Genomic DNA, 144,179 nt, shown 5'->3' on the forward strand with positions numbered 1-144,179 from the left:
TACTCATCCTATAGACTCCCCCAACCCCCTCCCCTTCTTTCCCTGGTCAACAGGCCCCCCACATAGTGTCAACCAAAAATACATCTAGCTGACGGTAGCACCAACATATTCATAGTTAGTGTAGGCGTTCAATGTACTTCTTGTTGTTGTCTGTGTTTCTTTTGTGTGTGTGTTTCTTCTGTTTCTTTTTTGTGTGTGTGTTTCTTTTCTTCTTTTACCCCATGACAACCCCCCCCCCACCCACCCCCCCGTTCGCTGCTTTGTCATAATAAACGAGGTATGTTGAATGATCACAATGGGAGTATGTCATACTCTCAATGTGAAACATTGAAACTGTTCTGACCAACCCGACCGACACTTAGACTTCCATTCTCCGTGTCAAACAGCTGAACAGGACAGGTTAAAAAAAAAAAAAAAAAAAAAAAGGATCCACTGCAGGGAAAATAAACATTTGATCATGAACGCTAATTATGTATTTGTAGCCCACTTTGTCATTTTGATAGTAGGCTAATATAGCTAATATCAATACAGTGTATCACAAAAGTGAGTACACCCCTCGCATTTCTGCAGATATTTAAATATATATTTTCATGGAACAACACTGACAAAATGGCACTTTGACACAATGAAAAGTAGTCTGTGCGCAGCTTATATAATAGAGTTAATTTATTATCCCCTCAAAATAACTCAAAATATATTCATTAATATCCAAACCCCTGGCAATAAAAGTGAGTACACACCTTAGAAACTACGTTCATCCCTAAATGTCCAAATTGAGTACTGCTTGCCATTTCCCCTCCAAAATGTCATGTGACTCGTTACAGGAGTGCTGTCAGCATTGCTGCAGAGAATGAAGAGGTGGGGAGTCAGCCTGTTAGTGCTCAGACTATACACCGCACTCTACATCAAATTGGTGTGCATGGCTGTCACCCCAGAAGGAAGCCTCTTCTGAAGACGGTACACATGAAAGCCCGCCCGTCTCATCAGACCATAGGACATGGTTCCAGTAATCCATGTGCTTTGTTGACATGTCTTCAACTGTTTGCAGGCTTTCTTGTGTTCACTCAGGAAACTTGTCGATACAAAATATTGATTTTGTGGCCCACATGACCCAAAATGTGATGTCCACGTATGTTGCACTAGGATATGATGTACTAAGGAATAAAAAAAAATAATTGATGCTAAGTGTTTATGGAGTTTTTTTTTAATTCCCAAAAATTCATTTACCCTAAAAAGGGTTAAACATATGGTTGATGTGTCCAAACTAAAGCCTGCGGGCCAACTGCGGATCGCTGCTCAGTTTTTACTGGCCCACGGGAAATTAAGAAAATATCATTGAAAATGGCTCGCAAAAGAAGCTTCTTAAATACAGCCTTCATTTTCTTGAATTTAACATTAGATGAAGCTAAATATTTTAAAAATTCCTTTCCATTGGCTCGGGAGTCAAAACCTGACAACATGTTGAAGTCAGTGTAGGAAACTTCAGTATTTTCAGTATTTTGTTACACAAATATAAACTTGTATGATAAAATAATACAGTAAGATGAATTGTGCTATTTTGGGTATGTTTTTCTTTGCTTTTTTTGCAAAAAAAAAAAAAATTAATAATAATAATAAGAGGGGCACGTCGAAAACACTGCGGATCTAAACAGAGGGGGGGTGATCTTGAATATCTTTCCTGATAATAAATAGGTGATGTATTAGTAACAAAATGATACCACATCCTTTGATAGAAATGAAAATGATCATCCTATTAAAGAGGGAAATCAAAGACACTCCAAAAATGAAAGTGAACAAAAATGATGCAGCAGACTGCAGCAGTATATATTGCAATATCCCGATACCTCTGGATGATATTTTTTGCTTGTATAATGGCCAACGACAGCCCCAAAACATCAGTACTCTAGAGGAGATCTGCACGGAGGAATGGGCCAAAATACCAGCAACAGTGTGTGAAAAGCTTGTAAAGAGTTACAGAAAATGTTTGACCTCTGTTTTTGCCAACAAAGGGTACATAACAAAGTATTGAGATGAACTTTTGGTATTGACCAAATACTTATTTTCCACCATGATTTGCAAATAAATTCTTTAAAAATCAAACAATGTGATTTTTTTCCCACATTCTGTCTCATGGTTGAGGTTTACCCATGTTGACAATTACAGGCCTCTCTAATATTTTCAAGTGGGAGAACTTGCACAATTAGTGGTTGACTAAATACTTATTTGCCCCACTGTATATTGCAATATCCCGATACCGCTGGATGATATTTTTGCTTGCAGCCCTTAACTCATTCACTGCCATTGAAAGTCATAAATATCAAATCAATTTCAACTGGAAAGGCTTGCGTTGAGTGATCATGTTTCACTGCCATTGATTGAATGATCTCTTGCCATCTCTCCCAGTGAAAATGTATTGTACGTCCATCGCCATCAATGACAGGCAATGAGTTCACACTTAAAAATAATACATTTTAAAAAACAAATCTACCCAATTCCGATCTTTTGCTTAGCAAATGAAAGTGGAATCAATCAAGTTGGCCCTTGCACCCTTCGATTATTCTGAAAGCAGTCCTTGGAGAAAAAAGTTTGGACAGTCTTGGTCTATTGCCAGGGTCCTCAATTACTAGACCGTTGTCCACGACTGGACCACGGCACACCTTTCTTTATTTATTTATTTTCCTTTCAGGCATGACAAATCCAAACAAACATACAGCAATCATATGTGTTTACATTTAATTCAACCCGAAAAGAAAAGGGCAGACGGGAGAAGCCGAAGCTTACTTTCTGCGGACCCAGAGCAAACGGCATTTTTTTTTTTTTAAACAACCTTTTTTAACATATAGTATTTGTATGACTCGCCAGTCTATCGCTATGCGCTACTATTCTATCGCTAAATTCTATTTCATTTTTAGTCAAATGTCTTCCATGTTCCCACTTCTGTTGTCATCTCTAAGACAACGATGCGCTGATTGGCTGAGAGAACCTGCATGCTGCTATTTAGCTAGTGGACAGACCGCAGCAGTGTGAAACACGAGTCGCACTCGGCACTTTGCAATCTATGTGTTTACATGCCACCAGTAGAAGACCGAATTTAACAAAATGGTATGCTCAATGTTGACCAAGAGAAGAAGAGTGGACAACGAAAATCGCAGTTTCAATGACGAATGGACTGACAAAAATGCGTCCATTTTACCAACTGCAAGTACCAAACTTATGTGCTTCATATGCTTCAAGACGGTTACTCTGATAAAAAGTGAAAATGTGAAATGCCATTATGTCAAAGAGCACAGCTCTTTTGAAGTGAAGTTTTCTCCTAAATCAGAATTGAGAAGGCAGGAAATTAACAGGTCATATAAACAGTCATATAAAGAGTCAAGGAAGGTTCTTGTTAAATCTATGACACAACAACAAATTGCAACGGAGTGCTCACTCAGAGTGTCGTGGGTGTTGGCCAAACATAAGAAACCGTTCTCTGATGGAGAAATAATAAAAGAGTGTATGACTGAAGTGATGGCAGCAATGTTCGAAGGAACAGAAAAGGAGGAAATGACAACAAAAATCAAACAAATCTCACTCTCAGATTCATCAACCACAAGACGCACTGAAGTACCGGTACTGGCTGATGATGTGAGTAAACACCTTTGTGACCCCCAAATGCCATTTCTCTCATTGAGCAGTGTTTTACTGTTAAGGTTGCTGTCAATAATTTTTATGTTTGCACCTTAATGACAGAGCTTGTCATTTATGTTCTGTACATGTGAACATGTACTAAACTACTTGCATGTTTTCTTTTTTTGTCCAGAAGTGTTTTACAGTTACAAAATGTACTGTCAATAATTATTGTTTGCACCTTAATGACAGCTCTTATGAGATATTTAGTGTACATTTGTAAACATTAGAAGTGGGAACCTCTTGTTAACTCACGATACGAAACAATTTGCGATACAAAGCTCACGATAACGATGATCTGACGATATGGCGATACAACAATAAATTGATAAATTGGTCAGGAAATCATTCTAGGATATTCTACAAACAACTAATAAACAGAAAAACATGCTTCTGCTGTGAATTGGAACGAGTATCACTTGCAGAAATCTAGTCCATTTGAAGTGGGAGGGATTCGCTGGCACCCTCCCAGTTCAAATGGATTGGACGTCTATGGCCGGTAAAGGCAGCCAATGCCAGGCAATGAGGTAATTTTGGGCCATTTAAGGTCATTTTCCTGTTGATTTTAAGTTACTTCCTGCTGATTTTGGGGTATTGTATGGCTCTCTTTCTGTTTATTTTGAGTTACAGAACAGGAAGTGACTTGGGAATCACACAAATGAATAGGCAGTGACTCAAACTGAATAGAAAATGACCTGTAAATGCCCTAAAATGAACAGCAAGTGACCTGTAAATGCACTGAAAATCGGACAGAATGACTGTGAATGCTCTGGTTTCGAATGAACGAACGCTCCCAGTTTGAATGGATTGGGCGTCGAACACTGTCAATGCAGCCTTAGAGTTAACTGAAACACTATTATGGTGGAATATTTTGGTAGCAACTTGTTGGTTCATTTTTATTTTTACTTTTCTTCTAGACAATGACACCTTTTTAAAACGATATCTCGATTCTCGGCAGGAGCATATCGATAACCTTTTGGGATACAAAGTATCACGATATATCACCATTTTGATATTTTGTCACACCCCTAGTAAACATTGTACTTGCAAGGTTTTTTCTTTTCTTTAAGTCAATAAAATGTTTTGTTAATATATTTTTATTTCATCAGAATGTGCACTGTATTTGTGTTTGGTCAAAAGAAATCCACCTTTACCACCTTCGACCTGCCTTGTACAGTGGGGCAAATAAGTATTTAGTCAACCACCAATTGTGCAAAGTTCTCCCACTTGAAAATATTAGAGAGCCTGTAATTGTCAACATGGGTAAACCTCAACCATGAGAGACAGAATGTGGAAAAAAAAAAAAAAAACTGAAAAAATTCAAATTCCAAATTAGAGTGGAAAATAAGTATTTGGTCAACACCAAAAGTTCATCTCAATACTTTGTTATGTACCCTTTGTTGGCAATAACGGAGGACAAACGTTTTCTGTAACTCTTCACAAGCTTTTCACACACTGTTGCTGGTATTTTGGCCCATTCCTCCAAGCAGATCTCCTCTAGAGCAGTGATGTTTTGGGGCTGTCGTTGGGCAACACGGAATGCTGAAAGACCAAGCCACGTCTCATCTTCAATGCCCTTGCTGATGGAAGGACATTTTCACTCAAAATCTCTCGATACATGGCCCCATTCATTCTTTCCTTTACACAGATCAGTCGTCCTGGTCCCTTTGCAGAAAAACAGCCCCAAAGCATGATGTTTCCACCCCCATGATTCACAGTTTGTATGGTGTTCTTCGGATGTAATTCAGTATTCTTTCTCCTCCAAACACGAGAACCTGTGTTTCTACCAAAAAGTTCTCTTTTGGTTTCATCTGACCATAACACATTCTCCCAGTCCTCTTCTGAATCATCCAAATGCTCTCTAGTGAACAGCAGACGGGCATGGACGTGTACTGGCTTCAGCAGGGGTCACGTCTGGCAGTGCAGGATTTGAGTCCCTGGCGGCGCATTGTGTTACTGATAGTAGCCTTTGTTACTGTGGTCCTAGCTCTCTGTAGGTCATTCGCTAGGTCCCCCCGTGTGGTTTTGGGATTTTTGCTTACTGTTCCTGTTATCATTTTGACGCCACGGGGTGAGATGTTGCATGGAGCCCCAGATCGAGGGAGATTATCAGTGGTCTTGTATGGCTTCCATTTTCTAATAATTGCTCCCACAGTTGATTTCTTTATACCAAGCATTTTACCTATTGCAGATTCAGTCTTCCCAGCCTGGTGCAGGTCTACAATTTTGTCTCTTGTTTCCTTAGACAGCTCTTTGGTCTTGGCCATAGTGGAGTTTGGAGTTTGACTGATTGAGATTGTGGACAGGTGTCTTTTATACCGGTAATGAGTTAAAACAGGTGCCATTAATACAGGTAACGAGTGGAGCCTCGTTAGACCTCGTTAAAAGAAGTTAGACCGCTTTGACAGCCAGATTGGTAGTGACCAAATACTTATTTTCCACTCTTATTTGGAAATAAATTCTTTAAAAATCAAACAATGTGATTTTCTGTTTTTTTTTTTTCACATTCTGTCTCTCATGGTTGAGGTTTACCCATGTTGACAATTACAGGCCTCTCTAATCTTTTCAAGTAGGTGAACTTGCACAATTGGTGGTTGACTAAATACTTATTTGCCCCACTGTATTTGATCGACATTAATAAATGGACCCATGCTTGTTTTTTTTTTTTTTGTCATTTATTTATTTTCTCTTCAGGCATGACAAATCCAAACAACCACACAGCATTTTTATGTGTTTACAATTAATTCAACCCGAAAAGAAAAAGGCAGACCGGAGAAGCTGAAGCTTATTGAATTCCGCCCCCAGTATATTATATAGGATGCAGAAAATATCGAATAAAAATTTTTGACATTCAGATTTCATAGTGATTACAAGGTTTTTTTTTGTGTGTGTGTGTTTTTTAATAACCATCCCCTCTGATTGTTCATTTTCCCACTTGTATGAAAAATAATAATTATGGACCTCAATGTTACCTTAGCAAAATAATGACTGTATGTATTCATTTTTTTTGTGTGATTTATTTATATGTGTTTTTTATTTATTTATTTTTTTTTTTTACATCTGCTTACAATAAGTGGTCCTCGTGCGCTCAAAAAGCATATTTACCCTGTATTAAATTGTTTTCCTCTGGATTGAATTTTTGCTGACGTTGCTTGCAGTAACAAAGCCACGGCGACGGTAGGCAGTACGGAGCAGAGCTTGTCTGTCCGAGGTCTTATTTCCTGATAAAGCGAAGAAGAGTTCATTCTGCCATTACATTCTCCCTCAACCAGGTCGAAGCCGCCAGTGGTGGAGGACAGGTCATTACAAAGCAAGCAAAATGTTGTCCGTGCGTGTTGCAGCAGCGTTGGCCAGGACCCTGCCTAGAAGGGCCGGATTAGTAAGTTTCTCATTTAATATTCCCCGTTGTTTAAATGTCATTCTGCCGCTTGATTTAATTAATACGCAAGCTTTTTACGCGTGAAGGGTAATGCCGAATAAACGTCAATGCAGTAGGCCTCGCGCTAACTGGAATGCAGTTTGAATCTCTCTTGCAAAACACCTATTGAATTATACAGTGATTTTATGTTTATCGCTTTGCATGTTGAATAGTGTTAGTTTCTTGACGTTGCCCTTGTGTCAGCGTCCGTGCACCTTCCAAGTGCGCTAACGCGAGCTAACCTAGCCGCTAGTTAGCAGCTCATTCAACCACGCTTTGAAGGTCAGCTAATCTGACGGGCACCAACAGGGCAGAAACTGCGTCGCACCTTCCTCATTCACTATGCACGACCATCACTATATACATGTAAAATTATTATCGTAGTCTTCATTTGCAGTGGATTTAATCTGAATAAATGAATGCCAGGTGTCCAAGGCTGTGCCGGTCGCCTGCGTTGGGGTCAACCACCTCCACACACATAGACCATGGCTACAAAAGACTGGTAAGCAATACAGTAATATCTGACTAGAAAGTCAAGAAATTTATTGAAGGTCATTACTTTGCTCATGAGGGAGAAATGTGATTTATTAATATTATTTTTTTTAAAAGGCACAGCTGAGGTGTCTTCAATCCTGGAAGAGAAGATCATGGGAGCAGACACCTCCGCTGACCTGGAGGAGACCGGGCGCGTGCTGTCAATTGGTGACGGTATTGCCAGGGTGTACGGTCTGAGGAATGTCCAGGCAGAAGAGATGGTGGAATTCTCCTCTGGACTCAAGGTATGTCCACATTGTCACTCGTAAAGATCACAAAATGCAGAGATGAATTGTACGATAAGAACTGCATGGGTAAATGAACAGAAAATACATTTTGTAGTTTGGGCAGCTGTAATGACGGTACTTCAATTTACTGTGAGTTACAGTGAGAAGCTACTGGTCCAACTTAACTCGGGCTACCATTGTCTGTGGTCAATCAAAATGGATTTGACATCTGTCATCGTCAGTTGCACTAAAACATGGTCATTCATTGCCAGACCTCATAATTGCAGCTGTTAGAGTAAAATAGGAGTTTGTAATGTTACTAATCCACATCCAAGACATTTCCCTTTATCTGCTGTATTTTTGTTCTCCTGTAGGGTATGTCTCTGAACTTGGAGCCTGACAATGTCGGCGTGGTGGTGTTCGGTAACGACAAATTGATCAAGGAGGGCGATATCGTGAAGAGGACCGGTGCCATCGTGGACGTTCCTGTGGGCGAGGAGCTGCTCGGACGTGTGGTGGACGCTCTGGGAAACGCCATTGATGGAAAGGTCCATAATGGTGTTGAATATTACATGAAATGATAATTCTTTGATTATACTGTCTTAAATTGAGATTTTTGCATCACCAAAGGGTCCTCTGGGGTCTAACACAAGGAGGCGTGTAGGTCTGAAAGCCCCAGGTATTATCCCCCGTATCTCTGTGAGGGAGCCCATGCAGACTGGAATCAAGGCCGTGGACAGCTTGGTGCCCATTGGCAGAGGCCAGCGTGAGCTTATCATTGGTGACAGGCAGACTGGGTGAGGACCCCTGAAATGTATTATATCAACACTTTATTGGGTGCTCGTTAAACTAGGCGGCTGACTTTGACGGCTTTCGATGTCCAATCCATCTGACTGGGGGAGAGGCTGGCAGCATAATCATCATTGCCCCTAAAACAACAGCATTCACAGCCTGTGTTCCCAGTTTAAATGAATTGGACGCCTATGCGTTAATAATAAATATTCTCTTACTGATCTAACATGTTATACTTTAAATATATATATATATAATAAAAACTATATATACATTTGAATTTAAAAAATAGCTTAAATTTGCACTATTCTTTCAAATGTACATTATTATTTTATTTTTTTAATTGTATTTATATATGAGCTTTAGAGTGTTATTGGGGCCTAGCCATCCAGAATGTATTTGTTTTTATTAATTCTGTTTTATTAATAAAAATGTCAAATAATTTATAATAATAGTTGAGACCTAGCGTCCATGTGTGAACATCATTTGTCTTGCATCTTTAAGAGGCTGGATTTTAATTGCCAAAAATTCTTACTTATAAAGGGTTAACATACATCTTGTTGAAAAGTTTGTGGGGTGGGGAGTGCAGAAACCTAGCATGGTAATTTAAAAAAATAAATAAATAAGTTACAGCAAATATGAATGTATTACGAGAGCCAAATACGGTTATCTGCTCCCTCCAGCAAAACCGCCATTGCCATTGACACCATCATCAACCAGAAGCGCTTCAACGAAGGCACTGACGAGAAGAAAAAGCTGTATTGTATCTACGTGGCCATCGGCCAGAAGAGGTCTACCGTGGCCCAGTTGGTGAAGAGGCTGACTGACGCCGATGCCATGAAGTACACAATTGTGGTCTCGGCCACCGCCTCCGATGCGGCACCCCTGCAGTACCTAGCCCCATACTCGGGCTGCTCCATGGGCGAGTATTTCCGTGACAACGGCAAGCACGCCCTCATCATCTACGACGATCTGTCCAAACAGGTGACCGGATGAGTTCTTTTGCTTCTCAAACTCTTGACGTGCATAACTGTAATACCACTTTAAGATAACAGCCGCTTTTAAAAACCTCACATCTTTCAATCTTAGGCCGTAGCTTACCGTCAGATGTCTCTGTTGCTGCGTCGTCCCCCTGGTCGTGAGGCCTACCCCGGTGATGTGTTCTACCTGCATTCCCGTCTGCTGGAGAGAGCCGCAAAGATGAACGACAATTTTGGCGGCGGCTCCCTCACCGCTCTGCCAGTCATCGAGACCCAGGCCGGAGACGTGTCCGCCTACATCCCCACCAACGTCATTTCCATCACTGACGGACAGGTCCTTAATGCGTCTCTGCGACGTCATTTCAGCTGTTGCTGCTCCTCAGGTTAACCTTGTTCCTGCTTCTGCTGTAGATCTTCTTGGAGACTGAGCTGTTCTACAAGGGCATCCGCCCCGCCATCAACGTGGGTCTTTCTGTGTCCCGAGTGGGTTCTGCTGCTCAGACCAGAGCCATGAAGCAGGTAAATAAAACCTTAGAAAGTTCAAGATGGGGAAAAAATATATATATATTCCCGTTATTAGTGTGATCAGTTTTTTTTTTTTTTTTTTTTATTTTGTGGGAAAAAATAGATTGTCTAAATTTACACTTTCTTTGATTATCGAATGTAAAATCTCAGGACTTAGAAATATATGTGTGTGTATATAACTAGTGATGCACGATAATACATTTTTCAACCGATAATTTCCTCCTCATTCCAACCGATAACCGATAATGTCAAGCCGATAATTCTATTAAAAGATTTATGTAAAATTTTAAAGTATATACACAAAAGAAAATATTACTGTGCAAAAATATAATTTATTGCTCTTTTTATTTTTCAACATAAAATATGAACAAGTCGTCAATTCAAACATCTAAATAATGACAGATTGTCTAACGTTGTGTAATGGTAAACTTTTGGCAACAATTACTTAGAGAGTAAATACCTAAGTTGCACAAAAATGCCTTTAAAAGTAAGCCATTCCTAACATATATAACATTAATACACTGCAAAACACACCTCCTTAAAACTAGTCCGTTTTAAGTGTAAATCTATTGGCAATAAGTGAAATTATCTGCCATCGCTTCAATTGTATTTCTCTCAGATTTCTTGGAAGAAAAATAGCTAGCTGAAAATAATCTTAACAGCCTTGTTTTAAGCAATACATTATTATACTTAATCCTAAAAAAAACAAAAACTTGGAAGAAGGAAAGATTTTGAATAATATTTGTGGCTACAGAATGTTGATTTAAGAATTTGATTATCCACTGTGACTGTAATTGATCAGAGAAATAAGTTAAATAATTTGAAAAGTGATTGCTAATGTTATATGCTTTGTTGCACACTGTGAAAATTATTAACTCAAAAGAGCGAGATGTCATGTACCCATTCTGTAGCGCTTTGTTTACATTTGCGGCTTTCCCGACATTTGCTTTACAGCAGCTAAACTGATACACGGCAGGACTATTTGGATGGAGTTGGAGCTCTCATCCGCGTGCGTGTTGTTTTGTGCCTGAGTTTTGTTAAGCCGAAAATAAAGGCAGCGTTACAAAGTCATCTGACCGCTCGTCATTTTACATACTGAATGCATTATTGGATGGTTGACTTCGTTTTCTCCATGTTAAATTATCATCGAACCACTGTGCCGTCATGATAAGTTTGCTTACTGGACATCACTTTTTCATGAAGAATGGTGGTCCTATAAAGTGCATTATTTTTTTATCCAGGGCTTTGGTTCTCGGAACATTTCGGTAAAAAAAACAAACCGTGTCTCGTCTCGGCGGCGGCGGCAACTACGTTCTTACCGGATAATCCGCCCGCCCCGACTGGTTCGCCGCGGCGTATTCGGGTCCTGGCTCTGCTCGCACGCCGTGGGGGAACGCTCGAGAAACCGGGGTGTTCGCCGGAGGTCCCGAAGCCGGGAAATCGGGCTCGGCTCGGCCCGGCCTGCCCCGCCTACGGCGAGGCGGCCTGCCGGACCGGCCAGGGCGGCGGGCTCAGTCAGAAGACTGCTACTTGCCGACTATCGGTCTACAGTCGTGCCGGTGTTTAGCCTTAGATGCAAGTTTACCACCCGCCTTAGGCTGCATCCCCAAACAGCCCGACTCTGTATTGTCACAAGCCCCGTAGTTTAGCTTGTGTTTACAATAGCCTTAGCATTCCCGCTAACAGCAGCCTCGTATTCGTTCCAAAAGTCTTTGTGACGCAGTTTTAAACGGCTGCTGGGTTAGTGGTTTTGAATGAAGACGCTTTCTTTCTGCCTGGAACTTCTACGGTACATGTTTCGCAGATGGCGAGAGAGTCGTTTTTTTAATAACAGCCGCCATAATATTCAACTACTTCTTGTCGTGTAACTCCGCCTCCTCAACCCCTCCTCCCTCAGGGGCTTCAGAGAGGGGAGGTGCTGAGGAGGCGGCGGGCTGAATTCTTCGGTTGTGCACATTTGGAGGCTAAATCAAGTATATAATTATCGGATTGCATTATCGTTTGAATTTTTTTTATTATCTGGATTATCTGTGTGACGTCATAATTGCCATTATCGGCTGATAATTATCGGTGACCGATATTATCGTGTATCTTTAATATATACATACACACATGAATAGAAATTTTTAGAAAATGTTTTCTTTATGGATACATTTTTTTCCATTTAAAATATAGATTTATGTAAATTGTTGAATGTTTAATCAAAATATTGATTTGAAAAAGGTCAATTTATTTGGAAATTCATTGGATTTTATTTTTGTCATTTTACCAAAATCTAGATTTTAAAATGATTCTTTAAATGATCATTTTCAGTTAAATAAATGGATTAAAAATGTCTTAATTTTAAATTTCAAATTTATTTTGCAATGGCTTTATCTAGTTCTCATAATCATATTAGCAAAATTTGGAATTAGAGGTCAAAATATCAATTTCATAACAATACCCTACGATCTTGCGCCATGGTCAAAGATATGACATTTGCTGGTATCAGTCTTCCACGATCCGATTCAAGTATTTCAATTTAATACAAAATTCCATAAATATTTAGCACAATATGTTCAATTTTACCTCAATTCTAAAATACAAAGCAATTTTATTTGACAATTTTACTGCTCAACCATTTCAGACATTTTAATGCAAACAGTTCTTTTGAAAAAGACGGCGCATCTAAAAGCTTGTGAAATCTATCGCTATTTTGCGTTTTGATTTGATTTTAAGATGAATGCGCTTAAATCAACCCCCATTTTCAATATACATTTAGTGATCATGAAAATCAAATTCACTTTGCAGGCTGCTTTCTCAAGTACATGTCAATGGTAAAGGCATGTAAGCCTGCGCACTGATACCACAACCATTTAGATTCTGTGACTATTTTAGGGACGGAGGGTCGTTAGCAGTGTTTTAATTAGATAAGTGTAGATTTGAGCTCATCCCTGTGTTAGGTAGTTGTTTAGTGTATTTTATAACCTTGCAGGTGGCCGGTACCATGAAGCTGGAGCTTGCTCAGTACCGTGAAGTGGCTGCTTTCGCCCAATTCGGCTCCGATCTGGACGCCGCCACCCAGCAGCTTTTGAACAGAGGCGTCAGGCTCACGGAACTGCTCAAGCAGGGACAGTATTGTGAGTGCTGCACAAATGCCTCAATATGCCTTTTTTTTTTTTTTTTTTTTTTTTTTTAATGTTGGACTAAATCAGACTACTTACTTTGCTCCCCCTTCAGCACCCATGGCCATCGAGGAGCAGGTGACAGTCATCTACGCCGGTGTCAGGGGACACCTGGACAAAATGGAGCCCAGCAAAATCACAAAGTTCGAGAAGGCTTTCCTGCAACACATCCTCAGCCAGCACCAAGACTTGCTCGCTGCAATCAAGTAAGATCATTTTACATTCAAATCAGAATTGTATTTAAGTGCTTAAAAAAACTTAAACACGAAATCTACAATATTTGCGTTTCAGGGCTGATGGCAAGATCTCAGAGGCATCTGATGCCAAACTGAAGCAGATTGTCCTGAACTTCCTGTCCAGCTTTGAGTGAGCAGGCAAACCACTTGAGTTGATCCCCAGCGACCCCTACCATTATGTGCGTGAACACACGCAACGTCAAAACCTCCATGTACAAAGTTGTCCTAATAAAATTTTACAAAGTTATCCAACTGTAAAATTATTCAGATTGGCCAAATTCTACTGCACGTGTGGACCATTTCAGAATGTTAGTGATGAGTCCTGCTGTTCACTGTAATAATTGCGGGGGAGTCGATATGTTTGTGTTTCGGCTCCTTTGGAGCTAACTTTGTTATGAGGAATAAATTCTATTACATAAATTAACCAGGTCTGTATTCTCTACTAAAAGAAGGCATAGAGAACAACTCTTGATAGTTAAAGCACTCCATGTGTATGTATGTATATAATAATACACTAAAGATGTGAACGAAAATTCGGTGCTGAAAAAACTGTTAAAAGGCCGAAAGTTTACCACCGAAAAGTATGACAACCCTTAGTCCTCTTGTGATGACGTTCTCAAAACACGTCGAGCTAATGCTACTGGCTCACAGCCAACATTTCTGCAGTTTGGAAGTATTTTGAGGTGTCAAATCAATTATTAAATGAAGGATGTCAATTTGCTTCATTGCTGCTACATGCTCGTTCTAGGGTTAGGGTTCCATTGATGTCTCACGTCACATTGGGTACAGTGCATTTGAGCCAGTGTAGTAGTTTGGAGTAGTTTGTGAACAGTATACAAAATCGTATTTAAGTGAATACGTGCATTTGCTGTAGTTTAGTACAATGTGTTTATAGCACTATCACTTTTTGTCACTTTTTTTCTGCGACTTCCATGCCCCCCCCCCCCCCCCCCCTTTAATCCAGCCTGGAGCGACTTCCCGCGGCTTTGTCACCGCTAGAACTCGGCCCTATCTCCTGGGTCTCAATCTATTCCACTTGTTGCACAAGAAAATGCAATCTTATTTGAAGGAGTGCGAGAGATTGTAACATCCTTGCAAAGAACCTTACTAGTTTCAGCGAAAACAACTTTTTGTTGTTGTTGTTGTGAACCACAGTTCCACGCAAATGTACATCGAAATCTCATTTAGCTTAACAATTTGAGGTGTAACACCCATTTTTCCAGTGTCCCAAACTTGCCGTGCGTTGCGATTTCTGATTGGGTGCAAAATCTGACATAACACCTGGAACGCACCCTCCCATGGGGTTATAGAATCGGGACCTTTCAAACCAAATGTCTCAAGACTCCAGGGTTGTAGAACCTATGCCGAGGCAAAGGGCATTAACCTTAAATTAATGAAGTAATCAAATAAAAAAATGAAAAAAAAATAATTATATGCATGTGTATTTTTCAGCCTTTCGGTCAAATGTCTCCAATTTTCGGTCTTGGCCAAGAATTTTAACGTTCTGTCCATCCCTAACATATACCAGTGACAGCGTGTAGCAAGCTATTTAAATGTAAAAATGGTTACTTCAATTATAATGCCCATCAGATGGCAGCATTTACCATTTTTAGGTCAGCTTTCAAAGTGCATTCTAAACTCAATGTTTTATTTATATATATAGAGAGAGAGAGAGATGGCGGAAAACACTCGGGTGACTTGAAGTTCCACTCTGAGACGCCCATTTTGGCCCAATTTCCAAATTGTTCAATATGCATGTGTGATACATCACTGGAAACCTTAAAATCTCAATTTTCGGGGGGAAGAAAAATTTTGAACAGGAGGGAATTTTTTTTTTTTTTTTAAAGTTTTTTTAAACAGCAAAGCCCTATTTGGAGGTGAGAGCACGCAAGAGCAGAATTACAGACACCATGACTTTTAACGAGATATTTTGGCGTACTTACCTTGTTTGGATTCAAAAACTCCATGTAGCATGTATCACTGAATGTCAAGACACAGCTGTGAATGGCCACAGCTGGATTTTTGGGGGATTTTATGGGTGAAACACTGGAATATGACAAGGGTCGTGATGCAAAAATCGCAGACATCAAGGAGTGGTTGAGATTTTATTTTTCAGATATTTACCCTTTTAAACTTTTTCCCCCCCAATTTTTCTTTGTTTTGATCGATTATTCATCATCTAAAATATTGGGGAAAATGCGACAGTAACAAAAAAAAAAACAAAAAAAAACAACTAAGCGATAGTTATGACGTAGATATCCGTGACTTTTTTACAGACCCCATTTTTTTCCATTGTGACGTAATTTGTTTAAAAGTTTAAAATATGCGAGTGAACAATTTTTTTTTTTTTTTAAACAAAATATTAGACATCAATTAAAGATTCTAAACTAAAAATGACCAACATTTTGAATAATAAATATAATTAAATACCTTTGTTTTATGGCTGGGTTGAAACAAAAACGGTTGCGCGACGTCTGTAAACGGGGGTTTCCAGGGTAAAACTGAAAAATAAAAATAGTTTGGATGCTTAATGCGCCATTAATCTGCTATGGCAGCATATAAACATATTGTTCTATTAAACAACAGTTGTTTTGGCTTAAAATTCAACAGTTTCTTTTAAAGAGGAGTGCAAGAGCAGAAACTGCTTTTTCAGTCTTGTCTGTGTTTTTTGCCATATAAATAAATAAGTATTATATATATATAAAAAATTTTTAGAGGCACTGCAGCCTGTTACTTTCAGAGTTTGGTGGGTCAATGACTTAACATTTCATGCTGCTTAAGGGGTAACGAGTGCCAAAATTATTAAGATTTAAATACTGTATTGAAATAAAATTACAGAAATAAATAATAAATAAATGGTTAAATAAATATGTTAATGAGAATATCTATTTAATTTTTGAACTCCTGATCATCATATCTGAATGCCTCACAGACAGAAATGAAGTGAGTCATGTGGCGCAGAATGAGTACAATGCAGTCATGAGAGTAATTGTGACACCAGGAGAGATCTCCAAACAGCTGCACATTCCCACACAACGATCCTTCATGCACACAATGCACTGTCTTAGTAAAATGCCTCAACAATTCAGCTCTTACATTTAATTAGCTGTTCTGCTGGACCAACAGATAGTTGAGTACAGGGCTGCCGCACCGCATGAGAGCATAACGCTCTGCATGTTTGGCCTTCATGTAGTCAAAGGGCACCATCAGAAGTCCGAATCGGTTTGAAAGTCTTGCTTTATTCGGCGACAATGTCATGGATGGTCATCACACTTGGTGGGAGGGTCCATCTTGGGCAGAGGAAGTACAAGTAATTTGTTTTGTCTGTTCAAACTTGAGTAACAAGAATATACTCTAGTCTGGAACTGCCTCTAAAATGAGTCACTATTCACAAGACTACAGATCAAATATTGCCTTTACAAGTAACATATTCAACCCATCTTGTTGGCAAAAGATCTCATTCTGCTGTCTATTAATGATAACAAATGATTGTGTACCTCCTGTGGAACAGCATTTAATTTTTCTATCTCTAAAAGTCAGACATTTTACATTTATTTGTGAACCAAATAATCGCAATTACTCAAATGGTATGGAATCATCTTGATTTCATCTCTTACTACGTGAACAGCAGTAACAGCCAAGCATTTCCTTCATGTGTTGGCCAACTGGTTTTCATAACATCCGTCCCCTTGAGGCTTTATTGCAAGCTTTGCTGCATAGTTAACAGATGACTGTCTTCATGACACACTGTACAGACACTACTAATGTTCCGTCTTGTAAACCCCCCCCCCCCCCCAAAAAAAAAAAAACTATGGCTCCATGTTAATCATATTGAAACAAACACTGCTCTACGGGTTTCTCATAAGCTTTTGGTGCGTGTTTGCATTTCAAAAATTAAGTTTCAGTGCATTTTCCGGCAGGATAACTCACCTTAGTTGGGACTTTTACTCTGTAAATATTTTTTCTAACATAACACTCAGTTTTCAATGGCACATTCCAGAAGTTGTTCATTTTACTGTGATTTTATTTGCTAGATGACTAACACAATTTGAAATAGAAATTCACTACGCCTTGACTATAGCTACATGAATATATAGTATATTATATACTTGTTATACGAAAACAAATTATACTACCTCTTGCAAGCGTATGCAACATGATTACAAAGAAAACATCCCTTCTCATGACATAGTAGCAAAATGGTTGTTTTATTGTTCAAATTTTCAACAGCATAGCGTCAAGGAAGAGGAACCGATGACATGTGGGCAATTCAAAACTATGTGAGACATTTCTGGCTGGCTTAAATCCAGGTATAAAAATTGATTTAAAAATAAAACAAATAAATTAAGCAAAATATGCTTGCAATATTTAACACTAAACGGGTTCATTATTTTATTTATACATAAAATATGTTCTTTGGAAGACAACTAAAAAGGTTGGTCATTCCTCATTGGGAATATTTTTCTAATACAAGTTTTTATAAAACTGAAGTAAAACACATGACAATCCATCCTTTAACAGCATTTCAAAGCAGCATAGCCACAATCAAAGGCAATGAATGATGAATAGAAAAATATCTGTAAATACACTGACTTAGTTCTAAACTAAAGTCAGCATATCAGAAAATCTGACTGGTTTCTATAGGCAACGAATGCTTGTCTATGTATCAAGTGTGAAATTAATAGGTTAACAGTGAGTTCCATGGTTACACACACATGCATCAGCTATCAGTGTTCGCTTCTCATGAGCTGCATTTTTCTTGTCCACACAGTGGAGGTCCTTTTTGACATTTTAATAAAATCCATACTAAATGGAGCGGGATGAGAGGATAATTGCTGCCAACCCTCCCAGTTAAATTGGACTGGATGTTCATTGCTGTTAATGGGTGTTTTTAATATAAATGTTTGAGTAACTACCGCAACTGATTCTGTGGGGAAAATTTACAAATACCTGGGCTAGCATTACATGCATTAAGATACCCCGAAACTGTTTTAAATTATGAAAGAAAGTTCAAAAACAAGATTAAGACATGAAACCATTTAAAAAGAAAGAAGGATGTTTTTTTTTTTTTTTTTTTAACAAATACATCCACCTCTATTCCGGTCTCACTGTTGCAACCTGCTGATGACATTAAGAAAGTATCAGCTCAGTGGCCACTTCCCTCTAACAACATGCTGTTAGAAGCCTTGTTAATCAATTGTTATGTATCATCTTAGTCTAAAAAAAATTAACAGTTACCTTGTTAAAGAATAGAATGAATTGTACGTTCATCCTGAAGCTTCAACAAAATAGCTGCAACTTTTTGTGAGTGGTGAATGTACAGTACGCCTCCTTTAAGGACAGTGAAGGTTTTTTACAGGTGCCAGGCTCTCCCTTACAAGCCTGCTTGCAGTGAGCGCACAAGACTCCCATTATATTTGCAGCAAATGGAATTTCTTTCGTCTGTGACACATGCTGTATGTCCACCTAGTGCGCACTGTTGTAAAAAGTTACTCCTTGTATGCAACACAGTCACAACAAGCATTAATCTTATGTTCTCGTATCTCAGTAAAGTGCATATGCTGCCCCTCTACTCAATCTCTCCTGCAGTTAGGGGGGTTCTGTGATGGGAGGGTTCAGTCAGTGCTGCCATAGTGGTTGGAGTGGGGTGGGCTGTGCTGTAAACTGGTGTGTTGGCCTCCTTCCTCCTGGGACACGCCCGTCTTGATGGGCTGCTGGAAGAAGTTGGACACGCAGAACACCTGCAGGAGGACTTATGTCATTCCCAAAATAATGCTAGTGATATCTAAGAAGTACAGATACTTGTGTTAAAAAGGGTTAAGGTTGAGTTAGTAATTTGTTACTTATGTACTAACTAGTGCTGGCAGTTAAACACATTAATAATGGTGTTAACGCAAATTCCCTTTGATGCTGTTCATTTTTTTAACGCGCAATCAATTATGGCCCTTCCCAACCTCCTCCGCTTTCTTTACATAGAGTCGGAGTGAAATCCTGATTTTCAGGCTAAACTTAATTTTGGGTTTTGATGTCCAAAGTGGGGCAGGTTGAGGCGTGGTGACAAGCGGCTGGCCCGTTGGCACGACCCATTATGGTCGTTTTTAAGTGATCAGAAATCGGGTTGATCGCACTGTTTTTCCACAGGATGGAAATCGGGTGAAAAGGATCGGGTTTTTAATTTTAAAAAATGTATATTTTTTTCAGGCTAAAAAGTAACAAAATAATCTAGTAATACAATGGCATTGCCGAATGAAACAAAAGTATATACGTTTTACACTCCGCAACACTCCTGGAAAAAGTGAAAAAGGAAGTACTGTAAACAGTACAGGTCTGTAACATGTTTGGAACTTTTAAAATAAAAAATAAATACATTTTAAAAAGACTTTTTTCCGTATTGTGTTGGGACTCTGTATCGGCAGATTCTCAAAACCAGGTGACTCGAACGCAAAAATTTTCGATCGGGACATCCCTAATCTACAGGGGTTGGACAAACTAATGGAAATCCTTAAAAAAAAAAAAAAAAAATCAACAAAAACTGATTTAATATGGTGCAGGTCCGCCTTTCGCGGCAATTACAGAATTTATTTTTAGTTATGTAAGGTAAGCAAATTGGTCCACTCCTGTTTTAATAAGTGTACTTAAAACTTGAAATATCTTTTTTGGTTTAAAATATCAACAACAACAAAACGCAATTAATTGCGACTTAACTATGAACCGTATAGGATTAATCGCGATTTACAATTTTAATCGCTTGACAGCTCTAAAGGGGCGGTACTCACAGTAAAGAAGGCCACAGCGCCACCATTCACGAGGCCGGCAAGCACGTCGTTCCAGTGGTGCTTATAATCGGACACTCGGGTCAGACCAACGTAGACAGCGGTGGCGAACAGGAAGAACTGGACAGTGGGCCGCAGGAGCCTCGCCCACTTGGCCTTAAGCCTGGCTTGGATGTACAGCTGCCAACAGGAGAAAATATTTCAGATTTCATTATCTCCCCAATTTTATTATAGTATAGTTCCAAATGTACTTTTAAGATAAGAGTTGTTGTTAGTTGTCATAAAATTCCAGCTTGAATGTTAGTATGGCACAATCGCTTAGCCATTTCTTCCTTGGTAGAATTGGAAGTGTGTTTTTGCGTCTCTGCAATCATGCTCACTAGGCAATTTTACCACACAACAGAAGAAATAAAGACCAGTCAGCAAGTACAAGAAGTGGCACGCTAAAGAAACTGGTCTGGCTCACTAGATGCCACAAAATTCATATTACGACGAAAACTCCATCTAACATTGAACGTTGAAGAAATTATAAAAAGAAAAAGAAGGAAAGAAAAAAATAAAAGGAACATGTTTGGAGCAGTATTTTTTTTTCCTGTCACATGTGAGCAGAAATCAAAAAGATTGTACTTACAACCAGAAATAACATGCAGTACATTGAGAACGATGAATGGCCAGAAAAGAATGACAGCCTGAAAAATATTTTAATAATTAAAAATGCTAGATTGGAATTTTTGATGAAAATCAACAATGCTTCAGTAAAGTATTAAGATTTTTTATCATGTTTTATTTTTAGAGTTTCAACTGCAATTTCTACCTAAATATACAAATCCTTTGTAAAATACAAGATATATTTTGTCTTCTTTGTCCAACAAAAGCATTCATCTCCAAATCAAGTGGCACTTACATTTTTCATCCAAACAAACCCAATACAAAAAAATTTTTTTGTTTTATAATTAAAAATTCATTTTGTCCAGTTAAAATAGTAATTATCTTTATGTTAGTGTGATATTTAACATAAAAAAATAACTACCTGTACTTTAAATTATACTTGCAGTAGCCTTTTTCTTTTTTTTTTTTTTTTAAATAAAAATTGTAAATATTCCAACATGAGGTTTACTGGTCAAAATTGTCAAGGGATACCACCAAGAATCGGACAGAAATTTAGTGCTTAAAACTTCCTGTTTCGTGTCGAAATTACCAGTTGAGGGGTATTTTCAGAAAATTTGATGTTTATAAAATCTAAATAAATTACATTTACTTATTTTTTATTCTTGGTTATTTTCTTTATAATTGCATCACTCTTAGTACAAAACCAAATGGTCATCAGAGCAAGTGACATTTATACCTAGCTTCATCCACGAGAAATTGCTCGCCAGAACAGGTGAAATTTTCCACAAATCTTCCAGCTTTGCAGTTGATGCGATCCCACTGCGGCTTGCACACGGCCAGAAAGTGCGGCCGCAGACGTCCGACGGAATACTTGGCGATGTCCGTCAGTGACTGGTTGGCCGCAGCCCCAAACAAGTAGCAGCCCACGGCCTTGTAGATGCACACTGCATACTTGTGGGTGAGCATCTTGCTCTTAATGTGGGTCAGGTAGATGGAAAGGCACTCTCCACAGATGATCTAGAATAGGGGTTTGCAACTTTTAACACTCAAACAGCCATTTCGAGCTAGTTCCCACAGTAATAACAACACAGGGAACTGCACGCACAAGTCAATTTAAAATGATTGCGTCAGCAATATTTTATATATATATATATATATATACAGTACTGTGCAAAAGTTTTAGGCAGGTGTCCTGCCTAAAACTTTTGCACAGTACTGTATATTTGTATTATATTATGTACATACAGGATATACTGTATGTATATATTTTCCGCAAGTGGAATCTTCCATGATCCTAATAAATTTAATAATTTTTAAAAATATGTATACAGTACTGTGCAAAAGTTTTAGGCAGGTGTCCTGGCTAAAACGTTTGCACAGTACTGTACATATATATATATAGTGGTGAATATTTCATCTACTAAAGGAGTTAATACTCGTTTTAGTAAGCAGAATAAATGCTCACTTTTATTCACTGAAAACTCATGCAGGTCATAAATTCACCAACTATGTAAAGTCATGGTTGCCATAGGAAGGTGTACCCACGTCCTTGCCCCTGTGAATGGTGTAATCTGTAAAAACTTGTTGGTACATTTTCCAAGTGGCAACTGTGACTTTACATAGTTGGTGAATTCATGACCTGTGTGAGTGTTCTGTTAACAAACACACACAACTGTCAATCTGTCTTGATCTGGCTACCAAAGGAAAGTTTCTTTTTGAAATTGCAGAATAAATTTTTATCAAATATTCATTTATTTGATATAAAACTGAGCCACACAAGAAGGTTCAAAGGCATGGGTTGTTGACCCTGAGCTAGAAAGAGAGGAGGAGGATTGATGGCATCTGCTAGATGAATTCACAATATTGTAAACTTCTGTTTCCTTACAACAATGAGCGTGAAGGGGATCATGACACCCCCCAGGAGCTGGTAGGAAATTGTGTCCTCTTTGAGGGGGTAGCGGATGGAATCGTCATCGCAGAAGAAGCCTCGCTTGAACGGACTGTGCTGAGGAGTGAGGATGACGAAGGGAAGTCCCACTGGTGGCGGTAAGGAGGAGACACAAACTTGGACTGTGAATCATTTTTACTGAGAAACAACTATTTACTGTGGTAAAGGTTTGTATGTGTTTAAAAAAAAAAAGGCACAAACCTTATTGCAAACACAGCTAAGGAATCTGATATACAGTACCTTCCCTGGACTGCTTTTGCCAAAGTAGCAAAAATGTTGTTGATTTTGCATAGTTTGGGAAGAGTAAATAATACAAAGAATCTCAGATATGCAAAGTGGCACCGCAGATTAGGGCTGCAGTTATCGATCATTTAAGTAATCTATCAATCAATTAGTTCGATTAATCAAGTAATGGGATAAACATTTGATCTTTTGTAGAATAATATTAGATGTAAAAGAAACGAGCGTTTATGACATTTATTTTGACTTTCACATCCACTGGCGCCAACATCGCACTTTTAAAAGAGCATTAAATGCAAATACAAAAAAAATAAATGGGTTTCATAAACTATACTGAATTGCACTTTCATTTCACAAGCATAATAAATCAATTTAATAATAAGTCAAAATACCTGAGCGTGGCCTCAAACGGAATGAAATATTTAAATGAGGATTAGTACAACAAAAGAATATTTTATGAAAACTATCATACGATTTGTTCAAGTCTTGAAGGCGAGTTAAATCATGATGTGGTTCCGACTTTAAAGTCGAGTGTAAAATATTTGGACCTAATGTAGAGCTGAAACGAATACTCGAGCAACTCGAGTAACTCGAGTTTAAAAACTGATCCGAGTAATTTTATTCACCTCGAGGAATCGTTGCCAGCTCTGAGCATCACGTTTTGCCCGGACTACTTTTAATGCGGGACAACGCGCTGAAATCACATGCGTAGAGGAAGAAGCAATTGCAATGCGCTGACGTCACATGCGTAGAGGAAGAAGCAATAAAATAACATTTTAAAAACTTACTGCAGCCGACAGCCGCTACAAACTACGCCGACGTTGCTAAAAACTAGCCCGCATGATGCTAATGTGGTAGCAAGTAGTGTCCAATGCGTCTCATAGATATCGCATTCAATTAGGACTAGATGTAAAATGACAGACGCGGCCGCGTCTGGGCAGCGTTCGTAAACAGCCGCCATCTTTAAGCAGTAAACATCTCAGCGCAAATAAATATTACGTTACTGTCACTCGCTTACGTAACGTTAGCCCTTCAGAGGGCTAGGTTTCTATTGATTATGAGCACTGTTGATGCGTTGGTAACGTATCTTACATACAGTTTTTATCTAATCTGTAAGAACACAGCGTTGTAGAGTGATGAGGGTGTAAAATTAAAACATAATAAAGCTAACTCTCTATTTTAGTTTAGTAGTCATTGCTGAATAAAACACCAAGTAGCACTGGTCGCTAATGTGCTCCAATACAACAGGTATCATACATTTATTTTGAACACTGCAAAAACTCAAAATCCTATCAGTACTTACAGGTTAGACCAACTTAAAACTTTTAACTAGAACTTAAATAGCTTGATACAAATGGAAATTCAATTGAAACACATGGGGAAAAACACGTAGCTTTCAAGTGATGTGTGTTATCAAGCGTAATTAAATTTTTAGGTAAGAAATATATATATATTTTAAATAAGATCTAGAAGTTTTTTTTTGTGAAAATCAAATCGAAAACATCGAAAATAAAGACATTGATTGACTGAAAATGGTTAAATATTGGATGAAATGTCTTTTTCTCAAGTATATTTATAATTGCTCTTTACCTAAAAAAAAATGTTTTATCTGATTACTCGATAGAATTTTCAGTACCTAATGTATACCCATATACTGTACATCTTTTCTGTAACTGTTTTCCACTTCCAATTCCATCCCCTTTAGAAATTGCCGTAAAAACGTCAGCTTTTTTGCATCACAACAAAGTATCATGGGCAAAGGTTTTGCTGGCTTGAACGGATAAGTTTAACATGATCACTTGATTCTTTCCATGTACACCAACAAACACTCTTTCATGTCTATAATATATACATTTAGGATTTTAGGGGAAAGGGAAAATGAAGGTAAAAGGATCATTACAGACAACTCTTGTTCTGTATCATAGACTACAGTGCATGTGTACCTAATGTTTTGCCTGGTTTGCATGTCAGCTTATATGGAGGTATGGAAAAGTATTTGAACCTTTTCTCAAATTGCTGCATAAAATCACCATCAAATGTGATCTGATCTTTGTCAAAACCACAAAGATGAAAATACAGTGTCTGCTTTAACGAAAACCACCCAAACATTTATAGGTTTTCATATTTTAATGAGGATAGTATGAAAACAATGACAGAACGGGTGAAAATAAGTATCGTACTTTTCGGCTCACCAACATCAACACCTCATCCCCACCGTGAAGCATGGTGATTTGGGGCTGTTCTACTGCCTCAGGGCCTGAAAATTAAATGTGATGGTTCACTTACTTATTTTTCCCTCTTCTATCATTGTTTGCACACTATCCTCATTAAAATATGAAAACCTATAAATATTTGGGTGGTTTTAGTTAAAGCGGACACCGTTTTTTTCATCCGTGTGATTTTGACAAAGATCAGATCACATTTGATGGTGATTTTATGCAGAAATGTGAGAAACTCCAAAAGGTTCAGACACTTTTTCATACCACTGTAACATTACAGTACGTAGGCTATATGACAATGCCACTGCATTTCCCAGAAGCCAAATTCAGGAAAACATTGAAACACTAAACACTATCCCAAGAGCATGACTCTGGAGACAATCTTTTATTTAATAAATGACTTCATTAAATTATATTTGATTCCTGAAGGGTTGCCTTTCATTAAGAGATACGCAACTGCAACACGGAGAATCAAGGAAATTTAGTGGTATGGTACTGCAGGCCTTTTAAAGTTTTACCATATGAGACAATGTTGCTTATTCAGAAAATGTCTTTTAAATGAGTAGCTAAGTTGTGGTTGAGTAAAACGTGTGAAGACAGATTGGAAAACTTGATGACATGAGTGGATAGCAGTCAACACCACAACATACCAATAACACTGATGAGTCACATGGAACCAAACTGACTGTGGTGGATGCAGAAGGCATAATGCCGAGTCAGTGCATCCATTCTGTTAGTGCTGCGGGTTTCTTATGATTACAAAGCAAATACAGTAGTGAACTAAAAATACGACTTTGGCATGGAAACCTCACACATATACGCACACATTGGATGGAATTTTTCCATCTCCCTACCTGATATTCCCCACATCAAGGTTCCCAGTGTGTATATTTACACGTCTTTAACGCCAATCTCATTAATAAAAGGTACCTGAGGAATAATATACCCGGGGAAATGGTAGTTTGGACAAGTTCAAACTCTTTGCTGTGTAAACAGAGAGCAAGTAAAAGGTAGATGAAAGAGTGGATCACATAATACATACCGAGAATGAGACAAGTAATGTCCAACAGGATGTATGGGATTCCAGAAACTTCAAACATAGCGTCTTCTTTTTGTGAAAAATGACTTCCAGAAAATTAAGAAAAAGAATACCAGATTATGTTAGTCTTTTGTAAACACTGTAAAATACACTAGCTTCATGTACCGTAACCCGACCAAATGCAAGGAGCGGAATGAGGTTAAATAATGGAAAATGACGCGGCTAACTTGTCCACCAATGGACAGCCTCACGTCCGTCGAGGTAATACCGGAGCATCATTCCACGGCCGCGTTTGACGAGAACTTCCAGGTGTGCTACCACAGAAACCAAGCAAGAACCCGGTTACTGCTGTGATTAATGGTGCTTTCGCGTTCAGCCGGGAGATAACAGTAACTCACGGCCGCTAGTCCTTACGCGGGATTTGAAAGCCGCAGAAAAGATTGTCTTAGTGAGAAATACTACGTGAGAGAAATATAACGGTTAAAAATTAGTGTTCCGTGTCCAAATCAAATTGGAACGTCGAACAAAGAGACGGAAAAAAGATTCAGCACATTTTTGGGTTTGTCGATAGACCCTGAAGGCAGCATAGAACTGAGAAATGGGAAGTATGCACAGCCAATCAGGTGTGAGATCGGCCCTCGGATGATGGCGACCGCCACCGCGTGGTGCCGCCCTTAACGCCTGTCACTCATTCCGACTTGTACTAGTGTCATTAGAAAAAGTGCTAACGCGGCACTGTTTGATTAGATTGCACCTCGAGGGGATTCCACCCGTTTTTTCCCATAATCTTGTTACTGTTTACTGAAATGTTATAGCCAGTAAATACACAAGAGGTTTATGACTTGTGGTCAATTTTTTTTAGCTTAGAATCATTAATATATGTCTATTTATATTTAGTATATTTCGTTTAAAAAAATGATTTAAAAAAATATTCTCACGCATATTTTAAACTTTTAAACAAATTACGCCACAATGAAAAAAATGGTGTCTTTTAATAAGTCATGACTCATGGATATCTACCTCATAACTATCGCTTAATTTAATTAATTAATTTATTTATTTTTGTTACTGTTGCATTGTCTCCGTTATTTGAGAAAATAAATAATCGATCCAAACGAAGAAAAATTGAAAAAAAAAAAAACATTTAAAAGGGTAAATATATGAACTACAAAATCTCGCCCACTCCTTGATGTCTTCGATTTCTGCATCGCGACCCATGTTATATTACCATGTTTCACCCATAAAAATTCAGCTGTGGCCGTTCACAGCTGTGTCTTGACACTCGGTGATATGTACAACATGGAGTTTTTGGATCGAAGAGAGATAAGTACGTGATAATATCTCGTTAAAATCGTGGCGTCTTTAATTATGCTCTCTCATGCTCTCACCTCGAGTTAGTTTTGAGTTGTGCTTTAATTTTTTTTTTCAAATGCCCTCCTGTTCAAATTTTTTCTTCCCCAAGAAAATTGAGATTTTAAGCTTTCCAATGATGAATCACACATGCATATAGGACAATTTTGAAATTTGGCCAAATTGGGGGTCTTAGGGCGGAACTTCAAGTCACTTGAGTGTTTTCCGCCATAGGAAATTAAAACATCTGTAGGTCATTGATGTATGTTTAAAAAATAACATGAGAGTGAACTCCTCTACAAAATCACAACCAAACGACCAAGCAACCAAACGTCTTCTTTTGCCTGGACATGTCCACTTTTCACATCCTGTCCAGGGCATCTGGCGGGGTTTTATAGATTCATGAAAATGTCCGGTTTTCATTATGTTTTACGGGACCAATTAGCGTGTGTTGAAATTGAGTGACGCTTTGCACAGAATACTACGCTACTGTGCTGCCTGTGACGTGTTCCCAGAGGGCCTGCCCAGTTGTTAAGACTATTATTACGATCAATACGTACAGTACTGTGCAAAAGTTTTAGGCAGGACACCTGCCTAAAACTTTTGCACAGTACTGTATATTTTTATTATATTATGTATATAAAGGATATACTGTATGTATATATTTTCCCCAAGTGGAAGCTTCCATGATCCTAATAAATTTAATAATTAAAAAATATATATACAGTAAATCAGTGCTCATGTACCCAAATAAGTAATTATGACGAAAATACCTTTATTCTACTTTGAATACAAATTTGCGCATGTGTTCACAGTCACAGAATGTGTTTATCATGGCGTCAACTGTCAATTCTAATTCACAAACAAACCTTCGTCACGACAAGAGCTCATATGCTATCGGAATGTACACTTGCTGAACTTATTTTTCGGCAACTGTTGACTTCTGTCGAAGCTTTGTACTGATGTGATTTGTGAAATGCCTTTTTGTGTCGCATCGTTGCGCTGTCTATGATTGTAAATATTAATAGCAATGTTTGATTTTGCCTTGGCTACCAGTGCTCGCTAATAGGGTAGATGTCAGTGAGCTAAGCCGCGCTAGGCATTATGGGAAATATAGTTTTAAACTGCTGCGTTTGGAAACATTCTGGTTGCATCGTTTGTCAGTTTATTTCAATTATTGTTTGCGTGCAATCTAGAAGATTGAATGATAATAACAATTGAGTGGGAATAACATCTTGTCAACGACAATTGTCATGATAGTAATTTATAAAAATGTTTTGTTGCTGTTAACTGTGTGTGTGTGTATTGACTGGACTACATTTCCATGGGTCTGCATCGTATACATTTTTTTAGCCATTATTTAATTCCTGTATTTATTTAGCGTTTGTATTGTTTGATTATTCATAGGGGGGATTAATAAGCCTGTTGAGTAACCACTGAGAATTTGAATGTTTGTCTTTGGTTATATACCAGTATTATATGGCTTTGATTTTTTTTTTTTTTTTAATAAAACTGAATTTTTCTATCCAGGCGGAGGAGGCACACTTTAAATATATTAAAGTGATTTAGGCATCTTTGAGTGAACTTCGAGCAAAATTCAATCATCTCGAGGCCGGGCCGAAGGTCCTCTCTTTTGGAAATCAAAAAATGGTCACCCTATCACAACATAATTTCCAGCAGTCATCATAAAGGTGCCTGACCTATCTAGATAAGGTTTTTCAACTACAATTGTACTTTCTCCCTTGTGTTGTTGCTAGTTGATGACTCCAAGTGAAGCTTCAGTGTGGTTGATGTGGGATGTTACAGGAGGATTAGCGATGGAGGCATTCTTGCAAACTCCTGTTCTTGACAGTGTCTGTTGTCTGGAATGCTTGGATTGTCTGCTGACTTAACTCTTCCAGATGCGGAGCACAGGGGACCCCAGGTCCATGTCTTTTTGGCTGATGAGGCCTTCCCGCTGCATAGGAACCTTACGAGGCCCTTTTCTGGGTGCAGCATGCCAACAGCAAAAATGACTTTCCCAGGCCAGAATGGTGGTAGAGAATGCTTTTGGCAAACTTGCTTCCCAGTGGAAATTGTGCGGGCGCACAATGGAAATGCTACCAGAAGTGGTGGAACTGTGTGTTAAGGCTTTTTGTGTTCTTTCATAACTGCATCAAAACTAAGCCAGAAACAGCAGGAAGACTGAATTTACTATTGATAGCCATCCTCTTCTTGATGTAAGCAGGCTGTCTGCCAACAATGAACCATGAGAGGCCATAGCAGTGCTGGAAGTATTGACCCACTATTTTAACATCAACTATGCATTACATTAGCAGGACTGTAAATTGTGTGTGAAGTCTTTATCAACTATGATGGAACACTGCATTTTCTTTTAGTAAAATCCATTTCAACTGGCAGCTCAGGTTCTTTCCTTTATGTGTCTAGTAAACAAGTGGCCAGGGGCATGACCAGACTACCACACTAGTAATAAAAACTCCCCATAAGCACAAATATTTTTGCTAAAACAACTCTTGTTTGTTGTGTGTCAAATTTAGATGACATTTATTTTGACTCTAAGATCACTTTAAGTACATCTACAGTTTACAACGTTTCCTTCAGGCGCTCAATAAATAATGATTGTTGTAGACAAAATGAACTCAATACAACAATATATCTCATTTTATTTCAGTACACAATTATGTGTTTAGTATCCATTCTTCGCCATACTTCATCATGAGCTTTTTCTGTTCCTCTCGAAGTGCGCCTGGATGTCCGCTTTAAAGAGTAGCTCCCCCAGCTGGCCGTGCGAGGCCTCAGTCATGGCCTTCGACCTCATACACATCTGGTACCTGTCTGCAGGCAGATCACCACTGCACACCTTCTCGTGCCACATGTGAAAAATGCTGCGCGATGAAGCGCGCACTACCATCAGCTTGCTGTGCACGTGTTTCCTGTACAGGAGCACGTCCTCCATCCCCCAGCCTTTAATGTTTTGATCAAAGCCACCTGCGAAAGTTGAGCACAATGTACTATAAAGTCACAAATAGAGTTCCACTTTAGTGCTACTTCCTTTTTTTCTCTTTGATGTACACTGGTATCCTGTAGTCATATCATAATATGGTTCAAACTGTCAGTACTTAACAACATCAATAATGACAACGGGGATAAAAAGACATTGAGCTTTTAATACCAGTCAAATAGTGGCTTCATCTCTCATAATTGTTTCAATTTACATTATTTTAATTAATTCAATGTATTTTTATTTAAGTTTCCACTCTCATGTAACCCATGACTCATTTGCTGTCATTGCCATCAATGCCCCTGAAACATGCTAGCTCATGAAGAAATACAGGTTGATATTCATCAACATGCAACCCAACAACCTGATTCCGATTGTATATGGTAGATAATTTGTCATGGAGCATCTCTTCATAGTGCCGATGAATCATTACCTATGTTGAGGAAATCCGACCTGTACTGGCATGTCATACCATAGCCAAACACTCTCCAGAAACCTGTATCTTTTCCTATGATCTGAGAGAAAAATAGAACAAAACAGAAAAAAATTGGGTATTTTACTCTGAAAATACACCTGATCTGTGGTCTTTAACCCACCAGTTGTTGCTGAATTGATGGTACATGAGTGTAGTTTCTATAGATGACAGATGGGTTGTACTGGCTGAAGAGGATTGGGTAGTACACTTTTTTACCTGCTCAAAAAAATGACTTCTTAAATCAAACATGATTTATATCAAAACATATTTTACAAAATTTAAAAACATTCAGTACACAAACACTTTAGACCAGGGGTCAGGAACCTATGGCTCGCGAGCCAGATCTGGTTCTTTTGATGGCTGCATCTGGCTCGCAGACAAATCTTTAAATATCGAAAAAGTTCGTTATTCTCCTTTGCGCTGTTAGGTTTTGTGTTGGTTTTTTCCTAGTGTGATTTGTCCCTGTGATTACCCATTGATTTCACCTGGTGTGGCTGCTCCTAGTGCATCCTCCTGTATTACCCAGCTGTTCCTCGTTGTCTCGTTACCCCTTGTCTGCATGTGTGTATATAAGCTCCTGGTTTCTTTTCACTCCTTGTTGCGTCATTGTCTATGTCTGTGTCAAAATCGAAGTCCTGCCCAAGCCCTCGTATACTAAACCCTCCGATAAAGTAAGTTTTGGTTTGAACATTGCCTTTTTGATCCCTAGTCCTTTTGGTTGTAGTTTGTGCTTTTGGTTAGTTATTATTAAAACGTTTTTTGAGTTCACCGCCACCTGCCTTGCTGCTTTTTGTTTCCCTGCAATTGGGTCCACACCATCTGCCCGCGTTTTCCCTGACAACGCTGTTACCGGCATCCCCAAGGGGCCGCTGTCCCGTTTCAATATAACCGGCATTGCCAATTTAGTGCAGTAGAAAAAGTGGGTGAGCGTAAGAAGAGAGACAGGTGTAGAAGACAGTTGCGTGGGAGTGCTGTGGCTGGGTGTCCCTCACTGGCTTTTGTTTGTTAATAAAGTCTCTGATAAAAAGCCATCCGACACGTCTATGTGTTTTTATACAGCACGCCACCTACCCGAAGGAAGAACCGGACGTAGGAGCGATGACGAACGAGCCACGGAAATTTCCGGTCCACTCCTGACTACAGTTCGGAGTTGAGAGCACCGCATTACCAAACAGTGCAGATTGGTAACAGCGTATTGCGCGAAACGGCGACGGTAACCAGCGACTAGAAAGCCGGTTCGCAGTAATTTTAGTGGAAAAGTCGCAAACATACATGTCGTTTTGTCTATTTATCTACCAAGCAATCGCATAGGCAACGCAGATGAGGCAGAGACACTGTTCAAGTGGGGTTGCCGTATTTTACTATCGAAAATAGCAGCTGATATGCGCATGTACATGAGATCAGGAAGTAAACTTCCTTCGTTTTCATTTTCGTTTTCCGCGTTGTCAACTAATTTTAGAAACCCTTTTGAGAAGATGGCAAAAAGAAAGACGAGGAGTATCATACTTTTCAGCAGGACATACAGACATAAATGCGGCACCGTTTTGTTCCTCTCGGTTTGGATGAATCAGCAGATGTAAGCAACTAATCCCAGTTCAGCTTGATTGCAAAGTTTTGACCATGAGAGAGACAACAAGAGGGGAGGATTTATTCAAGTCCTTCACTGAGTTCGCTAAAGAAAAAAATCTACCGATGGATAAACTTGTTTCGTGAACATGAAAAGAGACACATCTTAAGTTTCTCAACGCCTGCATGAAGCTTAACCCCACCAAGTATCAACCAGACTACAAAGCCACACAGCACCAGAAGTCGCATTAATGGGAAGAAATACTCATCATTGATTAGCAACAGCATAACTGTTAGGTCCTCTTCCCCTTCCTTCTGAGACATGCCCACCTCCAGCAGGTGTGCATGTTTTCACTTGATTACAGGTCAGACGAGTGGAGCGGCCACACCTGAGGGCAATTAACATCAGCCAGCTTTATAAGCCAAGCAGACGCTCCACCTCGTCGCCCGATCACCTCGTCTGGTTTCGCCGTCAGTTGCTTCTCGCATTCTTTATATGATATCACTGATTCCCGGCTCACGATTACTTTGCTCTCGCCCCAGGTCCTGTCTTCTGCGCGCTCCTTTTCGGATTCTACACCTGCCTCCTTCCGAGCTTCCACGCCTGCCTCCTTCCGAGCTTCCACGCCTGCCTCCTTCCAAGCTCCCACGTCTCACGCCGGCTCACGAAGCAACCCCCATCCGCCACGTTATCTCTGGTGTCTGTAAATAAATATTACTCACCGCAACCACCGTGTGTCTGCACTTAGATCCCTCCTCGTCGCACACCCTAACAGTTTGATCGGGCCATAATGGATCTCGCAGACAAACCCACCGGTTCGCCCACATCACTCCGAGACCACCACCAAGCCATTGACTTCCTCTTCCATAAGGTAACGGACATTTCGCACTCACTCCAGGCCATACAAGCACAACTCTCCCCGCCTCCCCTTCGCCGCGCCGCCGCCTCGCCAAGCCACGTTCCCGTAACTAACCTAGTGTCATCAGCTGCAGTCAGGGAGCCGCACGTTCCCGCACCGGCGCCTTACGATGGAAACCTTGGTGCATGTCGTGCTTACTTACTCCAGTGCAGCCTGGTCTTCGAACAGCAGCCGTCCATGTATCAGGGGGATAAAGCAAAGATCGCCTACCTCATCGGCGGCCTTCGTGGGGTCGCTTTAAATTGGGCCTCCTCGGTGTGGGAGCAGGGTTCCGAGATTTGCGCCACGTACGTCCGCTTCACCGAAGAAATGCGCAAGATATTCGACCACCCCGTCCGTGGCAAAGAGGCCGCCAGTCGTCTTATGTCCGCTAGACAGGGAACACGTAGCGTTGCCGAGTTCTCCGTTGGGTTCCGGACGTTAGCCGCAGAGAGCCGCTTCAACGACGAAGCGCTACAGGCCGTGTTTACAAATGCCTTGAACGAGTCCCTAAAGGACCTAATGGCCACTCAAGAGCCGCCCGATTCTCTGGATGGCCTCATACACAGGGCGATATGTCTTGACAATCGACTTCGTGAACGCCAGCGGCGGCATCGCGAACAGCCGACCTCCCCACCTCCTCCCTCCTCTGTCTTCCGGCCGGCCCCGCCTCCTACACAGGCCGTCTGTGCTGCGTCCGCGATGTCGCCACCTGCTGTTTATGCCGAGTCAGTGCAGTTGAGAGGCAACAGGCTGACCCAGGAGGAGCGCGCACGTCGATATGCAGAGCGCCTATGTATATATTGTGCAAAAAGTGGGCATTTCCGACATAGCTGCCCTGTGCGTCCAAACTCTCCAAATGAAGGGGGAATACGGGTGAGTCACATGTCGCACAGTTCTTCACGCCGGCTGCAGCTCACCGCGACAGTCTCCTGGAAGGGCCAATCGCGCTCCGTCACTGCCCTTGTGGATTGTGGGTCGGATGAGAATTTTATTGACCAGGAACTGGTAACCCAACTCGGCCTGGAGACACGCCCACTTCCTGTGCCCTTAAAAACCACTGCACTAGATGGTAAACTTCTCTTCCATGTCGACCAGCAAACAGAGCCTATCAACCTACTCCTGTCCGGCAACCACAAAGAGGTGACCCCCTTCCTTGTCTTCGTATGTCCTCGCACACCCTTGGTCCTTGGGTTACCTTGGCTAAAGACTCACAACCCTTCCATAGACTGGACACACCCCAAGCTAACCGCGTGGAGCGATTTCTGCCTTTCTAACTGTCTCAAATCCGCTTTGGTGCCTGCTCGTCCTGTCCAGAGCGTGGGAAAACTCGACCTGTCCTCCGTGCCAAAATGCTACCACGACCTGGGGCAGGTTTTCGATGAGGACCGTGCAGTATCGCTCCCTCCACACCGTCCTTATGATTGTGCTATTGACCTCCTTCCTGGTGCGGCTCTTCCCAAAGGTCGCCTTTTTAACATCTCTCTACCAGAAAGGGAGGCGATGGAAAAATACATTACAGAGTCCTTAGCAACCGGTGCCATTCGCCCATCATCTTCCCCTGTAGGTGCGGGATTCTTTTTCATGGGCAAAAAAGATGGCGGCCTAAGACCCTGTATAGATTATCGGGGCCTGAACGAGATAACTGTCAAAAACAAGTACCCTCTTCCACTTCTTGATTCTGCCTTCACCCCCCTGCAAGGCGCTACTATATTCACGAAACTCGACCTACGCAGCGCCTACCACCTTGTCCGTATTAGAGAGGGTGACGAATGGAAGACCGCCTTTAACACACCACTGGGCCACTTCGAGTACTTGGTTATGCCGTTTGGACTCACAAACGCTCCAGCGGTTTTTCAAAACCTGATTAATGACGTCCTAGGAGACATGCTTAACAGATTTGTTGTGGTGTACTTGGATGACATCCTTGTGTTCTCCCGCACGGCAAAAGAGCACGAGAACCACGTCCGTCAAGTGCTCCAGCGGCTTCTAGAGAACCGACTGTACGTCAAGGTGGAAAAGTGCGAGTTCCACGTTCCGGAGACTGCATTCCTCGGCTATATCATAGGGCAGGGGGTGTTACGTATGGACCCAGCAAAAATCACTGCGGTCCTGAACTGGCCTCGCCCCTCTGACCGGAAGCAACTACAGCGATTTCTCGGGTTTGCCAATTTTTACCGCCGCTTCATCCGCAATTACAGCCGGATAGCGGCTCCGCTCACTGCCCTCACTTCCACTGCCAAATCGTTTCTCTGGTCCGACGCTGCCGACTCTGCCTTTTGCGACCTCAAAAGCCGGTTCACCACTGCCCCGGTGCTGGTCCATCCCAGCCCCTCCCTTCAGTTCATCGTGGAGGTTGACGCCTCGGAGATTGGCGTGGGCGCTGTGTTGTCACAACGCCGGCCTGCGGACGGCAAGATCCACCCTTGTGCTTTTTTTTCTCGCAGGCTCTCTCCTGCTGAACGCAATTATGGCATCGGGGACAGGGAACTCCTAGCGGTAAAACTGGCCTTGGAAGAATGGCGCCATCTCCTGGAAGGGACACCCCAACCCTTCATCGTACTAACAGACCATAAAAACCTGGAGTACCTCAAGTCCGCCCGGAGGTTGAACCCACGACAAGCCAGGTGGGCCATGTTTTTCAGTCGCTTTGATTTCACCCTGTCCTATATTCCAGGTAGCAAAAACACAAAGTCCGATGCCCTGTCGCGCCAATTCCAGACCGGCGAAACTAAGGAGGAGCCAGCCCCCATTCTTCCACAAACTTGTTTCATTGCCTCAATGGAGTGGGAGATTGAGCGAAAGGTGATGGACTCCCATGCTGAACACCCAGACCCTCGAGCGGGCCCACAACCTGACCTGTTCGTACCCCAGGATCTCCGTTCCCAGGTGCTGGAGTGGGCTCACTCTTCCCGGTTGTTCTGCCACCCCGGCATCCGACGGACGCTGGCTGTGCTGCGCCAGCGGTTCTGGTGGCCTACAATGCAAAAGGACACCAGGTCTTATGTTCTGGCATGTACAGTATGTGCTCGCAGCAAAACGACCACCAAGCCCAGCTCTGGCCTCCTCCGTCCGTTACCCATCCCGAGCCGCCCTTGGTCCCATATTGCCCTGGACTTCGTCACTGGTCTGCCTCCTTCCAAGGGAAACACAGTTATACTCACCATTGTGGATAGGTTCTCCAAGGCCGCCCATTTCATCCCCCTACGCAAGCTACCAACAGCCACAGAAACCACGACCCTGCTCACCACACATGTATTCCGTTTACATGGCATCCCGGCAGATATTGTCTCTGACCGGGGACCGCAGTTCACCTCACAGGTCTGGAAGGCCTTCTGTGCGGCCCTGGGCGTTGGTGTAAGCCTCTCCTCCGGTTACCACCCTCAGACCAACGGCCAGTGCGAGCGGACGAACCAGCAGCTAGAAGCAGCCATCCGTTGCACCACCCAAGCCCACCCAAACACCTGGAGCGATCAGCTGCCTTGGATCGAATACGCACACAATACCCTGCCGAATGCCTCATCAGGTATGTCTCCCTACCTGTGCTCCTTGGGTTACCAGCCTCCGTTGTTCCCTTCACAGGAATGTGACATTGCCGTCCCGTCTGTCCAAGCACACATCAATCGTTGCTCCAGGGTCTGGGAGAAAGCGCGCTCCGCGCTCCTCCGTGCTTCCGAGAAGTCCAGTGCTCAGGCTGACCGCCGCCGCAGGCCTGCGCCCAACTACACCGTTGGGCAAAAGGTGTGGCTCTCTTCGAGGACCCTACCGCTCAAGACTGAGTCAGTCAAGCTTTCCCCCCGGTTCGTGGGTCCCTTTGAAATCACCAAGGTTGTAAACCCCAACGCAGTGCGTCTCCGGCTCCCTGCACATTACCGGGTTCACCCCACGTTCCATGTCTCCCTCGTGAAACCAGTCTCCACTAGTCCCTTGGCCCCCCCTGTTCCGCCCCCTCCGCCGCCTCTGTCGGTCGACGGGGGTCCAGCCTTCCGGGTGGAGCGGCTTCTGGATGTCCGCCGCCGTGGCCGTGGGCTCCAGTACCTTGTTGACTGGGAGGGCTATGGCCCGGAGGAGCGGTCCTGGATCCCTGCCCGGTGGGTGCTGTCGCGGGCGCTCATCCGGGACTTCCACCGCGCCCATCCTGGGCGTCTCCGTCGGGCGCCTGGTGTCGCCCGTGGGGGGGGGGTCCTGTTAGGTCCTCTTCCCCTTCCTTCTGAGACATGCCCACCTCCAGCAGGTGTGCATGTTTTCACTTGATTACAGGTCAGACGAGTGGAGCGGCCACACCTGAGGGCAATTAACATCAGCCAGCTTTATAAGCCAAGCAGACGCTCCACCTCGTCGCCCGATCACCTCGTCTGGTTTCGCCGTCAGTTGCTTCTCGCATTCTTTATATGATATCACTGATTCCCGGCTCACGATTACTTTGCTCTCGCCCCAGGTCCTGTCTTCTGCGCGCTCCTTGTCGGATTCTACGCCTGCCTCCTTCCGAGCTTCCACGCCTGCCTCCTTCCGAGCTTCCACGCCTGCCTCCTTCCAAGCTCCCACGTCTCACGCCGGCTCACGAAGCAACCCCCATCCGCCACGTTATCTCTGGTGTCTGTAAATAAATATTACTCACCGCAACCACCGTGTGTCTGCACTTAGATCCCTCCTCGTCGCACACCCTAACAATAACAATGTTATTGAAAAGAATTCAGAGACTTATTGTGATTTAAAAGTGTTGAAATTACATAAAAGTCACACATTACTTGTGTTTTTAGTTTTAAACATATTGTATGGCTCTCACGGAATTACATTTAAAAATGTGTGGTGTTAATGGCTCTCTCAGCCAAAAATGTTCCCGACCCCTGTTTTGAATTAGATTTTTTTTTTTTTTTTTTTTTACACTTAGTGTGCAGTTTGCTACAAGCACTGACAAAGTGCTAGATATACATACAGATATCATTACCAACAAAAAAGACCCACCAGACTCGGCATTGACGCGACAGGAAGTCAAGAAATCGGATGTGAAGATGACGTCGACGTCACAGAAAAACATCAGTATGTCTTGGCTTTGCCGCCAGGCTTTGGCACCCACTTCCAAACCACGGCCGCTTGAGAAATCCTCATCGAGCTGGATCAGTGTGATGTTCCTGAAGTGGGTCTCCCTTGTGCAGAAGGAGAAAAAAAAAATAACACTCAATCCAATCACGCCTTAACTTGTATCTGGAAACTAATTTCCTAATTGGCCATTTTTTCCCTTGTCACGGTCACAGAGACAACATCATGGAAAAACTCTATGTTGGGCACACACTTTAGGTGTTAACATGTTACAACATTATAGGCTAAGCATCAGTCATTTGCTGAATTGCTCGGGGAGTAACATACCCCAAAACACAGGATAATCACTCGGGCTAATCTTTGAGAGACAGTCGTATCAGGCTTTATCTGACTTTGACTGTAAGGGATTAAAATGCTCAAATTGGTCCACATGAGAGATTTCTGTGAGCGGTAAATACCTGGTTGTCTCAACCAGCGTGGCTTTCACTTGGTCAAACTGCTCGTGTCCAAAGTAGACCACCGTCAGGTGGACCCTGTCATCCCCCTGGATGCACACTTCTCTATACTCAAGATCACAAGTGCATAAAAAAAGCAAGACTGAACACTCAGATCCATGATTACCTCGTTTTTTTATTTTTCAGGTGTTACCTGAAGTTACGGATAAACTGGCGGAAGGTGTTAACCCTCTTGGAAAGCGGAACGATGATGTTGACAAGTATGCTGCGTGTGTCCACCTGTGTGCTTTTCACCTTAACCAAGGGTCCAAATGGCCTGAAGAGCATCGTCTTGACGTAGTGCTGCAGCCCGTGGCCTTTGAAAATCAATTCGTATACGGTACCCCTGGTGCGCTCGGTGCGGGTCAGCCCTGACCAAAAAAACGTTAACTAGTTCAGTGGTGTCAAATATACAGCCATTGGGCCGGAAGTGGCTCGTCAGGATATCCGATCCGGTCTGTGCGGTTGTTCTGCCTGACAGGCATGTTGTAGCTCATTCATATTTACATACAGAATCACATGCTTTAATTTTTACAGTGGACTGGAGAATGTTTTATTTTTGTGATCGAGTGTGTGCACGACTGCACTTGGATCACGTTTGTGTTTGCAGTCACATTCGTTCATTCGCCCCCTTACATTCAAGATCGATTGGATCCAAAAATGTCCCAGAACCAACAGGAAATGACCTGAAATCAACAGGAAGTAACCTGACTGGGGAGGGGGTAATGAGTCAAAATGGATTAGACGTCTAGTGCTGTCATTGACAGCCAGTGAGTTAACTTATTTGGCAAAAGATAAACTGGTCCTGCTCACATGAGATCTAATTGCCATGAAAGTAAACCAAAATAAGTTTGACGCCCCTGGACTAGTCAGTATTGTTGAATAATCTGTTCATTAGTATTGTCTTAAAGGGAAGAACACTACTGATTTAAGTTGCGTGAAGACTCACCTTCAATCAAGTCTGCTGGAGAGAAGGTGCGTTTCCTTCTGCTGCTGACCAAGTGATGCTGAGGTCCATTGAGTATGTGCAAGGCTGCCTCCACACTGTCTGTTAGCTCATTCCGATGGTCCTTCCTAACAGGGCTCTCCTCAGGTTGTCTGGTCAGGCCTGTCTCTAGATGGTACACTCTGAGGAGACAAACTCACTATGTAGACTAAATAGAAAGTTTGTATTATATTTTAAAGTGATATATTTTGACTGAGTTACTAAGAATCTTCATATGATGGGAGGAGTTACTTATGGAATCTTCATCTCGTGTGCACATACACGTGCACTGCAAACTTATAGTTCATTTTCTCTCCAAATTAAAATAAGTTGTATGCTGTATTTTTAGGATATTTAATAATTTATCAAAATATTTTTTCACAACTGAATGTGATTGTGTTATAGTACCCCACAGATCTTTTTTTTTTAGATTTTTTTTTAAATTACTTTTTGTTACAGATCAACATTTTCAGTGAACATTCATTGCTAGCCCTCCCAGCTCAATTGAATCGCACATAACTATCATTGGTAGCTAATGACTAAAATGACATTATGTGTTCTAAACCCTAAAACTCACATTTTAAAAAATGAAAAATTGGACTGAATTAAATAAAAATTGGGCTGCAGCAACTAACTTATAATCCGTACATTAGATCAATATGCTGATTATTTTTGTTTCATCGATGAATTTGATATTTTAATCATTTCCATCTTGACCGTTCTTTTATGGAGAAATGAAGAAATAAGAGGAAAGTTACTGTTGAGATTGAATTTCTAAGGATTTGCACTATTTTGAGCTCAACAATTTCTCTAAACACTCGTTCTTAACCATGCAAAACGGTTTCACATGTGCATTCACCGAACCCTTCGAAATAATAATAATAATAAAGGGAGTTTTTTTGGGGGGAGGGGGGTCAAATTCAAAACCAATATAGCTAATCTAGCAAGTTAATAATATCTATGTGAATTCCTGTTCAAATGTCTTCAAATTTCAAATTCACTAGAAATAGTTTTGACTTTTGCTGTTGATTTTTACCTTTGAAAATGAAATGGAATTCATGTCACACTGTTCCTTTCTTTGTTTTCATGTCTACACTCTTGTCGCATCTTTGCATCATGTAGCTACTATTTTCGTGGCGTAAAATGACGCAAATGTTTTTGGGTTATCTACCCAGTGCACGCTGCCTGTAGGTCTGCTATACTTACTCATACCAAGTGCAAATCAACCTTCCACTGAGCAAATGAGTTGCTCCTCCCATTAGATAGAGGACTAGCAGTTGAAAGAAATGGAATAAAGTCTGTAAATTGGGGGCAAACCTGTCCATAACCGGGTCTATATTGATACTTTACCGAGAGACAGAAAGAACCAAAAGTGGTATTTGCCATGTGGCAAAATGGATTTTGCAATGTGGCATTTTTTGCCATGTGGCAAAATGGATGTTGCCATGTGGCTTTTTTTCTTTGCCATGTCGCATTTGTTTTTGCCGTGTGGCAAAATAGATTTTGCCATGTGGCATGTTTTTTGCCATGTGGAAAAATGTATTTTGACATGTGGCATTTTTATTGGTATGTGGCAAAATGGATTTTGGTTTGTGGCATTTTTTTTTTTTTTGGTACGTTGCATTTTTTGGGGGGCACAGCCATCAGTGGCATAGCCTTATTTGTGTGCCATTTGAATGTCAATGCGTTTGAATAGTGAGTGTATGGTCAAAAATCGCCGCCACATATGTTTTTCTACCATTTCAAATGAATGGAAAATTTGGACGCTCATAGCTGTCAGTGGCACAGCCTGACTTGGGTGCCAGTTGCATGTCAATGCGCTGTAATGGTAAGTGTACGGTCAAAAATCACAGCCACACGTTTTTCTGCCATGTAATGTGAATGGAAAATTTGGACGTATATAGCCGTCAATGGCATGGACGTGCATGGCCTGCAAGAATGCCATATACCCCCAATAATGCCACATACCAAAAAAAAAAAAAAATCCACAAACCAAATTCCATTTTGCCACTTGGCAAAAAAAAAAAAAACATGCCACATGGCAAAATCAGTTTTGCCACGTGGCAAAAAAATGCCACATGGTAAAATCCATTTTGCCACATGGCAAAAAAAAATGCTACATGCAAAATCACTTTTGCCACATGGCGAAATCAATTTTGCCACGTGGCGGGAAAAAAATGACACATGGTAAAATCAATTTTGCCACGTGGCGAAAAAAAATGCCACATGGCAAAATCAATTTTGCCACGTGACAAAAAAATATGGCAAATGGCAAAATCCATATTGCCACATGGCAAATACCACTTTTTGTTCTCGGCCCTGCTGGCGTATGAAAAGGGGACCCTGTTAGTCTCAATCTTTGTTGAATCCCTTACTCACCGAACCCCTGCCTCCAATTAATATTTAACCAAAACAGTTGTTGTACACAATTATAATTAAGTAGAAGGATTACGTCTCATGAGACAAAAACACTCTAATGTGCATGACAAGCCATTAAGTGGTTCTGCTTACCTTTTCAGGGTAAAAGTGTCAAATGGAATCACAACATATTCATTAGGTAGAGACACTCCCGAGTTAATCTCTGTATGGTTCAGCTGTAAGCGGAAGAACTCCTGGAAGGAAGCATACATTTATTCTTCATTTGAGTATAATATGGTTGAGAGTGTTGTTTTATTAGTTATTGTTCACAAAGCTTGTTTGATAAACCATCACACATGCTTATGGTGTTTTCCATTATGTGTTAGCATAAAACTAATGAACCTTTAAAGGGATTTAAGGATTTATAGGCTCTAATAAGCCACAATTGTTCTATTTTGCTTAAACATGTTATTAGAAATGTTCACATAAAATATTGCCATTGATTTAAAAAATCTATCATATTTAGTACATGTTTTGACCTACGGAGGGTGCCTTCTTTTATGCGCACAATGGAGGCTCTGGGTGATGACATAGATTGTCACGGTCACTAGATGAACACCACCGGGTTACTCCAATTCCTTCTACGCAGCGAGACGTCCAACGCATGTGCACATCGGTTAAAAGTGGCAAGTACTTACTATTTGTGTTTTTATTGAGTCTTTTATTACCTTTTCATTGCCTCAAAATACTTTTTGCATGTGTTTCCCTCTCATACTTTTAAGCATTGTGTTTTCTTTTGGTAGCGTTAAAGCAGATTGTTGATCCGTTGTCCACATTAGTCACGTAGCATATTTAAAATCACCCTTATTTGATATTACTACGTTTAAGTATTTTCTCACTCTCGTCTAGTCTCATCTCGTCTTTCCTGTTCATTTTGCTTTTGCTGCTCGTTTTGTGAAATATTGACAGTGCTGTCGTGCTCATTAATGTTCCCTTTCAGGTTTAAATTGAAAGGGTTGAACAGATGACATGTTTATGTCACTAGAGTCATACACTGGAAGCCCGGCAGCGTAACCATGTGAGCTCACCGCCCTGTGTCGTTAACAACAATGGGGACCTACAAGTAAACTATTTTACAAATTGTATAAAAACGAAAACATCAAGAGGAGTTTTAATATCAAATTATTTTAACTCATAGTAACGTTTATCTTTTAAGAACTACAATCCTTTCTATCCGTGGATCCCTAGGAAGCAACAGTTAATTTCTTTAAACACAATATTGCATTTTTTTTTTTATCATTCATGTATGGTTTGTAAATAAACTTTAATTGCCAATGGCATTATCTAGTTAAAGGGAAAGGCAACACGTTTACCATGTTCGCTCCAGCAGAAAGATTCTTGTTTATTGGAATTGAAAAAAATAATCCAAAAAAAAGTAATAAAGTCCAGTATTTCTGCTTGTCCGTTCCAAGACACAATACAAGGTCATGACATCATATCTTGTCATCTGACACTTTTACGGGTGCGACCACAAAAATCGTGTAGTCTGCGTCCAGCATTAGTCAGTTTACTCAAGGCACCACTGTATACTACTGATGCTTAATTGCACTAAATTTGGCACGCCAAGTGTTCAACATAATCCCAGTGTCCCTACCTCGAGTTCAGATGTTGTGGGATTTTTGTTTATGCTCTCCGGGCCCAGAGGCAGAATCCTTTTAGTTTTGGCTCTGTCCTGTGACTCCTTCAATTGCAGTGTCATCTCCTGGAGAGCCTCCTTCAGCTCCGCTATCTGCTTTTCTAGGCTGTCAGTGTAATGTTTATGCGAGTCCTCTCTCTCCTGGAGCAGCGCCATGAAACCTTCTTGCTGGGGGTCCCTCGCTGTGGGTCTGCAGGCCAGCAGGTAGAGCAGAACCGCACAGCAGCAGACGCCCATTGCCACCGGGGCCACCCGGACAAGCAGCCATCGTTTCAACATGGCTGTCCTCCATTCATGTGAATATATAACCACTGGCTAGGAGGTCAACAGTACTCAAACTTTTGAAGGAACTTTTAGAACTTTATGTGGGGTTACTTTTCCAGTATAATTCAGTCTAGTGGATGCAAGCTCCTAAAACCATTAGGGAATACAATTGAAAAATATTGTAAATGTTAATACCGGGTGGAGAAACTATCATCAAAGGGCACTGTGGGTCCAGGACATCTTTTCACCAATTTGGTGTCTTACAAGAGTAATCAGTTGATTGCAGTCAGGCCCTTCTTGTTGCCACAGAAACCTCATTGGTTAAACTGTCAGTTGGAACAAAAAACAGGACCCTCAGCAGTCCTTTAGGACTAGTTTGACCATCCCTGTGTTAATCAATCGATCCATTCTCTGAACTGTTCAGTGTCATAAGGGTCATAGGTATGCTGGAGTCTATCCCAGTTGACTTTGGGTTTTTTCTAGCTATCTCGATGGAACCCTATGTTCCGCACCCGCAAAATTTAATAGGGACACTTACCGGCCCACGTCACAGATCTCATTTGAGCCAGGCGATGTCACCCAACACCAGACATGCATCCAAAGCAAAAGACACTAAAACATTTTATATAAATACATATACTATGTATATGGCGGAAAACACAGACAAGACTGAAAAAGCAATTTCTGTTCTTGCATTCCTCTTTAAAAGAAACTGCTGTATTTTAGGCTAAAACAACTGTTGTGTTTGATAGAACAATATGTCTATATGCCGCCATAGCAGATTCATGGCGCATTAAGCCCCCAAACTATTTTTAATTTGTCCGTTTTACCCTGAAAACCCCCGTTTACAGATGTCGCACAACCACTTTTGTTTCAACCCAGCCATAAAACGAAGGTAATTAATTATATTTATTATTCAAAATGTCTGTCGTTTTTAGCTTAGAATCAATAATCGATGTCTCATATTTCGTTTAAAAAAAAAAAACGACTTAAAGAAATTATTCACTCACATATTTTAAACTTTTAAACAAATTATGTCACAATGAAAAAAATGGCGTCTGTAAAAAAGTCACACATATCTACCTTATATCTATCACTTAATTGTATTTTTTTTTGTTACTGTCGCATTTTCTCCAATATGTTAGATGATAAATAATCGATCCAAACAAAAAAAAAGGAAACAAACCCTTTAAAAGGGTAAATATATGAAAAAGAAAATCTCGACCACTCCTTGATGTCTGCGATTTCTGCATCGCGACCCTTGTTATATTACCATGTTTCACAGCTGTTGCCATTCACAGCTGTGTCTTGATACTCAGTGATACATGCTACATTGAGTTTTTGAATCGAAACAAAGTAAATACGCGATAATATCTCGTTAAAATCATGGCGTCTGTAATTCTGTTCTCGCGTGCTCTCACCTCCAGATAGGGTTTTTGCTGTTTAAAAAACTTTTTTTTTAAATGCCCTCCTGTTCAAAATTTTTCTTCCCCCAGAAAATGGAGATTTTAAGCTTTCCAATGATGTGTCACACATGCATATCGGACAATTTTGAAATTTGGCCAAATTGGGGGTCTCACAGCGGAACTTCAAGTCACCTGAGTGTTTTCCGCCATATACATTTCAATGTTTCTTGCTCAGGTTTCCTGTGTGTGAGATAGGGTCTCTTGGCTGATGACTGTAACGTGCAGCCACCTGTGTATTGCCTTTAGTACCCTACTTTTGAAATGTCCTCCCAGGGTACGGAGTAGAGGGATTGTTGTATTAGTAAATATGATTACAGTGGTACCTCTACATATGAGGTTAATTCGTTCCAGGACCTTGTTTGTAATTCGAAATGGTCGTATGTCGAGCAGGGTTTTGCCATAAGAATACATTATAATTCCATTAATTTGTTCCATAGCCCGAAAACCTACACTAAATCGTTAATAAATACTACTGGTCCTATTGCAAATAGCAATTAGACAGACCAAAACAAATAAATTATGAATAAGAGCCAGAATAATAATAACTATAATAGCTGTAATAATGTAACGAATCGGGTTCTAATGTTGCGGATGTGTTTTGGGTGGTGTACCTGAACGCTCCGCGTGACTGACGTAACAGAGTGAGAAAAGACTTTTTGCGTTCACTTTTCATGTTCAGCTGCGGCGGACAGTAGGCATGTTGTGTTGCACAAGTTCTGAAACAAAAATTAAATACCTGGCGAAGCTGTCAATTTTTTGGGCGATGTTACAATTATAATAATTGTCACCTAAAAGGTCGGAGGAGGACCGTCGAGATCGTAGACATTCTACGGCCGTATTGTCAAGCCACCTCACGGATGCGCACACCACGCTCACACTTTTCCATTATTTCCATCTTCATGTCATTGGTAAGCCTCCCCTTTTTCCTTTTTTCTCCACCTGCTCGAACATTCACGGAACCCATGTTGAGCTCTCTCACAAGAAAATCCGCCCTGCGTCCGTCTTGCGGGAAAACAAACTGCGGCGCTGTCATAAAACGTTGTATTTCGCATGTCGTCACATGTAGAAACAAATGGCGAGTCAAATTTATCGTCGGATATCGAAAAGATCGTGTCGAAGCGATTGTCGAGGTACCACTGTAATATACTATACATCTCATGCTTTTAGACAGTGAGTAGAATTCTCTGCGAGAAACAAACACCTACTAAGTGATGTTGGCCAGGTGCAATGACCGTACAAAGTCGAATATATTATCTTGAGTACACAGAAAGAATGGTGGACAGCAACCCGAGTTCTATCATTGGGTGATTTGCTGGACAGTCCGATGTCAGTGATCTCAGCAACATCAACTGTACGTAGGCGTCTGAAGAAGATAAGGCTGCTGTTTGTTTCCCCTGCCTGCATAGTGTTTGTGCCCCCGGCCGAGGAAGAGACTGAGCCCAGAATCGATTCTGTGACTTTGTATTTGGCTGCTGAACTTGGGAAATAAAACAAATCAAATTGCAATCTTTGCATCATCTTAGTTGGTGAACCATTTTCAGAGAGTATCGAACAGGCATTGGTGAGTTTTGCATTTCATTAATTTGGGCTCCTAACACAAACTAGACAACAGTTTCTATCGAGATAGCTATGAGCAATCAAAAGTCAGATAGCATAGACTCCAGTTCACCGTGAGCCAAATGATGACATGCTACAAAATGAATGTCTTACTTGATTAATAAATTATTTACACACAGTGCAGCAAATGTCATCGTTGTATTTAAGAACATGGCAAGCACACACTATTAATGACACATTGGTGCAGCTTTTAACATGAGAGGGGCAGTTAAAAGGAGATGCCAAGTGCTCAGTGACACTTTGGTATGGTGAGTGACCAGGACCATTGGCTGTCAAATTTAAAAAAGAAAATTCATCCCATATATACAGTATGGTTGAAAATTGTCAATACATACTTGCCAATAAGATCCAGTCCACTGTTGCACGCACACTTGCTGGCAAGATACACACCACTGTTCTGCATTCACTTACTCTGGATATCCAGACCACTCTTTTGGCTGACTCAGACCACACACTTTCACAAAAGTCAGATTACAAGATATTGTGCAATGAAGTCATAACGGGTCTTGGAACGGATGAGTGGTCACAAAACAAGACCAAGGCCTGCCCGATCATCCCGTACTGCCGTGACGTGCTTGGTCCGGCTAATGTCGTCGGGAGGCCGGACAAGCAACTGTCAATCAGTGATGGGAACGGAGGCACTTCATATCATAATAGTGACGGCCCCCTGCTCTCCATGGAAAGAGCAACAACAAAAAAGGCTTATTCCAGAATGACAAGGAGGGGATAATATTACCCCCAAACATAATTTGAGGTGACCAATTAGTCAACAAATTTACTACAAACAGGAAGGGATCACTGCTTATTCTGTCTGTGTTAGGTGGAGGCAACTTATGGTGTCACACACTGCCAGCATGCCCACTTTCAAAGGAAAAAAAGAGAGCGAGAGCAATTGTGACTGGCGTGTGCCAGTATTGGTCGCTATTCAATCAAATTCACAATGTAATCCATCATGGCCTCTTCAAAGAGAAATGATAATATTTTCCCATTCTGTTTTGAAATAGTTTAAGTTTAGTTGGAGCCAAAGTGTAACAGTTAATCAGTTTTGTGTACTCTTTCATACGACCATCACACTGAAGAACAAGAACAGGTTTCTTCTTTGGATGACAATGCAACTGAGGTAGTTGAGATCAATGAGGTAATTTAATTATTAGTTGGTGTGAGAGCAGAGGATGGGGTTAGATGGAGTCAACTGATTCACTGTGGCGACCCCAGATGGGAAACGCCGAAAGAAGAAGACCCTTGTTTATCAACGGTATTAACGTGCGTAACAGGGGCATGTCTTTGATTTTCTGTATTATCTCGGTTTTGTTTTTGAAGTCTGCAAATAGGTGTTCTGATATGTTAATCAATATCTCCTTCATGTACTCACAATCTGTTTTCCATGCTTTATTATCTCCCAGGTTGCAACAAAACGTGCTGCAATAGAAGTGTTCGGCGATACAATCCACTTCTTAAATCTAGTTTTGCGCTCCTCTAATTTCTTCAGAAGTAACGCAATCACACTTTTTCTCTCATTGACAACTTCTCGCCATAGAGTAAACATTCAGACAATCCTTCCGCATTGGCAATTAATGCAAATGATTCGGTCCAATGTTGAATCCTCTGTTCTTAGTTATTTTTCTCTTTTTCCTTTCCGGATCCATAGCACATTACACAACCGCCGGTTTGTTTACAATAGCCACTTGCCTGGCATCCTGCCCTGCTGATAGAAATGTGTGTCGCAGGCTATTACGCAAATCTTCGTTGAAAGAAATGTTGAAATTCAATATTTATTCTACATTTTCATAGCATTGGAAAACGTTAAGAATGTTTGTGTCATTTTTGTTCTCCCACATCAAAACAAAAAATATATTTCCCTCCCCCATCTTTTTCCATTTTCAAACATTTTTGAAAATGCTCCAGGGAGCCACTAGGGCAACGCTAAAGAGCCGCATGCGGCTCTCAAAACACCGGTTGCCGACCCCCGACTTAGGGCATTAAATCAGTACAATTCTTCATGCTTGGGGTATCTTGACGAAAGTAAGTCAAACATCTTATCAACACACTTGAAGTTGTGGCAAAAAAGCACAATGTCTTCTTTAATTTAAATGCACAACTAGACATTCAATGTCCATTTAGGCCCAGCCGTCATAACCCTTCATGAGCTTTTTCTGTTCCTCTCAAAGTGCGCCTGAATGTCCGCTTTAAAGAGTAGCTCCCCCAACTGGCCATGCGAGGCCTCAGTCATGGCCTTTGTTTGCAAGCACATCTGATACTTAGCCGGAGGCAGATCCTCACTGCACTTCTTCTCATGCCACATGTGGAAAAGACTGCGCGATGGGGCGCGCACCACCATCAGCTTGCTGTGCAGGTACTTCCTGTACAGATGTACATCCTCCATCCCCCAGCCTTTAATATTGTGATCAAAGCCACCTGCAAAGGCCAAGCACAGTTTCCAGTAAAGCCCCGGATACTACAGACAGATAGACTTAGTTTTTTTCCTTCTCTTTCATTGCATTCATTGATATTCTCTAGTCATTACATATTATGGTTAAAAACATCAGTACTCAAAATCAATGATGACATCGAGAGAAAAACATGGACGCTGAACTGTGAAGACTAGTCATATAGTGGGTTCTGTTTTCACAGTTGTCCTAAGTACTGAAGCATTTCTTCAGAGTGCCGATTAATCATTACCTATTTTGAGGAAATCCGACCTGTACTGGCATGTCATTCCAAAGCCAAAATCTCTCCAGAAACCTGTGTCACGTTTTATACTCTGTTATAACAAAAAAGTACATTTTAGTACACAAAATAGATATAAAAATCATGTTTCATTTTTCATTCATTTTTAACTCACCAGTTGTTGCTGAATTGGTGGTACATGAGTGTAATTACTGTAGATGATAGATGGGTTGTACTGACTGAAGAGGATTGGGTAATATACCCTTTTGCCTGCTCTCAAACAAAATCACTTTTATTTCAAATATCTTTTGTATTTGACATATGTCAACTTATTTTTTTCCCCAATTTTCTATCCATCTTAAAAATAAAATGGTGCCCACCTGATTTAACATGTTACCAACACCATAGGCTAAATAATACATGCAGATATCCTAACCAATGAAGAAGACCCACCAGGCTCTGCATTTAGGCGACAGGAAGTCAAGAAATCTGCTGTGAAGATGATGTCAACGTCGCAAAAAAACATCAGGATGTTTTGGTTTTGCCGCCAGGCCCGAGCGCCTACTTCGAGGCCCCGCCCACGTGAGAATTCCTCATTGAGCTGTATCAGTGTGAAGTTCCTGAAGCGGGTCTCCCTTTTGCAGAGGGAGAAAAAGATTCAAAACACAGCACAACTAGTCGATCATCAATACGTATGTGCCTGTAAGCTAGTTTCTGTTAGGTTTTGTGTTGGTTCCCTACTAGTGTGTTCCTGTGATTGCCCATTGATTTCACCTGTTGTGCCTGCTCCTAGTGTATCCTCCAACCTCCATCCTTCTGTCACCCACCTGTTCCTCGTTGTCTTGTTACCCCTTGTCTGTGTGTGACTATAAGCTCCCAGTTTCTTTTCACTCCTTGTTGTGTCATTGTCAATGTCTATATGCGCGTCTGGATCTGTTCTCGTCAGTTTTTCTCCAAGCCCTCGTGCTCCCCTCAGTAAGTTAATGATACCCAGCCATTTGTTAGTAACCTGAGTTTTGTTTGCTTCTGTTTTTTGGGATCCCCACAGTATTTGTTGGTACTTTGTTTTTGTTTTTTTGCTTGCCTTAATTAAATCATTTTTGCACTGCCAGTCTGCGTCACCTCTTTTCCCGCAATTGGGTCCACACCAACCCCCCACCCGCATTACCCTGACAGTTTCCTAATTGTCCATAATTATCTTTAGTCACAATCATGGAGGTGGCAGCATGGATGAACTTTCAACATTAGAAATTCTATTAGGAAGTATTGAAGAGGTTTAACGTCAGCTCCGACCATTTTCTGAATTGCATGAGGAGTGACATATCGCACGCCCCAGGATCATCACTCTGGCTAATCTTTCAGTGAAGCTGATCATCGGGCCTTATTTGACTGAAAATGCTCAAATTTGACCCAAGTAGTTATTTCTGTCGATGATGCTTACCTGGTTGTCTGATCCAGTGCTGCTTTCACCTGGTAAATCTGCTCACGCCCAAAATAGACTATTGTCAGATGGACCCTGTTGTCCTGCTGGATGCAAACTTCTCTATACCCAACATCACAAGGGCATACACACAATCAAGATTTCACAGCATATGATGTCCCTATTGTTTTACAGGTGTTACCTGAAGTTGCGGATAAACTGTCGGAAGGTGTCAACCCTCTCGGAAAGCGGAATGATGATGTTGACGAGTATGCCGCGCACATCCACCTGTGCGCTCTTCACCTTAACCAAGGGGCCGAAAGGCCTGAATAGCACCGTCTTGACGTAGTCCTGTGGCCCGTCGCCTTTGAACATCAGCTCGTACACGGTACCCCTGTCCCGCTCGGTGCGGGTCAGCCCTGACCGACCCACATTTAGACGAGTCAGTATTGTTGAATAATATTATTTTTTATTATTATTGTCTAAAAGGGAAAAACACTACATACAAATTCAATGAAGACCAGAGGTGGGTAGTAACGCAGACATTTACTCAATTAGATTGACTTGAGTGACTTTTTGAGAAAAATGTACTCCTACGAGTAGTTTTCTCAGCCATACTTTTTACTTTTACTTGAGTAGATTTGTGAAGAAAAAAACGCTAGTCTTAATCCGCTACTTTGGGCTACACAAGAGTCGTTACATTTTTCCTCTTTATTCTACATATTTGATTTTTTTTTGGCCAGCGTTGCCAAGAGTAGCTCTACCAATTTCTCCAATGAGATGGCTCAACAATAATCACATGACTCCATTTTTCCAATCAGATGAAAGCTTGCCGTTCTACGATCACGTTCGTCTGTTCAATCATGTGGCGTCCTTAAAGCATCGTAAAAAAATTAAGTACCTTATTGGCCCGAATATAAGACGGCCCTGATTATAAGACAACCCCCTCTTTTTCATGACTCAAGTTTGAAAAAAGACTTTTTTGAACACCAAATTAATTTTTATACAGAAAATAATGACAGTACATCTGAAAAACATGATTGTAACAATTTATTTGAGAGAAAAAGCATTTTCTTTTGCCTCATTCAAATTTTAATATCTGAACCTTTAAATATGTAAACTAAAGTGCAATCACATTCATAAATGAATGGCCTCTGGTTTTTGAAATGTAAATAAACCAATCTATTGTGATAAAACAACAAAATTGCAATAAATGCAATAACCATCAAATTGAGGTCTAACTTTAAGGGTGAATCCCATTTCATCCCTTGGCCCTCCCCCTTACCCCTTCCCCCTACCACTTGGCCCTTCAAACGGAGCAATAAGGGGTAGGGGCTTGAAACGTTAGCCCTACGAATTTTGGGACACCCCTTCACACTCACGTACGTCATAAGTCCATTCCGCCAGTTATGACGTCATCAAAAAGCGACAGAACCAAACAGACACGCCTACATCAGTTATCACAACTTAAAACTGTTAAAATAGTTAAATTAGGGATAAACAGAGCTACTTACATTTGTGTACTTCTTTCCTTGGCTCCGCCATTTTGGAAATGATTCTCGGGGTAATCGCTTTGCACCCTGGGAAATTTCGCGTAACCCTCCGTTTGGAGTGAGGGTAGTCATGGCCCTCCGTTTGGAGGGGTGGAAAGCCCTCCCCCTTACCCCTACCCCTGCACATTAGCGTGAATTGGGACAGCCCTACCCCTACACGTGAACGCGCAAAACGGAGGGGAAGGGGTAAGGGGTAGGGCCAAGGGGTGAAATGGGATTCACCCTAACTGTAGTGTTGAAACAAATCTGAATAAGGAAAAACATTGCAATAAAATAATGCCAACTGGTTAAACTAGTAGCAGAGAGTTGTCATGACAGAACATCGCTTCAATGATATCTAGCGTCATCTACCGTCGTGAATGGGTATAATATCTAGACCGCAGATATAAGATGACCCCCACTTTTTCAGTGTTATTTCAATGCAAAAAACACAGTCTTATATCCGGGCCAATACGGTATTTGACATAGAGCGCTGCCCTCAATATGACTTGAAAGCGCGGATTCTAATCCTTCTCTCCCAGTTTTTATTTGGCACCAATTGATAATGGAAAGTTATGATCCTTTTAATTTCATAATAGTAACTATGAAGGAACTAATCACTATTCAAACTAGGAACTATTTTCTCCACTAGAGGGCACTCATGCTTTTTGGACGAATAATGCTTCATTTCTGTCATTTTTTTTTTTTCTCACGCCGGAATTCAATGTTATTGTTGGTTTTGTTTTTTTGTATTTCTTTGGCAAAATGTGGTTATGTAATGGGTTATTGTACAGTATCGTTATGTCAACATTTCATATATATAAGTTTGTGCTGAGAAAAAAAATACCATTGTTTAGAAAAAAAAATCAAAAAACATAAGCAGTTACTCACAATGTTAGTCGTTACTTGAGTATGTATTCTTTTCACCAAATACTTTTTTACTTGTACTTGAGAACATTTTTTTGATGACTACTTTTACTTTTACTCTAGTAATATTATTTTGAAGTAACGCTACTCTTACTTGAGTAAAATTATGGGCTACTCTACCCACCTCTGATGAAGACTCACCCTCAATGAAATCTGATGGAGAAAATGTGTGTTTCCTTCTGCTGGTGTCTATATGTTGCCGTGGTCCATTGAGAACGTGCAGGGCTGTCTCCACACTGGCCGTCAGCTCATTCCGGCGGTCCTTCCTCACAGGCTTCTCCTCGGGTTGCCTGGTCAGGCCTCTCTCCAAATGGTACACTCTGACAGGACAAAATCACAGGGTTCATCTCATGCCTTTAATTGCGCCATCCTAGGTCCTTGCTCCTCTGTCTAACGCTAGGAAGCGTAGGATTTTAGAAAGCCTAGACCAGAGCCATTTGGTGATCAAATTCCAAGGTAACAACTCTGCTGGCTGGCTGGCTGAAATTGGCCTCCTTTGTTGAATAAATTAATCAATGTAAGGGATTTGTTGATGACGGCTGGTTACGATGTGCCTCCTTTGTTCAACAAATTGCTCCATTACTTCGTCCACCATAACACTGGGCCGAATGTGAGAGAATTGTGTGTCTGAATCTGAATCTTGTGTTTTGCACAAAGTATGTTTTAGAACTGCAACTTGAATGTAAAGAAGGAATTGTGTCTGTGGTTTAGCAGAACTGATTTAGGGGAATGGTGAATGAGTATTGCACGTCGTGGTTATTGTATCTCAAGTATCAGAAAATGTGTGTAAACAACTGAGAAAAACGAAAACAGCCTGAATTTGTGTGGTGACAAGGGAGTTGGTGCCTGCCCTGAACAGTTGCTCTGAAGATACAAAAAGCAATGCTGAGTGGTGAATTGCAGTCTTACTCAAAATAAAGGTCTTGACATTATGATGGTATGTACTGTAACCAAGAGGAATTATTACCCAGATTTATCTACTGTCCCTTACCACGCAAACATAGGCCAGATTCTTGAGATACTTGCTCTTTCACACATTTATCCTCTGACCTCACAAAAATATTTAGCAAACGCATACATGCCTACTCTTGCCACCACCAACAAATCTTATCAAGAGAGGAAAAAATTATGGAAATCTTTTCCTTAGAGTGGCAAATTATTGAGCATGCATTTGTCATGACACATGCATGCCAGGTCAGTAGAGCTTCCGCTTGAACAGTGCGAGATGAAGGAACCAGTTGCATATTGCGAACACAGGATTTTATTGATGTTGGCAGGCAAAGAAAACAATCAGGAATTGGAGAAATGGTGGTGTCAGGATAGAGCAGGATAGGCATAGCGGGTCAAGCGGTCATGGACAGTAAACATGCAGGAGTGTGCTGAGTTGCTGACGAACCCACACTGAATGCTATATGACTCCATGCCTTAAATGCACAGATGGTAACTGTCATGTCTTAGTTCTCAGTTGTTCTTTGTGACATGTTTGAGTTCTCAGTTGTTGTTTGTGAGGTACTAAGGAGCACACTGTCTTTGTGGTGCATGAATGTGATGGAACATGCAGACAATTAGTGGAGAACGGCCAGGCACATGACACTGCTTACCTTTTCAGTGTAAAAGTGTCAAATGGGATCACAACATACTCATTAGGTAGAGACACGCCTGTGTTGATCTCTGCATGGTTTAGCTGGGAGCGGAAGAACTCCTGGAAGGAAGAAAGCATGCATTTTTTCCCAATTTGACATGTTTGCCTGTGTTGGAGGTGTCCAAACTTTTTTCCTGTGAGGGATGCATACAGCAAAAATGAGTTTAGCAGAGCCATTTTAATCATACACGGAGATTAAGGGGGGGCATAGCCCCCCTGGTGGCCCAAAATTGCCACTGCATGTAATTGACTTTCATATAAACTGTATATGAATTTAAAATTAAGACTTTGCCGGTAAAATGTTGTCTATGAAATGTGTAAAGCAACAAAACAAACAACAAAAATAAATGAAATGAACAACAAAATATTTTCATAATGGGTCAAAATTATTTTTCGAACAGATCATGTGACTAGTACTTTAGACGGTCATTTGCTTTGCTTAGCAAAGACCACCTGAGAACAGAAGACGCAAAATGGATACATGCAATTTTTTCAAACCTAAGCTTTCAAAAGCGACAACTACTGCGCAAGAACCAAGGATTGAAGATGTGGACCATGAAACGCCGGAGAGCACCGCCAAAATGGTGAGCGGAGTCTCGATATGCCCCACTAAAGATCTTAACAACAGAGCCACCACAGAAAAACGCCACGCTCACACATGCACACCCCCCCCCACACACACACACACACACACACCCACAGCTGGATTGCCTGTATTTACGAGCATGGGCTAAACTACTAAGCTACTAACCGAGCATTTATCGTGTAAGTTAACTTTATTGCTGACACTGCGTTTCAACATGTTTTGCCCCCCCCCCCCTCGGCAAAAAAGTCAAACTCCGCCTGACTTTAATCCTTTCAGGGACAGTGATCACTACAGCATACCTGTCAAGTTGTACGGTTTTGGCGTAATTTGTAAAAGTGAGCACTCATTTTTAAATGTCTACGCCATACGTTCAAAATCTGTAAGTTTTTCATACATTGTGTTTTTTGCATTCGGATTTTGTCACTGTTTCAGCAACGAGACAATGTGCGTTACTATGCGTTACTACGTTGGTTGAATGACGCGAGAAAAGTCAGAGATACGGAGAGAAAAGAGTGTTTGTTGTGACGCTGCAGGAGACGCGATGCTAGGCTAGATTAGCCTGGTACACCAGACTCAACGCTGTTCCAGTTATTGAGTCTGGCCACCCTTCCCACGGAAACAATTTCCAGGGCGGAGCAAGCCACAGCATACAGACAGCGGAGTGGACCAATCAGCGACGGGCAGACGTGACGTTAGTAAAATGGCGACTTCAGGATGATGGACTTGCGCGCGGAAGTAAACATATGAAGAGAGCGGAGTTTATTCGACATGGCTAGCGCGAGACAGATTGTTGTCAGTGACTCGTGTCGATGTGTTTTTGGTCATTTAAAACTGATTTTACCGTGGATTGGAACATATTCTCGGCTCTGCCGTTCACCGTCTGTGTTGCTGAAGGGACGACTTTCGACGCGCAAGAGTGACGTTGCTCGTGAAGAACACGTCACGCAAATAAACGAATCTGATTTGTCGATTGATTTTGTATCTGCTCGAAAAGGCCGTCAATGGGATGGGTCCCAGACTATTTCTCTCTGTTTGAAAAATACAGGGAGAATAGTCTGGCAGAGCCAGGCTAAGGCTAGATGGCTCCAATATTTCCTGACTGTAGCCGACAGCATACCATCTACGCCTAGATATCATATGCATATAGAACTACATTCGATATGACAGGTTCGGCGGCGTTCTTAAGCCATCTTAAAGCAGCAGACTTCTCAGAAAGGCTCTGTTGTAGCGAACCTTCCTAGTGAACCTAACTTTTTACCTAGAATACTCCCAAATCTGCAAAATCTTGACTTGAATCTATCTTTAAATGATGAAACAGTTCTAAAACTTTCACATGTCGAAAAGTAGACGGAAGCGAACGAATGAAAAAACGGGAGCAATTTTAACAACTTTAACAGTTGATTCACAATATTAAATGACTTCCAAACGTAGCATAGGTTACTATTTTTTTTTTTTTTTTTGGGGGGGGGGGGGGGGGGGGAACAAAAAAACATGAAAGGTAACACCAATTGCTTTGCCAAGTAACTCATTACTCTTACATTCAGGTAACTGAATTACGTACTAACTCAATTACTTTTTGAGAGAAGTAATTTGTAACTTAATTAATTACTTTTTAAAAGTAAGATTGACAACACTGGTCATAAACACTGGTCTGCAGAGTGAAAAGTGACGAAAGCGGAGATTTTATTCTGCCAATTTGTTGCTTAACACAATTTGCCTGCAAATATTGCTGATCACTTCTCAGAATTAGCAAAAGACTCCCAAGTTCACAAGTTCCCTGACTCTATCAAATACTTGTTCTCCCCGCTGTATAACAAAAGTCACTGTTAAATTTTACTAATCATGATGTAGCTGAAAATATTGATTGTTCTTTGATTGCACCAGGTTATATGTTGCAATATTACCAATAAATTCATGTTATTTTAAAAATTGAGTTTTATTTTTGTTTCATATTGCACGTTATATACAACGTTGTAAGATTAGTCACCAATTTGTAAGGGCATACGTTAAGACTTGCTGTGAATGCTCATGTTTTAGTGTCATTGGCACTACTAATCTTCCAATTCATTTTGACCGTTCATTTGCCCCTCCCAATCAAAATGGATTGGATGTCTAGCTCTGTCAATAGGCTAATGAGTAATACACTAACCGGCCACTTTATTAGGTACACCTGTCCAACTGCTCGTTAACACTTAATTTCTAATCAGCGTATCACATGGCGGCAACTCAGTGCATTTAGGCATGTAGTTATGGTTTAAGACTATCTCCTGCAGTTCAAACAGAGCATCAGTATGGGGAAGAAAGGTGATTTGAGTGACTTTGAACGTGGCATGGTTGTTGGTGCCAGAAGGGCTGGTCTGAGTATTTCAGAAACTGCTGATCTACTGGGATTTTCACGCACAACCACCTCTAGGGTTTACAGAAAATGGTCCGAAAAAGAAAAAATATCCAGTGAGCGGCAGTTCTGTGGGCGGAAATGCCTTGTTGATGCCAGAGGTCAGAGGAGTATAGCCAGACTGGTTCGAGCTGATAGAAAGGCAACAGTGACTCAAATAACCACCCGTTACAACCAAGGTAGGCAGAAGAGCATCTCTGAACGCACAGTACGTTGAACTTTGAGGCAGATGGGCTACAGCAGCAGAAGACCACGCCGGGTGCCACTCCTTTCAGCTAAGAACAAGAAACTGAGGTTACATTTTGCACAAGCTCATTGAAATTGGACAATAGAAGATTGGAAAAACGTTGCCTTGTATGATGAGTCTCGATTTCTGCTGCGACATTCGGATGGTAGGGTCAGAATTTGGCGTCAACAACATGAAACCATGGCTCCATCCTGCCTTGTATCAACAGTTCAGGCTGGTGGTGTAATGGTGTGGGGAATATTTTCTTGGCACTCTATGGGCCCCTTGGTACTAATTGAGCATCGTTGGAACGCCACAGCCTACCTGAGTATTGTTGCTGACCATGTCCATCCCTTTATGACCACAATGTACCCAACCTCTGATGGCTACTTTCAGCAGGATAATGCGCCATGTCATAAAGCTGGAATCATCTCAGACTGGTTTCTTGAACATGACAATGAGTTCACTGTACTCATTATCACTGTACTCATATTATATTATATTATATTATATTATATTATATTATATTATATTATATTATATTATATTATATTATATTATATTATATTATATTATATATATATATTTTTTTCAATTTACTTTTGTTCCGTGAAGAATCCAGAAAGGGTTATTTGATTGTGGCTTTCTGAAAAACATTTTTTTACATTTGGGCACTCCTGCAATCATCACACTTTTTCTGTTACTAACTTACCCCGGCCCCTCATCAGAGAAGAGAAGGGAAAAGTTATGCGGCCCTCACAGGAAAAAGTTTGGTGACCCCTGCTGTACAGTATGTAGATTATTTCCTTCAGCTTGTCTAAGGTGGTTTCCAGAGTAGTTTAAAGCCTCTTTATTGAATATTTATTTGTCTGAGTGATGGTTCGTATCTCAAAAAAAAAAAAAAAAAAAAAAAAAAAAAAAAAAAACCTCGGTCAGTTTACTCAAGGAACTTTTGTATGCTAAAGTGGACGTTAATGACTGTAGTCTTGACATCGCAAGTACTGGACATAATCTTGCATCCCTACCTTGAGGTTGGATGATGTAGGGGTTTTGTGCAGACTCTCCAGGCCTAGAGGTAGGATCCCTTTGGCCTTGGCTTTATCCAGTGACTCCTGCAGCTGCAGCGTCCTCTCCTGGAGAGCCTCCTTGAGCTGCGCTATCTGCTTTCCCAAGCTGTCAATGTAATGTTTGTGGGAGTCCTCCCTCTCCTGGAGCAGCGCCATGTAGCCTTCCTTACTGGTGGTGCCAGACGACCACAGGGTGTCCTGCTGGGGGTCTCTGAATGCGGATCTGCAAGCCAGCAGGTAGAGCAGAGTCGTGGCACAGCAGAGCACAATGGCCACCGGAGTCACCCGGACCAGCAAAGCCAATAGCCATCTTTTCAACATGGCTATCCTACACTTTTAAAGACAATTGTCATGTGAATATGCAACCACAACCAGTCATCTTCCAATTCCCTGAGTGACTTTCAGGAGGAAACTTCGTTCATCTTATAGTGCAACATCTTCTCAGGGAGTTACACTTCTAGCATGATTCAGGCAAATTGATTCAAGGTCCTAAAATCACAAAAGAACACAATTGAAAAATATTGCAAGCCATCATCTTATTCTTTATTTTCACAAGGGTCATGGGTATCCTGAAATCTATCCCAGCTGACTTGTCTTTTTATTTTCTGGCTATCTCAAAATTTAATAAGAAAGCAACAAGCCACCGCAAGCACGTCACGGACATAATCTGAGCAAAAACACAAGTAACCAAGCCAGAGGGAGTAAAACATCCTCAAAGTCACCAGATTTATGGCCTCATCCTCAGTAGATCACTGATTGTTTTGGCAATTGCACCCTCACTCAAGAAAGGCCCCTCAGGATTCATAAAGTCCTGGTGTTAGACTAAGCAGTATCTTTAATATCAATCCATTCATGACATCTACATGTTAATTAAATTCTCTAACAAAACAAGTGCATCATGTGTAAGGTATGGTAAAATTTGGAATGTGGATTAAGATAAGATTTGGAATTCTGTGGCGAATTTGATAACCAGTCTAGTTTAAATTTGTTAAAATTGCTAAATGGTCACTTGTTTTATCTGAAAAAAAAAAAAAAAAAATCATATTTGCCAATTTGAAGAATATATTTTTTTTCATAAGTAACTGAAATGTTTTTAAACTTATTGTGTGTAGTTTATTTTCTGTTTCCTTATACTGACCAAGTAAATGTAGAAAAAATGTTCATGAACAACAACAAAAAATACCCAAACATAACATTAAAATAACCATTTAACTGTATATTTAACACTTAATGATATCATTGAAGAAGTTATATTTGCAGGATCTACAGTGCTGGCAAAAAGTATTGGCACCCCTGCAATTTTGTCAGATAATGCTCAATTTCTCCCAGAAAATGATTGCAATTACAAATGGTAGTAATATTTTCATTTATTTTGCTTGCAATGAAAACATACAAAAGAGAATGGGAAAAAAATTAAATCATTATCATTTTACACAAAACTCCAAAAATTTGCCGGACAAAAGTATTGGCACCCTTTGAAAAATCATGTGATGGTTCTCTATTTTGTTACTTACCTGTGGCACATAACAGATGGTGGCGATAACTAAATCAGACTTGCAGCCAGTTAAAATGGATTAAGGTTGACTCAACGTCTTCCCTGTGTCCTTGTGTGTACCACATTAAGAATGAAGACCAAAGAACTGTCTGAGGAATGAGAAACAAAATTGTGAAGAAGCATGGGCAATCTCAAGGCTACAAGTCCATCTCCAAAGACCCCAGCCCATGGCACTGTGGCTAACCTCCCTAGATGTGGACGGAAAAGAAAAATTGGCGAGAGATTTCAACGAAAGATTGTTCGGATGGTGGATAAAGAACCTCGACTAATATCCAAACAAGTTTAAGCTGTCCAGCAGTCCGAGGGTACAACAGTGTCAACCCGTACAATTTGTCGGCATCTGAATGAAAAGGACTGTATGGTAGAATACCCAAGAAGACCCCACTTCTGACCCAGAGACATAAAAAAAAAACAGGCTGGAGTTTTGGGAAAAAACATTTTGGGAGAATGTTCTCTGGTCAGATGAGACAAAAGTAGAGCTTTTTGGGAAAAGGCATCGACATTCGACATAGGGTTTAAAGGAAAAAGAATACGGCCCCCAGAGTCAAACATGGCAGAAGTTCCCTGATTTTTTGGGGTTGCTTTGCTACCTCTGGCATTGGACTGCTTGACCATGTGCATGACGGCATTATGAAGTCTGAAGACTACCAACAAAATTTGCAGCATAATGTAGAGCCCAGTGTGAGAAAGCTGGGTCTCCCTCAGAGGTCATGGGTCTTCCAACAGGACAATGACCCAAAACACACTTCAAAAAGCACTAGAAAATGGTTTGAGGGAAAGCACTGGAGACTTCTAAAGTGGCCAGCAATGAGTCCAGACCTGTATCCCATAGAACACTGTGGAGAGATTTGAAAAGCCAGTTTGGAGAAGGCACCCTACAAATCTGAGAGACCTGGAGCAGTTGACCAAAGAAGAATGGTCCGGCCCATTTTTGGAGCTTTGTGTAAAATGATAATGGTTTAATTTTTTTTCTCTTTTGTGTTTTTTCATTGCTAGCAAAATAAATGAAGATGTTAATACCAAAACTACAAAACTGTAATTGCAATTATTTTCTGGGGGAAATTGAACATTATCTGACAGAATTCCAGGAGTGCCGATACTTTTGGCCAGCACTGTGTCAAACTGAACCAAATGAATGAGTCTTAACATTTTAAGTAATATAAAGATAAATTAGAGAAGAAGATTTGACAACAAATTAAAAGACGATTTGAGTTTGCATACCTATACTTAATTTGTGAAATATTAACTCTGTCACTGCAATTGAGAGTGATAGGCATCAATTTTTTTGGAGATGGGATGTTTGGCATTGGGTGATCATGTTTCCATGCCATTGACAGTGCTAGACATCTACTCCAGTTTGACTGGGGGGCTGACGGCAAATTGAGCGATTGCTGGCAGCCCTCCATTCAAAACGGATTGGACGTCTAGAATCGTCAATGGGATCCTGTTAGTTATTAACAAACATAAATGTGCCCCAACACACAATGGGATAAAGGTTGTGCGCACATGCCCTCTACTGGCCAACTTCTAACCTACCATCAACATATGCACCAATAAGTTTACAATTAATTAATCAGCCCTGATACAAAAACGATGGATGGATGGATGGATGGATGGATGGATGGATGGATGGATGGATGGATGGATGGATGGATGGATGGATGGATGGATGGATGGATGGATGGATGGATGGATGGATGGATGGATGGATGGATGGATGGATGGATGGATGGATGGATGGATGGATGGATGGATGGATGGATGGATGGATGGATGGATGGATGGATACTAGCCCATTTTACATAGCTAAGTTTAAAGACGATTGACGGAGGAATAGGTCTTTGGCGTTAGTGTAAACAAGAAGAACAGCAGCTACTTCAGTGACACCTTGACAAGCATGCGGCCTAATATTTCTACAATGATCTATTCAATTTAGTTGTCTTACAAATATACAAATGTTTTGCCTGATCTTACAAATTCTGCCTGAGTATGTAAAGAATTTATTTCTTTTCTTCAACTGTGTTTAATGCAACTGTAACACTGACTGTAACTTCGATAATGACACAGGAAGTGTAAGAGAAAATAATGATCACACTAACAAAGCTAACTCCAATTTCTCTGAATCCTACAGGGCTGTAGTGAGAGAAACAGATTTGTCAGTGCGTTTGTGTGGTGTGCGCATGTGTGTGTGTAGTCCCATCATCAGTTTATTCGCAGCACAGTTGAGTCTTTATTGCTCAGGTAGAGGCTGATTCCATGAAAGAGTTGCCTATGTTTCCACATCCACCCATGTATGACCACTCCCTGTGTATGTGAGCATGTGTGTGTGTTTTTGTGTGTGCACTGGTCAGAAATGTGTACTGATGCATATTCATACAATGCTGACTTGTTGCCGTGAAAGCCCTTTTTTGATAAACAGCATTAAAAAATAGAAAAAAAATAAAATCTAAAAACGAAGCCTTTAGTTTTTCAGGAAGTGCTATGAGCAGTTAATTATGGTGTCTCATTAGACAAATTTAATGGCACGCATTCAAGCCCTCATATTCTTAAAGTAACATGGTTTAATAATATTTGTACTCACCAAGTAATCTCTAGAACTCTGCATTTGATTTCTACTATTCCAGAATCATTTGTGGTGTTGTTTGTAAAATGGCCACAAAAAAAAACTTTAAAAAACCTGAAAAAATAGGATAAGTTAGAAAGCAGCATGAGGTTTTAAGTGACTCAGTTAGAGCAGAGTGAACACCGGTGTGTCTCTCTTCTCAGTTTAGTAGCCACCTTTTTTCTCCCAGCAGCACCTCCCTCTGCTTGAAGCTCTGTTTTGGAATGTGCTCTGAGACATTTTTATAAGGCAATGAAACAATGAAACCTCCCAAATGTACGAGGTAATTCAAATTGAATTGATTTGTTCATAGTCATCATTCCTATATTACATGTTGGAGCTGATGTTCGGAGTAACAGTTTCAAATATATAAATACAGTATACTCCTACCCTGCACTATAGTAAGATAGTTGAAATGACGAATCAGGCACCCAATTGTAACATCCAATAACATTGGTTTACCATTTGCACATGAAACCAGATTATGGAAGTATTTCCAGTTAATGGAAATTTACCATTTTGCAATATTTTCTCAGTGAGTGTTGGTAGAAATGCCTGTCTGTCTCTGTGTGTGCCTTACAACTGACTGGAGACCAGTTTAGGGTATTGTGCACCTTTTGCCCGAGGTCAGCTGGGATAGGCTCCTGCGACACTGAAAATGATAAGGTGTATTGAAAATGAATGGATGGATGTTGTGGTCCTCGCCTGGACTCCCCCTAACTGTTTTATTTTTGTGATATACTAATGAAATCCCTTTCCCTATTCACCTGCCTCCTAGTAATAATTTACTCCACATCTGTTTGATATACCCCTCTATTTTATTAATTTGATTATCTATTATAAGATATCTTATACACTTCATAATTACAGTGGGGCAAATAAGTATTTAGTCAACCACCAATTGTGCAAGTTCTTGTTCTTCAAAAGATTAGAGGCCTGTAATTGTCAACATGGGTAAACTTCAACCACGAGAGACAGAATATGGGAAAAAACAGAAAATCACATTGTTTGATTTTTAAAGAATTTATTTCCAAATTAGAGTGGAAAATAAGTATTTGGTCACCTACAAATAGGCAAGATTTCTGGCTGTCAAAGAGGTCTAACTTCTTCTAACGAGGCTCCACTCATTACCTGCATTAATGGCACCTGTTTTAACTCGTTATCGGTATAAAAGACACCTGTCCACAATCTCAGTCAGTCACACTCCAAACTCCACTATGGCCAAGACCAAAGAGCTGTCGAAGGACACCAGAGACAAAATTGTAGACCCGCACCAGGCTGGGAAAACTGAATCTGCAATAGGTAAAACGCTTGGTGTAAAGAAATCAACCATGTGAGCAATTATTAGAAAATGGAAGACATAAAAGACCACTGATAATCTCCCTCGATCTGGGGCTCCATGCAAGATCTCATCTCGTGGCGTCAAAATGATAACAAGAACGGTGAGCAAAAATCCCAGAACCACACGGGGGGACCTAGCAAATGACCTACCAAGAGCTGGGACCACAGTAACAAAGGCTGCTATCAGTAACACAATGCGCCGCCAGGGACTCAAATCCTGCACTGCCAGACGTGTCCCCCTGCTGAAGAAAGTACACATCCAGGCCCGTCTGCAGTTTGCTAGAGAGCATTTGGATGATCCAGAAGAGGACTGGGAGAATGTGTTATGGTCAGATGAAACCAAAATAGAACTTTTTGGTAGAAACACAGGTTCTTGTGTTTGGAGGAGAAAGAATACTCAATTGCATCCGAAGAACACCATACCCACTGTGAAGCATGGGGGTGGAAACATCATGCTTTGGGGCTGTTTTTCTGCAAAGGGATCAGGAAGACTGATCCGTGTGAAGGAAAGAATGAATGGGGCCATGTATCTAGAGATTTTGAGTAAAAATCTCCCTCCATCAGCAAGGGCATTGAAGATGAGACGTGGCCAGGTCTTTCAGCATGACACTGATCCCAAACACACAGCCAGGGCAACAAAGGAGTGGCTTCGTAAGAAGCATTTCAAGGTCCTGGAGTGGCCTACCCAGTCTCCAGATCTCAATCCCATAGAAAATCTGTGGAGGGAGTTGAAAGTCTGTGTTGCCCAACGACATCACATCACAAAACATCACTGCTCTAGAGGAGATCTGCATGGAGAATTGGGCCAAAATACCAGCAACAGTGTGTGAAAGCTTGTGAAGAGTTACAGAAAACGTTTGGCCTCCATTATTGCCAACAAAGGGTACATAACAAAGTATTGAGATGAACTTTTGGTATTGACCAAATACTTATTTTCCACCATGATTTGCAAATAAATTCTTTAAAAATCAAACAATGTGATTTTCTGGGGGCTTTTCCACATTCTATCTCTCATGGTTGAGGTTTACCCATGTTGACAATTACAGGCCTCTCTAATATTTTCAAGTGGGAGAACTTAAACAATTAGTGGTTGACTAAATACTTGCCCCTCTGTATACTGACGGGTCACATCTGTCATACACTTGGCCACACCTTCAAGTAGGGGGCCTGCCCACATCCAGCATCAAGAGGAATTACTCTCAAACACACGCACGCAGCAATCTAATGCCGGATTTAGGTTCAAAAAGAGTGATTTGTTTGAGGATTCAAGGTAATTATTATATTTTTCGTACCATGCATGCATTTTGAAACGTTGTGAAAAAAAATCAATGGGAGAAATTAACCTCTACGGCATTGGTGTCATAATTCGCAATATTTACGTAAAATAAATGCTAACTGCCCTTTTTTTGTTGTTGCTTTTAACCAAGAATCGAGACTGTTTTAAATGTTCATATCAATATAGAATTCAGGGATTTAAGCATTTATTCACAAGAACTTTCAACATAAAAAGCTCTTTGTGGTGATAAGGCGGCACTACACTGGCTTAAAGACTAGCAGCACATTTGACATATTTACGTAAAATAAAAGCTAACTGACCAGTTCTTTACTGTATTAACAATGAATGGAGACTGTTTTACGTCCATATCTACTAAGAATTCAGGGATTCAAGCATTTATTCACAAGAATTTTCAACGTAAAAAGCTCTTTGTGGTGATAAGGCGGCACTACAGTGGCTTAAAGACTTCCAGCTCATTCGACATATTTAAGCAAAATAAATGCTAACTGCCTGTTTTTTTTTTGTTGTTGTTGCTTTTAACCAAGAATCGAGACTGTGTTACATCCATATCTATAAAGAATTGAGGGATTTAAACATTTATTCACTAGAATTTTCAACGTAAAAAGCTCTCTGTCTGTGTTTCCACTTGGTCAGCTTTGACGGAGAAAGGCCCCCCCATTAATCGGCCGCGCGCCCAGTGTCCTGTCAATATCATTATGAAGTCTATGGATATCTATATACAGTATTTAATACATTTTTATTTTAACACGTGATTCTCAGCGGTTTACTCGGGGGTGAAAGTGGTTAGAATTTCTTGTCGGAACTCCCTGACATAACGTTTGGCATGTAGCCTTTTTTTTTTTTTTTTGGAGCGGGGGGGGGCGGGGGGGGCTAAAACCACCGAAATGCAAAATCTGCTTTTGGCACAGTTATAATGATGGCACTAAATGCGTTAGTAGACAGCCGCCATCTTAAAGCAGTAGACTTTTTAGGACGGCTCTGTTGTAGAGAACCTTCCTAGCGAACCTAAGTAACTTTTTATCTAAAATACTTCTAAATCGGCAAAATCTTGACTTGAATCTATCTTTAAATGATGAAACAGTTTTAAAACTTTCATATGTCGAAAGTAGAGAGAAGGGAACAAATGCAATAATGGGAGCAATTTTAACAACTTTTAACAGTTGATTCAGGGTAAAGGGTAAATTAGGGTAAAGAATTGGGCTCGGGCCAATTGTACCAAAAACCTTCACATAGTGTGGCCAATGTTTTTTTTTTTTTTTTTTTTTTTTTTTTTGTGGGAAAAAAAAAAGTAATTATCACCAATTACTTTGCCAAGTAACTAATTACTCTTACATTCAGGTAATTGAGTTACTAACGCAATTACTTTTTGGGAGAAGTAATTTGTAACTATAATTAATTACTTTTTTTCAGTAAGATTAACAACACTGATTATAACACACTATAAAACACAACAAGTTTCACACACACAGTGGTTAGCACGTCCCCCTCACATTTCTGAGATCAAGGATTCAATCCCGGGCTCCGGCATTCCTGTGTGGAGTTTGCATGTTCTCCCCATGCCTGCATGGGTTATCTCCAGGTAGTCCGGTTTCCCCCACATCCCAAAAACATGCATGGTAGGCTGATCGAACACTCTAAATTGTCCCCAGGAATGACTGTGTGCGCAAATGGTTGTTAGTGTCCTTGTGCCTTGCGATTAGTTGGCAAACGAATCAAAGTGTACCCCACATACTGCCCATAGTTAGATGGGATTGGCTCCACCACCCCCATGACCCTTGTGAGGATATGAGGCTCGGGAAATAATTGAATGAATGAAAGGTTTCACACATACATTAGGCGACTGCATTACACTAGAACAAGGCATAACAGAGAAACTGATTTTCATTCAAAGTTGCATTTTTTCACTGATTTACAAAATTCCACCTAAAACTCCGTCTAATTTTTATTTTCCCTCATTTACTCAAATCTAAAAACAAAACCTCAATTTTAAATATTCAAGAATGTAAGATGTACTATAAAACTGAAGATAATGTAATCGTTGACTTTTTTTTCTTTTTCTAATAAAAGACAAAAATAACATACATTAACAAAACATTAAGTACAAATGAGTTACATTATGCACAGGGAAATGGAGTATACTGTATTTTGAAGACAAAGCAAACATTAACTTTTTTAATTATAAGGAAATATATAAGTAGGCTTACATAAATGTACAAAAGTAAGTCCAAAGTGCACTTTAACATGGAAATTGTTCTGAACCTCCAAAATAAAATAAAATAAAAATAAAATAAACCTCATCAACTCTTTCCTTTTTCTCATAGATCTGATCGATCATCTGTTGCATTTCCCCTTTAATTCAACATGCTTGTTTTTTCCCTCTATTTGTTGTTCCAAGAAAACGTGCATTTGAACCAATCAGCGCTAACCATCCATGCTGATCACATGTCGGTATGTCAGCCAATTGAATGGACAGCAGAGTCCTGTTTTTTTTTTTTTTCTGACGCGACCTGTCAGATACAGAGAGACGCTGGGAAGAACTATGTAGAATAAATAAATGAATAATAAATATCGGTGGAAACGGATTACGTTACACAAGCTCTTTATGAGGCTTGTTATTAACACTTTTGTATGTAAATCTGACGTTAGTAGATTGTTCTTATTGGAGATGCGTGTGTGGCAGCGTGGCAGGGTTTTTTTTAAACATGGGTTTTTGACAGTTGCCGTCATATTTTCGGGATCAAAGTACCATATGCCAGAACGGCGTTCTGGCCCCAAAACTCATGCCGAAACGTTTTTCCGGCCCGTTCCAGCCCACTTTCACCCATGAGTTCACCTCAAATTCATTGGGTGTTTCAACCATAACCATAACACATAATTTCATCAGTAAAACTAGCATGGTGACACATTCAAGTAAGAGTCCTGTTTTAAAAGTTGCTGTAGGCATCTCATTCCAATTTTTGTAAAATGTAAGCCTAACATGTAGTGTATTGGGGTTCATCATTTCGAAAAGAACTCCCAAACATTGTCAGTACGTATTACTATATGTCATTAGAAGAATGACATGACAAAATGTTTGCATTCTATGTTAGAAATCTATTGCAAAGACCATTGGGAATTAGTTTTTCCATTTTATAATTTCAACAGTTCATATCCTGTGGTTTCTATTGACTTGCAACACCACTATCATCTCTATTTATGTTGTAAGATTCTCAAGTATTTTCTGAGAGTGGCGCAACACACATGCCTGTAAAAATAAAAACAAGAAATTAAAACAGACAAGTGCATTTATTGATGCTTGCAGATATTTACATCATGGGTTTTTGTTCCTCAAAAAGTGGACATTTTCATTTTCACATGTGTTGCACGATGACACATTTGATGTCATTTTTTAAAAATTCATTTGTGTTTTTTTTTTTTACTTTTGTGCTCAGTTTGGCAGTGTTTTGCTTGGTGAAAAATAGTGGAATGTAAAATACAGAATACCCGGTCCTAATCTGGGTGGTGCATCTGTGGTGAGCTTTCATGTAGAGTGCATTCATCTTCAGCATAGAATCACAAGGTTGTTGCAATCACAGGACACTTCATTAGGTACACCTGCACAATCTGCTGAAACCCACTCCAGGCGCTCCAAAAGATTAGCAGGGATTAAAGTGGTTTATAACGCTCAATTGATATGTTTATTATTGTGGTGTTTAAGTGCACTAAGGGATGCTCAGGATATTTAGGCCTAAAACCACAACCACAAAAACAGCTCTTAGTATAATGTATAACCACAAGAATAAACATACTCTTAACCTGAGTGTTACCATTTTTATAAAGGCATTTTTTTCTCCATACAAATCTTGTATATTTCATTTCTTTAGATGGTATCAATGTGGTGGAATGGTAATGGCAAGTAAATACTGTATAAGGGCTGGGTGGTGGTATTCAGTTAAACATGTGAAATGTGTTTAGGATTATGGAACCTTGATGGAGCCCTAATCAAACACAAAAAAGATCAAATACTGAAAAATACAACAAGATTTTAAAGGAGCTGATTGGTTTAACTCATTGGCTGACATTCACGAACGCAAGCTCTCCCAGCCAAAATCAGATTGGCTGTCAATCACCATCAATGGCACTGAAATATGATTATTCATAGTGTTGAAGCTAACGCCCTTACATTTGTTACGTTACATAACGAAACTAGTTTTTGCTGTACATTGTAACGTAACGCGGTACATTGTTCATTCTATAACGGCAATTGAACGGGCGTTATTTATTTTCCGTGATTCAAGTGTCCAAGTCTCCCCCTGCAGCGCCATGGGTCAATGTTTCACTTTACAGACATCTCCGCTGTAATGGCTCTTCTCACATGATCACAGCATGTACCAGAAAAGGTTATTGATTCGCTAACATGGGGCAGGATGTCAGGGTAAGCCAATCAGAGAAAGTCTGACAGAGTACGCGGGGTAATGTATGTCTAGTTTGGCTGTACTAAGCACAGACACACAAACCCAGTCCACGCACACACAAAAAACTCCGTTTGACCGAACACTAACACACGCTGCAATGGCAAGTGTGCATGACACTGGGAGTGAAGGTTTTTCAGGGTGGAAATACGAACATTTAAAATATATATATATGTATATATATACAGTTGTGGTCAAAAGTTTACATACACTTGTGAAGAACATAATGTCATGGCTCTCTTGAGTTTCCAGTTATTTCTACAACTCTGATTTTTCTCCGATAGAGTGATTGGAACAGATACTTCTTTGTCACAAAAAACATTCATGAAGTTTGGTTCTTTTATGACTTTATTATGGGTTAACAGAAAAAGTGATCAAATCTGCTGGGTCAAAAATATACATACATGGATCTGAAAAAGCGAATCCTTGACTTGAACAAGTCAGGAAAGTCACTTGGAGCCATTTCAAAGCAGCTGCAGGTCCCAAGAGCAACAGTGCAAACAATTGTTTGTAAGTATAAAGTGCATGGCACTGTTTTGTCACTGCCACGATCAGGAAGAAAACGCAAGCTATCACCCGCTGCTGAGAGAAAATTGGTCAGGAGGGTGAAGATTCAACCGAGAATCACCAAAAAGCAGATCTGCCAAGAATTAGAAGCTGCTGCAACACAGGTGTCAGTGTCCACAGTCAAGCGTGTTTTGCATCTCCATGGACTGAGAGGCTGCCGTGCAAGAAGGAAGCCCTTGCTCCAAAAGCGGCACCTTAAGGCTTGACTGAAGTTTGCTGCTGATCACATGGACAAAGATAAGACCTTCTGGAGGAAAGTTCTGTGGTCAGACGAAACAAAAATCGAGCTGTTTGGCCACAGTGCCCAGCAATATGTTTGGAGGAGAAAAGGTGAGGCCTTTAACCCCAAGTACACCATGCCTACTGTCAAGCACGGTGGTGGTAGTATTATGCTGTGGGGCTGTTTTGCTGCCAATGGAACTGGTGCTTTACAGAAAGTAAATGGGATAATGAATAAGGAGGATTACCTTCAAATTCTTCAAGATAACCTAACGTCATCAGCCCGAAGAATGGGTCTTCGGCGCAGTTGGGTGTTCCAACAGGACAATGACCCCAAACACACATCAAAAGTGGTATTGGAAAGGCTAAATCAGCCTAGAATTAAGGTTTTCGAATGGCCTTCCTAAAGTCCTGACTTAAACCCCAGTGAGAACTTGTGGACAATGCTGAAGAAACAAGTCCATGTCAGAAAGCCATCAAATTTAACTGAACTGCACCAATTCTGTCAAGAGGAGTGGTCAAAGATTCAACCAGAAGCTTGCCAGAAGCTTGTGGATGGCTACCAAAAGCGCCTAATTGAAGTGAAAATGGCCAATGGACATGTTACCAAATATTAGCGCTGCTGTATGTATATTTTTGACCCAGCAGATTTGATCACTTTTTCTGTTCACCCATAATAGTCATAAAAGAACCAAACTTCATGAATGTTTTTTGTGACAAAGAAGTATCTGTTCCAATCACTCTATCAGAGAAAAATCATAGTTGTAGAAATAACTGGAAACTCAAGAGAACCATGACATTATGTTCTTCACAAGTGTATGTAAACTTTTGACCACAACTGTATATTATGTACCGTACATAGAGTGTTGTTAATCTTACTTTAAAAAAAGAATTAATTGCAGTTACAAATTACTTCTCCCAAAAAGTAATTGAGTTAGTAACTCAGTTACCTGAATGTAAGAGTAATTAGGTACTTGGCAAAGTAACTGATGTTACTTTTCATGTTTTTTTTTTCCATTTCATTTAAAAAATAAATAAATAAATAAACATAGGTCACACTATGTGAAGTTCAAAGAGTTTTTGGCACAACTGGTCCTAGCCCAGATCTTTACCCTAAACTTAACTAGACACAGGGGTATTGCGGATATTGCGATAACTAGATAGTAACCTTTGCTCTGTTTGGAAGTCATTTAATGTTGTGAATCAATTGCCTGGCACGCCCAGACTGTTCTCCCTGTATTTTTCAAACACTGTGAGAATAGTCTGGGACCCAGCCCATTAACGGCCTCTCGAGCAAGAAGAAAATCAACCGTCCAATCAGATTCGTTTATTTGCGTGACGTGTTCTTAACGAGCAACGCCACTCTTCCGCGTCAGAAGTCGTCTCCACAACAGCACAGATGGCGAACAGGAGAGCCGAGAATGTGTTCCAATCCACAGTAAAATCGATTTTAAATGACCAAAAACACATCGACAAAAGTCATTTACAACAGTCTGTCTCGCGCTAGCCATGTTAAATAAACTCCGCTCTCCTCGTATGTGTACTTCCGCACGCAAGTCCCTTGTCGCTTTACTAACGGCACGTCCGCCCGTCACTGATTGGTCCACTCCGCTGTCTGTTTGCTGTGGCTTGCTCCGCCCTGGAAATTTTATCCGCTGAATGGTGGCCAGACTCAATAGCTGGAACAGCGGTGAGTCTGGTGTACCAGGCTAGTGAATCAACAGTTAAAGTTGTTAAAATTGCTCCCGTTATTACATTAGTTCCCTTCTTCGACCTGTGAAAGCTTTAAAACTTTTTCATCATTTAAAGATAGATTCAAGTAAGATTTTGCCGATTTAGGAGTATTTTAGATAAAAGGTTACTTAGGTTCGCTAGGAAGGTTCTCTACAACAGAGCCTTCCTGAGAAATCAACTGCTTTAAGATGGCGGCTGTTTACTAATGCCAGTGAGTCTGTCATTTCGCTTCTAGTTCTCTATAGATGTGATATCTATCGCAGCATCATGTGGGCTAGTTTGTAGGCTATCGGCTACAGTCAGTTATTATTGGAGCCACCTTGCATCGCGTTTGCGACGGCGTGACAACTCCCCCCCCCCACTCCCGCTCTGCTTTCTCCGTGAGTCCGTGTCTCTCACTTTTTTTGCGCCATTCAACCAGACTAGTAACGTACAGTAACGCCCGCCTTTATATCCTCAGTAACAGTAACGGCGTTTCAAAGATGAGAAAATTAATTTGATTACTTATTACAGAAAACAATAACACCATTAGTAACACCGTTATATTCTAACGCTGTTATTAACAACACTGGGTATATATATTTTAAAGTTAAGTAACTTAAAGTAGTTACTTTCATAATTAAGGGTGTTAAAAAAGATCGATTCTGAGATACATTGTGATATTATGTCACACAATTCTTGTATTGATTCAAAATACGTCTGTATCAATCCTTACATGTGTGGTTTTGGTGGAAATAAACAATTTCCTGGCAGCACTTCTACTCCTGTCCAGTAGTTGGCAGCGCGCAGCAGCATTGCTTTGCAGTCTGATGAAGTAACACAAACATTATAATCATCCGAGTAGAGATTTGTGTACGTCGCCCCCTAGTGGTTGGCCACTATTACTGGGGTGTTTACACACCTCTAGAAGTGTCAGTCAATGTAAACACTAACATTAGCTGCTGTCGAGTTCTGTAATGGCAGGCGGGGTACTTCCGGTTGTTTTGACATGATTAGTCCTTTTATAAGTCTGAAATTTGGGCTCATTTTGGCTTTTACTGCAAAAACGGAGGCATGGAGTATTTAGGATCCTACATTTATGCAGGTTTGGACTAAAGCATGTTTGCACTAAATAAAGAGAAAATGGTATAATGAAAGCCATACGTGTTCAAACATTAAACAAAAACATTTTTACTTGAGTGCTGGATGAAGTTTCAGCAATAAATTGATATAAATGTACTTTTATGCATACGCGGAGATTGAGGGCAGGCAGGTGTGGCAGTGCCCCCCCAGTGGCCGAAAAATGCTTTTATATGAATTTCCTAATTATATGAATTTAAAATAATGCCCGAACTAGTAAAGTGTTATCTATGAAAGTTGTAAAGCAATAAAACAGCAAAAATGAATAAAATGAGCAAGAATCCTACAAATTTTTTCATAATGGATCAAAATTATTTTTCGAACTGATCACGTGACTAGCAGTTTAGAGACGGTCCAATTGCTTTGCTTAGCCAAAAATCCACCTGAGGAGGCTTGACGTATATTTGGAATGTCTTTTTTCTGTGTTTTGCCACTCCCTCCTACAAAGGTCAAACAGCGCCTATGCTTTTATGTCTATTTGATTCTTTTTTTCTAAAGTGATATACAAATATCGTGATACAAATCGTATCGCAAGATATGAGGCAATACACACCCCTATTCATAATTGAATAACTAGTAATTAGTTTCTTTTTCAGAAAAGTACAGTAACTATAACTTAACTATAACTGTAACTTATTTTTTCAAAAGTAACTTAACAACACTAATCATTCAGTGGTAGTCCTCCCTGTTTAAATGGTTTGGATGTCTATAGCCGTCAATGGGAGCCAATGAGTCAATCAGCATTGTGTCATCTACTCTAGTATTCGCTAAGGTGGAAATGCCTACTTTTTAAAATTTATATTCATAAGATACCATATTCTCATTATTAGTTACTGTTATATAAGCTTTCTAGATTTGGTCAATTTAATGTTTTTCAGAAAGGGATAATACGAAGGATTCCCACGACAGTGAAGATTTATTTACCAACCTATTTGATGTTTGACTTATTAGGGAACATTAAATTAATACAATCTAGTTGGAGTTTGTGCGCAGTAATACAGAACTTGTTCAAGTTAGACCATTAAAAAATAGTCTGTGTCCATATTTGATCAAATACAGTATCCATCTTGTCTTCAGTGCTTTGTTCTCTTCAAAGGTAGTTTTCTTCACAGCATGTTGACATAATACCTCAATGCGGCAATAAACGTCTTGGTAGCATCACTTAGGTCAACAAAACAGAAAAAAAGCTCTTGACCACACTGGAGGGAAGATGTGGAGGTGTGCGAGTAAAGGATATAAAAATAAGAGCGATGGAGGGATGTGTGGGTGGCTGTGCATAATTTCCACTTCAGAAGGCACCGCCGTGTTGCCGTCTCAGAGGCGGTTGCCTGGAAACAGCATCCCCCTCCATGAGTCTTTTTCTGGGTGCTCAGCTAACCCGAAGTGCTGTGGTGGTGCCGCGTCGTTCCGTCAGCTTACACCAGTTCGTCCAGCAGGGTACCGATGCTGTGGTGCTGCTCTGGGGGGCCGGCGATGGGTTTGTTGCACATGGGGCAGACGCAGCGTACCTCCAACCACTTTACGAGACACCTGCAGACACCCACGCAATACACCTCTTATAGACATCACGACATAGCAAGTAAGGAAACCTAATACAGCGGTTCCTCAGAATACAAAATTCATTTGTTCCGGAGTGGCTTTCATATCATGAATTATTCTATATAATGAATCACGTTTCACAAAATCACCTCATTCATTCTAAGCTCTACTAAAACACCACATTAAATTTCTTGCAATGCCTTATGATTGCCTGTCTTTATTTTAATTACTTTGTCACCCCATAGTGGCACTTAAGTTTAACTAATTTTTGGTTCCAGCTCATTCTACAGATGTTATCATATGACTACTCAAGCTCATAGCAAACATGGAGTGCTAAAAGACGAGCTGACTTCTGCAGCCATTGCTTGCTACTTCATATCACTGTTTGAGCATTGATAAAGCATCACTTGTATGTTTTATTCATATAAATTAGTAATGTTTAGCACATTGTGGTGTGTCTATTTTATATGTTTACATTCATAGTCAAACGTAGTTGTGGTTTTAGGAGTTAGAACTCTATTACCCAGTGTGTAATGGGATTACACATGGGGCCACGGGATGTTATATAGAGGGAGGTTACTCTACAAAGCACAACTGTTAGAGTTAAAACGAAACTGTCCGTTAAACATTTGGGTATGATTTGCATGCCTTGTGTGCTTATTAGTTTAACACAGTAGTTATATTATTGCATTCTTGTGAGCAGGAATTATCTATTACAGTACATATTATCTTTCAGATGATAAATAATTTTTTTGTAATATGAAGCGAAAAAAGCTTTAAAAACTTTTGGTAAAATCATTTTTTTCGTGCACCAAAGTATTAGTATCTCAAGGTACCACTGTACTTGTTGCATGTAAGTTATAGTCTTCTTTTGTTTAATATACAGTACATGAGCATTACAGTATGTTGCACATTGCGGTATGTATCTTGCGCTTGTTTAAATTTTCTAGTCAAACATAGTAGCATTATCGCATTGTGACGAGCGGGAATGATCTATTACAGTATGTATAAGCTTTTGTACATTGAATAGTTTTTTAAATAAGATTAGGAATAGAATAGAATAGAATAGAATAGAATAGAATAGAATAGCCCTTTGTTGTCATTACACAGTTGTACAAGGTAATTGTGGAGCATCTCCCTTTACAGTGCAGGATAAGTAAAAGTCTCAAAAGTTGATTGTAAGTATAAAAGTGTAAGATCTTAATAAATATAAATATAAAATGTGTGTGAGGTAGTCCTATGTTCAGGCAGGGCAAATAATCGAAGTGAAGTCGCAGCAGTTTGAAGTGAAGGCATTGAATATTGCACGTTAAGTATTGCACATAGAATATGTGTGAATATAAGTAAAGTAGCAGCAGTTATAAAAGTGAAGGTATTGAATATTGCACGTTAAAATTGCATGTGAGTTCATATTGCACATAGTATATTGCATGTAAGTGAATATTGGATATTAGGTGATGTGGTGTTACATATGGCAGTTCGGGGCGGAGATGGCTTTAGCAAAGAAACTGTTCTTTAGTCTGTTTGCTCTAGCTTTTAAACACCTATGGCGTCTCCCAGAGGGGAGCAGTTCAAATAGCTGGAAACCAGGATGTGAGTTGTCCTTGAGGATGTTTAGAGCTCTGCTGAGGCACCGGGAGGAGTAGATGTCCATTTTAAGTGTCCAAATTAAGTGAATAAAGCGATGAAAACCCTTTCATAAAATGAATTTTTTGAGTAGTGAAGCTTTCATATCTCGATGAACCACTGTACTAGACAACAGGGGTCTCCAACCTATTCCACAAAGGCCCACTGTGGGTGCAGGATTTCATTCCAACCAAACAAGATGACATCTTTTCACCAATCTGGTGTTTTACAAGGACCAGTTTGGACACCCCTGCCTTAGATCATGCAGGTTCTACTAATGCTTCTTGCATCTTTCAGAAAAGCACACAATGATGTCATCAGTACTTTGAGGCATGGAAACTTCCAGGCAGCAACAGCAAACACAATGGAAGTCGAAGGAGCGACTATTTTTAGCAAACGGGAGGGGATGTTGCCAATATCTTTCAAAGATAGTTGTTAAATAACGATGGAGGGAAAGAATATGAATATTTGAGCATGAGCATACATCTATGAACAAAATGACAACCTGTCTTTGTATACTTACTTTCGGTGGAAAGCGTGTTGGCATGGCAACACTCCCAGCTCATCTTTCACTTTGAAATCCTCCAGACAAACGGCGCAAGTCTGCTGTGTGAATGAGAGACAGCACGCTCAGCTACCTTTTTCAAATTATGGCCCGTTGGTTTTATTTTGAAAGACAAACTATCAGATTGCGGTGCATTCTTACCCCGTGCACGTTCAACCTCTTTGGGTCTCCTTTCAAAACCACCTGTAAAGTCATACACACACGTATAAATTACACATGTTTAAATCAGAAAAATTGTAGAATATTAAATAGGGCAAGAAAGTGTACCTCTCTGTATCCAAACCGCTCACTCTGGGCCTGGTGTCGAAGTTTGCTGCGGGAGAAATGATTTTAAACATTTTAAACATTTTGACCAACAGTGTCCAAAAAAATTAGAATTTACTTATTCTTAAACCCAAGGTTGAAACATTTTCTTTGCCCAAACCTCTCCAAACATTGGCCCCATATTCTACCAACATTGAATGGCTGAGCCAAAATAGTTTGGAAATTTAGATGAGAAATTTAGATCGATTAAGTGTATTTCAGGAAAAATCTCCCAAATAGACATGTGCTGATTACCAGTTTCAAGGTATACTGTGGTATGAAAACGTCACTGCTTCAAAACCACAAAAAAGTTCCGTAATACCGTCCCTATGGTATTAACTATTTTTTTATGTCCCAACAATGCAGGGAGAAATCCCTCACTTGCAGCTGCAAGGCTCAGCCCTCTGCCACCAGTTGTTGCTCCTTGTCAGTGAGTCAGCTGTGCTACACGATGGCTGGAGGAGGTGAAACTCCTGAACTTTTCCCCCATCAAAAAAAACAAAATTGCTGGTATGGGAATACTTTTGGCAACAGAAAAGTTACAGACCGCCGCAGCTTAGAGGAGGAGGGCCATCGAAATGTAAACTTGTTCACGGAGGGTGGCTGCTGATGAGGCAACACCTCCAATATGATTTCGCATTTATATAAAATTAAAGGGTAGTAAACACTGTCATGAACGTTTCCCACCAGCTACAAGAGTTAACTCCAGCGTGTTTAGTGTGTCTAGCGGTAGTAAAACATTTGGTGATACGAGTCATACACACGTGCTTTTTATTGGAAATAATTAAAATATTTTTGTTCTGGTGGTAATATTGTTGAGATGTGGCTGTGGGTTTACTCTCACCTAAGGGACTGCATTTATTTTAATTGTATTTAGAATATTTCAGTTATTTTTTTGTTATATTTTTTATGTACAGTATTTTGAATTGACATTATACTTATGTTCCAATTTGCTAATGTTTTGGGGGGGAAAAATCCTGCTCAATGGATTTTTTTTTTTTTTTTTTTTTAACCAGATATGTCAAAGTAACACATCTTAGAGCTGTAATTGCAATACCGTGAAACCGTGATATTTCTGCTTATGGTTATCATACTGTCAGAATCTCATACCGGCACATGCCTACTACACAAAACACTTTACATTCCATCATAGTATTCAGTTAGATAGTTGCTTCCTGGTCATGTCTGCAGCTCCCACCTCTTTCTCCTGATTGGCCTGCCATCAAAGAAGACGACCGATCTACATTACGCTATAGTTTGATGTATTGGTTTGTGGAAGAGCAAAAACATCCCGTCAAGAAAAGCTTTCCTCTTCTCCTAATGAAGAAATTAAGTGTATTTGCAACAAATTTTCAGAAATCGACCTACTTACAAAAATACGTTTTGCACTCTGACATTGTATTCAAGCAGATAGTTGCTTCCTGGTCACGTCTACAGCTCCCTACAGCTTTCTGCTGATTGGCTCAAACATCAGATGACTGGGGAAGTGGTTGGACAGTCGATGTTTGCAAAATAATATAATGGATGTTGGGATCAATGAATGAAGAAGTACTGTCTCACTTGCTAAGTTAGCCACTAAGGGAGTTTCATAAAATCGATTATTAGATGCATCGCGATTCGACTCGTGACGATTCGAGTACGATTCATAAAGGTTAAAAAACGACGATAGTACTCTCCATTTACCATAACTTTATGACAGCTGCTCGTAGCGGAACGAAATTCAAGACACGTCTGCCGCCTTTACCAGATGCACGCACAACGTTATGATGGATGCTGCCGGTTACTGAGCAAGAGATTCACTCCTTTTCAAAAGACTGGAAAATAAATTTATGTGTGAGACAGGTAGGCCCCGGCAGTCGCGCTTCTGTGCTGTATTTTTTAGCTCGAGAGGGGAAGAGAGATAGTTTGCTGCTCCTAGTCTTTCAGATGTCCGTCAGTAGTTTCAAGTCATGTCAATTGAAAACTCTCCTGAGTGTGTTGCTAAGATCCGTGTGTTAGGTTTTGTGTTGGGTTTTTCCTAGTGTGACTTGTCTCTGTGATTACCCATTGATTTCACCTGTGTGTGTTCTCCCAGCGTATCCTGCAATCTGCATCCACCTGTGTTACCCAGCTGTTCCTCGTCTCATTACCCCTTGTCTGCGTGTGTATATAATGACCCAGTTCCTTGTCACCCCTTGTTGCGTCATTGTCTATGTCCGTCTTTGCAAACTTCAAGTCCATTCCAAGCCCTCGTGTACCAGTCCCTCTGATTTAAGTAAGTTTTGGTTTGAACATTGCCTTTTTGATCCCTAGTCCTTTTGTTTGTACTTTGTGCTTTTGGTTAGTTGTTATTAAAACGTGTTTTGAGTTCTCCTCCACCTGCCTCGCTGCCTTTTTGTTTCCCTGCAATTGGGTCCACACAACCTGCCTGCCTGCCCGCACTCCCTGACAGAATGACGCAACCAATCCTGGACCCAGCGGGAAAGATTCATTTTCGGCCACCACGCCGACACCCTCAATCCACCCACAGACCACAACACATTTTTTTGGATTCTGATTTTTCAGACTTTGAGGAGGATCACAATTTATATGACCTCCTCTATTCTGATTCTGACTCCGACCCAGATTTTTTTTCCATGCCCTTTTCTTCACCCTCTCGGTTTTTTTCAGACCTCCCTCATTCCATACCACCCAGTCTGTCCAAGAACCCTGTCCAAAAGCCTCGGCGATCTCGTCCACGCCGACGTCGTGGGCACGTCTTGACGGCTCGGCTTCCCGAGGCTCCCCGCAGTCAAGTTCCTCCCGCGCCGGCTCCCCGCAGTCAAGTTCCTCCCGCGCCGGCTCCCCGCAGTCAAGTTCCTCCCGCGCCGGCTCCCCGCAGTCAAGTGCCTCCCGCGCCGGCTCCCCGCAGTCAAGTGCCTCCCGCGCCGGCTCCCCGCAGTCAAGTGCCTCCCGCGCCGGCTCCCCGCAGTCAAGTTCCTCCCGCGCCGGCTCCCCGCAGTCAAGTGCCTCCCGCGCCGGCTCCCCGCAGTCAAGTGCCTCCCGCGCCGGCTCCCCGCAGTCAAGTTCCTCCCGCGCCGGCTCCCCGCAGTCAAGTTCCTCCCGCGCCGGCTCCCCGCAGTCAAGTTCCTCCCGCGCCGGCTCCCCGCAGTCAAGTTCCTCCAGCGCCGGCTCCCCGCAGTCAAGTGGCTCCAGCGCCGACTCCCCGCAGTCAAGTGGCTCCCGCGCCGACTCCCCGCAGTCAAGTGGCTCCCGCGCCGACTCCCCGCAGTCAAGTGGCTCCCGCGCCGACTCCCCGCAGTCAAGTGGCTCCCGCGCCGACTCCCCGCAGTCAAGTGCCACCCGCGCCGACTCCCCGCAGTCTTGTTCTCCCGCCAGCAGTCTCCTGCGACTCCGCTGCTGTTCCGCCAGCAGTCTCCTGCGACTCCGCTGCTGTTCCGCCAGCAGTCTCCTGCGACCCCGCTGCTGTTCCGCCAGCAGTCTCCTGCGACCCCGCTGCTGTTCCGCCAGCAGTCTCCTGCGACCCCGCTGCTGTTCCGCCAGCAGTCTCCTGCGACCCCGCTGCTGTTCCGCCAGCAGTCTCCTGCGACCCCGCTGCTGTTCCGCCAGCAGTGTCCTGCGACCCCGCTGCTGTCCCGCCAGCAGTCTCCTGCGACCCCGCTGCTGTCCCGCCAGCAGTCTCCTGCGACCCCGCTGCTGTCCCGCCAGCAGTCTCCTGCGACCCCGCTGCTGTCCCGCCAGCAGTCTCCTGCGACCCCGCTGCTGTCCCGCCAGCAGACTCCTGCGACCCCGCTGCTGTCCCGCCAGCAGACTCCTGCGACTCCGCTGCTGTCCCGCCAGCAGACGACTCCGCTGCTGTCCCGCCAGCAGACGACTCCGCTGCTGTCCCGCCAGCAGACGACTCCGCTGCTGTCCCGCCAGCAGACGACTCCGCTGCTGTCCCGCCAGCAGACGACTCCGCTGCTGTCCCGCCAGCAGACGACTCCGCTGCTGTCCCCCCAGCAGACGACTCCGCTGCTGTCCCCCCAGCAGACGACTCCGCTGCTGTCCCCCCAGCAGACGACTCCTGCGACTCCGCTGCTGTCCCGCCAGCAGACTCCTGCGACTCCGCTGCTGTCCCGCCAGCAGACGACACCGCTGCTGTCCCGCCAGCAGACGACACCGCTGCTGTCCCGCCAGCAGACGCCGAAGTTCCTGGCCCTCGCCCCGACGATGCTGCTCCCCGCTTCTTGCCACGGCTTGGCGGCATGAAAGACCGAGCACTGCCTCGTCTGGGACGCCCACCTGATCGGCCCGTGCGGTCGCCCAACGTCTGGCGCCCTGGACGCCCTCCAGATCGACCCTTGCGGTCAACCCATGTCTGGCGTCCTGGACGCCCGCCTGACTGGCCCTGACGGGCTGGTGTTGCTCCCTCCCCCGAGCAACCTTCTGACTTTTTGTTTATTCAGGACGTCTGGAAATCCGTCCTTTGAGGGGGGGGTACTGTTATGTTTTGTGTTGGGTTTTTCCTAGTGTGACTTGTCTCTGTGATTACCCATTGATTTCACCTGTGTGTGTTCTCCCAGCGTATCCTGCAATCTGCATCCACCTGTGTTACCCAGCTGTTCCTCGTCTCGTTACCCCTTGTCTGCGTGTGTATATAATGACCCAGTTCCTTGTCACCCCTTGTTGCGTCATTGTCTATGTCCGTCTTTGCAAACTTCAAGTCCATTCCAAGCCCTCGTGTACCAGTCCCTCTGATTTAAGTAAGTTTTGGTTTGAACATTGCCTTTTTGATCCCTAGTCCTTTTGTTTGTACTTTGTGCTTTTGGTTAGTTGTTATTAAAACGTGTTTTGAGTTCTCCTCCACCTGCCTCGCTGCCTTTTTGTTTCCCTGCAATTGGGTCCACACAACCTGCCTGCCTGCCCGCACTCCCTGACAGAATGACGCAACCAATCCTGGACCCAGCGGGAAAGATTCATTTTCGGCCACCACGCCGACACCCTCAATCCACCCACAGACCACAACACATTTTTTTGGATTCTGATTTTTCAGACTTTGAGGAGGATCACAATTTATATGACCTCCTCTATTCTGATTCTGACTCCGACCCAGATTTTTTTTCCATGCCCTTTTCTTCACCCTCTCGGTTTTTTTCAGACCTCCCTCATTCCATACCACCCAGTCTGTCCAAGAACCCTGTCCAAAAGCCTCGGCGATCTCGTCCACGCCGACGTCGTGGGCACGTCTTGACGGCTCGGCTTCCCGAGGCTCCCCGCAGTCAAGTTCCTCCCGCGCCGGCTCCCCGCAGTCAAGTTCCTCCCGCGCCGGCTCCCCGCAGTCAAGTTCCTCCCGCGCCGGCTCCCCGCAGTCAAGTGCCTCCCGCGCCGGCTCCCCGCAGTCAAGTGCCTCCCGCGCCGGCTCCCCGCAGTCAAGTGCCTCCCGCGCCGGCTCCCCGCAGTCAAGTGCCTCCCGCGCCGGCTCCCCGCAGTCAAGTGCCTCCCGCGCCGGCTCCCCGCAGTCAAGTTCCTCCCGCACCGGCTCCCCGCAGTCAAGTTCCTCCAGCGCCGGCTCCCCGCAGTCAAGTTCCTCCAGCGCCGGCTCCCCGCAGTCAAGTGGCTCCAGCGCCGACTCCCCGCAGTCAAGTGGCTCCCGCGCCGACTCCCCGCAGTCAAGTGGCTCCCGCGCCGACTCCCCGCAGTCAAGTGGCTCCCGCGCCGACTCCCCGCAGTCAAGTGGCTCCCGCGCCGACTCCCCGCAGTCAAGTGCCACCCGCGCCGACTCCCCGCAGTCTTGTTCTCCCGCCAGCAGTCTCCTGCGACTCCGCTGCTGTTCCGCCAGCAGTCTCCTGCGACCCCGCTGCTGTTCCGCCAGCAGTCTCCTGCGACCCCGCTGCTGTTCCGCCAGCAGTCTCCTGCGACCCCGCTGCTGTTCCGCCAGCAGTCTCCTGCGACCCCGCTGCTGTTCCGCCAGCAGTCTCCTGCGACCCCGCTGCTGTTCCGCCAGCAGTGTCCTGCGACCCCGCTGCTGTCCCGCCAGCAGTCTCCTGCGACCCCGCTGCTGTCCCGCCAGCAGTCTCCTGCGACCCCGCTGCTGTCCCGCCAGCAGTCTCCTGCGACCCCGCTGCTGTCCCGCCAGCAGTCTCCTGCGACCCCGCTGCTGTCCCGCCAGCAGTCTCCTGCGACCCCGCTGCTGTCCCGCCAGCAGACTCCTGCGACTCCGCTGCTGTCCCGCCAGCAGACGACTCGGCTGCTGTCCCGCCAGCAGACGACTTCGCTGCTGTCCCGCCAGCAGACGACTCCGCTGCTGTCCCGCCAGCAGACGACTCCGCTGCTGTCCCGCCAGCAGACGACTCCGCTGCTGTCACCCCAGCAGACGACTCCTGCGACTCCGCTGCTGTCCCGCCAGCAGACTCCTGCGACTCCGCTGCTGTCCCGCCAGCAGACTCCTGCGACACCGCTGCTGTCCCGCCAGCAGACGACACCGCTGCTGTCCCGCCAGCAGACGACTCCGCTGCTGTCCCCCCAGCAGACGACTCCGCTGCTGTCCCCCCAGCAGACGACTCCTGCGACTCCGCTGCTGTCCCGCCAGCAGTCTCCTGCGACCCCGCTGCTGTTCCGCCAGCAGTCTCCTGCGACCCCGCTGCTGTTCCGCCAGCAGTCTCCTGCGACCCCGCTGCTGTTCCGCCAGCAGTCTCCTGCGACCCCGCTGCTGTTCCGCCAGCAGTCTCCTGCGACCCCGCTGCTGTTCCGCCAGCAGTGTCCTGCGACCCCGCTGCTGTCCCGCCAGCAGTGTCCTGCGACCCCGCTGCTGTCCCGCCAGCAGTCTCCTGCGACCCCGCTGCTGTCCCGCCAGCAGTCTCCTGCGACCCCGCTGCTGTCCCGCCAGCAGTCTCCTGCGACCCCGCTGCTGTCCCGCCAGCAGTCTCCTGCGACCCCGCTGCTGTCCCGCCAGCAGTCTCCTGCGACCCCGCTGCTGTCCCGCCAGCAGACTCCTGCGACCCCGCTGCTGTCCCGCCAGCAGACTCCTGCGACTCCGCTGCTGTCCCGCCAGCAGACGACTCCGCTGCTGTCCCGCCAGCAGACGACTCCGCTGCTGTCCCGCCAGCAGACGACTCCGCTGCTGTCCCGCCAGCAGACGACTCCGCTGCTGTCCCCCCAGCAGACGACTCCGCTGCTGTCCCCCCAGCAGACGACTCCTGCGACTCCGCTGCTGTCCCGCCAGCAGACTCCTGCGACTCCGCTGCTGTCCCGCCAGCAGACTCCTGCGACACCGCTGCTGTCCCGCCAGCAGACGACACCGCTGCTGTCCCGCCAGCAGACGCCGAAGTTCCTGGCCCTCGCCCCGACGATGCTGCTCCCCGCTTCTTGCCACGGCTTGGCGGCATGAAAGACCGAGCACTGCCTCGTCTGGGACGCCCACCTGATCGGCCCGTGCGGTCGCCCAACGTCTGGCGCCCTGGACGCCCTCCAGATCGACCCTTGCGGTCAACCCATGTCTGGCGTCCTGGACGCCCGCCTGACTGGCCCTGACGGGCTGGTGTTGCTCCCTCCCCCGAGCAACCTTCTGACTTTTTGTTTATTCAGGACGTCTGGAAATCCGTCCTTTGAGGGGGGGGTACTGTTATGTTTTGTGTTGGGTTTTTCCTAGTGTGACTTGTCTCTGTGATTACCCATTGATTTCACCTGTGTGTGTTCTCCCAGCGTATCCTGCAATCTGCATCCACCTGTGTTACCCAGCTGTTCCTCGTCTCGTTACCCCTTGTCTGCGTGTGTATATAATGACCCAGTTCCTTGTCACCCCTTGTTGCGTCATTGTCTATGTCCGTCTTTGCAAACTTCAAGTCCATTCCAAGCCCTCGTGTACCAGTCCCTCTGATTTAAGTAAGTTTTGGTTTGAACATTGCCTTTTTGATCCCTAGTCCTTTTGTTTGTACTTTGTGCTTTTGGTTAGTTGTTATTAAAACGTGTTTTGAGTTCTCCTCCACCTGCCTCGCTGCCTTTTTGTTTCCCTGCAATTGGGTCCACACAACCTGCCTGCCTGCCCGCACTCCCTGACACCGTGTGTGTCTACAAGAGGTGAGTACACAAACCCTCTTGTACTGTTTAGCCTTTATTGTTGTTGTTTTTGAGATGTTAAGAGTTAGCGCCGAGCGCTAAGCTAATTCGCTAATTCACTAACATAGATTTCATATGCAGAGCGTATAAAACCATGATTAAGTACAACGGTAACGCTACAAACATGCAAAATAGTGCAGAAATCTGTGAAAACAAAGTATATTTGTTAAAATAAGCCTTATTTCTAAAGATACTTTGGTTCCAGAAAATGTGGTATTCATTCCACCCGTGTAAATTTTATTGTATTGTTGAGAGAAATAAGTACTGCTTTTAAAACGGTTAATGTTTTTGCACTTTCTTGTAAAAAAAAAAAAAAAAAAAGCAGCTTAAGGGCAGCTTTTTGTTGTATGAGCATGTTTCCATCATTCCTGTTGAATAATGAGGATATTTTAAATAATGACGGACATAAATTCCTTTGGCTACTTTATTAATTAGTAATGTTTGATGCATCGATAGTCGTGATAATCGTGATAATCATGATCATCGTCAATAATGTGATCATCGTTCAGTAATCGACTCGGAGCATCCTGAATCGTAATTGAATCGAATCGTAGGGTGCCTAAGATGGCACACCACTATAATAGCCACATTACGAAACAAGGCACAAATTAATCGTCAGAATCATTCATGAGAAAACGAAAAATAAGTGAAAAGAAAGGTCATTATAAGCAGGCGACACGTTGCAACAAGGGTTATAATACGGTCTCTAACAGCAAGTTTAGGAGTGCTCGATGCGACTAGTTAGGACGATGGATTGCCTTTTCCTAACTGAAAGGACAGCAGCTTTAAAATGGTCCTCCACATTCCCTTATCATTGTTCAAAAATTGTATACTTTTTGAGGTACCTTATTTGCTTAACGTTGCACTTTTCAAGTGAAACACTTGGAACACAGTGTTAAAATGTTTGCGTAAGAATACACATAATTACAAGCTGATTATGGTTTCTGAGAGTAGGTGAATTATATCTACCTACTGTATCAAGTGTGCAATTATTTCTTTAGGATGTGAAATGTCACTATTTGCACAAAACAAATGAAAACTGTACTTTAATAATGTTCAGAAAAATGTGTCAAATGAATTAAGATCATAGTATCATTGCTAATTTATCTATGCTTTTTAATTGGAAAAAAATATAAGTACTGTACATGTACACATAATTGTCTTGGCCCCTCCCTCCCCATGTTCGGGCCCTTGCCTGATCAAGTTACTGGACCTCTTGCCAATTTAGCTGGTGACCCCTGCACTCTACTGTCTGTATCAATTCTCCCAGCGTCAACACTACCAATGAGTGGTCCAGTTGTCCCTCCCATTGAAAGCGCGCGCCGCCCACGGAACCAACAATGGAGAGATGTTTATCACTGTGCAGACTGTGTCTGTTTAAACAGTTATTTTTAGACCACCAAACATAGACACACGCTGGTGTCTGAGATTGTCAGACCTTGTGCTTCAACAAACACACACACAAACACACAAAGCCAAAATCCCATTTCTCTGACTGACCATTTCAAAAGGGGAAATTACGAATATTGGTTGTTTTTGTCAGAGGGCTTATTGTTTGCACTGAGCTAACCTCCATACGGAACAATGTAAGGATGCAGCTTTCACATGTACACGGGGTTCCCATGCCGAGCGGAGATTGAGAAGTGGGTTACAGAGAGTAAGGAGTGGTGGCACAATGGGAATTTATTCAGCTATTTTGTAATTTCATTGCGTTTACACTTTTTCACAACGCAATTAATGGGATGGGTGCAATCGTTTGCAATATCTATCACTGTCAATCGCAGCCAATAAGCTTTTTAGTAGTTTTGTGTGAAAAACTAATCATTTTTAGGGAAAAAAAAGAAACATTTTTCTTTTTGTGTGTGTTCTTTTTAAAAAACTAACTTGTGTGCGTTATGTGTGTGTGTTAGTACCACCCCATGGAAAAGGATTGCTGACAATTTATCTCTCGTTATCAGAAGTTTTGAAGAAAAAACTTTTTTAAAAGCAGAATTTAAAATTCTTTATTATAATGAATTAATCTAACCTTTTCAGAGACGACGGTCACTACAGTGGACATCTATTCAAAAGTTGCAACTTAAGACATGTTAAGACAAGTTTCCGAGGCTTTAGTTCCGCTTCTCTGCTCGCAACTTTCCTTTTTACACTTTTTCTAACCAAAACAACAGTGGAGCTGGAGTGGCATTACTCATCAAAATCCCTCAAAAAAGGCAATTTGGAAATGCCGCATCTATCATCACGACATGGGAGGACAACATGAAGAAATGGCTAAGAGTCGCCACAACCAAAATAGTTTTGTATCTTCTTGATTTAATGGCACTGGATGGAAATGCAATCAGGGACCTGAAAAGCTCCAAGGCATCCAGTTGAATGTTTTTCTAATACATGAATACAGGAATTTTGTGTTCAGGAAGGCAGCTGTTGAACCAAGACAGAGCCCCCACAAAGCAATAAAAGGTACAATTATGTTCAATTTGACTACAATTCTGTGTTGCGTCGCAGCTGAGACACTATTAGCTTTGCATTAGCTTCAACGACAAAGAATGGAAAACAAACACTCATCCACTACAAGTCATACACGGGCTTTTGACACTAAATACATAAATTCAAGTGTTACACGTTTTTTGTTTGTTTGTTTACAGGTGGAAAACGCTGTTATGCAAGGGAAGACATCTTGATGTGCCTCACAACAACACTTACGTTGATGGACATATATCGAGATTAAGTGCGTTCTTCCTTGATGATGGAAGGCTCGATTTATGCTCCACCTTTGTTAATACTCTTCCAAATGATTTCATAAATTGTGATTTATTGACCTGTTTTGCACGTGCACCAATTGTTTTAAATAAAAAAAGAAATAGAATCATGTTGTCCAAAAGTTTTTTTGCAATCAATCTCTGCAATAAAAAAGAATTAACATACTATTGGTGTTTCTCATAACACCATACCTATTACCTAACTAGATGAAAATTACCTGATAGTATTACCTTGTAACAACAAAAATCTGTGGCAGCCCATCTGCATTCAGCAACTATAATATTTGTAATTTTGGTCACTAAAGTGACCGGCGTATCAACCTACACCCCATGTTAACACAGGGTGCACAGATTGTTAGAATTTTGTCCACGAACAATCAACGAAGGGATAAGAACAAACACGCAATCTTTTAGGGTTAAAACTGCGAGCCAAATCCTTAATCTGCTGCTGTTTTCAATTTAGGGCATATGGCGAGGTAGATCCACACTGGCGTTTTGAAGCTGGTTGCTTTTCAAAACATTCCACTTCCAAGCATGTATATACATAGGCGCTTCCAGGAATTCACACAACCAAGCACAGAACAGAAAGTCCCGGAGTGTCATCTACGTTGTGCTGAATCAATTTTTTCGAGAATCCGATGGCGCCACCACGTTTCGCTCAGGAAACTTGTCTATACGGAATACTAAATATTATATATGATATTAAATATTAGTGATAGTTATTATAATATGGTTTTCTAGACGCTTCCAAGGCTTTTGACCATGTAACCCTAGAGAAGTTGGTTAAGAAATTAAGCCAAGCGGGTGTTTCCAATGACATTACAAAAATTATTTCATACTGGTATGCACACCCAACTATGCAAGTGAAGTGGGTAGACATGTGCCGGTTACCGGTTTCACGGTTTACCGTGGTGTGAAAACGTCGCGGTTTCAAAACCACTAAAATTTTCCGTCATACCTTAGTACGGTATTTGCTATTTTTGATGTGCCAAAATGCAGCCGAAGTGGCTTGGTGCGGCAGCGCTCACCCTTCCCCTGTTTGTTGCCGTGAGTGTCAGTGATGCTATTCTGCTAAACAGCCAGCAAACCCAAAAACACACCCTCCAAACACAAGGCGTACTTTTCTTCAATTTATTGAGCTCTCAAATCATGGTGAAATATACAAATGAATACATTTAAAACGTTGTACAATTCGATTTTTCCACGTGTGATTAGGTTCAACAGGATAGCAGTAGCACCATTAAAAAGTTCGCCAAAAACAAAACACACATTTTCCTTTCAAATTCAATATACAAACTAACTAAAACTTACAAAGACGAATGTTAGCCTAGGCTAAGCTGGGAGAGCAGCTTCGTCGAGGTTTTATGTCTCACAGCCGCTGAGTGAGAAACAAGCTTGAATGAAGGGGGAAAGAAAAACGGATCGCGTCAAAGATCGCTAATTGAGAAAGGAGGTCTCACTCCTCACTTTTTTTTTTTTTTTTTTTAGATGAAACCTTTCCTCAACAATATTTACATTTTAACTAATTTATAAAACTAACTTATACATTTTTAACTAACTTATTAACTTATGAATTCTTTGTTCTTAAGTGTTTTTACTTTTTTATAGCAATTATCTTGTTCTTATTCTTACTCTAATATTGAGCAACTTGAGCTGTGGCTGTGGGTATAGTCTAGGTTCTATTTATTTTAATTTTATATAAAATATATATATATTTTTGTTAATTTATGTATTTTCACATTATATTCATGTTTCAATTTGCAAATATGTTTTGAAAAAAAATCCTGTTCAATGGGAAAAAAATCTTTTTTTTTCCTTTTTCTTTTTTTTTTAAACCCATACATCTCAAAACTTTGGAGCTATAATTGCAATACCGTGATACCGTGAAACCGCGGTATTTTTGCTCACGGTTATCGTACCGTCAAAATCTCATACCGGCACATGCCTAGAAGTGGGATGATTGTGTGTCTGCCCCCTTCCAAGTCACCAGGGCCCAGCCTATACGCAGACTATGCAGCTGCTTAGGGCCCCTGACAACTAGGGGGCCCCCAATCTGGCAATTGTTTAATTTATATTCTATTTTGTTTACTACAGTTTGCTTTCTTTGACTTTTGTGAGTTTTGATACTTGATTACAAGCTTAAAAAAATAAAAGTTCTTCCTTAACTTCTTTCTTTCCTCTTTTAGAAAAAGGTTTGGCGCTATCTACTGTAAGTACTGACAATCATTTGGGGTGAGAAGTTTGAAGTATGCAGTGCAACAAAATTTGATTAATATACAAAATATGGACATATGGGTTTGATTGCATGTATGGGTTTCACAGTACACTGTGACAAAATGGTGGGCCAAAAATATGGGCCCATTTGCATTATTTTGCTTAGGGCCCCAAAATGGCCTGGGCCGGCCCTGCAAGTCACCAATGGGGTTAGACATGGGAGCATTCTATCTCCAATTTTATGTAATTTTTATATGAATGAGCTGTCAAAACAGTTAAGGTGTAAAACTGGCTGCATGGTTGGTGGGTTGGTGGTGAACCATCTAATGTATGCAGACGATTGTGTGCTTCTTAGTTCAGCTGGTCTGCAGTAGCTGCTCACTGTGTGTTCCAGGTATGGGGAGTTATACGATATAAAATATAATGATGCTAAGAGCATCGTGATGATCGTGAGAACAAATGAAGACAAACGGTTGTTTTTCCCTGACTTTTAATTGTCAGGTCAAGTTTTAAAGCCCTGTAGTCAGGTGAAATATCTCTGTCATATTATAACAGATGGGCTGACTGACAATGAGGACATATTTCGACAGTGTTGTTCTCTATGACTAGGTTCATACTACAAGTCTTAATGCACGAATCCGATTTTTTCGTGTTTTTCCGACTCGAGTGAGGCATTAACTTGACGGTCTGAACGTGAGGTCGCATAGAACTGGACCTTTTCAAATCCGATCTGGGTCACTTTTGTATGTGGTTCAAATCCGATCTGGGTCACGTTTTTCCAGAATGTCGCAGCGGTCTGTACTGTCAAGTTTCCCAAATCGGAATTCATGCAGAAATTACGTTATCAAAGAGCAAGAGATACGCTACGGTAGCGGTGCAGCTGTGCGTTATTAGCAACTAACTTGCATTGAACACGGCTTTTGGGGAAGGGCCGGACTTGACAACAGTCATAAAAAAATTCAAATGGGTTGAGGATAAGCCTGAGAATGATCGGTTTTCTCTCTGCTCTATATGAGCAATATTTCAACATTGCTTACACGGCCGAGAGTCAGGGCAAACAGCCCGTACCTGTGTGTGACATGGAAGGACAGTGCGAGCACGCTATCGATTCACAGAAACTTTGAATATAAGCCTAACCGGGGATTATTTAAGTCTGTTATTTGTGTCCTCTTTTTGGAAATCAAAATATGATCGCCCTGGATTGACGGCTGACAGCCAGCATGTGTGTGGTCATTTGTTTTGATGCTTCTGCGCATGCGGTTCTTCTTGCTCAGCGCGTGTTGGATTGCGAGTTAGTGCCCATGAGTAATATTCAATGGGCTCAATGGACAAAGGCAGTCTGAACGGGCACGCCAAAAAAACAAATATGACAAAAAATCGGATTTGTGCATTATGAACTGTAGTATGAACCTAGCCTTAATGTCCAAGCAAATGTTCTTTCTCGTAAATTTGGTCAATGCTCTGATGAGGTCAAGGTGATCTTGTTTAAGGCTAATTGTACACACATCTACACTGGGCATCTGTGGTCAAATGATAATAAAGCAAGTTTTCAGGGACTACAAGTGGTATATAATGAGTATCTGAGAATCTTTGTAAAGGCCCAGATGGAGCAAGATGGTGAATACTCTCCAGTCTGTTATAAAGATACTGATATTAAATTTTATTAGTCGTTTGAATGGTTCTAAAAAACATGATTGTGTTGAGTCTGACTAACATTTTGCACAGTTTTACACTCTGCTTGTCACGATTTTGGAAGCACTGGCATCGGTGCCTTTTAAAAGTGGGTCGCTAGGAGACCCAGGGTTGTTTACTATACTTCACTTTTTATCATTATTATTTTGTTTTTATTTTATTTTATTATTATAATTTTATTATTTTTAATATTTTGCTTGTGCTGTGCTGTTGTGATTTGGACCTTCAATCAATCAATCTATCTATCTACAGTATCTATCTATCTACAGTATCTATCTATCTATCTATCTATCTATCTATCTATCTATCTATCTATCTATCTATCTATCTATCTATCTATCTATCATTATTATTATTTTTTTAAATTATTAATAATGATTATATATTCATATTATTTTTATAATTATAAATACATTTATACATACATAAGAACTGCATACTGGTTGGGCTCCAAGTAACAATCTAAAGTTGTTGTTTTTTTTTAATAGTATTTAACTCATTGCATGCCATTGACGGCGAAAGATGTCCAATTAATTTAAATTAGAAGGACTGCCTGTGAATTCTCATCTTTCAGTGGCAATGGGTGAGTTAAATAAGTTAAATTGGCGCCCTGTAAGGCTGCGTTCAGACCCGTCGCGTTTTGTCATGTTGACGCGCCTGTCGCCAAATGCAGTTTTGTGTTCACATTTCAAACCAACCTTACATCGCCAAAAGTTGAAGTCGGCAAATCCCAACATCTTCTGGTTAACGTAGCATAAAAATAAGTAATATAATGACTTTAACCTCGTAATTTTGTGACTTTTTTTCTCTCATAATAGTACTTCAATCTCCTAATATTATGCCAAAAGCAGTTTTGTGTGGACACACGTCGCCAAAAGTCTCAGCCAGACCAAGCAACAAAATGACTTAAATCTCGTAATATTACGATTTTTTTCTGGTAAATTACTATTTTAATCTTTTAATATTACAATGTATGACTTAATTCTTGTAATATTCATAATATTATGATTTTATTCTTGTAATATTACAATTATGACTTCATTCTTGTAATACTGCAACTTTAATCTCGTAATATTTTGACTGTACTAGTACTTGTAGTCCTATTTTTTTTTCCGTTTCTTTGTTTCTTTGTACTTTTGTTGACTGGATGTTGAGGAAGGTTCCGACGCAAGCAACTGAAGTCACGTGAATAAGAAAACATATTTGATTGGCTGTTTCGGATTAACCCCAGCATCTTCTTAGCGGTGCATGAATTTTTCGCACCGCATCACGGGGCGTGGCCAATCTGGTCAAACTGGCCACATCGCGCTCCGCCTGACCCATGTCGCCTGTCGCCCTTTCACGCATAATTACATTAACTTTGTATGGGAACCCACCACCACACAATGAGAAAAAAAACCTTGGCCGCTCTGAATGCAGTATAAGTGTTGAAAGAAAAATCATAATTCATGAAGGACAGGGTTAATTTAATTTAACTCCTCATTAAACTGTGTGTGATGGTGTTAATCTATGAAATTTTGTTACAACTTTTTTTTAGCTTCATGTTCAAATTTATGTCGAAGCCTTGTTCAGGCCTTGTGCAGAGCAACCTTTTCAACATGTCTAAAAAGTTCAAATAGGGACATAATGATACAATGATACATTTGTATGACTCATTTTCTTTGCACCTAGTTGCCCTTAAAATAACTCCCCTTGAATAAAAGCTGTATTCTTTGCATACCAGAAAGCCCCCTCCACCCACCGAATGTGTTTGAATCAATATGATCCTGGATGTCTTTTCTGTAAAATGAGATCCTAAGTATACATAAAGACTTCTTTTTTTTGCACCCGGTTCTCCCACCACAAACCAGGCAGGACACACTGGATTGGTAAGGAGAGATAACGGGAAAGCTGCCCCCCTACCGGACAAAGAGTAGCATTCATCACTTCGCATTCATTACATGAATCACTCGCTCTATAAATGAAGCTTTCGTTCGCCTTCATTGCCTGCACGACCATCAGCATGTTAATGTGCACACAGAAAGTGAGTCAATACTGATGATTCACTTTGGAATGATCGAACAACAAAGGTTTTATGGGGGAGCGATTGAAAAAAACAACTGAAGGGTCATGGTAGTTCAAAACATATTTAATTATTGACCGTCATGGCTGATGTTGAAGCACAGGTATCCCTAATTTGTCCCAGATAGAGTCAATTTGACAGCCAACTATTCCAGTAGTCGTCTGAAGCCCGTAGCATGTATTTTTTTGTATGTACACTGTAAAATATGATAAGTTGACTTTACTTAAAAAAAATGCAAACTTGCTTCCTTAGAAAAAACATACACATACATACAGTGCCTTGCAAAAGTATTCAGCCCCCTTGAATCTTGCAACCTTTCGCCACATTTCAGGCTTCAAACATAAAGATATAAAATTTAATTTTTTTGTCAAGAATCAACAACAAGTGGGACACAATCGTGAAGTGGAACAACATTTATTGGATAATTTAAACTTTTTTAACAAATAAAAAACTGAAAAGTGGGGCGTGCAATATTATTCGGCCCCTTTACTTTCAGTGCAGCAAACTCACTCCAGAAGTTCAGTGAGGATCTCTGAATGATCCAATGTTGTCCTAAATGACCGATGATGATAAATAGAATCCACCTGTGTGTAATCAAGTCTCCGTATAAATGCACCTGCTCTGTGATAGTCTCAGGGTTCTGTTTAAAGTGCAGAGAGCATTATGAAAACCAAGGAACACACCAGGCAGGTCCGAGATACTGTTGTGGAGAAGTTTAAAGCCGGATTTGGATACAAAAAGATTTCCCAAGCTTTAAACATCTCAAGGAGCACTGTGCAAGCCATCATATTGAAATGGAAGGAGCATCAGACCACTGCAAATCTACCAAGACCCGGCCGTCCTTCCAAACTTTCTTCACAAACAAGGAGAAAACTGATCAGAGATGCAGCCAAGAGGCCCATGATCACTCTGGATGAACTGCAGAGATCTACAGCTGAGGTGGGAGAGTCTGTCCATAGGACAACAATCAGTCGTACACTGCACAAATCTGGCCTTTATGGAAGAGTGGCAAGAAGAAAGCCATTTCTCAAAGATATCCATAAAAAGTCGCGTTTAAAGTTTGCCACAAGCCACCTGGGAGACACACCAAACATGTGGAAGAAGGTGCTCTGGTCAGATGAAACCAAAATTGAACTTTTTGGCTACAATGCAAAACGATATGTTTGGCGTAAAAGCAACACAGCTCATCACCCTGAACACACCATCCCCACTGTCAAACATGGTAGTGGCAGAATCATGGTTTGGGCCTGCTTTTCTTCAGCAGGGACAGGGAAGATGGTTGAAATTGACGGGAAGATGGATGCAGCCAAATACAGGAACATTCTGGAAGAAAACCTGTTGGTATCTGCACAAGACCTGAGACTGGGACGGAGATTGATCTTCCAACAGGACAATGATCCAAAACACAAAGCCAAATCTACAATGGAATGGTTCAAAAATAAACGTATCCAGGTGTTAGAATGGCCAAGTCAAAGTCCAGACCTGAATCCAATCGAGAATCTGTGGAAAGAGCTGAAGACTGCTGTTCACAAACACTCTCCATCCAACCTCACTGAGCTCGAGCTGTTTTGCAAGGAAGAATGGGCAAGAATGTCAGTCTCTCGATGTGCAAAACTGATAGAAACATACCCCAAGCGACTTGCAGCTGTAATTGGGGCAAAAGGTGGCGCTACAAAGTATTAACTTAAGGGGGCCGAATAATATTGCACGCCCCACTTTTCAGTTTTTTATTTGTTAAAAAAGTTTAAATTATCCAATAAATTTGGTTCCACTTCACGATTGTGTCCCACTTGTTGTTGATTCTTGACAAAAAATTAAAATTTTATATCTTTATGTTTGAAGTCTGAAATGGGGCGAAAAGTTGCAAGGTTCAAGGGGGCCGAATACTTTTGCAAGGCACTGTACATACATTTTCTCCCGCTTATCCAAGATCGGGTCGCGGAGGCAGCAGCTTCAGCTTGGAAACCTAGACCTCCCTCTCCCCAGCCACTTCATCCAGCTCTTCTTGGGGGCTCCCAAGGCATTCCCAGGCCAGCCGGGAGACATAGTTTCCCCAGCGTATCCTGGGGCGGCCTCCTCCCAGTCGGACCTGCCCAGAACACCCACCAGGGAGGCGCCCCCGAAGCATCCTGATCAGATGCCCAAGCCAACTCATCTGGCTCTTCTCAATGCGAAGGAGCAGAGGCTCTACTCCGATAACCACCAACCAACCACCAATTGTGCAAGTTCTCCAACTTGAAAAGATTAGAGAGGCCTGTAATTGTCAACATGGGTAAACCTCAACCATGAGAGACAGAATGTGGAAAAAAAACAGAAAATCACATTGTTTGATTTTTAAAGAATTTATTTCCAAATTAGAGTGGAAAATAAGTATTTGGTCACCTACAAACAAGCAAGATTTCTGGCTGTCAAAGAGGTCTAACTTCTTCTAACAAGGTCTAACGAGGCTCCACTCGTTACCTGTATTAATGGCACCTGTTTTAACTCCTTATCGGTATAAAAGACCTCTGTCCACAATGTCAGTCAGTCACACTCCAAACTCCACTATGGCCAAGACCAAAGAGCTGTCGAAGGACACCAGAGACAAAATTGTAGACCTGCACCAGGCTGGGAAAACTGAATCTGCAATAGGTAAAACGCTTGGTGTAAAGAAATCAACTGTAGGAGCAATTATTAGAAAATGGAAGACATACAAGACCACTGATAATCTCCCTCGATCTGGGGTTCCATGCAAGATCTCACCCCGTGGCGTCAAAATGATAACAAGAACGGTGAGCAAAAATCCCAGAACCACACAGGGGGACCTAGTGAATGACCTACAGAGAGCTGGGACCACAGTAACTAAGGCTACTATCAGTAACACAATGCGCCGCCAGGGACTCAAATCCTGCACTGCCAGACGTGTCTCCCTGCTGAAGAAAGTACATGTCCAGGCCCGTCTGCGGTTCGCTAGAGAGCATTTGGATGATCCAGAAGAGGAGTGGGAGAATGTGTTATGGTCAGATGAAACCAAAATAGAACTTTTTGGTAGAAACACAGGTTCTCGTGTTTGGAGGAGAAAGAATACTGAATTGCGTCCGAAGAACACCTCACCCACCGTGAAGCATGGGGGTGGAAACATCATGCTTTGGGGCTGTTTTTCTGCAAAGGCACCGGGACGACTGATCTGTGTAAAGGAAAGCATGAATGGGGCCATGTATCGAGAGATTTTGAGTGAAAATCTCCTTCCATCAGCAAGGGCATTGAAGATGACACGTGGCTGGGTCTTTTAGCATGACAATGATCCCAAACACACAGCCAGGGCAACAAAGGAGTGGCTTCGTAAGAAGCATTTCAAGGTCCTGGAGTGGCCTAGCCAGTCTCCAGATCTCACCCCATAGAAAATCTCTGGAGGGAGTTGAAAGTTCGTGTTGCCCAACAACAGCCCCAAAACATTACTGCTCTAGAGGAGATCTGCATGGAGGAATGGGTCAAAATATCAGCAACAGTGTGTGAGAAGCTTGTGAAGAGTTACAGAAAACGTTTGGCCACCGTTATTGCCAACAAAGGGTACATAACAAAGTATTGAGATAAACTTTTGGTATTGACCAAATACTTATTTTCCACCATGATTTGCAAATAAATTCTTTAAAGGGATCCTCTATTTTTAAGACAAGTAATTCTTAGAAGATAAATGTTAGTATCAGTTATAATAATTTGATATTAAAACCCCTCTTAATGTTTTTGTTTTAATAAAGTTTGTAAAATTATTTTAAGTGATAGGTCACCATTCTTGTTACATCGCAGTGCGTGACGTCACAGGTCCCGTTGACGAAATTCCAGCGTGTCCCTCGTTAGCTTTCCCAACATGTCGTCAGTTTTGGTCCTATTTGAACCAGATCTGAAAAGTGAAGAGCAGGACAGCACTGTCGGTCGTTCACAAGACGAGCTTCAGGGAAAAATGCGTGCAGCAAATACCTGATAAGACAAAAGTTGTGCAAAACTGGTGATGCGAGAGAGTCCAGTTGGGAACTCTGGTTGGGAGCGAGAGCGTATGCTGTCCGGTTTTATTAGCAGATATTCAAGGTAAGCATATTGCGTTTTCAATATTAGCCCAATATAATTATGTAGATTGTTAGCATCCAGAGCTGTCGTGTGCTTTACATACAGTACAGGCCAAAGAGCACACCTTGTGTAATCCATGTCTTGTACATTGTAACGCGTGGTAGCTAGGATACGTGTATAAAAGTACCAAAAAGGGGAGAAGCTTCCACTATGCACATTTATTCACAAAAAATAATATTTCCACCTTGACCACTCTTCACTCAGGAGCTCAGCAGTAAGCAAACACGCGTTCCCTGACGAACTCCCAACATTGTTGTGAGGTCCACGTCAGAGTCACTGTCGTCACTGTAGCGTGCCATTGTGCTTTAATTATTTAGTATGATTTGGGGAAAACTCCCACAAAGAATTGTCAACATAAAAGATAGCAATAGTAATCCAAATCCGCGTTTTTTACTCACTCGAAGATCCAGGAATTAGACCGATCCCATGGCAATGTCGCAGCCGTCGATTCCACAAAATAGACTGATCCGAAAAGCTGCTGTGGGACCGACGAATTTTAAAAAATGGACAGATCCGAAACCAATATTGCAGACGTGGTGGGACCGGCGGATCCAGAAAATAGACGGATCCCTTACTTGACTGAGGATCCAGGAAAAATGTTCGGGCGCCAGTTGTAACGCGTGGTGGGTAGGGTACGTGCATACAGGGACCAAAAAGGGGGAGAAGCTTCCACTTATGCAGATTTATTCACTAAAAATAATAATTCTAACTTGACCACTCACTTCACTCCCCTTGTTTCCATTTGACTGGAAATTGCATCCAAAAGCAGCACATCATGGCATTTAACTTCGCGAGTTTAGGCAGCAATAAGCAATTGTTTAACACGCTACAAATTTGGAACGATACCAATTACGTCATCACTGCAAGCCCGCAAACCATGGCGCCCATTGACGGTCAAAATATGGACTAAATATTATAAAATATTGCCACTGATTTAACATTTTATGTGTTTCTAACAACATATTTTAGTACAAGAGAACAATTGTGGTTTATTAGAGCCTACATGTATTTAAGTTAGAGGATCACTTTAAAAATCAAACAATGTGATATTCTGTTTTTTTTTTTCCACATTCTGTCTCTCATGGTTGAGGTTTACCCATGTTGACAATTACAGGCCTCTCTAATATTTTCAAGTGGCAGAACTTGCACAATTAGTGGTTGACTAAATACTTATTTGCCCCACTGTATGTTTTTGGATGGGGTTTTTTCTTGTTAATTTAGAGGGCGTTTTGAGGTATTTAGAGGGTTAATTCCGTAGTGCCCACCCACGGACATGCTCTGCCCACTCAAAGAAAACTGGATGTAGTACTAACGGCAGTCTGGGCACCGGCTATGGTATCCCATTCATATAGTACTGATGTGTTATAAGTTTTAACCTTTGCATTGTTACATCCTCTTTCACCTTAAAAAAAACAAATATATATAACATTAAATGTTGGTTTTGTTCCTAGGGGGCGCTACACACTTTTACGCATATTTTTATTTTATTTTATTTTATTTTTTTACATGTTATCAAAGTTTTCACCAATGGTCACCTGGCTGTTGAGTTTTGTGAGTTATGAGGGATTCTGAGGGGGTCAAAGTAGGGCCCAAAGGGTCAGCGGGACAAAGAATGACTGCTAGGGGGCGCTACATAGTGTATTTGGAATTTGTCTTTACACGGTATCAAACATTGCACTTGTCTTGACCTGCCTGCTGATTTTGGTGCATTTTGAAGCATTATAAGGGGGTCAAATTGAGCTCAAAGTGGCTGCGGAACAAAGAATAACTATAATAATAATAATAAAACGGCAGAACCACAATAGGTTACCTAAAAAAAAATTTTTTTTTAAACATTGTCACCAGCATGTCCATACTGTTCAGTTATGGATGTGTTTTAAGTCAAAATCAAATCAACTTTTATTTGTTTCGACCTAATCAGAACAACAGTTATCTCAAGGAGAGAACAAAACATGTTTTAACGTGCCCCCCCAGGTAAGACTAATGCCCACCCACACGTAGCATCCTGGTAACACGACTGATTACCTGTTTTCTATTTTTCTTTTTTTCATATTTCTATTAAGATACTTAGCCTTTAATGAATGTCTCACGCTACATCATGAAACACTGTTATGGATAGATATCAATAATATTGTATATTTGGTCAAAGTTGGAGAGGCCAACTTCCTGTTGGCTTACTTCCTTACTTCATGTGACCCTCTTTCTCTTCTTTGCTCACACTAAGCGCACAAACCTGTAGAATATGACAATACCTGATGAAGTAACAGCAGAAGATGAGGCTGAGGATAAAGACGAAGATCCCTGTGCCAAAGATGACCATGTAAATGTTGAGCGGCAGGTCGTGGAAAGTGATGGGTGGCATGGCGCACGACTTGTTGGAATAATCCAGAGCCAGACCACAGAAGCAGCCTACATGAGGACAGAGAAGTCACTTAAGAACGCGCATATGACATTTCCTTCCAGGGATCATAATTAGTCATAATAATTAAACATTCTCAATTAAATTGCTAGGAAATAAATCTGAACATGTCAAGGGTATGGAAACAGGAAAGTGAATGGAGACAATGGGACAGTGGGTTCAAATGAACGGGACATCCAATGCTGTCAATGCAGGCGAATGAGGTCAAGGAAAAACAAATTTCAAGTTATCTCTGAGTACGCTTCATCCCATACGCCCTCCCTCAGAGTGATCAACCAACTATTGTTTTCAAGTCTTGAACTCCGCCACAAACAGATGGTGTTCTCATTACGAATGCCCTCCTCCTCCTCACACTTTACTTTGATGCGCAACCCCTGTGCGCTCTTTGCTCAAGTACGAAAGTGATCATCGCCATATCACCAAGGTTACAGGAAGTGCGCTGCAGGGGAAGGGGTGGGGGTTGCTGAGGACTAAAGATGGGAACCTGTGGGTGCCTCACGTTGTTCATGTCAACAATAATCACTGATTTCCTGATAGAACGCAGGTGTCAAACTCTAGGCCATTTTGTTAGCCCGACAGTACTCGATGAAAAATTGAGGACTACGCACATTGGAAACGTCTTCCCTTTTTAAACTTTAAACAAATTATTTAATTAATAAACATTTTAATCACTTCAGAGTAGAAGTCGTGCAAGAAAAAAATACAGAATTATGAAGAAAAAATATGTACAAGTTGCATTGGAGTATGAATAACATTTTCATGGGGAATTTCTTTTTAATTAAATCAATAACGAGAACAGATATTCTATTACGGAAACATTATAATATACTGTGATAAGTGACAAAGTGTGGAAACACTGTCATTGACTTTCACAGGCTGCTCTTGAGCTTTATGTATCACACAACTTCAAGAAACAGCTTACTATAGACAGCACACAGGCAGATCAGTAATTTAGATTTCTTACAGAGTCACGGTTGCCCTAACAAATTACCCATCAACCTCTGTGGACAGAACAGACCAATGAAAACAGCTTCATGCCACAGGCCTCCCAGCATTCATTGTGGCACTCGAGATACATTCAAAGTTCACATTCTGCGCTAATTATTTCTTCAGTTAATGTTCCAAATTTTTTCATTACTTGCAATTCATGCTATTTAGTTTGTTGTAATGTGATCATTTTCGGTTTCATATGACGCAAACAACTTTTTTCCAAGAACTCCATTCTTCTTCTATTTTTGGACGTCTTTTCAATGACGTGTAGAGAAATAAGTCGCACTATTCAGACGCAACTGAAGCAGCACTCGCAAGCCTCTACATCTAAATTTTGAACTCAAGATGACGAACCATTGCCTAAATGGAACACTGAAGCCCTGAAACTTGAGATACTGTCCTCCTTAAAAGACGATATTGCTGGACTTATTAAGCATTAACTGCTATTGGAAATGCTATATCACCTTTTAAACTTGAGCTGTGGTCCGTGAAATGACTTAAAGTAATTAAAATACTTAGTGAGCGATAATGCTGCTATCGATCTTAAGTTGGCTAAGCTAACTGGCACTATAAGAGACATTGAGGAGGCTCTCACCAGGTGCACGGATAACATAGCTGACATGGAAACAACTAATAGACCTCACTGCCAAATTTGCTATGCTTTAGGACAAATGTGAAGGAATACATTAAGACTTAAATCTCATCAGTCACATACGGATTTGAAAGACCTACTGTCACCATTTTTTCCACACTAATTAAATGACTGAATCTTGTCAAAAGTAGGGATGTCCTAATTACATATTTTTGCACCCAAATAAGAGTCAGCTTAATTTGAGGGTCAGCCAATACTGAGTCCCTATCGATACCTTGGCAATGTATTGAGACAAAAAGCACTTTCATGATATATCATATATTGATATATATATATATATATATATATATACGGCGGAAAACACAGACATGGCGGAGAAAGCAGTTTCTACTCTTGCACACCTCTTTAAAATAAACTGCTGTATTTTAAGCCAAAACAATTGTCTGTATGCTGCCATATCAGTTTCATGACGCATTAAGCCCCCGAACAATTTTTAATTTGCCCATTTTACCCTGGAGACTCCCGTTTAACAGACACCGCGCAACCGATTTTGTTTCAACCCAGCCATAAAAAGAAGGTAAGTAATTAATATTTATCATTTGAAATGTATCAATTTTAGCTTAGAATCATTAATTGATGTTAAATATTTGGTTTAAAAAAAAAGAATTTACAAAATTATTCACCTGCATATTTTAAACTTTAAAAATAAATTAGCTCACAATGAAAAAAATAATGTCTGTAAATAGGTCACAGATATGTACCTCATAACTACCGCTCAATTGTATTTTTTTTTTTTTGTTTTGTTACTGTCGCGTTTTCCCAGATATTTTAGATTACAAATAATTGATCCAAACAAAGAAAAATTGAAAAAAAAAAAAAGTTTAAAAGGGTAAATATTTGAAAAAGAAAAATCTCAGCCACTCCTTGATGTCTGCAATTTCTGCATTGCGACCCTTGTCATTTTACCATGTTCCACCCATAAAATCCTCAAAAAGTCCGGCTGTGGCCATTCACAGCCGTGTATTGACACTCGGTGATACATGTTACACGGAGTTTTTGGTCGAAACAGGGTAAGTACGCGATAATATCGCGTTGAAATCATGGGTGTCTTTAATTATGCTCTCGCATGCTCTCACCTCAAGTTAGGGTTTAGGGGTTAATTTTTTTTTTTTAATGGCCTCCGGTTCAAAATTTTTATTTCCCCAGAAAATTGAGATTTTAAGCTTTCCAATGATATATCACATGTGCATATAGGACAATTTTGAAATTTGGCCAAATTGGGGGTCTCAGAGCAGAACTTGAAGTCACCTGAGTGTTTTCCACCATATATATGCACACAGAGTATAAATAATTATACCATCCATCCAGCCATTATCTTCCGCTTGCTCCGGAGTCGGGTCGCGGGGGCAGCAGCTTTAACAGGGAAGCCCAGACTTTCCTCTCCCAAGACACTTCAACCAGCTCCTCCGGCGGGATCCCAAGTCGTTCCCAGGCCAGCCGAGAGACATAGTCTCTCCAGCGTGTCCTGGGTCGTCCCCGGGGCCTCCCGCCGGTGGGACATGCTAGGAACACCTCTCTAGGGAGGCGTCCAGGAGGCATCCGAACCAGATGCCCGAGCCACCTAAACTGGCTCCTCTCAACGCGGAGGAGTAGCGGCTCAATGCCGAGTCCCTCCTGGATGACCGAGCTTCTCACCCTATCTCTAAGGGAGAGCCCGTATACCCTGCGAAGGAAACTCATCTCGGCCGCTTGTATCCGGGATCTTGTTCTTTTGGTCACGACCCACCGCTCGTGACCATAGGTGAGGGTAGGAATGTAGATCGACTGGAAAATCGAGAGCTGTGCCTTTCGGCTCAGCTCCTTCTTCACCACTACAGACCGGTGCAGCGTCCGCATTACTGCAGATGCTGCACCGATCCGCCTGTCGATCTCTTGCTCCCTCTTACCCTCACTCATGAACAAGACCCCAAGATACTTGAACTCCTCCACTTGGGGCAGGATCTCATCCCCAACCCGGAGAGGGCACTCCACCCTTTTCCGACTAAGGACCATGGTCTCGGATTTGGAGGTTCTGATCTTCATCCCAACCGCTTCACACTCGGCCGCGAACCGTTCCAGTGAGAGTTGGAGGTCACGGCTTGATGAAGCCAACAGCACCACATCATCTGCAAAAAGCAGAGATTCAATGCTGAGGTCACCAAACCGGACCCCTCAACGCTTCGGCTGCGCCTAGAAATTCTGTCCATAAAAGTTATGAACAGAACAGAAGGGCAGCCTTGGCGGAGTCCAACCCTCACTGGGAACGAATTCGACTTACTGCCGGCAATGCGGACCAAACTCTGACACCGGTGGTACAAGGACCGAACAGCCCGTACCAAGGGGCTCGGTACCCCGTACTCCCCGAGGCACACGGTCGAACGCCTTCTACAGATCCACAAAACACATGTAGACTGGTTGGGCGAACTCCCATGCACCCTCGAGGACCCTGCAGAGAGTGTAGAGCTGGTCCACTGTTCCACGGCCGGGACGAAAACCACACTGCTCCTCCTGAATCCGAGATTCGACTTCCCGACAGACCCTCCTCTCCAGCACCCCTGAATAGACTTTACCAGGGAGGCTGAATGGAGGTGCAGAACATGGCCCACTCAGACTCGATGTCCCCCACCTTCCCCGGAACAAGGGAGAAGTATTGTCGGAGGTGGGTGTTGAAACTCTTTCTGACAGGGGATTCTGCTAGACGTTCCCAGCAGACCCTCACAACACGTTTTGGCCTGCCAGGTCTGGCCAGCATCTTCCCCCGCCATCGGAGCCAACACACCACCAGGTGGTGATCAGTTGACAGCTCTGCCCCTCTCTTCACCCGAGTGTCCAAAACATGCGGCCGCAAGTCCGATGACACGATTACAAAATCGATCATCGAACTGCGGCCTAGGGTGTCCTGGTGCCAAGTGCACATATGGACACTTATGTTTGAACATGGTGTTTGTTATGGACAAACCGTGAAGAGCACAGAAGTCCAATAACAGAACACCACTCGGGTTCTGATCAGGGGGGCCATTCCTCCCAATCACGCCCCTCCAGGTCTCAGTGTTTGTGAACAGCAGTCTTCAGCTCTTTCCACAGATTCTCGATTGGATTCAGGTCTGGACTTTGACTTGGCCATTCTAATACCTGGATACGTTTATTTTTGAACCATTCCATTGTAGATTTGGCTTTATGTTTTGGATCATTGTCCTGTTGGAAGATCAATCTCCGTCCCAGTCTCAGGTCTTGTGCAGATACCAACAGGTTTTCTTCCAGAATGTTCCTGTATTTGGCTGCATCCATCTTCCCGTCAATTTTAACCATCTTCCCTGTCCCTGCTGAAGAAAAGCAGGCCCAAACCATGATGCTGCTACCACCATGTTTGACAGTGGGGATGGTGTGTTCAGGGTGATGAGCTGTGTTGCTTTTACGCCAAACATATCGTTTTGCATTGTGGCCAAAAAGTTCAATTTTGGTTTCATCTGATCAGAGCACCTTCTTCCACATGTTTGGTGTGTCTCCCAGGTGGCTTGTGGCAAACTTTAAACGAGACTTTTTATGGATATCTTTGAGAAATGGCTTTCTTCTTGCCACTCTTCCATAAAGGCCAGATTTGTGCAGTGTACGACTGATTGTTGTCCTATGGACAGACTCTCCCACCTCAGCTGTAGATCTCTGCAGTTCATCCAGAGTGATCATGGGCCTCTTGGCTGCATCTCTGATCAGTTTTCTCCTTGTTTGAGAAGAAAGTTTGGAAGGACGGCCGGGTCTTGGTAGATTTGCAGTGGTCTGATGCTCCTTCCATTTCAATATGATGGCTTGCACAGTGCTCCTTGAGATGTTTAAAGCTTGGGAAATCTTTTTGTATCCAAATCCGGCTTTAAACTTCTCCACAACAGTATCTTGGACCTGCCTGGTGTGTTCCTTGGTTTTCATAATGCTCTCTGCACTTTAAACAGAACCCTGAGACTATCACAGAGCAGGTGCATTTATACGGAGACTTGATTACACACAGGTGGATTCTATTTATCATCATCGGTCATTTAGGACAACATTGGATCATTCAGAGATCCTCACTGAACTTCTGGAGTGAGTTTGCTGCACTGAAAGTAAAGGGGCCGAATAATATTGCACGCCCCACTTTTCAGTTTTTTATTTGTTAAAAAAGTTTAAATTATCCAATAAATGTTGTTCCACTTCACGATTGTGTCCCACTTGTTGTTGATTCTTGACAAAAAAAATTAAATTTCATATCTTTATGTTTGAAGCCTGAAATGTGGCGAAAGGTTGCAAGGTTCAAGGGGGCCGAATACTTTTGCAAGGCACTGTGTATATATATATATATATATATATATATATATATATATATATATATATATATATATATATATATATATATATATATATATATATATATAGGGTGTTCCAAAATGTTTGACCCCATTTCGTAGCCCGATAATTTTGACAGTTTACTTTGAAATGACCACAAATTTTCACAACTTGTTTAAACACGTTTCAAGTTTTTGTGTGTAACGTTTGGCATTTCTATGTTTTCAGGTTAAGAAATGCCGTTCACTTCAAAAGAAAAGGCATTTTGCGTGTTAGAGTATGCTCAGACTCGGTCACCGAAGACAGTGCAGCGTGCCTTCTTCAAAAAATTTGCAAAGAAGGCACCAACTACCAAACAAATTAAAACTTGGCACCAAAAATTTCAAAAAATTTCAGCGAGTTTGGCATGAGTTCGAATACGGACTTAACGTTTGCACAGTCACAGGCGGCACTCATATTGAACATTTATGAAAATCTGTAAAAGAACCAACAGTATTTGTACATTTCTTTGTCAATTTAACCAATAAAACTTATGACCTTCAACATAAAGTATTTAGTTTCATTAAGATCCATCAAGTAGTGTCTGAGATATGGGCATTTAGAATGGGGTCAACCATTTTGGAACACCCTGTATACATACTATAACTTTCTTTGATGCCGTCAATTTTTATAATGCACGATAAATTATGGCCCTTCCCTCACCCCTTAGTTTGGAATTCAAGACAACACACATTCTAATGGATGCCAGCTCTGGGGTGAGAGCCAGAAATCATCCTGGTGACTTGATCCTGGTAAAAATCGTGGTTTTAATTGCCAAAATTGGGCACATTAAGGCAGTGTGACGAAAGTGAATCTGCCTGGTTGCTTGGCACAACTCATCTTCCTAGCGCCATGCGCAGCTATCGTGGCCACTCGGGACACACTATACGGGGGCAAAAGCACACAGAGGATTAGGTCAAATTACCGTGTCAAGTGAAACGTAATGCACAGATGAACTGTAAATTAAGGTGTGGCATAAAAGAAAGTGAACGTTTTCGAGCACCATGAGAACCTCCGGCATGGACATGACATGAACATGATCTGACATGAAAAAAAAATCTGTGAAATGAAATCATACATCAGAATTTCATGAGAGTACTTTGGTTCGGGTCTTGGGGTAGTTCAGTATGGAGATTGATCCTTGATTATCTCAGATTTGTTTGTTTGGTTTTTTTTTTTCGCAAATCACTTTTATATTACAATACTTTAGTTTCAGTCTCGGGGTGCTCCAGTGTCCCCCAGAAGTGGACCCATTCTTGGATAGCACACGTTTTTTGTTTTTTTTTAAATAAAGGTACTTGCACTTCGAAATGTTTCATTAGTAGTTTTTGAAAACAAAGGTTTGAATCGAATGTTGTATCACCTGAACCAATACACATCAAAGTTAGTATAAGTCAATACAGATTTATTTGACATTGATCATTTACCCTACCAATTAATTAGGTTCATATTTGGGAGACATGTAGCCCTGACCACCATCCAAAAATGTGTTTGGTCTTATTAATGCCCCGTCCCCAGCAAAAAGTGTAAATGTAGGTTATGCTGTTATATCGTCCCTAACAATGTTGAGATCAAACCTACCACCTTGTCATCACACTATAAGTAAAGACAATAAAGATGATAGTACACTCAACATTTTATTTCCCCCCACTCAAAAATTACATCTCACATCACATTTGACTCCCACTTCCAAAACGGGAGCCTCAAATATCACAGGCCTTTCCGCTCCACTTTATTTAAACAGGCTATTAATCAGAACTCGAGTTCTGCCACGAGACACGACTTCATTATCCGGCACGATGATGTGATCACCATTGGTGACGGCGTGCGCACATGCAAATGAATTAACGCTAATAAACGATGTGGTGTACGAGATGACACCTGCGAGGATATTGCACACGCACTCGGCAAATCTGGGTCACGAGTTCTGCGCGTTCTAACCTTAACGCCGGGATCTACACGCATGAGAGCACCCGTCTTCTGCATCTACCTTTTTGTGCTCAGGGGAGTAACAGTAAATTAGCTGCTATTTTGCAGAGGTTGCACAAGTACATAGACTCTTTTCTTAACTCATTGGCTGCCACTGACAGCAATAGACATCTAATCCATTTGTAGTTCAGTACTAGTGATAAACTCATATGACCCTTTCAAGGACAGTGGTCACTTCAATGAACAATGAAAAGTTATCATTACTTAACTCATTAATTGCCAGCCCAGCTCAAAAGTGTTGTGGTGTTTAGTTAGACGGAAATTGTTATTGAAAATACCATTTCAACTTGGAGTGCTTGAACCAATCATTCGATCACTTCCATCCCCTCCCAGTTAAAGTGGATTGGACGTCTATTACAGTCAATGAAGAATGATATGTGAGGTCACAACAGATTTATAAAACATTAATAAATCAATAAAATTCCTAGAGCAAAATACACATTGGCCCCACTTATTTGAATTCTCTTTTTCTTTTTTCAAATCATAACTATTTGTTTTGTTGTTTGTAATTTTAATTTTTCATAATTCATTTTTTTCTTTAAAATTATTTCTATTTTTTATTAGTCATAGCTTTTTTTCATTTACATTTTTTTTTGTTATTTATATTTCATTACTATTTCAATAATTGATTTTTTTCCCCCAAAAAATATATCATTCAATTAATTCCATCACAAAATACATGCAAGCAGCACTAATACTACAATTAGTTGTCAAAAGGGTGCCACAAAATATTGTCCTGTGGGCCGGAAGTGGTCTCTGGGCTGCAGGTTTAAGACCCCAATCCTATTTAAATGTAAAAAAAAAAAAAAAAAAGAAAAAAAAACATAATTCGTGCAAGAAAGGCGTAAACACACAGCAGACAGATAAAAAAAAGAGCCATAGGATTGGATGTCTATCACCGTCAGTGGCAGCCAATGAGCTAATTATCCATAGGCTTCAAAGTACAGACAGCTTGGAACGGTATTAAACTTGAAAACCTCAAGTAAAGTGCAGATATATGAACGACTTGTATTGGAGTGTTTCAAGTTCTGCAGGACTGCTGACCTATAGACCCTACCCACGTGACGTCACAGCTCCGCTCTCCTGAATGGTACCGCCCACTTGTCCGTCAAAACATAGTGTTAACCTGTTACGGCTACGTACATTTCTCCTATTTACGGCGTGTTTTTCTGCTCCTTAACATTAATAATCAAAATGGTGAAGGCGTGTGTGGCTGTTGGTTGCACTAACAGAGAAGATGGAAGGAGAGACTTGAAGTTTTACCGTATTCCGAGGGATCCAAAGAGGAGAGCGAAATGGACGGCTGCAATTCGACGTGAAAACTGGGCACCAAAAAATCACCACAGACTATGTAGTAGTCATTTTATATCCGGTAAGATGCATTTCAGATATACTTAGAGGGTTTTGGGCTGACAAATAACCACAATTAAGATCATTGCGAGGCTAATCGCCGACAACATACGACGTAGTACGACATAGTTTCAAATTCAAGATGTTTGTGACTTCCCTTTCTTCCACCATCGTTATTTTTCGAATATGATTTAGCTGGTACCAAGTGAAAGAAACTGGCCTCGTCTACGGGGCTGACAAATAACCACAATTAAGATCATTGCTAGGCTAATCGCCGACAACATACACGTATGTATGTAGTGAGAGTGCTATCGCTAAACCATATAAACATTAAAAGCCTTAACTCCATTGACAAACGACATGAAATACATTAGACTTGACAGTGGATGTTAGCAATAACAAAAGATTTTGAATTGAAAATTTCGTAACTCACCTTTCCAAGCACAAGATAGATTCCTGCCGAACGAGGACCTGTTTCACCCAACCAGCAACGAAGTATTTATAAGCCTCCAAGCTCTTAAAGTTTTTCAAATTTTCGTGGGAATAGGCTGATTTTGTGTGGACAAGATAATTGTAAATATCAGCGTAGCAGATGTCAGGCAGACAGGGCGAAGACAGTGGGTCGAAAAACATCGATTTGGGCATCAAATATGGATCTGGCGACTGTATAGAACGAAGCTTTTCCACATAACGCCTTTTATGCAACACATCCAGTGAGTTTACGGCATCAGAAAACACCGGGTCTTCCATGAAATGCATTTTAAATTCCTCGATCAATTGAAAACAATGCTAATACAGAGACAAAATGACGGACAAGTGGGCGGAACCACACAGCGAGCACGTGGTTTTGTGACGTCGGTGGGTAGGGTCTATACACAGCTATATTGATAAAAGTAGTAAACACCACCCCAAAAAATATCCAGAAAGTCTTTTTTTCCCTGCTAGACACATTACAGTGGGAAAGCCCCCATGTGATTCTGTATCTCCTCTCACAGCTCCTGGTAGGGTTTTGTCCTATTTACACACAAAACTGCTGCTGTGTGCACCAAAGACAGCATCAAATATTCAGCAGTTCACATGAGATGGAGCAGCATCATTCAAGCCTGCTTCTGCTGCTACAAGAAAGTAGGTTGAGCACAAAGCATAGTGACAAAGTACATTATTTTGAATAGTGAGTAGTGATTTCTTTTGTGAGTTCAATGTACATGAAAAAAAATCCACAGAACTTGTCCTCAATAAGGTCACAGCAGGTGAGTAATGGAAAGAAAGGCAGGGCACGTATGAACAACTATTTGTATTCATATTCACACAAGCTGTATGGACAATTTAGGGCAGGGGTATTCAACTCATCTTTGTTGCAAGCCCCATAGTTGTTTTGGTTACTTCGGACGGACATTATGTATGCCAACTAGGACAGCCACGATGAATCGACAACAATTTAGTTAAACGGGTGACCAATAGTAATTTTTCAAATCCTCTTTTTTTGAGTCTCTAAACAGTAAATATTCTATTGTATTAAATGTTTCATTTGTTAATTTTCCTTTTTGTTAAAAAAAAACAAAAATCGGGTAATATTGTCTTATTTTTATTTATTTTTTTAATATCCTATTTTTTTTTCATTAAAAATCAGAAAAATACCTGTAAATATTCACTTTACTTATTTGTTTTAATTTTATTTAAATTAAAAACAAAAAGGGAAAACAACTTTTTTTCCATTAAAATATAGCATGAAAACTAGCAAATACTTGTACTATTTTTTCAGTTTAAAAGGTAAAAACTAAATATTCTCCTGTTATTTTGGGAAAAAAATATTTACATACACCGTAATTTTCGGACTATAAGCCGCTACTTTTTTCCCTCATTTTGAATTCTGCGGTTTATAGTCCAGTGCGGCTTATTCATTGATTTATTGGGTTAATAGGTAACACTTTAGTTGACAGCGGTGTCATAAGACTGCCATAATTATTTATTACACCATCATGGGCATTAATGAATGCATATGACAGATGTCATTAAGTGTCATCCGGCAAATTATGTCACTAACTCCATTCATGTCCAGCTCGGATCTTTTACATCCATTCAAAAGTGAGATAATTTGCCGGATGACACAAAATGATATCTGTCATCTGTCATATCAATGCTCGTGCCAGTGTCATAATTATGATGGATTTATGACAGTCTTATGGCACCACTGTCAAAGAAGTGTTATCAAATACCATAACTAGCAATTAATGAACAACCGGAACAGTAACTGAAGAAATAATTAGCACAGAACATGTATTTTGATAGTTGTTAACATCTGTTGCCATACGCGGAGCTTAAGGGGGGGACCAGGGGGGCCAGCTACACCCCCCCCCCTGGTGGCCCAAAAGTGTTATTGCATGAAATTGACTTTCCTATAAATGATTTTTAAATCAAGAGTTTTCCGGTAAAATATTGTTTATAAAAGTTGTCAAGCAATAAAACAAACAACAACAATTAATGAAATGACCAAAAAAAGATATTTTAATAATGGGGTCAAAATTATTTTTTGAACAGATCATGTGACTAGCACCTTAGTTATGAGTTATGTCGACTTAAACAATTAATTGAACCCAGAAAAGAACCAGTTATATATTTTGGACATCGGTGTTTATGAAACTGTAGGAACTCCATACAGGACTTGAATTACAGTAATAACAGTTATTGGTCATCCTACGAGTAAAACAGTAAAACATTGCCTTTTTTTACGTTCAGTATGTATGTTAGGTTATACGACAGATTTTTTTTTTTTTTTTTAATGGATGGATGGGCCATGTTTTAAAACCTGGTAGATAACCACATCACCAAAACACGGAAATCAAGCAAATCAGTGCAGCGCAGCGGCTCCGCCCAGGGAATACGATTTTTGGCGGGGGTAACTACATTGGCAAGGCACCGGCAGGTGTACCATATTCAATGGATGACGATCTTGGCGAAAAGTATAGCTGTCCTAAGTAGCCTGATTTAGAATTCCCCTCAAGATGGGAAACAAAAAAATGCAACTTATAATTATAAATATTCTTGTAAATTTTATTTTTCACACTGCGTTTCGGGGTCATCAACATGTTGTGCCCCCCCGCCCCAAAAATCAAACCCGTCTGTAGCGCTGCATTGCATGCTAGAAGGCATGTTGGACGACAACAGTGTTGACAGCAGGTGGCAGCAGAGTTGACTGTCTCCCACAAGGGAGCAGTAATGGCCAAATAAAGTGTTTATCTATCAAATAAAGTCTTATCTATATACAAATGCCGTTTTTGTGTCAAATTAGATGGTGGCAGCTTATAGTCAGGTGCGCCTTATAGTCCGAAAATTACGGTTTATATAAAACATTTTTGGTAAAGGAGAAGAAAAGTCAATATTAAGGACTTGGGACTTCCCTGGGCGTGTCATTTTTAGAAGATGATAATTGAGTGTAAAAAGACTGTGCTTATAAGATTTTTAAAAAATGTTTATTTTAGCAAGGAACACAACGCCGAGCCACATGATTTTATTATTTAGGGCAACTGACAGGCAGGGCCGGCCCTGGCCATTTGGGGGCCCTAAGCAAAATAATGCAAAGGGGCCCATATTTTTGGCCCACCATTTTGTCACAGTGTACTGTGAAACCCATACATGCAATCTAACCCATCCGTCCATATTTTGTGTATTAATCAGATTTTGTTACACTGCGTACTTCAAACTTCTCACCCCAAATGATTGTAAGTACTTATGGTAGATAGCGCCAAACCTTTTTCTAAAAGAGGAAAGAAAGAAGTTAAGGAAGAACGTTTATTTTTTTAAGCTTGTAATCAAGTATCAAAACTCACAAATGTCAAATAAAGCAAACTGTAGTAAACAAAATAGAATATAAATTAAACAATTGCCAGATTGGGGGCCCCTTAGTGGTCAGGGGCCCTAAGCAGCTGCACAGTCTGCGTATAGGCTGGGCCGGCCCTGCTGACAGGCCACATAAAATGATGTGACAGGCCAGATTTGGCCCCTTGCCTCTAGTTTGAAACCTCTGATTTAGTTTTAAATGAGCGTACTATTGAGAAATGTATGAGAAAACATATTTATATTCGAAAAACGAACAAAAAAAACTGGTATGATGTGTAACATCCACACAAGAACTGAGATTGGAACTTCAAACTTGATAATTGTGAGGCAAACAACACAAGTAAATAATGTTAATTGCAAACTTCCTGTTACATAGGATATGTATTATAATGGAAGCACTGGGAGGATATGAAAACGCCACACAGGAAGAAAGAAGCCGGGATTCCAATCATGAATCTCAGAAACGTAAAGAAGATGTACTGTATACTGCCCATTAGTCAAGTGTGCTATTATGGATTTTTACATTATTTTCAACAAGTAAATAATGTCAAATATGAGAAGGTGAAGTACATTTTGGGAGCATATACAACCTCCACACATGAGCTGAGATTTGACTCATTGGGGGCCATTGACGACCATAACTGCCAAATCATCCCAGTTCAAGAAGGAATAGACGTCTATCGCCGTCAATGGCAGCCAATAAGTTAATGTGTTTTTTTTTTTTTTTTGTGGGGAGTGATAAAAGTAGTGCGGTTGTCCTGGTATGTAATTGTCCCATGTTTGTTATATAAATCCCCCACTGATCACAGATAGATAACAAAGCACCCCCCCGCTGCAGAATGTCATTCTTTTGCCACTTAGTAATGTTTCTGCTCCGAAACAGGAGGCGCGTTCAGTAGCACAAAGGGACGAATTGTTTCTCACCAAACAGCAGCAAGGCGACTGCGTGCAAAATGAAGCAAATTGCTTCATACTGCGATTGTTTTACTACAATTTCACTGCTACACGGTCAGTGAGGGTGCTATTGCACGCAATAAACGTGTTTTTCTCATATTGTAGCGGAGTGATGCTTACCGTTGCACCACTGCGAGGGGTGCATCAATGCGTCGGGGGGGTTCTCTCTCTTTGAAAATCCGACGACTGTTTCAAAGAAGCGGATGGCAGACCTGTACAAAGTGGCCGGCGATCAAGATGAGGTCACGGAGCAAAACCTGATGGAGACGAGCGCGCAAGACCCGAACTGCATTATCCTCTGCTTCATCCACGCGCAAGGGCAAGAAAAAAGGGCGAGCTTCTCATCCCTGTTCTGTTGTCAGTTAGGAAGAGGAATCATAAGAACTGAGAGACCAGCAGCATCTGCGAGAGAGCCGAAGTGGAGCACTGGCTCGTTTGGGGATTTTCTTTCCAGTTCCCACCCGCCCATCGCTCCCTCCCTCGAGAATTATAGTGACGTGTGTTGGGGACCAATGTGCGCCCGAGTCGTCTGGACCCATGGGGTTGCATCCGTGGTCATTCTCTGAAATGAATAATGATGAGCCACCAGGGGCGTCACTAGGTTTTAAGAACGGGGGGGATTAGCCCCTAGGACAGGGGTTGGGAAACTTTTGGCTGAGAGAGCCATAAAGACCACATATTTTTAAATGTAGTCCATTTTAAATTTAAAATATGAGAGCCATACAATGTTTAAAAGTAAAAATACAAGTAATATGTGCATTTTATGTAATTTCAACACTTTTAAAGTACAATAAGTTGCTGAATTCTTTTTTTTTTTTTTTTTTTTTAATTATTTATTTATTTTCCCTTCAGGCATGACAAATCCAAACAAATATACAGCATTTATATGTGTTTACAATTAATTCAACCCGAAAAGAAAAGGGCTGACGGGAGAAGCCGAAGCTTATTGAAATCCGTCCCCAGTATACCATATAGGACGCATAAAATATCGAGTATCAATTTTTGACATTCAGATTTCGTAATGATTACAAGTTTTTTAAATTTTTTATAATAACCATCCCCTCTGATTGTTCATTTTCCCAATAGTCCATAATCGATCGTGGCAATGTGCTCGTAAGGTTGATTAGATCCAGTAGACTAGTTTATAATTCAGTAATTAGTTTATTCAGTTGATTCGATCCAGAAGATAGGGAATAGCTGAGGACCGATGGTAGGCCGTGTCCGCCACCCTCCTTTTGTTGACTTAATCCTCGTCGCAGTTTTCGTTCCTTGCTGACTCCCAACGAACATTCACCTCAAGGTTGTGCAGCTTCGTAGTCGGTTGCATCGCCATTTCGGTTGTGGACTCATGGTCTGGGGGACTGGCGTCACTAGGTCCTTCAGAAGGACCGTACCAGTGATCACTGTCCCACCTGGCACAATCAGAAGCTGCCAGAAGAGCACCAAAAGGAAACATCCTCGATATCGTTCCTCTTCGAGTGTGGTCAGACACAGCGGCCGCCATCTACCCCAGCTATCCTCCACAATATCCAGACTTTAAGGTGTTTTCCGAGCAGGCGCGTTGTCCAGGTTCTGACCGCATTGTAAAGCAGGACAGTGGCCAATCGACCAGTTTCACGTCGTTACAAATTTGAAGAATTTGAAGTCAATTGTCTGTGCATTTACAGCCAACAGATGATATGTCCTTGTGAGTTCTGTTTGCATTGGCTTTGAACAGGGGCGGACTGGTAATCTGTGGGTTCTGGAGGATCACAGAACGGCCGGTGCCCTGGACGGCCGGCGGCCGCCATTCATTATACATCACTGTTTTTATCCCCCCTAGCCTCTCATTATCTACATCTCGCATCCAATCCGACAGGTGGCAGCAATGCGCCTGGCTGTTCATCGCCAGTCTGATAGAAGAACGAAGAAAACACAAAGTACCCTTCATTAGTTCTTTGTAGAAGCAAACTAGCGACGAGCGGTAATGCACAATATGGATGGTGGTGGCAAAAGTAAGAAAAAAAGGGTGGCTCGGAGAACTTAGGTTAGGGAGAAAAAAAAACAAAGAAACAGGAGAGCAAAGCATTAAAATGTCTTAAGTTGACAAATATTTTCGCAGGCAGCAGTCTGGCTGCAACGGCCACGTCGGGTAACAGCAGCCTAGCCCCCGGCAATGGTGAGAGGGGTAGCGGGCGCCGCTCTGACGTGCAGCCAGTGCAGGGAGAGAGAAAAGAGGGAGGGTTGAAATGATAAGCTGGTGGAAGTTCCCCAGACAAGCGCAGGGCAAGTAAAAAGGGGATGAAGAGGGTCACTTGCTCGGTATACCGGCAATTGTTATCCACCAGGTAGCTACATTTTAAATGACAATTAAAGGGTTAGTGGCTTAGTGCCAGCTAGTCCATTTGCAATCGTGTCAAGTTACAGTATGCTAGTCCTACTATCACTCTCCTAAGGAAAAATATTTTAGCTGTAAAACAACGTATGCACACGCAGCAGCAATATTAATTCATATGAAATATAACAAAATATTAATAAAATGGTTTTACTTTAAAGTTTAGTAAGTTAAATTGGTATGATATATTTTTTTTAATCATGTATATATCGTTTTGTTTTCTGGTTAAAACTTTCCAATGAAGGTTATGTATTCAGGATTTGTCTTGAAATGTTTATTGTATTTTCATTGAAATGTATTATTTGTATGGCAAGATTAATTGTGGCAGGGGTCTCCAAACCGGTCCTCAAGGGCCGCTGTGGGGCCTGGTTTTTGTTTCAACCGATCGAGTACCGACAGTTTAACCAATGAAGTTTCTGCTAAAACAAGCAGCACCTGACTGCACTTGTAAAACACCAGATTGGTGCATAGGTGTTGTCTTGTTTTGTTGGAATGAAATCCTGCGCCCGCTGCGGCGCTATGTGGAGTAGTTTGGAGACCACTGAATTATGGCATGAACAATGAAATCATTTTATAGACAGAGATATATTATAATAAATTAGATACATAAAACTTGCTTTGAAAAATAAATTTGCTTTCATTTGTTTTTTCAGGTTGATCATAGAGCTAGTACAGAAAATGAACCCAACTCCAGTTCAGCCTTGCAGTACTTTGAGCGCCCCAAGTCAGACAGTCACAGTCTAGACACATTTTCTTCATTTTCTCTCAAAGTGCACGAAATTGATGCATTTGGGCATGCCCCCGGACCCCTAGGGGGTCTGTGTTTCCCTTCGTATAGCGATTCTTGTGGGCTGGGCCGAGCCAAAGTCCAGGGCTGCTTTTTAGTCCCAGTCCGCCCCTGGCTTTGAATCACCTTTGGGTTTGGTTTTTTTTTTTCCCCTCTTTTTTTTTTTTGCCTTCCATTGTTTTAATAACTTATATAAATAATAATAATTTAAATAGTTAACAATAATTAAATACTTTTAAAATAGTTATTTTAATATTTTGTTGTGTCCACATATAGATTCACCCTATGTTTAAAATATTTCATCTTTCGTTGTGTTTGTGGAAAATATACACACAAGTTTCAGCCTGAAAAGACTGTTGTACTTATGGTTTTAAACCAGAAGGGGTTCGCTTTAGCGTTCGCTTCTTGGCGTGCATGGGCAATAAATGTTCGCATTTTAGAGCGAATAAGAGATGAACTGTCTTTGCAGCAATGCAAGACGGACGTTGTAAACTAGTATTTTTTTCTTGTTTCAGGTGAGAAAAACAGTATAATTTGACTGTGTATATTAGTGGATTGCTTTATTTTAGGATGATTGTGATGTGTACTGTATGTTAATATAGTTCAGAAATATGTAAATCGTTAAGTATGTTTATGTATGACTATAGATGTGTTCGCAATGGTCGAGCGGTCGACGAGTGAATGTTAGTAGTGTCTAAAATGTAGAAGTTAAATGTTTTGTCACAAAAACGTGTATTTGTTAATTAATATAATTATATAAGGATTCGCATTTTAGAGCGAATAACAAATGAGCCGTCTGTGTGCTGCAGTGCAAGACAGACGTTTTTTTTTTTTCTTGGTTCAGCTGTACAAGAAAAATGAAAATTAAACAAAATTACATGTGTAGCAACAGACTGAAGTATTTAATCTCTGTCTGCACCATGCTACAAATGCATAGCTATTATTTGAAACGACTGCCACACACATCATCAGACTTTTCAGTCGTTCTCCACTGCCACACCTCTCCTGGATGTTGCCTGACCACTGGCTTGCCAAATGGAAAAAAAATGTGAATGCCCCTTACTAGTTGCTCTATTACTTCAATCAAACTCACTGAAGGGGCTCTCTTCCTCACTTTACGAAGTGAGGGAAAACTGACAGATTTATGATCATATTCAAGTTAGTAATGACATGTTATATGATTACTTATTCAATCTAATGTTCTGGCACTTCATTGTGAATATGTCATCTTTTTTGGAGGGGGGGGATAAAACGACACCACATTATTTAGGGGTGCTTATGAATATTTCAGCTCCCATAAAATAGGCGTAACGATGCCAATGTCAGACACCAAACAAAAATTAGCACGTAACTCCTAATATTTTAAAGTAGTTTTTTTTTTTTTTTTTAATGATTTACAGTATTTGCACGTTTACCTAACTGTTCTAAATAAGGTCTTCAACTACAGTGAAGAAAATAAGTTTTTTTTTACACCCTGCTATTTTGCAAGTTCTCCCACTTAGAAATCATGGTGGAGTCTGAAATTTTCACCGTACAGGAGGTGCATGTCGACTGTGAGAGCGATAATCTAAAATGAAAAATCCAGAAATCACTATGCATGATTTTCTTTTTAACAATTTATTTGTGTGATACAGCTGCAAATAAGTGTTTGAACACCTGTCTATCAGCTAGAATTCTGACCCTGAAAAACTTGTTAGTCCGCCTATTAAAAGTCCACCTCCACTCCATAAACTATCCTAAATCAGATGCACTAGTTTGAGGTCGATAGCTGCATAAAGACACCTGTCCACCTCACACAATCAGTAAGATTCAAACTTGTAATATTGGCAAGACCAAAGAGCTGTCCAAAGACACCAAAGACAAAATTGTACACCTCCACAAGGCTGGAAAAGGATACGGAGCAATTTCAAAGCAGCTTGGTGAAAAAAAGGTCCACTGTTGAAGCAAACATTAGAAAATGGAAGAAGCTAAACATGATGGTCAATCTCAATCGGGGTGGAGCCCCATGTAAGATATCACCTCGTGGGGTCTCAATGATCCTAAAAAAGGTGAAGAATTGGCCCAGAACTACACAACAGGAGTTGGTCAATGACCTAAAAAGTTACTGTCGGTAATACACTAAGACGTCATAGTTTAAAATCATGCATGGCACGGGTGGTTCCGGATGGCCATCTTAAGTTTGCCAAAGACCATTTGGATGATGCAAGGGAGTCATGGGATCAAGTTTTGTGGTCAGATTACAGCAAAATAGAACTTTTTGGTCGTAATTCCACTAACCGTGCTTGGAGGAAGAAGAATGATGAGTACTATCGCAAGAACACCATCCCTACTTTGAAGCACGGGGGTGGTAGCATCATGTTTTGAAAGTGTCTTTCTGTGCATGAGACAGGATGAGTGCACTGTATTAAAGAGAGGATGACTGGGGCCCTGTATTGTGAGATTTTGGGGAACAACCTCCTTCCCTCAGTCAGAGCATTGAAGATGGTTTGTGGCTGAGTATTTCAACATGACAATTACCCGAAGTACACAGCCAGGAAAACCAAGGAGTGAGTGTGTAAGAAGCATATCAAGGTTCTAGCATGGCCTAGCCAGTCTCCAACCTAAACATAATAGAAATTCTTTGGAGGGAGCTCAAACTCCATGTTTCTCAGCTACAGCCCAGAAACCCCTGACTGATCTAGAGAATATCTGTGTGGAAGACTGGGCCAAGATCCCTCCTGCAGTGTGTGCAAACTTGGTGAAAAACTACAGGAAAGGTTTGACTCCTGTAATTGCAAACAAAGGCTACTGTACCAAATATTAATATTCGTTTTCTCCGGTGTTAAAATACTTATTTGCAGCTGTATCACAAAAATAAATCGTTAAAAAAATCATACACTGTGATTTCTGGATTTTTCTTTTTAGATTCTGACAGTGGACATGCACCTACGATGAAAATTTCAAACCCCTCCATGATTTCTTAGTGGGAGAACTTGAAAAATAGCAGAGTGTTAAAATACTTACTTTCTTCATTGTACGTATCGTTTATAAGTGCGAGAGGTTGTTGTTGCTGATGGCTGGGAGAGCTTGACTGAGCAAGATCTTGGGAAAGAGCTTGGTAAGGATGGAAAGGAGAGTGATGCTTCTATGGTTGCCACTGACTAACCTGTCACCCTTGCGTTTCCAGAAGGGTAGGATGACCCATCTGGTCCGCTGGGAAGGTTCTCTGACTCGCACACTTGATTGAATATGTGTGGGTGAACCACTCGATGATGCTATCCCCACCAAATTTAGCATCTCAGCAGTTAGTGCACAGATACCGGGGACTTGAGGACCCCTAAATAAACACACCTTAATATCATGACATCATGTCATAAATTCTAATGCTCCGCATTTCTGAAAAGCATTTTGTTGGAACTGTGGTTCTTCCAGCTATATAAACAAAAATGAGTTGAATTGAGGATACACAATTAATTCATTTAATAATATATGTTTTTATTTTTAGTACCGCCCTAGTAGAACTATCTGAGATTCCCTGTTCATGATTTGAGTGATTAGCATGATATACTGTATAATATGAATGAGTGTTAAATACAACAAGACGTACATGGCAAAAGATGCATATACGGGGTTGCTTGATCAAGAAACAACTACTAGTTTGAGGGTATGTGGTGGTGCGTGACTCGTTTGCCTCGGGAAGTGACCTTTTTGAGGACAGCTTTTCAGAAGAAATAGATCTGCTCATAACCACTGAAGTTTCCCGCAAATATAGGCATGTAGTTGTAAATCAGTGCCAAGGCCTCCTTTTCAGGGTCATCAAAGTTATGCAAACTTCTCCTCCCTACAAACAAATGGAAAAAAACAGAAATAAGACATGTGATTTGTGCACAACCTCTCTCTTACTCCCTTTGAACAAACTAAGAACTTGCTCATGTCATTTCACATGATGTGTTTCCAAATGATTACGAAGCTCCCATTTTTATCTGATTGTTTTTGAACAAACTTTCCACTGCTAAGTGTTTTTTATTCTTAAAAAATAAAAAAAAAATTAACATGCACTGGTCCAAATTATTACACACATAGACATTTCAACGTTCTGTACAACCGATGACTCAAAATGTATGCTGCTGCCATATAGTGCTTCCGTATAATCTTAGAATAATTGACATAATTATTTGGAATGTGATTAAAAACAGTAAAAACTACTAAATACCACAAAGTCAATAGGAATAGGCTGCAGCTCACCAGTGACCCAACCTAATGAGGACAAGCGCTATAGAAAATGGATAGCAAGATACACAATTGAAAAGTGCCACATCACTGCCAAATGAGGTCAAAAGCATATCCCTACTTGTTAGTGGTTAGACTATGTTAGAGGCTGACCTTCATTGACAAAAAACTGGGCCAGGAGTGACGACAGCTGGACAGCATGAGACGAATGGGGAAAGCTCAATTTGCTGTCCCACTGAAAACGGTTCACTTCTGGGTGCCACTGCACTCCATAGAAGGGGTATTTTTTGCCTGTGATTAGAACATATTATTAGAATATTTCATAGATCTTTGCATTACCACATAGACAAAAATATCGGGACCCCTGGACATCCTTCATACACGATGTGAAAATGGAGGAAAATAGACAGTTTTCCCATAGATTTGTTCAAACTAGCGTTCCCGAAGAGCAGGATGTACACAAGCTCAATGTAGTCTACAAATTCATAAAAGGGCAGGTATCCCAATTAAACAAATAAACCAATTACCGTGTTCTCTGTGTAGATAATAATAAATAATTTAGTCCAACAACATTTAGAGCCAAATTCCTCTACAGCAGGTATCTTTTATTCTATAGAACACAGGAAGGTGCAGGTTTAATAACAAAACGACATGACAAAAAAATAACAAACGATTATAAGAATAATACAAAAAAAAAAAAGTGAAATAAAGTATTAAAAAATATAAACAAAAGACATGTTTTAAACTCCTGCCTGGGCCTCGGAGGTACAAGTGGTCCCGGGTTACGAACTTACGACAAACCCTACTCACACTTACACGATTTGGACTCCACGACAGCGAAGTCTCGTCTGCCATTATGTCTCCAGTCATGTTTTTGTTTTTGTTGTTGTTGCGTAAATAGTACCTAGTTTCTGCCATGCCTCCTCGCCCAGCAGCGCCGCCGCCGTCCTGCAGTTGTCCTGCAGTTCCTGACTGCAAGTCCCACCCGTTGTCATCTCGGTTCTCATGTGTCGCCCGAGAAGCGCCCTTTTCGGTTTGGGAGCGTCATGACGCCTGCCCCAACCTCCAGTTCTCTTCTGACCGCTGACAAAGCGCCTTTTTCAGACTGGGCTCAAGCAGCCACCCGCTGTCATCTCCGGTTCTAATGTGTCCACCTGAGAAGCGCCCTTTTCGGCTTGGGAGAGTCATGACGCCTGCCCCAACCTCCGGTTTTTCCCTGGCCGCCGACAATGCGCCTTTTACAGACTTCCCACTTCCCTGTTCCCATGCTGCTGCTGCCGCTTCTGCTACTTCTCCTCTGGTGCAGACTCCTCTTGCGAGTCCCAATCTGTTTTTTTTTTTTTTTTTTTAGTTCGGACGACGGGCTTCCGTTAAGAAGCGACCTGATGACTGACATGATATCCCCCCCTCTCTCACCTCCCTACTCTTTCCACAGCGCCCCTTTCTCTCAGCAAAGCGACTCATTCGAGAATAAAGCCCAAATATTTGTATTTTTTCTTTTAGTTCGAATAGTGATTCAATATAATGGCATTTAACACCACGTACCACACAGTATCTTATTTTTTACTTGATCTTAATAATATGACGTATAATACATGTTTTTAGACAGTTATTTTGTATTTAGAGGTACTAAAAGGATAAATTCCGACTTACGTGGAAATTCGAGTTACATCGCCAGCCTAGGAACGGAACTCTTTCGTAACCCGGGGACTAGCTGTAGTTAAAAAAAAAAAAAAAAGGGTTCTTCTCGTGGGCTGGACCAGATACCGCATACTGTGCGTATATTATCCTTATACAAATGAGCAAGTTAAGATCATCCCCCTGGGCTGAGCAATGGGCTGTACACCGTGTAAAAATACTAGCAGGTGGCAAAGAGTAAACAATAAATTCCTATGGCATCTTATCACGGCTTTGACAATTCAAATGCATACAGAAAATAGAAGACACTTTGCGAATAAATATGAAAACAAAGTTCTACATTCCTCAAATTCACAGTTCGGCATTCACAAACTGAACCATTTGCACATTTTTGGGAGCTATATGCAAGACTGTATGTGTACCTTTCCACAATTTTCTGCAAAGTGGCAAAGCATTTTTTTTTAATGGCACAATACAGCTATCATAAAACTTACACCTACACAAACAATGATTCGCACATCCAATCCCAAATCTAAGAGAAGAGCTCTGTGTGCGATTTGTGGTTGACAGTCATCAGAACTGGATAGAAAAGATGGTGGTGCCCACTTTAGTTTCATTAAACTAGTATTAACAACCAATAGAATTCATGACAAGAGCTCAGTAAAACATTGCTCAACCTATCTATGACTGGTTGTAATTGTTGTCCCTGCATAGATCCAGCAGTTTAGGGTCAGTAAACACTGAAGCACTAATTGCTACATATGTCAGAGCCAGCGCCCAAAGCAGCTGACTTTCCCACCAGCACAACTCATCCACACAGGAAGCGTTGGTTCATTGATGTTCATTGCTTTAAACATGACTGCGCTGCTGCAGTAATTCTTCATAGTACTTCACATATAGTACGTACTGTACAATGTGTACCACATGATTCGAAATTTAGAAATGTTTGTATTCAAAAAGCTTGGATTCGTAGTAGTTTTACACTATAAAGATAGACAAGCTATGGTAAAGTTGCTATTCCCGATCGGGCATGATCCCTATATCTCACATTTGCACATATTAAAAGCTCCAATGTTTACTATTGTGACTGACATAAATTTGACATTCATGCATCAATGAAGTCAATTGTTGCGATTTCATTATTGGCATATTTTGTGATACATTTTTACAAACCTTCAATGGTTGAGACAAAGTGGGCCCCATTTTGACCAACATTTGTTGAGATGACAGAGAAGAAATCCATCAGCTCTTTATTTTGCATGAAGGCCTGGGGACAAAATATAGGACGTATTAATCAATTCGGTTTAAATAAGAAGTTGACAAAAATTTTATTTGACAACATCAAACATGCTCTGGTCTACTTTCACTGTGATTCCATAGTGATGAAAATGGCCAGTGAGAGGTTCTTCTTGCAAAGCCTTCATCAACTCCTTGGGGAAGGCAGCAAACATGCGACTGGAGAAGGCCGCTGTAAGGGCAACGATTAAAAGACATTTTATTTGTTGCTGCTTCTTTTGCAGTAACGCAAATGGAATCCACAGTAGCTATCACATGTTGCGCACAGAGAACATATGAACTGCTGCCCACTGGCAGAAGCTTTAGAGTCCCGTGCTGCAAAGGAATCTATAAATAAACTGTTCAAGAATTATATTCATCCCCTGACCCCAATTACTGTCTTTTTTTTTTTTTTCTCTTTCAAATAGCGGTTTTGTACAGTTATTAAAATGTAATTGTTAAATTGTATTTTATATATAAGACACCCTGGACTACACCAGTGTCCACACTGTGTCATTGGATATTTAAATCCAAAGACATGGTGCTCATTAGCCGGTAAAAACAAACTAACAAACAAACAACAACAACAAAACAGACTAAAAAACAAGGTTTAAAGCAAGAGGGGAAGGTAGTGGCTTATAGTCCAAAAATAACCTTTTTAATAAGTTCATAAGTATGTTATGTTTATTATATGCTTTGATGTCTTATTACATGTGAGAGAAAAATGAGAAAAACATTTCCTGATGTTGAAACAATGTTCGAATAATACCTCTTTCACAGCATCAAACAAATCTAAGCATTTTTGGCATGTGTAGCTTTACTGTCCGCTAAAAAAAAATGTTTAAATTCCTCTTTGCTTCCACGAAGTGGTAGGATTCAGTACTGCCACTCAATCTATGACTGCCCTGTATCAATCAAGATTCTACATGTACAGTATGCAAATATTGCATTTTCTTCTCTGAGGGTCTCAGCTGACTTTGGGCAAATGCAGGGATAAAACTAGTATTGCTAACCAGTCAATCACAGGGTACATATTGGGGTCATTCTAGAACCGAAGAAAAATTAAGGTTTTAGGGCAACATTTTTTTAAAACAGACTATAGTATTTATTTATTATTCGGTGTTATGTTTCCTGCAAAAATGGGGGTCGAATCACAAGGGAGTAGTTTTGGTCTCAACATTGGTAGGGACCATATTACAGCATAACCTTCATGGACACTATTTGCTAGGGACGGGACATTAATAAAACCAAACAGATTGGGTGAACAGAGGTCAGGGCTACATTTCCCACGAATATGAAGCTAATTATTTGATAGGCTGTATCAGGAGTGCTCATTACGTTGAAGGCGAACAAAAAAATATATACTTTTTTCTCTTTCTGGGATGGGTTGCTCCATGATTCTTAAATACCATTTAATTTTTTTTCAATGACCATAGGTAATTATCATTATGTTGTTTTATGTTGTGTGATCAACATATGAGGTTATGCAGCACCGTTTAAGTGTACATTGTTAATTATGTTCTGTGAGCAACATATGAGGTTATGCAGCACCTCCAGAACATATACGTAATTTTACTTTACTTATAGTGGCTGCTGCTGGCTGAAAAAAAACTTCTGATAACCCTCCTCTTCGAAGGGGGTGGAAAAGCTGGCATGTTATCAGCGATCGACATGTATTTCTGTCGGGGCTGTGTGGTTAGTGTGAGTGTGTGTGACGTGGCAGCTGTGGGTCAAGTCATCAGCCAATCAAACGTGCGTTTGAAGGGGGAAATAAAGGACTGGCACATTCAGCAAATGAAAAGGGGTAAATGTCTGAACATAATGAAATTGATTTACTTATAATTGGTAGGGCCAATTCTATCCTTACATTTGGGAAGACAATCTAAATTACCTATATAACTGAACCCATTATATAATTCAAATAAGGTTGCTTAAAAGTTGGTAGGGACAATTTAAGTATCCTGAAAAGTTGCTTCTGTTATGCCCATACCATCCCTATGCAAACCTACACCTTTGTCAAAACATCATAGATGCACTTCGACAACATGACACCTTTGTCATCTCATTTATTTTTTTATACATTTCTGCTGAGTCATGTACCTTCTTTCTGCTGAGTCATGTACCTTCTTTGGGGGAAAAAAGTGTTGGTTGACATAATTTCATAATATAATAACTAATATTTAAATTAGGGCTGTCAAAATTATCGCGTTAACGCGCGGTAATTAATTTTTTTAATTAATCACGTTAAAATATTTGACGCAATTAACGCACATGTCCCGCTCAGACAGTATTCTGCCTTTTGGTAAGTTTTACAGCAAGGTTTTTACTACTGTCTAACAGTGAACTCTTGTGGTCGCTTTGCGACATGGTTTATTGCTTTCTTGCCAGTTCAATATGGCTGCAGGACGTCTCGGGCTGGCGCCTCCATTGTAATGTTGTGCTTATATGATCCTTGGACAAGATTTGTCCGTAAGTATGGGTGTTGTAAAGAATGTACATATTATGTTAGTCAGCGAAATGTTATATTTTTTGTATGAGACGCTTTTTGTTTATGTTTAGTGAACCTGTATAGCGTGCTAAGCTAACGTTGTTGCTAATTCAATGCTTGTGTACTTTTTTTTGTAGTTTCACTACGGTCTAAAGAGGACAGTGGTTTGAGGCCATTTTATTAATAAATCAGATGAAAAAGGAAGAAGTCTGATTATTAAGGCGTCGTTCACTAGCTGTCTAGCTTTGGAAAAAGTAGACGCTTCGGAGTGAGGACAGCATAGACAGATTTAAATGACAGAGTGAAATGCCCACTACAGTCCTTATGTACCATATGTTGAATGTATATATCCATCTTGTGTCTTATCTTTCCATTCCAACAAATTATTTTACAGAATATATATATAATTTACAGAAAAATATGGCATATTTTATAGAGGGTTTGAATTGCGATTAATTGCGATTAATTACGATTAATTAATTTTTAAGCAGTAATTAACTCGATTAAAAAATTTTAATCGTTTGACAGCCCTAATTTAAATGTTTCTCATGAAACAAAATGTTTTAACTTTCCTTACATACTGTATTACCAGAGAACTGTGCTGTATCTTTTGCTAATGTGGGAGGAAGACAAAGCTGAATCAAACCCCAAACCTCAGAACTGTGAGGGTGACATCCTAACTGTATTGCACTAACAATAAGACAAATGAGTGACAAACCTCGAGTGAAGTTGAGGGATAGAGCCACATTCTCAGCAGTGACGTTTTCCAGCAGATTGTGACCAGAAACCAGGACAGTGAGAAGTTGCATTCCCAAGCACGTACCCCACACTGGGAAGTAATCCCCTGCATCATTGGCCTGTAATGTCATCATCATTTCCGAAATTTGGTTTAAAATGTCCCCTTTTTCAAAATACATTGTTTTTTTTTTTAAACTTGACAAAAACATTGAATGTGCCAAGGCCCTTTGTATTTTTACTCTAATACGGTCATTATATTGTATAGCCTTGTAGGCAAAAAGGTACTTTCTGATTCAGATTCATCCAGTTTACTGTCTTGCAAATATCAACTGTCCAACCACGTGATGTTTGAGCCAATCAGGAGAAAAAGGCGGGAGCTGCAGACATGAATCTGCTTGCATAGTCTGGCGGAATTCAAAGCGGGTTTTGTAGAGAGGTCGTTTTGTCTGAAATACACTCAATATCCTCATTAAAAGAAGAGCAAAGAGCATCACTTTCATTTTTGACGGGAAACAATGTTTGTCCAGGTTCCGATGAGTCATTGTCCAATCAACAGCCGTATTTATTTTTTGAAAGTTCTTCACACGAAACAGGTCTGGATTGGATTTTTACCAGATGTACAGTATATGTGGAATATATTCATGAAGATATACGGAACAATCAATCTGGTCTGCCAGGCTAGTCATTATAGGAAGAGGAACTAAAGTTAGGCTACTAACCTCAACAGCAAGCTGATAAAAAATCTTTGCCACCCTAGCAAAATCAGATGTCTCCAGATTGGAAGCTCCGCCGATGAGAAGGAGACTGGAAAAAAAATCACAAGTCAGCCCACAAGTCAGATGACTGATGATTTAATTAATGTTTGCTTACCCATTTATCCTACTAAAGATGTTTTTGTACTCAGCAGTTGTAAGAGTCAGTCTGTGTGGGTGAAGTTGGAAAATTGAATGAAAGGTTTCAGTATTTGGCTACAAATGATCACAACTGACTTGATAGGCATCACTCTGCAGCCTGCAGACTCGATGTACTTAACATAGGAGGCAGGAATGTATGTGCTCCCATACTGTTTCATTACTTCGTCTGAAACAATCTGAGTCAAAATACCTGCGAGGACACAAGAGGAAACACACAATCAAGTATAATTTAGCCTACAGTATGAAAGAGCTAGACACTTTTACAGGATGATAATAGTCCTTCAAATATACGGAAAAAATAATTTCTTGAAAAAGAAACGTTCTTTGTTTTGTTTCTGTATATGTCTTTTGGTGAACTCAAAACGCTAAGCCCCCACCACCTTTTCATTTTTTTAAACTGTTTTACTGAACTTAAATTGTCATTTTTGCTTACATTCTTGGATTCTATGTATAAATCACATCCTCCATCTCTTAATTTATATTTTTCCCTCATTTCCTCACATATAAATGCAAAACCTCAACTTTAACTACTTAAGAACGTAGGATATACATTGAAATTGAAGATAGTTTACATCCTTTTACTTTTCTATTTACTTTTTTATATATATATAATAAAGATATATGTAACATACATTAACAAAAATAAGTATAAATGACCTAAATTATGCAGTGAAATGGAATATATTTTGAAGATCATGCAAATATTGACTTTTTAAAAAATGACAAAATAAGTAGCCTAACATAAATGAGAAAAAAAAATAAGTCCAAAGTGCACTTTGACATGGAAGATGTTCCGAACCTCCCCATCAGAGCAAATAAAATAAATAAGCCTCTTCTACTCTTTCCTTTCTCTTAAAGATTTGATCAATTTTCTGTTGCATTTCTGTTCGCATTTTTTAAAAACTATTTTACTGAACTTGTCATTTTTGCTTACATTTTTGGATTCTATGTATAAATCACATCCTCCATCTCCTACTTTATATTTTCCCTCATTTCCTCACATATAAATGCAAAACCTCAATTTTAACTACTTAAGAATGTAGGATATACATTAAAATTGAAGATAGTTTACATCCTTTTACTTTTCTATTTACTTTTTTTTTTATATATATATATAATAAAGTATTGGCTATCTAGTGCCGTCAGTGGTAGCCATTGAGTTAAATGAGTGCCTGTTATGGTTAAAAATAATAATAATCCCATTTCGTGCATGAAAGAATTAAACCAGTTCTAGTCTATACAGTACTTTAAATATTTATTTTCATGTGTTAAACTTATGAATTAAAATTTAACATTATTCAGCTCTTAATATGCACTTTGAAAACTTATTTATATCAACAGTAAATAGGCTACATCTCAAGATGAATGGGAAGTCAGCTAGACCCAAAAAAGGAAGCTGTACCAGCAACACAACAATGAACACAGTGAAACACAGCTATTCAAACATTTATTTTCTAATTAAATTACTGCTCCGCAGTATACTGAAAATTAACTACGTTGTACATGTTGGGGAGAAAACCAGTCTCTCAACTCTTTGATAAGATGGAATACTGTGGCCCTGTGCCCATAATGCCGTCATCACTGATTGAACACTACTTACCAATCACAGGTCTATCATTTCCAGTGTACTGCTTGCTCCAAATCAGCTTGGACTGGTGGAAACTCAAAGATCCACAAACAAAAAGGACACATACAAAAATTGACAATCGCATTTTGAAGCCAGACTTGTCACAGATGAATCAATCCCTTTAGCAAATGAGTCAAGAGAAAGGTTTAAAGAGAGAGTTGTGAATAAGGAAGTGAAGTGAGTGCACACGTGACTAATCACATGCACACACATAAACTTTGAGGAGTTTGGAGTAAGCAAACATGTTCACAGGTTAGAGTGTTTTTGTTTTTTAATGGCTAGAGTGCTTCCTATGTACAGTATTTACTAACAGTATTTTGACCCGCTATATGATTTTTTTTTTCCTTCAAATTTTTATGACATTCATAGAGACCAGGGGTCTCAAAAGTGCAGTCCAGAAGGCAATTGTGACAATCTTTTGCAGCCCCCATTTGATAACAGAACTGCTAATTGTAGGTCACCCTCCCCCCATCTCTCCTGGTAGAGTGGGTGGCTGTTCATCTCAAGCTCAGGTCCTCTACTAGAGGCCTGGGAAATTGAAGGTCTTGCGCAGTATCTTTGCTGTTCCTAGGACTGCGCTCTACTGGACGGAGATGTCTGATGTTTTTCCATGTATCTGCTGGAGCCACTTCTCCAGTGTGGGGGACATGGCCCCAGTGCTCCTATGACCACGGGCACCACTGTTGATTTCACCTTCCAAGCTCTCCCCAGCTCTTCCTTGTGCCCTTGGTATTTCTCTAGTTTCTCGTGTTCCTTTTTCCTGATATTGCCATTGTTGTGGATGGCTACATCGATCACCACGGCTGTCCTCTGCTGCGTATCCATGATCACGCCGTCCAGTTGCATGGCCACAAACATCTTATCAGTCTGCATCTGAAAGTCCCACAGGATCTTAGCCCTCTCGTTTTCCACCAACTTGGGAGGTGTTTCCCATTGCGATCTAGGGGTCTCCAGTCCATACTCTGCGCAGATGTTTCTGTACACTATACTGGCTACTTGGTTATGGCGTTCCATATTTCTTTCTCTGTCAGTATCTGACACCCTGCTGTTATGTGCTGGACTATTTCAGGGGCCTCTTTGCACAACCTGCACCTGGGATCCTGCCTGGTTTGGTATATCTGGGCCTCTATTGCTCTGTTGCTCAAGGCCTGCTCCTGTGCTGCCATAAGCGCCTCTGTCCTGTCTTTTAGTCCAGCCCTCTCTAACCATTGGTCGGACTTGTTCAGATCTGACACTTTAGTTATCTGTCGGTGGTACAGCTCATGCAGATGTTCTTCCTCCCATGATGGTTCTTCCAACTCCTCTTTTCCCAGTTTCCAGAGCCTGATACATTCACTAAGTTTTCATCTCTTGGGGCCATTTTCGTGATGTATTCGTGGAGCTTGGTTGTTTCGTCTTGGATAGTGGTCCTTACTCCTGATGCTTAGTAACCCTCAGCCTCCCTCCTTGCGCTTAGTGTATAACCTTTGGATACTGGATTTGGGGTGAAACCCTCCATGCATAGTGAGCAGTTTCTGTGTTTTCAAATCTCTGGTTTGAACTTACTCCTTTGGCCAGCTTATTATCTCAGCAGGGTATCTGATCACTGGTAGGGCATAGCTGTTACTTGCTCGGATCTTGTTCTTGACATTGAGCTGACTTCTCAGGACCTGCCTTACTCGTTGCAGATATTTGACCGTTGCAGCTTTCCTTGTTGCCTCTTCGTTGTTACCATGTGCCTGTGGTATTCCAAGGTACATGTAGCTCTTCTAAACATATTCTATCCTGCCTTCTGGGAGTGCAACCCACTCTGTCCGGACTACCTTCCCTCTCTTAGTCACCATTCGACCACATTTCTGCAGCTTGAATGACACTACGATGTCCCTGCTGTAGATCTTGGTGGTGTGGTTCAGTGAGTCAATGTCTCGCTCACTCTTAGCTTACAGCTTGATGTCATCCATGTAGAGGAGGTGACTGACTGCGGCCCCATTCTTAAGTCTGTGTCCATAGCCAGTCTTGTTGATCACTATGCAGACCAGTCCAAAAAATGAACTTGGAAAATTTTGGCTCCACAAGGTTATGTTTGTTCCTTTCCTAAACCATAACAAGTGCACAAAATTTCACATTCATAGTCCTTTATTTAGTGTCCGCGCACGAGCCCTCAATTTGTCCACTAGTGACCGCTCTCTATGCGTTGCCCCCAGGGTGAGAGATAACTGATAAACTCCCAACTAAGTAACGCAAAATGAAAACAGAAATATGCGGTTTGACGAACTACAAACAAAGAAATGCGCGGTTTTTCATGCCTTGAGTTGTTAGGTTTGCGCCCTAGTGTGTCTTGTCACGTGATTCCCCATATATTTCACCTGTTGTGGCCTCTTGCTTGCGTCTTGACCGATCCGCTGCCTCTTGTATCAACCACCTGTGTCATTGTCACGTTACTCCATGTCTGTATTTAAGTACCCCATGTGGATTGTTGCGTCATTGTCGCTTCCTGTCCCTCCCAAGGTCTTTTCTCATCTCATGTCTGTTCCATGCTCCCATTGTGCCTGTATCCCTCAGTAAGTTTCATACCCAGTCTTTGTTTGAATTTAATTAGTACAGTACTTTGCTTTTTTGGCCTTTTGTTTGTACTTTGAGTTTTGTCTCCGGAATTAAAACATTTTTTAGTTGATCACTACCCTGCCTTGCCACCTTTTGTTTTCTGCATTTGGGTCCTCCATGCCCGCTCCCACGTCCTGACAGGTTTATTCAATTCAGATCACTTTTTCAGTTGATTGTGGAAAAGCAAAAGGAAACACCATTATGGAGGGCGCGGACACTAATTGCGTACTGAATGGCACAAAACTTCACACTTATGTCTTGTACCTAAAGACAAACAAAAATAGCCTTGTGGAGGAGAAATTCCAAAACTTTGACAAATAACCATTATACGATGGACTGGTCTAATACACAGTATTATAGCAGTAGTATATTTATATATTCTGCCAATGCAGAGGCACTGTCCCTGATATCCACGCGAAGTAGAGGAGTGTTAGAATAAATGTTTTCGTTATCGTTTTCCCTCTTTAACTAACTAACGAAACACATACTCGGTGACCTAAGCTGGCGGTGACTGAATTAAGGTACTGTTCATTTTTGAATATTTTTCTGCTGTAGTGATGAAACTTTTTTGTCCATTCAGATTTCAGCCACTGTTGCCAACATGCCATTAATTTACCGTAATTTCATGAGACAAGCAAAACCCAACTGTAGCAATTTATTCACAGAACCTTTGATAAGTGTGATGCGTTTCATTAAAATTTTTGTCAAGTTATTACTGTTGCTCAACAATAAATAATCCAAACAGTGTACATGGCATAGTTTTTGTGCTAATTTATTGCATTTAACCAAACCATAAATGGTCTCCATTTTTTTCCCAATTGCAAAAAAAAGTGGTGGTATTAAGAGGCGGACTGTCTGGTTGTTCCCTGGAAGGACCAATTGCACGGCGCATCACTGTAATGCACTAAAATTGGCGGTAACCATGTTTTGCTTCTCCACACAGCATCTGTTCATATGTAATTAATTCTACATTGAAGTTATTTTGTTGTGATATGGACAAACCAGTGGACAAAAAACCCCAAACAGTTTAAGGAAATAATGTTTTAATTGTGTGTTATTTACATTTTGTTAAACAATATTACAACCCAATCATTCAGAGGTGATCAATTAATTTTTGCTGGCTGTTCAATCTACTGCTTGGATTATTAGATAAACTACCAAGATGTTTTCACTTCATATAGGTTTAAAAAAAAAAAATGTCTGAACATAGTTATTTTACTATGCCCCCCCCCAAAAACAGAACGAGACTAAAAAATAAAATGTAAAATTACATGTTAATATGGCAAAAAAGAGAACAGACTTTTCCAAGAATAACATTGCGATATAGTAAAAAGAAAAAAAAAAAAGGAAAAAAAATCAAAAGAAGTTCTAAGGAAGTCATCATTTGGGAAAAAGTTGTCCGCACATGACTGATGTCTTCAGTTCATTAGAAGCACAAGAAATTATAGATCCTTACCTTTCAGCCCTTTTTTATAAAGTGCTTTTCAGACATAATATTACCAGGTAACGGTACCCGCAATCTACCTGACCCGTGGCTTTCGAACATAAGGAAATGTACCTAACTTTACCAGCTAAGCTGTGTTTATACTGGAGGAAATGTAGCGGTAGTTACACGGCTCGGCAGCTCTTAGCTGAGCTGGTAAATGCCGGTGTTCTGACGAACGGGTATCCCTTGTCGAAGTGGTATCCCCGCTGTTGATAGCAGCTTAATGTTGAACAAATCTACTTTACCTTTTGACATGTCTATTTACGCATATTATACATATATTACATATTTAAATATTCCTACTATGTCAATATTCTTTCTTGAACAATAAACACTATTAAAACTAGAGGTGTGCGAAATTTCCGATTCTTAGATTATTCGCGGTTTGGCCGTGGGAGATTCGAGAACGATTCACAAACATCCAAATTCCGATTATTGAAATATGCCAAGTAAAGCGAAATTAAAACACAGTCAGCGCGGTCTTCGGGACGCAATGAGGAACGGACCGAGAGTAAACATCATGCTTGTCATTAACTGGGTAATGACAATGCTCAACTCATGGCTCTGGCTCAATTCATGCCGCTAGATTAAAAAAAACACTAATACCTGACTGCTGCCGACAGCCGCTACAAACTACGCCCACATAATGCTACGGTAGATATCACATGTATAAAGAACTAGATGCGAAATGACAGACTCGGCGGCATTAGCGGCACATTTATAGAAAACTAGATGCGAAATGACAGACTTGCCAGAATTAGTAAACAGCCACCATTTTAAAGCAGTAGACTTCCCTGGAGGGCTGTTGAGCGAACCTTCCAAGCGAACATAATTAACTTTTTATCCAAAATACTCCTAAATCGGCAAAATCTGGACTTGAATCTATCTTTAAATGATGAAACAGTCATAAAACTTTAACATGTCGAAAGTAGACAGAAGGGAAATTATGGAATAACGGGAGCAATTTTAACAACTTTAACCATTGATTCACAACATTAAATTAATTGAATGTAGTTTAAAGCTGCTGATACAGAATGGGGACTTGCGTATTTTATTTACTGTTTTTAACTTTTAACTTGATAAGTAAATAGTCGTTTATTTAAGCTCGAGAGGACTTTTGTACAATTTTTCTAAGTAATGTACAAAACATTAAAAGCAGCTGGGGGTGGGGGTGCATCAACAATTGATTTATAATCGAATTTTAGCCTCTGAATCACATTCGAATCGTTAGGTGCCCAAAGATTCCCCCTCTAATTAAAACCCAGGTGGCCCACATGTTTACTGTTTATCAGACAACGTTAACGTCCAAACGATATTGTTTCGCAATATCATCAAGACTCTATTGTGGTCTTCTGGGCATATATGTAATTGCTTACAGAGTTAAGCGCAGGCATGAAAATCGGTCAGGGGTTAAAAATGTGAGAAGGGTGTGGAGGAAATACTGTATGTTCCAGTACACTGTACAACTAGGGTTGTCCCAAACGACTAATTTTCTCCCGATTAGTGAGTCGACTACTTTTACGATTAGTCGACTAATCTTACAAAAAAATGTGTTCCTTTTTTTAAATAATTTAGAAATGAAATTTTTGATTACGCTTATTAATTCACAAAAAAATTTTGGAACAGTTAAATTCTTTATTAAAGTACAAATAAACACGTAAATAACAACAATAAATAACAAATAAACAATGAGGTCAAATGCTGATAGCATTAACAAGCGCAAAAAAATGAAATGCAAACCGATTCAGAACACTGACTTTGCCCTTTCAACATGATTCAAAATTCTTAAAAAAAAAAAATCTATCATTAATAATATAGTATACTACTATATATAATAGTAGTGTAATAAATATTCATTGCGAATAAGATTTTTCATAAAAGGTGTCATTTTAAAGCTATTCTTAGAATCTAAATTCTGAAGTATGTTGAATTAATTCCAGAAATCGTAATTTATATGATGAACTAAGCCTGTCGCAATATGCAACAATTCCATTTATCGCACGGTAAATAAAAATGAAGGCAATAATTTTTCCGCTGCTATTTATCGCCTCGTGTCCACCTGCGTGCACGCGTGCGGCTGACGTGCTGTTAAAAGTTCGCCTTCCTCGTTACCAACTACGCAAAATGCATTTTAGTTTTTAGTTTAGTGCAGTTTAGGTTTAGTGCAGGTGGAGAAAAAAAAAAGAAAAGGTGACGCTTACCATTGAAATGAAGATGTGAATGATAGCAAAATATAAGCATGGTGTGTGCATCGATGAACTGGGTAGGAGAATGCCGATCTCGGCCGGCGGTCCCCCTCCGTTCGCCAGTTAAGGTGACAGTTGTTATTGTGGTAACATCGCCTAAGAAATCGCCAGCTTCGTCAGGTTTCAAATCATTTATTCCATCAACTCGCCGAGTGTCCACTGCTGTTGACGCCAGGATCGAAACCGAAAGTAAAATAGTGCTCTCCTGCTCACCGTCAGCCCCGCAGTGCGTTCAGGTACAGCAAAAAAGTCTGCCACATTAGAAGCCGATTTGTTACATTATTACAGGTACTGTACTGTATTATTGTTATTATTGTTATTATTGCTATTATTATATTATTGTTATTCTGATTTTTATTCATATTTTATTTGTTTTGCTCTTTGTAATTGCTATTTGCAATAGTTACAGCAGTACTTATTTAGGATGTAGTGTGAGTTTTAGGACTGTGGAACGAGTTATTGGAATTATAATGTATTCTTTTGGGAAAATCCTGGTCGACATACGACCATTTCGACTTACAAACAAGCTCCTGGAACGAATTAACTCCGTATTTAGAGGTACCACTGTATTACACATGGAATGCCATAGCAGAAGCTATGAGAGGAAACGTTTTCATTTGCCTAGACGCTTAAATTATTAAGTGGAATTTTATTTTTATTAAAAAACACATTTTATTTCTTCTGTGTTTCTGTGCAGTATTAATATTGTTGTCTTTTACTTAAGAGGCATGGTCTATTGTTTTAGTTGTGATTTCCTAAAAAGCATTTTTTAATTTAAGAGTAAACATTTATTGCGTTTAAATGGGTGTACATGATCTATTAATAAATACTGTATTCTCACAGTGTTATTGTAATTTTTTTTTTTTTTTTTAATTGGGGGGGGGTGCAATAATATCGAATATCGCAATAATTTATTAAATAAATTATCGCACACTAAAATTTGTTATCGCGACAGGCCTATGATGAACATGACATGCTTTTATTTTGAAATGTTCACCGAAAGTACGTTCGCTAAACCACTAACCGTAAACTTTACACTCAGCAAAAAAAGCTCTTTTTGTCATTGCATGTGGTGTCAGTAATCTTTTCCCTTTTTTTTTTGTTTGCAAATGCTGTTAACGAGAGAATTTTCATGTTTGAAGTGTCACCTTTTAACCCCAAGTTTGCGTTTTGGAGAAGACTGCCAAAGTTTTATAGCAGCTTAAAGTAGGTTGTCTTTTTCCCCCATTAGCCTCAATGTAGCAATATTAACGTTTACAGCAGGGGTGTCCAAACTTTTTGCAAGGGGGGCCAGATTTGGTGTGGTAAAAATGTGGAGGGCCGACCTTGGCTTACATCCTTTACGTATAACAATATATTTAGGGAAATGTTAGCAAGCCATTCTGTGTGTCACATTTGCTTTTTTTTTTGTTTTTGTTTGTGCTGAAACGATGAATCGATTAACTCCAGTATTCGATTAAAGAAAAAAAGATTCAAATTAAATTTTGCTGCTTCGAGTATTCGTTTAATTAAAGTGATACACTGCCCTCTGGTCTGCCTCATTTCACATGGATGAATCCAGCTGCTCCATGTTAAAACCAACATAAGCCAAATTTTTGTTTGAGCTTTTTTTTTTTTTTTTTTTTTTTTGTGCATTCGTAATTTAGTGTATTGGTATATTTAGCAGTTTTTTTTTTTTTTTGTGGGAATATGTGTCTGAACCATTTGTCAAGAGCATTGTAAAAAAACAAACAAAAAACAAACGTTAGTATTTTATAGCATTTAAGCTAGCAGACATTTGCTATGTAAGTTAGCCATTGTTCTTTTGTCAATCCTTATTTTTTATACCGTTTGAGGCTCCGCTCAGGTATTTTAATTTTTCATGTTCCTTATCCGATTACTCGATTAGTCGAACTAACTAGTTCATCGATTAATCGACTACTAAAATAATCAATAGCTGCAGCCCTAATTTTTTAAATTAATAATTTCAACAATCTCGCAACTAGCCTTTGTGGCGTTGTCTTTCAACTCTCGAGCTCTTGTGAAATACTGCTGTTATATGTAATGTAATAATGTAATAATGCTGCTGTAAAATTAAACTAGCTTCAAGTTGCTTCAATTTCTCACTTCTTCCCTGTAATCTTTTCGTACATGTCAGCGTGTCTTGTTTGGTAATATCGCCTCTGGTAATATTGGCTAACATTGAACTATTTAAAAACAGTGCACTGTCTCTTTGCAAATGAGGCAGACACAGCTGTTGCGTATTTTAGTGAAGAAATAGTCCAATTTCCACCTATTTCTGAAGCGTCGGCCGTCGCAGTCAAAAGTTTTTGTTGACTGTCGCCATTTTAGAAAATTGGGAGTAAAGGGTCACACGGGGTAATGTTGCTTAGAGTGCTGCTGCCTTTTAGTGGGTAAATGAGGATCAGCATTTAGTGTGTAAGCTACTTCATATGCTGGTAGCAGTACTGCTGACCAATATATTAAGTCTATGCGGGCCAGATGTTAATGATTATTATGACAGAGGCTGGGGGCCAGATGAAATTTGACCGAGGGCCGCATTTGGCCCCCGGGCTGGACTTTGGACATGTCTGGTTTACAGTGTTTAATATAGATATATTTCCTTATTTTGTATGTCTGAACTTTAATTCTACAGCATGTTGATGACCAATAAACATCTGTTAAAGGAACTGGAGTCTCATGTGCCATCAGCACGCACGCACAAATGTATGCACAAGCTCGGCGATAAAACGCAGCTGTGAAAATTACCACCCTCATTTTTATTTTCCGTGCTATAAATGGACTCATTGCATATCGCAACAGGCTTAGCAACTTCAATAAAAACAATTGTTACTTTATTAGATGGACTTACGATCTGCCAGCTTGTTGTCTCCTGTTATCTTTCAAAATTACAACTGGGTGACGGCGCTTTAGGTGTTCATTCACAGCCGACGTGCAGCCAAGCTTGGCGTGGAAGAGACAGTGTACCCCCCTTTGTTTCGTTGAAATAAGTCAATGTTTTGGCCACTCTGGTGCACTTTTTTGGCTTTGAGCTGCTTTCCCCGCTTGCATACCAAGCGCGTCCAACATTAAAAAAATCTCCCGACCCCCCTGTAAAAAAAAAAAATTCTCCTCGTATCTACACAATTCACGTAGGTCACCCTTTTTGACTTCACGTTGAACTTTTGCCGAAAGGTGAGAGATTTTCATGCATGTAAGTGGTCAAAAAGCTCTATAAAATGGAAGGCCGTGGTTGTCGTGCGCATGCTCAGTAGCGCTTTGGATATCAATTCGACCGGGATACCCATTCGTCAGAACACCGGTACATTACCAGACTTCTTCATCAAAAAGGGGCTCAAGTAAACCATGAAATGAGGTATGGTGCTGTATTACATACTGTACAAATGTCTCCAACTCTCCATATGAGTTGAGCATGCTGAGGGTTCTAATATGCAGCCAAATTACCTCCAAGCATATTTATGTTCTTACAAACATCTTGATACACAGCTGCCAGCAGCTCCTCCTTTGACTTCAGTCCATCCAAAAATACTGCAATATAAACAAAAAAATTTGATTTTCTTATTTACACATGTTTTAGTTATAATTTGATCTTCATTCTATACATTAAAAAAATAAATCACAGATGTAAATGTGTCAATATTCAAACAGCGCATAATGTTAAATCGCCTTACCATACTATACTATTCAATACTTTTCAGGGATCTTAACCATTGTTTTTCACACCTTCTGCACCATTGTATTTTTACTATTCTGGGTGAAAATAACATTCTTTAGTCTGAAAATAATTCTACCAGGTAGTAAAATATTGGACATCTGTATTTAAGAACAAGTATGGAAGAATTGGCTTTGAATTTCAGACAACAAAATTAGGGCAATTTTTAGGAGGGCATCCCGTATAACTCAACTACAGTGGATAAAAGGAGACACACCAATTCCTGTCACTGTGTTTTCCATCTCCTGACGGTTCTTCAGGTACATTGGCCACACGTGTCCGTCGAAGTAGCCCGGAGGGTCAGGCGGCTTGTACACCCTCGAACTGTTCAAAACAATGTTAGTGTGTTTTAAAGTCATTCAACATGTCAAAAAAGATACAATCAGCAGTACCTTCGTCTCTCCTTGCAGGTGACATACGGTATTTCCATGAAATATCTTTTATCCATCATCTCATTTAAAGGTCTGTTAACAAAGGTCCAAACCATCAATTTATTTTGCTGCTGTTTAATAAGAGCATTCAAAAGTTTAGAGAAGGTCAAAGTGGAATTTAAACCAAAAGCTAGTCCTGGCAGTCATTATAGCAATACTTTTTAACCTGTGATTGAATATCAGGAACCCTTCAACAATCAGCACAAACACGTGGTCAGGTGATGACATCGTACTCCCAGCGTTCTGACCCGCTTCCTTTAAGAAAGCTTGCGGGTTTGTTCTCCAGGCATTGACCTGACTCATCATGGCATCCATGTGAAGAGCATCAAGCACTAGACGTGTCGTACAGGAATTTGGGAGTCAATTTTGTTAAGACTTCAGATGTTGCACTGTTAATAAAACTTCTCTTACTGTCATATTGCTTGAAGCCATTTTCATTCACTGGAACCACAGAATCATCCTGGACAAAAGACACAGTGAACGCATATTTGTTCATATGTTTAATGTTTCCTTCTTGAGTTTACTTTATTCAATTAAAAAATCGCTATTCATAGTCACAAAAAAACAAAAACAAACCTAAACCTTAAAAAATGCATCCTGTGCAACGATGCAGCTGTTGGGTATCTTCTGCATTAAACTTTTGGAAAGTGTAGATTTTCCTCCATTGGTCATGCTGAAAGGTAAAAATCATTAAAAAACGATGATTTTCACTGTTACTTCTTCCATCATTCATTGCGAAAAATATGCAGAAAAAAATGGAGTAGTTTATGAGGGGAATAAAAAGTCGCGTTTAGTACTCACCCACCAACTCCCACGATTAATGTCTTCATTTCCACTTACAAGAGTCGTTCGAGGACGTCAGCATTAGCCTGCTACACTAACACCTAAATTTAAAAAGCATATTTAGCGAAACGTGCATAATTTACGACAATGCATGAATTAAACTTGTGACGGTTGCGGTTTTAGCTAGTCTCACTGAATATTTACAATCATTCATTAACTTCCGCCTGCTGATTTTGCTGATTGGCCGGTTCAACTGTGACGTCAATCCTGAACAGCAAACTTGACAACAAATGTTCTTTTTGGTTGAATTTGAAAGACATTATTTGTTACTTTTTTCCCCTCAAGCCTCGGGTAAAAAATCATAATAATGAAGCAGATGTTTGAAAACATGTAACTCTGAGAAAAAAAAAAGTTCCTTTTGCTTCAACCCTGACCCCTTAATTTATATAGCCTATTTTGTGTGTGAGCGGGGGGGGGGGGGGGGGGGGGGTGTATGT

General features: G+C 41.0%; 7 protein-coding genes across 9 annotated transcripts; 1 reads left to right on the forward strand and 6 right to left on the reverse strand.

The window, feature by feature from the left end:
- The first annotated feature begins 6,881 nt into the window (after positions 1–6,881).
- Positions 6,882–13,969, forward strand: LOC130912776 (ATP synthase subunit alpha, mitochondrial-like). The gene is made up of 11 exons (XM_057830798.1): positions 6,882–7,048; positions 7,514–7,589; positions 7,697–7,866; positions 8,223–8,396; positions 8,479–8,645; positions 9,324–9,624; positions 9,730–9,954; positions 10,032–10,139; positions 13,120–13,264; positions 13,365–13,515; positions 13,601–13,969. Exons 1-11 carry the CDS (start codon positions 6,989–6,991, stop codon positions 13,677–13,679), a joined length of 1,656 nt encoding a protein of 551 aa, XP_057686781.1. The 5' UTR covers positions 6,882–6,988; the 3' UTR covers positions 13,680–13,969.
- Positions 13,970–17,457: 3,488 nt separating this feature from the next.
- LOC130913564 (phospholipid phosphatase 1-like) lies at positions 17,458–26,959 on the reverse strand. The gene is made up of 7 exons (XM_057832253.1): positions 26,642–26,959; positions 26,377–26,459; positions 22,813–22,964; positions 21,664–21,944; positions 20,950–21,007; positions 20,322–20,498; positions 17,458–19,286 (listed from the first exon to the last, which is right to left on the reverse strand). The coding sequence occupies exons 1-7, from the start codon at positions 26,650–26,652 to the stop codon at positions 19,161–19,163; spliced, it is 888 nt and encodes a 295-aa protein (XP_057688236.1). The 5' UTR covers positions 26,653–26,959; the 3' UTR covers positions 17,458–19,160.
- Positions 26,960–30,043: 3,084 nt separating this feature from the next.
- Positions 30,044–48,126, reverse strand: LOC130913562 (chondroitin sulfate N-acetylgalactosaminyltransferase 1-like). Of its 2 annotated transcripts, none has more exons than XM_057832252.1 (10): positions 47,920–48,126; positions 44,196–44,523; positions 42,695–42,795; positions 40,148–40,326; positions 39,454–39,569; positions 39,163–39,269; positions 38,630–38,811; positions 31,321–31,415; positions 31,158–31,239; positions 30,044–30,711 (listed from the first exon to the last, which is right to left on the reverse strand). In XM_057832252.1, exons 1-10 carry the CDS (start codon positions 47,985–47,987, stop codon positions 30,437–30,439), a joined length of 1,533 nt encoding a protein of 510 aa, XP_057688235.1. In that variant the 5' UTR covers positions 47,988–48,126; the 3' UTR covers positions 30,044–30,436. The 2 variants fall into 2 exon arrangements, with proteins under 2 accessions (XP_057688235.1, XP_057688234.1); XM_057832251.1 differs by having other exon boundaries at positions 39,163–39,264; positions 39,353–39,569.
- Positions 48,127–49,397: 1,271 nt separating this feature from the next.
- Positions 49,398–60,367, reverse strand: LOC130913386 (chondroitin sulfate N-acetylgalactosaminyltransferase 1-like). Its single transcript, XM_057831974.1, has 9 exons — positions 60,005–60,367; positions 55,732–55,832; positions 54,272–54,450; positions 51,874–52,090; positions 51,693–51,794; positions 50,705–50,886; positions 50,427–50,521; positions 50,264–50,345; positions 49,398–49,999 (listed from the first exon to the last, which is right to left on the reverse strand). Exons 1-9 carry the CDS (start codon positions 60,365–60,367, stop codon positions 49,725–49,727), a joined length of 1,596 nt encoding a protein of 531 aa, XP_057687957.1. The 3' UTR covers positions 49,398–49,724.
- Positions 60,368–72,890: 12,523 nt separating this feature from the next.
- Positions 72,891–116,857, reverse strand: rnf122 (ring finger protein 122). 2 transcript variants are annotated; one of them, XM_057832407.1, is made up of 6 exons: positions 116,512–116,857; positions 102,121–102,277; positions 78,929–78,974; positions 78,803–78,844; positions 78,620–78,699; positions 72,891–76,461 (listed from the first exon to the last, which is right to left on the reverse strand). In XM_057832407.1, the coding sequence occupies exons 1-6, from the start codon at positions 116,534–116,536 to the stop codon at positions 76,347–76,349; spliced, it is 465 nt and encodes a 154-aa protein (XP_057688390.1). In that variant the 5' UTR covers positions 116,537–116,857; the 3' UTR covers positions 72,891–76,346. The 2 variants fall into 2 exon arrangements, with proteins under 2 accessions (XP_057688390.1, XP_057688389.1); XM_057832406.1 differs by having other exon boundaries at positions 78,620–78,702.
- A 5,717-nt stretch (positions 116,858–122,574) lies between these two features.
- LOC130913519 (gamma-glutamyl hydrolase) lies at positions 122,575–132,570 on the reverse strand. Its single transcript, XM_057832194.1, has 9 exons — positions 132,415–132,570; positions 130,890–131,004; positions 130,771–130,821; positions 130,620–130,704; positions 129,881–130,019; positions 126,761–126,867; positions 126,573–126,666; positions 123,915–124,052; positions 122,575–123,372 (listed from the first exon to the last, which is right to left on the reverse strand). Exons 1-9 carry the CDS (start codon positions 132,524–132,526, stop codon positions 123,254–123,256), a joined length of 960 nt encoding a protein of 319 aa, XP_057688177.1. The 5' UTR covers positions 132,527–132,570; the 3' UTR covers positions 122,575–123,253.
- A 3,472-nt stretch (positions 132,571–136,042) lies between these two features.
- nmrk1 (nicotinamide riboside kinase 1) lies at positions 136,043–143,894 on the reverse strand. The gene is made up of 7 exons (XM_057830834.1): positions 143,701–143,894; positions 143,482–143,572; positions 143,311–143,359; positions 143,066–143,231; positions 142,861–142,932; positions 142,686–142,792; positions 136,043–142,284 (listed from the first exon to the last, which is right to left on the reverse strand). The coding sequence occupies exons 1-7, from the start codon at positions 143,727–143,729 to the stop codon at positions 142,181–142,183; spliced, it is 618 nt and encodes a 205-aa protein (XP_057686817.1). The 5' UTR covers positions 143,730–143,894; the 3' UTR covers positions 136,043–142,180.
- Between the last annotated feature and the right edge of the window lie 285 nt (positions 143,895–144,179).

The sequence above is a fragment of the Corythoichthys intestinalis genome, chromosome 3, assembly GCF_030265065.1.
Source record: "Corythoichthys intestinalis isolate RoL2023-P3 chromosome 3, ASM3026506v1, whole genome shotgun sequence".
Classification (NCBI taxonomy): domain Eukaryota; kingdom Metazoa; phylum Chordata; class Actinopteri; order Syngnathiformes; family Syngnathidae; genus Corythoichthys; species Corythoichthys intestinalis.

Bases quoted from the DNA above. Each gene is read 5' to 3' on its own strand.
- LOC130912776 (XM_057830798.1), top strand. From the start codon at position 6,989: ATGTTGTCCGTGCGTGTTGCAGCAGCGTTGGCCAGGACCCTGCCTAGA. The intron at 7,049-7,513 runs GTAAGTTTCTCA...AATGAATGCCAG, and splicing joins TGCCTAGAAGGGCCGGATTA to GTGTCCAAGGCTGTGCCGGT. The intron at 8,646-9,323 runs GTGAGGACCCCT...TGCTCCCTCCAG, and splicing joins ATTGGTGACAGGCAGACTGG to CAAAACCGCCATTGCCATTG.
- LOC130913564 (XM_057832253.1), bottom strand. The intron at 22,965-26,376 runs GTATGTATTATG...TACCGCCACCAG, and splicing joins CATTACTTGTCTCATTCTCG to TGGGACTTCCCTTCGTCATC. The intron at 21,008-21,663 runs GTATAAATGTCA...AATATTTTTCAG, and splicing joins TTTCTCGTGGATGAAGCTAG to GCTGTCATTCTTTTCTGGCC.
- LOC130913562 (XM_057832251.1), bottom strand. From the start codon at position 47,987: ATGCAGAACAGTGGTGTGTATCTTGCCAGCAAGTGTGCGTGCAACAGT. The intron at 44,524-47,919 runs GTATGTATTGAC...ACATGAATGGAG, and splicing joins GGACTGGATCTTATTGGCAA to GACAGCCATGTTGAAACGAT. The intron at 39,265-39,352 runs GTAACACCTGAA...TCTTGAGTATAG, and splicing joins CAGTTTATCCGTAACTTCAG to AGAAGTGTGCATCCAGGGGG.
- LOC130913386 (XM_057831974.1), bottom strand. From the start codon at position 60,367: ATGTTGAAAAGATGGCTATTGGCTTTGCTGGTCCGGGTGACTCCGGTG. The intron at 54,451-55,731 runs GTAAGCAGTGTC...TTGTCCTGTCAG, and splicing joins GACACTTTTACACTGAAAAG to AGTGTACCATTTGGAGAGAG. The intron at 50,887-51,692 runs GTAAGCATCATC...CCTCTGCAAAAG, and splicing joins GCACTGGATCAGACAACCAG to GGAGACCCGCTTCAGGAACT.
- rnf122 (XM_057832406.1), bottom strand. From the start codon at position 116,536: ATGCACCCCTCGCAGTGGTGCAACG. The intron at 78,975-102,120 runs GTATTGTCATAT...TTTCTCCCGCAG, and splicing joins TTCTGCTGTTACTTCATCAG to CAAACTTCGACACCAGGCCC. The intron at 78,845-78,928 runs GTACACTTTCTT...ATGACTTTACAG, and splicing joins AGCGGTTTGGATACAGAGAG to GTGGTTTTGAAAGGAGACCC.
- LOC130913519 (XM_057832194.1), bottom strand. From the start codon at position 132,526: ATGCGATTGTCAATTTTTGTATGTGTCCTTTTTGTTTGTGGATCTTTG. The intron at 131,005-132,414 runs GTAAGTAGTGTT...GTGTCCTCGCAG, and splicing joins AAATGATAGACCTGTGATTG to GTATTTTGACTCAGATTGTT. The intron at 130,020-130,619 runs GTTAGTAGCCTA...ATGACATTACAG, and splicing joins TTTATCAGCTTGCTGTTGAG to GCCAATGATGCAGGGGATTA.
- nmrk1 (XM_057830834.1), bottom strand. From the start codon at position 143,729: ATGAAGACATTAATCGTGGGAGTTGGTGG. The intron at 142,793-142,860 runs GTACTGCTGATT...TGTTTTGAACAG, and splicing joins ACCTGCAAGGAGAGACGAAG to TTCGAGGGTGTACAAGCCGC. The intron at 142,285-142,685 runs GTGTGTCTCCTT...TTTATATTGCAG, and splicing joins AAACACAGTGACAGGAATTG to TATTTTTGGATGGACTGAAG.